Below are 117,320 nucleotides of genomic sequence, written 5' to 3'. Positions count from 1 at the left end.
ACGGAATAGGGGGATAAAAATGCACGAAGTAAGTCTTTAAGGTGTGCAGCAGCCGGTGGGAAAATGGGGTGGGGAGGAGACTTTTGTCCCTCGGCTGAGCTCAGAGCAGTGTACCCGGCTCTTGCCTCCTTCATTGTATCATCACAGCAACCTTGCAAGGTAGGTTAGGCAGCGAGGGGACGACCGGCTCCGGATCAGTGAAGCTGAAGGGGGGATTTGAACCCAAGTCTCTTGGCTCCTAGCCTGACACTCTAACCACTCTGCTGTACTGTCTTTTGGTGATGCCTCCGAGAAGGAGAGAAGGGAATGAATCCCCAAACCCTGTGTGGAAGAGGAGGAGGTGCTTTTTGAGAGCCAGCGTGGTATAGTGGTTCAGTAGTTTGGAGCAGTGGACTCTAATCTGGAGAACCGGGTTCGATTCCCCTCTCCTCCACATGAGCGGCGTAGGCTAATCTGGTGAATCGGGTTGGTTTCCCCACTCCTCCACACGAAGCCAGCTGGGTGGCCTTGGACTATTCACAGTTCTCTCCGCTCCACCTACCTCACAGGGTGTCTGTTATGGGGAGAGGAAGGGAAAGTGATTGTAAGCCGGTTTGAGTCTCCCTTAAGTGGTAGAGAAAGTCGGCATATAAAAACCAACGCTTCTTCCTCTTTCTCTTTTTGCCACAACCTGACCTGGGGAGGGGGGAGAGAGACTCCTCCAGCGTGGTCTTTAATTTTATGTTTTGCTGCATTTGAGTCCTGTTTTCCTTCTGTTGTGGAATTCAAGGGGGTTTATGCAGCGTTTTCATTTGACCCCTTCTCCTGGGGCTTTGCCACTTCTGCAAGCAGGCCATACCAGGCATTCTCTGGGACAAATTTCTAATTTTGAGCGACGTCTTTTCCTACATATCCTTCGTGGCGCACAGAGAGGCAACCTGGGCTTTTGTTTGCAGGAGGATCTCGAGGCCCTCATTGCTGAGTTCCAGACCCTGGATGCTAAAAAGATGCAAGTGCTGGAGACCATCTGCCCTCCACCTTTGCCAAGGTAAGAGGCATCCTGGAGTTTTGATTGATTCTCCCCCTCCAAATTTTGGATCTCGTGCTGACAAAGATCTTTCCTAAAACATGCTTCCTGAAATCTTGTTAACTGCTGTTGCCGGGGATTGAACCTGGGACCTTCTGTGTGCCAAGCAGACGCTCTAGCACAAAACCATAGCCTCCTCCCAATTCCAGTGGTGTTCATAACACATGTTATGCTCTCCTGGCACCAACTTATTAGTGGTCCCCCGACTGAGAAATGACTGGCTGACCTCAACAAGGACCAGGGCTTTTTTGGCTTTGGCCTGGTGGAACTCTCTGATGATGAGACCCAGGCCTTGTGGGATTTGGTGCAGTTTTGCAGGGCTTGCAAGACCGAGATGTTCCACCAGGCCTACGGTTGTTGGCAGTGACGGTTTCACCATAGCTGGCCTCCCTGGTCCATCTTGGTCCTGCCTTATCCAGCCAGTGTGGTGTGGGGTTAAGAGCGGTGGTTTGGAGTGGTGGACTCTGATCTGGAGAAGCAAGTTTGATTCCCTACTCCTCCACATGAGTGGCGGACACTAATCTGGCGAACCAGGTTGGTTTCCTCACTCCTACGCATGAAGCCAGCTGGGTGACCTTGGGTTAGTCACAGCTCTTTTAGAGCTCTCTCAGCCCCACCTACCTCACAGGGTGTCTGTTGTGGGGAAGGGAAGGTGATTGTAAGCCGGTTTGATTCTGCCTTGAGTGGTAGAGAAAGTTGGCATTTAAAAACCAACTCCTCTTCTTCTCATCCTCGCCTGGCTGGCCTGCTACTAATATTATAGGCACCGTCTAGATTTCTCGGTCTTAATCTGTTTAAGTGGATTTTACTACAAGCTTTTCCACTATAATTTACTATATGATATATTGTAAATATATATTGTATTTGAAATTGAACGTAATGTTGTTATTATTGATGTGACCCGCCCTGAGCCTGACCCTGGTCAGGGAATAAAAATCTAATAAAATAAAATGTTCCTCCCGCACACACTGATTCCTGCTCCTTGGTCTCCCTTTCTGTCTCAGACTCAACGCATCTCTTTCTGCGCATCCTGAGAAAGACGAACTAATTCTGTTTGGAGGTGAATATTTCAATGGCCAAAAAGTAAAGTATAAATTTTGTTTATTCTTCCATCTCCTAACCCCTGTTCACCTCCCCCTAACAAGATATACTTTGTTTTCTGGGGGATTTTACATGGCATTTTTAATGGGAAAATGGGACCCCAGTAAAGAATATCTCCCAATCCCAGATGGAGTCTTTAGCCATTCATATGTCCTTGAACACACACACACACACACGTGAGCACACGAAGCTGCCTTATACTGAATTAGACCCTCGGTCCATCAAAGTCAGTCTTGTCTACACCAACTGGCAGCGGCTCTCCAGGGTCTCTGGCTGAGGTCTTTCACATCACCTGCTGTCTGGTCCTTTTACCTAGAGGTGCGGGGATTGAACCTGGGACCTTCTGTGTGCAAAGCAGAGCCTCTTCCACTGAGCCACAGCCCTCCCCTCCTCGTATAAGGGGTGAGCTGGATTCCAATAGAAGGGGTCTGTGCAACTTCCTGACTGTCATCTGCATTTCAGGGGTTCATAACCTCTGGATACAGGATCAAACAGTCTTCATGAAAGGTTGCATTTAGTTTAGTGTTTTAAGGCTCACACTGAGCATATGTGCACACTCATCTTTCCAAAGGAGCTTGTCTGCCTTCTGTCCAAAAGGCGAACATCTTGTCTGAATTTTGTAAAGGCCGATGTTTGTTACAAATATTTGGAAGAAACCAGTCGTGATCCCAAATTGGCAAAGCGTGACTCAAACTAGTTCCCCTCTGTCTTTATCTTCCTTGGCCTCATTTTACCCAAAGTTGTCTCCTGTGGGGGGGTGGGGGAATGAGGGTGGTTACCTATTCTCCTCTTTCACCGTCCTTTAGATCTTATTTTTTACGTATTACATGCATTTTTATCCTGCCCTTCCTCTGAGGAGCTTGGGGTAGCATGCTTTCTTCTTCCCTCTTCCATTTTATCTTCACAACACCCCTGTGAGGTATGTTAGGCTGCGAAAGATCCCAAAGTCACCCAGTAAGTTTCCTAGCAAGGAGGGATTCGAACTCGGCTCTCCCCAGCCCTAGTCTTCCACTGTAACCATTACAGCACGCTGACTCCCAGAGTTCCTCAAAGACGGGCCACCGGCTTCTTGAAATCCCTCTCATGGGGTGGCACATAGGGTCATTCTGGGTTGTTCCTTCCTTGGAAGCTTCTGTCCAAGGGTCGAATTCATGCAACGGTTCAGTTTCGAAAAGGCTGGGCCTTATTTTTGCTTTTTAAAGTTTGTAATTGGCTAATCTTGCTATGGTAATGACCTTATACTTTGTTATGGCAGCACACTAGGTGCTTTGCAGCATGTAAAAGTATCAGCGTTGCTGCCCAGAGTGTTTGACGGGCTACAGACACATGTCCAGGGTGTGCGTGTATGTAAAGTTTTGAGAGTGGGGTGGGCCATGAAATAAGAGAATAAACCAAACGTGTCCCATGTGGGGAAGATTCTTGCAACCACTGCCTGCCTTGATGTCTCCCAACAGACTTTCCTCTACAATGAGCTCTTTATTTACAACATTCGGAAGAACACCTGGGCTAAAATCGACATCCCCAACCCGCCACCCCGGCGTTGCGCTCATCAGGTAAAACCTTTGAAGAATGGCAGGGACTCAGCAACTCTGCCCTGAGATTCCCCCTGTCACTCCCCTCCCCATGAACACATGAAGCTGCCTTATACTGAATCAGACCGTGGTCCATCAAAGTCAGTATTGTCTACTCAGACCGGCAGCGGCTCTCCAGGGTCTCAGGCAGAGGTCTTTCACATCACCTACTTGCTTAGTCCCTTTAACTGGAGATGCCTGGGACTGAACCTGGGACCTTCTGCATGTTAAGCAGAGGCTCTACCACTGAGCCACAGCCCCTCCCCAGAACATAAGTAAAGCCATGAACACACGATGCTGTCTTATACTGAATCAGACCCTCGGTCCATCAAAGTCCGTATTGTCTACTCAGACCGGCAGCTGCTCTCCAGGGTCTCAGGCAGAGGTCTTTCACATCACCTACTTGCCTGGTCCCTTTAACTGGAGATGCCAGGGATTGAACCTGGGACCTTCTGCATGCCAAGCAGATGCTACAGCCCTTCCCCATCTTATTAGATGCTGCCTTTGCTTGTCTTGGTGGGTAGACATTTTTTTTTGCCAGATCTGTAGAAATGAAAAATATCTGAGTGAACAGATTTTAAAAAATCCTGGGAATTTAATGCTGGTAACGTAGGAATTTCCAGCGAGGGTGGCGGTAGAGAGGAATGCTTCATCTGTAATATACTGCCCGCCATGAACAGCTTTGCCCAGAAGATGGTGCTCTGCCAAATGCAAAGCATCCTCTGGAATTACAATTGACTTACTCCTTTCATGTTTTTAAATTTCTTTTAGGCTGGACACACTGGCCTCTGGAGCAAATCAACACAGACTGTTTCCCCCCCCTCCCAGACACACGCACACACACACAACTTTCTTTTCCTGTTGCTCCCAAATACCCATCAGCGTTCAGGGCTTTGCGGCTTTTCTGCTCCCGCTGAGGCATGGTGTTCCCCTTCGCCGCTTGCCAATTGCTAAAGTCACAGGAACCTTTGCCAGGGGAAGACTTTGGTTTTTTTCTACTTCGTTTATACTGCACTTTTCTTCCCAGTGGGAGTGGACATGTTCATGGAGGAGAGGCGTATTCATGGCTACTAGACAAAATGGATGCTAGTCATGATGCATACCCTTTCTCTCTGGTATCAGAGGAGCATGCTATTAGGTACTGTGGAACACAGGCAGGACAATGCTGCTACTGCAGCCGTCTTGCTTGTGGGCTTCCTAGAGGCACCTGGTTGGCCACTATGTGAACAGACTGCTGGACTTGATGGGCCTTGGTCTGATCCTTCATGGCCTTTCTTATGTTCTTAACCCAAATGGCTTACAACATTCTTCTCTCCTCCATTTTCTCCTCACAACAACCCTGTGAGGTAGGTAAGGCTAAGAGTGTGTGACTGGCCCAAGGTCACCTAGTGAATTTCCATAGCAGAGTGAGGATTTGAACCTGATTGTCCCAGATCCTAGTCTGACACTCTAACCACTACTCCATGTGGGCTCAGTTCTGGTTTGCAATTCTAGCAGTGCTGGGTTCAGATCTGTGGCCTTCTTGTCAACTCGGGTGCATTCCTTTCAGCCTTGGTCCTGCTGTCTGTAAAATGGGAATAAAAACAATCCAAGGTTGCTGGAATGGGAGAATGAGGGAGACTGGGATATGCTTTGCATTTTAAAAGTTATGCATCAGTTGAATTCTCTCTTTTTCTCTCTCTGTTTCTCTGGCAGGCCGTAGTGGTCGCTCAGGGCGGTGGGCAGCTCTGGGTTTTTGGCGGGGAGTTTGCTTCGCCAGATGGGGAGCAGTTTTACCACTACAAGGACCTTTGGGTCTTGCATTTGGCCAGCAAGGCATGGGAGCAGATCAAGTAAGTGGCCTTGTGTGTCCCGGGTTGGGCTGTTCATATGCTTGAGCCTCTGGGGACACTTAATTTAAAGACAGAGAAGCAAAGAATATGTAAAAGGGGTGGTGGTGGAGGGAAACGAATGAGCCTGAATTCACATATTCCTCTCCCTAATAACACTAGACTCTGACCTGGATGGTCCAGAGTATCCTGATCTTGTCAGATCTCAGAAGCTAAGTAGGGTGAGCCCTGGTCAGTACTTGAATGAGAGACCACCAAGGAAGTCCAGGGTTGCTATACAGCACCAGAAAACGGCAAACCACCTCTGGATGTCTCTTGCCTTGACCTGGATGGCCCAGGCTAGCACAATTTTGTCAGATCTCAGAAAATAAGTAGGGTCTGCCCTGATTAGTATATGGGTGGGAGGTTGCTAAGGAAGTCCAGGGTTGCTATGAAGCGACAGGCAATGGCAAGCCACCTGTACACGTCTCTTGCCTTGAAAACCCTACGGGGTCACCATAAGTTGGCTGTGACTTGATGGCACTTTATATACACACACACAAAATATAACACTAGGATGAAACAGTAAGGGCTGCTTTGTCTGTTGCATGCAGTTTAGGACTTCCTAGTTCCAAGGCTTGTTTGTGTGCGCACCTGATCTTTTTAAATCCAAAGACTGATTAGTGAGCCTCTAAGGTGCCAGGGGCTCCTGGTTGTTTTAGCTGCAGCTAGGGTTGCCAACTCTGGGCGGGAAAATTCCTTGAGGTTTGGGGGTAGAGCCTGGGGTTGATGGGTTTGGGAGGGACCTCAGGAGGGAGGGGCTGTAGCTCAGTGGTAGAGCATCTGTTTGGCAGGCAGAAGGTCCCAGGTTCAATCCCCGGCATGTCCAGTGAAAGGGACTAGGCAAGTAGGTGATGCGAAAGACCTCAGCCTGAGACCCTGGAGAACCATTGCTGGTCTGAGTAGACAATACTGACTTTGATGGAGCGAGGGTCTGATTCAGTATAAGGCAGCTTCATGTGTTAGAATCATAGAATCCCAAGGTGTCTTGTGGGAAGAGGAAGGGAAGGAGATTGTAAGCTGGTTTGAGTCTCCTTAAAAAGGTAGAGAAAGTTGGCATATAAAAACCAACTCTTCTTTTAGTAGACAATACGACCGTGATGGACCAAGGGTCTGATTCAGTAGAAGGTTGTTTCATGTGTTCATGTACTTGCGTTTCTCCGGCTTGGGGAGACTATTTAATTTTGTTCCGTGCCAGCCGGTGGGTCTTTCTAGCTGGATGGCAGCGACTTTCCAAGTCCCGGGCGGGGCCAGGTGCTTCCCTGCACCTGAAATCTTTTGCATGAAGATGCTGGAGACGCGTGCCTGCCAAGCGTCGGCTCTTCGCCTCCTCTAATGGCTGCTTTGTGCCTCGAGTCCGCCTGGCCTTTCCTCTCTTCGCTTCCACCCTGCAATCAAAATGCCGCTGGGAGGGAGTAGCAGAAAGTTGGCTTCTCCCCCCCCCCCACTCTGTCAGGCTAGCATCAAAACAAAAGCAGGCTTCCGCCCCCGCAGCACAGATGTTGGAACGCTTCCCAAGGAGGAGGCGGAGAAGCGTTTTGTTTCTGATAAATAAAACAGACCCAGGGAAGGGGGGTTAGGTTGCCTGTGGAGAAGACAAGCTTGGTGCCAATGGAAAAGAAGGGCCAAACACACAGGCGGGCTGGCGGGAATGTAGTGACGGGAACATGTAGGAGGGACAGCCGTTCTCAAAGTGGCCCAGAAGAGGCATGGGGAACATAAGAACGGCCCTGCTGGATCAGACCAAGGCCCATCAAGTCCAGCAGTCTCTTCACATAGTGACCAACCAGGTGCCTCTAGGAAGCTCACAAGCAAGACGACTGCAGCAGCAGCATCCTGCCTGTGTTTCACAGCACCTAATATATTCGGCATATGGGGTGAAAATTGGAGGGAGGAACATTAATAATTTGAGATATGCTGATGACACTACATTATTGGCAGAAAATAGTGAAGATTTGAAACGACTACTGCTAAAAGTTAAAAGAGAAAGAGCCAAAGCAGGACTGCAGCTGAACATCAAGAAAACAAAAGTAATGACTACAGGAGAATTACACAACTTTAAGGTTGACAATGAGGAAATTGAAATTGTTCAAGACTTTCTATTCCTTGGCTCCACCATCAACCAAAAGGGAGACTGCAGCCAAGAAATCAGAAGGAGACTGAGACTGGGAAGGGCAGCCATGAAGGAGCTAGAAAAGATTTTGGAGTGTAAGGATGTGACTCTGGCCACCAAGACTAGATTAATTCATGCCATCATATTCCCTATTACTATGTATGGGTGTGAAAGCTGGACAGTGAAGAAAGCTGATAGGAAGAAAGTAGATTCCTTTGAAATGTGGTGTTGGAGGAGAATGTTACGGATTCCGTGGACTGCCAAAAAAAACAAATCAGTGGGTTATAGATCAAATCAAGCCTGAACTGACCCTAGAAGCTAAAATGACTAAACTGAGGCTGTCGTATTTTGGTCACATCATGAGACGACAAGAGTCACTGGAAAAGACAGTCATGCTAGGAAAAGTTGAGGGCAGCAGGAAAAGAGGAAGACCCAACAAGAGATGGATTGACTCAATAAAGGAAGCCACAGCCTTCAATTTGCAGGATCTGAAAAGGCTGTCAAAGATAGGACATTTTGGAGGACTTTCATTCATAGGGTTGCCATGAGTCGGAAGCGACTTGACGGCACTTAACACACACACAATATATTCGGCATTCTCTGATTCTGGAGAGAATAGGCATGCGTCATGACTAGTATCCACTTTTACTAGTAGCCCTGAATACCCCTCTCCTCCATGAACATGTCCACTCCCCTCTTAAAGCCTTTCAAATTGGCAACCATCACCACATCCTGGGACAGGGAGTTCCACAAAACTATGTGTTGTGTGAAGAAATACTTCCTTTTCTCTGCTTTGAATCTGTCACCCTCCAGCTTCAGCCAATGACCCCTCATTCTAGTATGATGAGAGAGGGAGGAAACCTCCCTGTGCACCCTCTCCACACCATGCATAATTGTATAGACCTCTATCATGTCTCCCCTTAGCCTCCTTTCCAAGCTAAACAGTCCTAAGTTGGGGTGGATGGTGGGGTTGTTGCAGCTCAGTGCTCTTGCCTTTCTTTCAGGGTCGCGGGAGGTCCTTCCGGCCGCAGCGGGCACCGCATGGTGGTGTGCAGGAGGCAGCTGATTGTGTTCGGAGGGTTCCACGAAAGCGCCAGGTTGGTCAATTCAGGCTTTGGACTGCTGGCTGCGGCCCTGCCGGCTTGGGCTCCCTTCCTCCCGCTCATCCCCATCCTAGTCTTTCCAATTGGCTGAAGGGGTGTTCCCTGTTGCCCTGTTGACTACTGGGGTTACAAGCCGTGGTGCCGAGGAAAGCCGCCTGGCAGTCTGCAGTGGAGGCATCTCACCAGAGCCCTAGGCAGGGTGGGGCTAGTGGCTGAAAGGCAGTGTGGTGCAGTGGTTAAGAGCAGTGGTTTGGAGCGGCGGACTTTTAATCTGGAGAACCAGGTTTGATTCCCCAGTCCTCCACATGAGCTGTGGAGGCTAATCTGGTGAACTGGGTTTGATTTCCCCACTCCTACACATGAAGCCGGCTAGGTGACCTTGGGCTAGTCGCAGCTCTCTTCGAGCACTCTCAGCCCCACTTACCTCACAGGGTGTTGAGGTGAGGGGAAGGGAAGGTGACTGTAGGACCGATGGTCTGATTCAGTACGAGGCAGCTTCATGTGTTCATACTGAGGAAAGGCCGTGGCTGAATAGAAGAGCCCCTGCTTTGCATGAAGAAGGTCCCAGGTACAAACTCTGGCAACTCCTGTTCAAAAGACCAGGCAGTAGATGATGCAAAAGACCTCTGTTTGAGGTCCTGCTGCCATTCAGAGTAGACAGTACTGACCTTGATGGACCAGTGGTCTGATTCAGTATAAGGCAGCTTCATGTGTGTTAGAAGGATCTGTGTAGTGTTCAGGACCAAGGCCAGCAACTTCAGGCGTGGACAGAATCCGAATGCATTTTGATGTATTCCTTAGTTTCCCCCCCTTCCAAACAACCGTTTCGGGTGTCCCATGGGGCTTTGGGAGTGACCACAAGAAGGGCCCATTTCCAGATTAATGCTCCAAGCAAAATGCAAGAAGTTTTGTTTTTAATGCCTGCTTGAACATGTAACTTCTTTTAAAAAATGATTTTTATTATAAATCATTCCCTGGCTATTCATAGCTAAAAGAAGAGCTTCTGCATTCAGGAGCAATATACCTTTAACTAATTACTAGATGCTGGAGATAAGCAAGGGAAGAGCAATTACAAGGCAGTTTGATGAATAACCCCCAAAGGGATGTGGTTGGCATACATCGTTTGACCTTATTAGAATCCTTGCAGTTTTCTCCTGCTGCGGGCAGTCTGGAAGTCACATGAACACATGAAGCTTCCTTATACTGAATCAGACCCTTGGTCCATCGATGTCCTCAGAATGGTAAGGTAAGGAAACACACTTTGTTAGTGGGCCTTTTTCCCCACCCAGGAAGAGCAGAGATCCACAGGGCAGGAGGAAAACAAGCCTCCTGATGATGCAGAAGTTTTCTTGGTGGTTCTTGGTTCGTTTGGAGTTCCTCAGCTCTGTTGGGAACAGTTTTTAAGGTACCGCTTGCCATCTCTCTCCGGTCATTGCCTGTTTCTCCTGCGTTTGTTCCCACCAGAGATTACATCTACTACAACGACGCTTATGCCTTTAACCTGGACACCTTTGCCTGGGTCAAGCTGGCTCCTTCGGGGGTGGCCCCATCCCCACGGTCCGGCTGCCAGCTGGCCACCACTCCTGAAGGCAATGTCCTCGTCTACGGAGGCTACTCCAAGCAGGTGAGTGATGCCCAGACAGGTTTCCTTGCACGGGATGGTTGCTTGCCAGATGCTTAAGCAGCCGTTGTCTGTCCCCAGAGGGTTTGTGAACAGGCTAAAAGTTACTTGTGACTTTTCCTTATTCCTGTAGGTCTTTTATGTAAATACCTACATAACTTAAGGTCTTTCCTCATGTGGCTGTGGCATGGTTCACACATGCCAGAGACTGAGGAGGTAGAATGGATATGCCCCTTTTCAGATGGCAAAAACAGCCTGGAATGCCCTTGAAGGCTAAAAAAACATCCATGCAAGCAGAAAGGTAGCACACGAAGCAAAGGAAGGGCTAGCTTTCTACTTTCAAGGAGTTTTTGAATGCAGAACATTCAAAATCTCATCCCGCCAGTCACAGCCTCCTGCTTCTGTGCATCAGGTTCTGCTGGGTGTAGCGTATTTTTTATATTGTTCTCGCTATGCTGGTTTTATTAGGTGGTAACTTATTTTTTACCACTATGTTAACCTGCTGGTTTTATTGTCCATTGCTTTTACAGTTGTCTTATTGTCAACTTGCCGATCTTATGGGTGGCCTTTTAAAAAATATCTTCATATTTTATGTAGGCTGGAAGCCATCTCACAAGCCTTTGAGAGTGGAGAGTTTGCAGGGGAGTAATTTTCTTAAATAAAGATACAGATCTGTTGTTTTTTTGTCAGCCAAGCCGAGCATCAGGGTGATTAAAACCTCACCAAAAGGATTTTCCTGCTCGGTTCCAGGGCCTTAAATACACTCTATTTAACCCTCTTGAGAATGAGAAAACCACAGGCAAGGAGGCGCAAAACCTTTCTCTGTAGTGCCTGGGAGCAGAGCTCATTAGGAGCTAATTCACTGGATCAGCCAGAGGGAGCGTCTTCTCATGTCAAACTGTTTGCCGCCACTGCCTTCCCTTCTGCTTCATTAGCTGAGGTTTCGAAACGGATCCGTGGTCCCTTTGTCAATGTACAATGAGATGGTAATGAGGATCTGAGCCAGGGCACTATCCTGCCCTTCCCAAGGGCTCTGGGTGGGCTGCCACTGTAGCCAGTCCCAGGAGCTGTGCTCGACTGGAAAACACTGACTTGCTAGAGACCGCCCAGCAAGCTTCGGGGGGTTGGGCTGATGCTTGGGGTGCCCCCCCCCCACTCCATCGACTCAGGTTTTCTGTTGGAGTGGTGGACTCTGATCTGGAGAACCGGGTTTGATTCCCCACTCCTCCACATGAGGCTAATCTGGTGAACCGGGTTGGTTTCCCCACTCCTCCACATGAAGCCAGCTGGGTGACCTTGGGCTAGTCACAGCTCTATTAAAGCTCTCTCAGCCCCACCTACCTCACAAGGTGTCTGTTGTGGGGAGGGTAAGGGAAGGTGATTGTAAGCCGGTTTGATTCTTCCTTTAATGGTAAAGAAAGTTGGCATATAAAAACCAACCCTTCTCCCTCTTCTTCCTCCTCCTCTTACTCCTCCTCCCCCCTACACAGCTACCCTCTGAAACCACCTTTGATCTTCCAGGAGTGGAAGGAGCAATGATGTTAATCTCTTTGAGGGAGGATTTTTTCTCTCTCGTCATGTTTTGCAGGATCTATTGCCTGTGTGTCTTGAGAGCAGAATATTGGTATTTTCTCCTGAAAGTATTTACCCCCCACTGCTCCCACTCTCCCCCCCCACACACACACACATTACCAGGTTCTTTTTAAATATACCAAGTGCTTTCACCAAGGATCATGTAGCTTTTAGACAACGGTGATTGAGACCATCCCTTGCCGTTCTTCTGATGGTGGACCAGAAAAGGTGTGCTTAATGCCGAACTGCTTGCATCCTCACTAATAGCAGTACCTGCAGGATGCAGCCCTGAGAACACAAACTCCTGCATCAGTATGATTTGCCAGATGCTTTCACACATGAGGTTTTCTATGGAAGAAGAAGACTTGGTTTTTATATGCCGACTTTCTCTACCACTTAAAGAAGAATCCTTACAATCCCCTTCCCCACAACAGACACCCTGTGAGGTAGGTGGGGCTGAGTGAGCTGTGACTAGCCTAAGGTCACCCAACTGGCTTCATGTGTAGGAGCAGGGAAACAAATCCAGTTCACCAGGTTAGCGTCTGCCGCTCATGTGGAGGAGTGGGGGAATCAAACCCAGTTCTCCAGATCAGACTCCACCACTCCAAACCACCGCTCTTAACCACTACACCACGCTGGAGTTAGGCAGAATCTGACACATGTTGCATAATGCTGTCTTTCTGTTCTTTAAAAAGAATTTGTGGCCTGTTGGAGCAATATGTTAAAGATGGAAGTCTTAAAAACACCTTTCCACTGTGGCAGCTCAGGTATTATAGGTGGTCCATCGAGGCTGTGGTGGTTTTTATTGAGGTTCTTGTGGGATTTGTGGACTGCTGCTTTTGCAAGACAAATTCCAGGCATTTTGCTGTTCCGCTAACTGTCCCAAGCGTGGGGAGGGAAACAGTTTGTAGTTCTATCCTCTTTCTTTCCTTTCTCTTAGCGAATAAAAAAAGACGTGGACAAGGGCACTCTCCACACAGACATGTTCCTGTTGAAGGCTGAAGGCTCAGGTGAGCAGAAGGTCTTGGTGCCACCTGGTACCCATAAATGGGAACTTAGAACTGTGTTGTGTTTTAGCTTTAGTTGTGGTGGCTTGGCTCACTCATGAGAGACACCTTGGATGGTTTTCTCTGCAGATACCCTTTGGTAGATGAGGTGATGGGGGGAAGGAATGCTGGTGGTTAGATGAAGAAAGGTGTGGTATCTGGTTTTGGTGATGGTGGGACCAGATTTACTTCTTATTTAGAACACGTGAAGCTGCCTTCTACTGAATCGGACCCTTGGTCCATCAAGGTCAACCTTGTCTACTCAGACTGGCAGTGGCTATCCAGGGTCTCAGGTAGAGGTCTTTCACGTAACCTACATCATGATCCTTTTTAAAATGGGACTGAACTGGGGACCTTCTGCGTGCCAGGCACATGGCTCTACCATTGAGCCATGTTAGCAACAAAGCAGTCCATTTTAAGAGGGAGGGGCTGTGGTTCAGGGGCAGGAAGGCTCCGTGGTTCAGTGACAGGCTTGGCATGCAGAAGATCCCTGGTTCAATCCTTTGTATTTCCATTTAAAAAAAAAAAAACCCCGCAATTATCGGTAACTGGTGCTGGAAAAGATTTCTCCACAAGAGATCCTGGAGAGCCATCAACAACACTGTGGTAGGTGGCCCAGCAGCCTGACTCCATAGAAGGGAGTTTCACGTGTTCAGAAGCTTCTTTACTAATACTTCATATTCACAAAAAATATAAGTTGCTCTTGAGAAATACCAGTGTGTAATTTGTGACACGCCTTTCACAGGGGAGGGGGGCTATATCCCCGGCACAGATGCCGGGCCAAATTAAGTGGTCACCATTGGTTAGACTTTGGGGTCATCAAAGATCGGTAGGGCTAGAATGTCAAAAAGTCTCAAGATAAAAAAGTTTTCTTTTCACTGGCCGTTTGTGCTTCTTCCTCCCCTACCTGCTCATTTAATTCCTCTTGCGTTTCTCAGAGAAATGGGCCTGGACTCGGCTAACCCCTTCTGGTGTGAAGCCCACGCCTCGTTCCGGCTTCTCGGTGGCCATCAGCCCGAACAACCGGTCCCTTCTCTTTGGTGGCGTCCACGACGAAGAAGAGGAGGAGCGCCTCGAGGGCGATTTCTTCAACGATATTTATTTCTACGACCTGGCGAAGAACCGGTGGTTCCCCGGACAGCTGAAGGTCTGGGAAATGGGCACAGATAAAATTCCCCTCTGCTGAGTTAGCCGGTCTTGGGCAAGCCATTCACAGTAGCCCCCGACTGTAACATGAAGATTGTTACGCTGGCCTACCTTTATGTGTGATGACGTGATAATCCACACGAACCCCCTTGAGTGGTTCAAAGTACTGTAGAAGTGATAAGTATTGCTATTGCCGTGTTACTAATTGGGGAGGGGCCATGGCTCAGTGGCAGAGCACCTGCTTGGCATGCAGAAGGTCCCAGGGTCAATCCCCGGAATCTCCAGTTAAAGGGATTAGGGCAAGCAGGTGATGTGAAAGAATACTGCCTGAGACCCTGGAGAGCCACTGCCGGTCTGAGTAGACAATACTGACTTTGATGGACCACGGGTCTGATTCACTACAAGGCAGCTTCATGTGTTCATGGTGTGACAAGTCATGTAACTTCTCTGAGGAAAGTATATGTTTGGGGCTCCTTCAAATAACCAAGACAGGAGAAATTTTCAACATAATGGAGAGGCAAAACAAATATCCAGCTGGGAAACATAAAGCTGTTCTAAAGGAAGACTCTTCTTCCTTTCTGCAGTACCCTTCAGCTTGCCAACGACTCTTGTAGTGGAGAGAATAAAGAGACATTTGCTTACTGCAGCGGGTGGATCTTTGCACTCAGCAAAGGCATGTGGCATAGCCCTCCCTGGGGAGAATTATATGGAGGATTGCATGTTTAAACGTTCTCCCTGACAAGCTGAGTTTTTCCCCCCCCTTTGTGACCAGGGACCAAAGTCTGAGAAGAAGAAGAGAAGGCGAGGCCAAGGGGCGGAGCTTTCCTCCTCAGCTTTGCCCGAGGGCTCTGGCGAGACCCATCCAGGCCCTGTGGAGATCGTAAAGGAGGTGGTGGCTGAAGATGGGACCATCATGACCATTAAGGAGACGATCTCGGGCCCCACGGTGGAGCAGCAGAGCTCGGAATCGGAGAGTGAAGAAGACGTGACAGGAGGCGAGGCCTCTGGCCAGCAGGTGGAGCCTTGCCCGCGTTCTAATGCCATGCTGGCGGTGAAGCACGGGGTGCTCTACGTCTACGGGGGGATGTTCGAGGTGGGAGACCGCCAGTTCACGCTCAATGACCTCTATGCCCTCGACATCCACAAGATGGAAGAATGGAAGGTCCTAGTGGAGATGGACCCCAGTAAGTTTTTTTTTTTGTGGGTGGGAGGTGTGGTTGGAGTGCGGGGGGGCTTGTCTGTGGGGCAGCCACCTGCTTTGTGTGCCAAAGGTCCTGGATGTGATCCCCAGAATTTCCAGTGAAAGGATCTCTGGCAGGAGGGATGGGGAGGACCCATACCTGTTACAACGCTTGGCAAGCCGAGTACACATTTGTATGCTTCTTCATTTTGCATTTTTAGGTCTTTTATGCGTGGGTACTGTGACCTACTTTCTCCGTTGGTCCGACTCAGTTTTTTGTTGGGGTTATGCATGAGTTTTCCGTCCCTCAGAGATGACCTTGCGCCCAGCCCTCACTATGTCCAGGTCTTCCCGATCATGATCAAACCCGATTCTTCGATCTCTCATGAGATCAGTCCAAGTCAAATTGTCCTCATCTCCTTGCATAAGCCAAGGCTCGGAACAGGGGGGCTGGGGGGGTGACGTTTTTCTCACAGTAAACACTACAGCCAATTACAAAGCAGCGTTTCAAGGGGCGGGGACTCAAATGCTTCCTGTTTTTTTTGTCTCCCACCCAAAGTTCTTTCTGAGCAGACATTTGTCACATAAAAATGGGTTTTAAAACGATGGTAATCCAAGCCCTTTTAAAAACACACACAAGGTGAGACACTTTTAAGCACTGTGTTGTGTGTCTGACACCAGTCTGCATTTATTTGGAATGGCTTATAGAGCATGGGCTCTATGTAGCCATGAGAGTGTGTGTGTAGAGAGACACACATCCAGGCTAATTCTGGCCTGGGTTAATCCCTGCAGGGAAATCCTCTTCATTGCTCCGTGAATCTAAGCTCTCTGGCTTGTGGGTGGCTCTTGAAATGTTTGGCAGAGTCCCTTCATTTGGGCTGAAGGTACCCTCTTATCCATCCCTCAATGCTTTGATTGTGGTGCTCCTTCAGCTTTCCCGTCTGATTAAATTATTCCGATTTGGTCCGTGGAAGAGTTTGGGGAAGCAACATGTTCTTGGGAGCCAGACCAGGCTGGGATCCTCAGGCAGCTGCTTCTGTGTCAGGGTTGCATTTCCAGGATGCAGCCCTGCTGTACGGCCTCACCTGTCACCCCTTAGTAAGCACTGATCAGCAGCCTTTTCTCCCTATTCTTTGGCCAGGCACTTTCTCCCTGTCTGAGTACCTGAGGCCTGGATTACCCGGGGGCTTTTTCCCCCGAGCTGTTTCATGGTCGGGGATGCCACTGGTCTGTGTTTGCAGCTCTGTGTTTGGGAGCCAGTGTGGTGTAGTAGTTCGGAGCAGTGGACTCTGATCTGGAGAACTGGGTTTGATTCCCCATTCCTCCACATGAGCGGTGGAGGCTAATCTGGTGAACTGGATTTGTTTCCCCACTCCTACACATGAAGCCAGCTGGGTGACCTGGGGCTAGTCACAGACTCACAGCTCTCTTAGAGCTCTCTCAGCCCCACCTACCTCACAGGGTGTCTGTCTGTTGTGGGGAGGGGAAGGGAAGGCGATTGTAAGCCGGTTTGATTCTTCCTTAAGTGGTAGAGAAAGCCGGCTTATAAAAATCAACTCTTCTTCTTCTTCTCTCCAGGCCAAGCTCTAGCTCTCAGGGGTCCCTGAACTTTATGAGCCTGCGGGCACAATTGTCATTTTGACACAACGTGGTAGGTGCAGCCACAAAATGGATGTCACAAAATGGCTGCTGCAGCTTACCTTCAGCCCCACAGTGAAGGCCCTTGTGCCGAAGCAATGTTTTTAAAAACATGCACAGCTATTAAAGTCTGTAAGTGCCAATCAGAAGCCTTGCTGAGGAAAAACCATGGCACCCGCAGGTACCACGTTGGGGACCCTTGGTCCAGCTGATTATCTGCCCAGATGCTGCTGGATTTCTAAAATGAAAGAGAATGGGGTGCCTAAACATTGCATTCTTTGCCCTAGAAAACCTGGCAAGTGGGAATGTTTCTTACTGCAGCTAAGTTTGTGTCCTCTTTTTCGGTGTTTCTTCCCCCCCCCCCCCCATGATATTGGCAGAAACACAGGAGTGGCTTGAAGAATCTGAGTCTGATGAGGGAGAAGAAGCGGAGGGTGCTGAGGGAGGAGAGGAGGAGGAAGGAGAAGACTCGGAGGAGGAGAGTGACGAGGAAGATGAAGGTTAGCTGGAAACAGCATCTGTGACTTTGGGCATGCCTGAAAGGCGTGGGTGGGTTTGGGTCAGGACCCACGTTCTCTGCATCCGTTAAGTACATCTGGGGTGAATTTGATGTCTTTGTTTTTTAATAGTTGCGCTTTCATGGTTTGCTTTATTATCTTAGTTGTAAGCTGCCTTGTGCTGGCCTCTGGAAAGATGGCATATCAATCTTCTAAATAAGTGAAACAAATCCCGCCTGCTGCCCAGCAATCTCCTGCTTCCCCCAAATCTCCTGCTGTCCCTTTCACATGAACGTGTGAAGTTGCCTTATACTGAATCAGACCCTTGGTCCATCAAGGTCAGTATTGTCTACTCATACTGTCTGCGGCTCTCCAGGGTCTCAGGCAGAGGTCTTTCACATCACCTACTGCCTGGTCCCTTTAACTGGAGATGCCGGGGATTGAACCTGGGACCTTCTGTATGCCAAGCAGATGCTCTATCACTGAGCCACAGCCCCTCCCAGCTTTTCTTGCCCCTTTTGTCTGGACCCCCCTTCCAGAAAGCCTGTGTGATCTCAGCTCACTTGCTTCCTACAGATCATTTTTGGCAAAGCCTTCTGGCACAATGCCTCAGTCCGTGCCCATCCTGAAACAAAGCCTATATGTGTCAGATTGGAATTAATGCAATGCTTCCTTGCCTCTCCTCCCTGCCTCAGATTTTGGATTGTAAGTGGGGGAGCGTACATCTGTACTCAGCAAAGCACCATGCACAGGGAGGGGCCGTGGCTCAGTGGCAGAGCAGCTGCTTGGCATGCAGAAGGTCGCAGGTTCAATCCCTGGCACCTCCAGTTAAAAAGGATCAGGCAGTAGGTGATGTGAAAGACCCCCTGCCTGAGACCCTGGAGAGGTACTGCCTGTCTGAGTAGACAATACTGACCTTGATAGACTGATTGTCTGATTCAGTAGAAAGCAGCTTCATGTGTTCAAGCGATGGCATTTTGTCAGTAATAATGTGGATGTCAGAAAATGTGGAGCCAAAGAGGTTGACTTGACCGAGGCCTCTGATGGAAATCGGTGCCCAGAGTTTAATTCAGAGGTCAATCTTTCAAATGAGGCTTCCCCTGAGCAGTGGTGTGAAAAGGAAGGTTTTGGGGTCAGGGCTGAAGTTCATGAGGAGGTACCAGAGCAATGTTGGAACATCACAGATCAGAACTCTGATTTAGCAAATTTATTATCTCTTTCAGCTCCAGAGCCAAATACCTGCTGCTGATTGTGTATTAGCCAACAGAGATAGGTTCTCCTATGCAAAAGTTGTGTAGATATTCCCGTTGCCAGCTATAGCACTGTTAATTATTATTATTGTATTAGAGAAAGCTGAGAGCCAGTGTAGCGTAGTGGTTAAGGTGTTGGATTAGGACCTGGGAAACCCAGGTTCAAATCCCCGCTTGCACCACAGAAGCTTGCTGGGTGATCTTGGGCCTGTCTCACACTTTCAGCCCTGACCCTGGCTAGCATTTGGATGGCAGACCTCCAAGGAATACCAGAGTCAGGCAATTTTTAAACTACCTCTGAACATCTCTTGCTTTGAAAACCCCATCAGGGGTCGCCATAAGTAAGCTAAGCCTTGATGGCAAAAATAAATAAATAGAGTAAGCTGCCTTGAACCACAAGGAAGGGTGGGGTATAAATAATTTAATAAATAAATTTAAAATAATGCAGAAGGGGCTGGGGATAACTCGTGCAAGACACTTCCTTGCCAAGGTTGAACACTGGTGATAGAGGAGGTGGGCATCTCTGCTTGGCTGCTGCTTAACCACCTGCATTTTCTCCCCTTCTGCTCCCCCCCACCCCCCACAGAAGCAGAGGAGCACCCATCCATCCAGCCTAATGAAAAGTACACGGACTATCTCTCCAGGACGGAGCAGTACTGGGTGAAACTGGCCCGCCAGCACCTGGGCCCGGATGCCAAGGAGAAAAAGGTGTTGAAAGTGGGCCACGCCATGGCAAAGACCTTCTATGAAGGATCTGCCTAGAGGAGGATTTCATGCCACTAAGCAAGGGCAGTGGGGCGGGACATGCGCTCAGCTCTGCACACGCAGCGGGGGCCCGCAGCCAGCACTGTGCGTCCTTTCCCTTTCCATGCATGGCGTGCCTCAGGAGGACGGAAGTGTCTTTTTCTTTGTGCTGATCTTTGCATGCCTGAAACCACCAGCACGTCATTGGGGGTGGGTGGGGGGCGGGGCGTTAAGCAAGTGGACGCAATTCCAAAGCTCTCAGCCATAGCCTGTAGTCTCAGGCGGCTAAACTGTACAGTAAAGTTTATTTTTCCTAGACTACTGTCAAGGAGCACTGTGTGTTTGAATGCTTCTTTGTGGGGGGGGGGCTTTTTGCACACAGGAAACGAGTTTGCTAATTTCCTATGTACAGGGAGGAGTCTTCCCCCCTCCCTTCCCTCTGCAGAAGATCTTTCTAAAGCACAATTTGCCATCCATTATCCGAATGGCACAGTTTAAGGAAAGCTTGAGCACTAATACGATTAAATTGTGTGGGCCTTCTTCTGCAACTGCGGAGCCTGCAGCAGCTATGAGGGGCTTCTGATGCTTCGGTACCTCCCCCCCAGCTGGGTTTTTCAGGACAATGGGCAAGTAGGGGAGAGCTGTAGCCCCTTCTTCAGTAGGGTCGAAAGTGAGGCAGAGGTGTGTAAGCCCACTTTGAGGGAACCATGCCTCGCAGCCTGGGGATTCTGATGAGAAGCCGTTCAGAGCTCTCAGGTTTTAAACGCCCAAGAACGTCTGGTTCCTCCTCCTCCCTCAGCCAAGGATGCAAAGGAGTTTATAAATAAAAGTTCTTGTGTCCATTAGGTTGCTCTGTCTTTCTCTTGATGAACTTTCTCTTCATCAGTCCAGGGTTGGGAGGCTTTTGAGGCAGAAGACGGGGAGCTCCCTTCTGCCTGGGCATTTGGGTCGAGAATGAAAGAGCCAGACGAAAGCCTGGCTTTTCCATGTTAACTTCCTGCGCCAAATTCATCTGGTGGCATTTATTCCAAGCTCTGATGCTGAACCATTGTCTCAGATTCCAGGAGGGAAGCCGGTGTATTCGACACCTGGAGCACTCTTCCTCGTGAAGTGGTGGATTCTTCGTCAATGGAGGTCTTTAAGTATTGATTAGATACCTATTCGTTGTGGGTATTATAGCTGAGTTCCTGCATTGGCAGCTGGTTGGACTAGATGACTCTGGGGTTCCCTTCCAACTCTGAGATTAAATAAATAAAATAACTGTGCAGCCATGGTTTTAGAGCCAGAGAAGGGGCAGCCCAGGGAAACATAGAGCTGGAAGGGACAATGCAGGGGATTCACAGCTATCTACCCCCCTCCACTCTCCAGTGACCCCTGCACTGTGCCCAGAGGAAAAGCCTATCTGGATCCCTGGGCCAATCTGACCTGGAGGAAAATTGCTTCCTGACCTCAAAATGGCGATCGGCATTCCCCTGGTGATGTAAGAAAGGGCCACGAAAGCCAAGCACTGGCTCATGCCATCCAGCCCTCCCTCTCACAATCTGCCTAAATTCATAGTGAGTCATAGAATCAGCACATTGTTTTTAGCACAGGCATGTTGGGAGACCCCTCCCCCATTCCTCCCCAAAGGTTTTCTGTTGTCTCCCTTCTCTTCCCTGGGTCTGACCCTCCTAGCAGTCTGTCCTCCAGCGCTCTGTGCCTGCTCGCAGCATGGAGCCATTCTCTCCATTGGTGTGGTCACAACTTGGGTCCCTCCTCTGCTGACACATGACTTCCTGTAATGAGAGCCAGCGTGGTGTAGCGGTTAGTGTCGGACTAGGAGCTAGGAATCCCAGGTTCGAATCCCCGCTCTGCCATGGAAGCTCGCTGGGTGACCTTGGGCCAGCCACACACACTCAGCCTAACCTACCTCGCAGGGTTGTGAGGATTAAAAAACGGAGAAGAGCACCATGATGTAAGCCGCTGTGAGGTCCCCGTTGGAGAGAAAGGCAGGATATAAGTAAATAAATAAATGTGCTTTAAAAGCGTGTCATGGGTCTGGAAAGGTTGAAAAATTCTGCTCAAACCCACCCTCCTCCATTACGTGTGCCTACTTGGGGATGAAAACTAGGGGGAAATGAAGCCGGCTTCCTTGAAAAAAAGCTTTTTCAGAGGGAAGAACTTGGAAAGTGTCATTGGCGAGTGGAAAACCACTGAATCGGTCATTAATTGTGTAAAGCTGGGTTTGGATGTAGAGAGGAGGGATGGGCAGAGGCGGAGATATCTGATTCGGCTCACTTTGGAGAATCAAAGAGTTTCTTTGTTTTTTATCATCTTGTTGGGGGACCCGTATCCCTAGGCACCCCTTAAAGGGGGCAGGCTGTTAGGGATGCCCTGTGCAAAACCAAATGCTAGTGTGCAAATACTTCTCTTCCCCCCTCCCATTGTATTGTCTGAACTACCCTCCTCCAAAGAATAAAAGTTTGTATATCCATCTGTGACTTGCTCAGTCTCAGGTGAGAACCGACCTTCACCACCCCCCTTTGAAAATCTTTGCATTCAAGGGGATGAAGGGAGATCTGGAAGATCTACCACCTTTTTCTACATTCAAGCTGATAACTTGGTCACCAACTGAAAAACACGTTTGTGTGAAGGGCTGCTCCAGGTCAGGGTTTTGAGGGTGCTGGCCCCCATACAGATTGCAGTGGTCTTACCCCTCCCCCCCAACTCAGGGGCAGAAAATTAATTCAGGTGTCAGGTATGGGCCTCGCATTTATATCGAGGTAGTTTTAAAAGGCTACCCATGAGACCTAGAGTAGTTTCACTGGTGAGTGCTAAACATTTTATTTGTGCTTGGCTATATCTAAATATTTCCCTATATTCTGCATGTAACTATTGATTTATTTAATTTCTTGCGTACACCTTTAGTCACACACCGAAGATCTTTATGCTGTGGTGGCAGCAGCTGCCAAAAGCAATGTTTGTTGACGTGATCTCCGCTGGCCAATGAAGAGCCTCACTTGGCCCCTATAACTTTCTCAAAACACTTGGCGGGCACCAGGAAAGGTGCTAGGCACCATGATGACACCCATGGGTACCATGTTGGGGACTCCTGCTCTAATCACTATGCCGTGCTTGATCTCTGGTTATCCCAAATAACTGATGAGGGAGTAAATGTGTGGTTGGAGAGGGTCACAAAATGGAACATTCTCTTATATTGTCACCAAAATTTCTACCCATAGAAAAGTAGCTTGTCAGGCCATAAGGCGGACTGGAACTATTCTCCCTGGAATGCTCATTTTCTGCATGCAGGGAGGTTTAATTTGTTTATGATGCAAAAGTATTCTGTCTCATGCGTCTGCTGCAGTCTGAAGTGGTACTGTCCATGCTCCTGTTTACTACCAGGTCTCGCTGCTTCTACTCTGATACACACTTTTTAAGAGTGCAAAAACATTTCTCTAGAATTTCCTTTTTTCTTTTAAAGGGCAAACAACGGCTACCTGAATCACAAAACAGACTGCTGCATAGACTGAGATCCAGCACCACAGTTACATATAAATCAGAATTTGGATCATGTTATGTTTGCAAGAACAATTTGGCAATTGCAATTTTTTAAAAATGACATAACTCCCCACCCCTTTCTGGAAAGTGAAATGTCCTCGAAAGGCAATTGGGGTGCTTTGCTGCGCTCCTTTTCTGACAGTCACAACCAGCAATGTCAGTTCTTCTGTATTTGACCAGCAGTCGTGAGAGGGCAGGGGGCGGGAAGAAGTATGTGGGGAGGAGGGGAAGAATTAAATTTAACGGGCACATGCTCTAATCTTTAGTTTATTTCTGGTTAAAAATATAGCAATCCAGTGCAGCATAGTAAAGAAAACTGCTGAAAAGATAGCAGAAAGACATCTGAAATGTAAGCAAAGTAAAGCCGAGGTGTCCACAGGAACAGACTGCTGTACCCCACTGTGAGCAAACGGAAGTGGCTGAATGGAGACTCGGCCCCATCCGGGGACTCGCCTGAAGCAAGCTGCCTTGCGAACACCTGGGCCGTGTTCCCACGCTGGCCGTGGCCCTGAAACCAGAAGCGCAAACGGGCATCCCCTGCTGAGAGCTTCCAAGCCAACCCTGTGTCATTCTTTGTGACACAACTGCCCCCCACGCCTAGCCAGCGTTTCCCTGCATCTATTGTGGGGAAGGAAGATGGGCAGAGGTGTGCTTTGGACGTTGGGAGGTTGGGGGGGGGGGTTGCCGCTCTCACAGCGAAAGCTTGGGCAAACGTGGAATAAGGAGGCGCCCTCAAACTGCATAGGAGGTCAGTACCAAGGGCAGAAATTGGTCCCAAGAGAGAACGTGGAAGGGAGGGGCAGTCGGTTGGCGCTCCTGATACCCGCTGATCAGCTTTGGCGCACAATCAGCAGGCAGGAGGTGGTTTGTGTTTTTGAGCGATGCCGTTTGGGATTGGGAATAGCGCTTCAAATCATCTTCGGCACGCAACAGAACTAAGCTGCTGACCCCATCCCATTACTCCCCCCATGCCAACAGCCCTGAAGAGGGGCTTGCACTTTTTAAACAAACAATGCATCTTTTCAGTGGCGTACCAGGGACCATGGAAAGTGAACCAAATAAAGAAGGAAGAATGCAAGGCATCTTACAAAGATGTTTTGAACCAAACCAAATGCAGTGATTACATACAGGAGGAAAAACAAACTGAAATATAAAAAAGAGCATTACGTACTCGGAGGCGGCTGTTGTCAATGGTTTTTCTTTTCTTTTTTTTTGTACAGGGATATGTCGGAAGCTGGAATATATATCCTGCAGACAAAAGTGCAAAAATCTCACATGCTCAGAGGCCAAGCATGACATCTGGAAATGGCCCACGGCAAGATGGGACAGGAACGCCCTCCACTCCTCGCCTGATGCAGAGGGGCATGTGGGGTGATGTGGGGCAGGGTCCTCATTCATGCCATGACTCAGGGACAGACATGGCTGTAGGGTCACAACGGAAGACGGCGGTGGGCGTTAGCATTTTCCCCTTTTGGATGCTGATGCTCCCCGTGGTAGAGAGTGGGCTGACCCAGGCTGACCCAAAAGGAGATTCATGGTCCAGCTTAAATTTCCAGGAAAGCTTTGGTCATCTTAGAAACATTTCCGGTCAGTTTTAACACATCCCAGAAATGCTGATTGTGAAAACTTGTTGCGCAAGACCTATAACTATCTGGAATAATAGGTATGGGTGTTCCCCCCCCCCCCACTTACCTGTGCCAAGACTGACCTTTTCCCACCCCTTATGACTGAGATTTTTGTACTGCCGGTGATTAGTGAAAACTAATTGGTTGTGTGAGAGCATCGGGAGAGCATTTTGGAACTTGTGGGCTTGTCTTGCGGTGGAAAGGGGGTGGGCTGGGGGGGGGTCTAGGTGTTTCTGTAACTTTTTAAATACTTCTGCTAGGGTGGATTTCTCTCATGTAGCGTTCAATTTTTGCGTCACCCGGTTGCGTTTTATTTGGGGTTTCTCCGTTTGGGTTTAGCCATCACAACGAAAGCCAATTCCTGGGGAGAGCCGATTCACACAGCCACGAGTGTGGGTGTTTCCTCAAGGGATAAGCATGTCGCTGGTCAGTAACAGCCATTCCACACACGCAAGCTATGCCCAAGACAGCCACGGGGTGGATCTTCCCTGCGGCTCCACCGAAAGAGGACCCTCCTTTCCCGACTCACGGTGCACCCACAAAACTATCTTCCCTCTATGGATTTTTTGCTGATGGATTTACGCGAGGTGCCTACCTCGTCCTGTCTGGGGTGGGGGGGACTGGAGTGGTTTCTCCATTCTGCCATGCCACACAGCGTAAGTGTTATACAAGCAAAGAATTTTGGCTAAAATCCAAAAAACATTACCCAGGAAAAAAAGGCATACTGTGAGTGAGACTCAATCTTTTGTTGTTCTTCTGTGAAAAGACTTGGAAGTTGTCGCAGGACAGTTCAGAAAAGACCGCACCGCTCCCTGGCGTGTGGTGTTCATCGCTCGCTTCGTAATCCCGCCCGTCCGTACACGTACAGGTGTATGTGTTGTGTGTGTGGAACTGTTAATTTTTGCAAACGAGACTGTCCCGAGTTAGATGAAAAAGTTAATAAACAAAAGGGCGACTCCGATGTTTAACAAGATCACCATGACTACCAGGATGGGAGCTGAACCCTGCGGGAGGAAAAGAGGAAAGGGGTTATCAAGTCGCCTTGGCTTTCCGCCTTCGGTAGAAGAAAGCCAACCGGGGTGAGCTCCGGGTACTGACTACGCCCAAAAGAACAGCCCACTGTGTCCGACCAGCGGTCCATCTAGTCCAGCATCCCATCTCACACAGGAGGCCAACCAGTTCCTCTGGAAGTCAACCACAGGGCATAGGTAGGCCTTCCCCTGATTTTGCCTCCTGGCACTGGGATTCAGAGGTTGACTGCCCCTGATTGTGCAGGTTCCCTTTAGGCATCAAGGCTAGTAGCCACTGATAGACCTCTCATCCATGAATCTGCCTAACTCCCTTTTAAGCCATACGTGGTCATGGTTATCCCAACCTATGTGGGCAGTGAACCCTACAATAATGACTTGTATAACAAAATGGATGGCATTTTCCTCCTTCCCCTGATGCAAGATGCTCTTCTGACATGAATCTGGCTGATCCCCTTTTAAATCCGCCCATGCCTGCGGCCACCACTGCCCCGGGGCCCCTGTTCACATGATCCATTGAACCCCTGGCAGTCCATGTTCTTTTGTTTGCCTATGCTGATTTTCAGCTGTCTTGCCAAGGGATTGTTGTTGTTGTTGTTATTAAACTTAAGGACACTTAAGTTTTCTTATTGTGGTTGGATCCAGGCCATTCTCTGTGAGTAGAGCTGCCAATCTCCAGGTGGTGGCTGGAGATCTCCTGGAATTACACCTGATCTCCAGGCGACAAAGATCAGTTCGCCTGGAGAAAACAGCCGCTTTGGAAGGTGGACTCTACGGCTTTATACCCTATTAAAGTCCGTCCCCAAACTCCATCCCCCCAAATCTCCAGGTATTTCCCAACCTGGAGCTGGCAACCCCATCTGTGAGCCATCCTTTGCCACGAACGTTTTAGCTTCCAGAATGGTAGGATTAGTTCTGTCTCACCCTTAACTATGAAAAAGGTAGTCACCACTTATGATAGCAGCTGCATGTACAGGTGAGTGCGCACAGGTGCATGCACCTATATGCATAAAAGACATGGAATTTTTTTTTTTTTTTGGTCCCTTGCAGAGATGTTATGTTACTCTGGCCCTTTGCTGGCTTCCTTCTCCTCCAGAAGCCGGGGAGAATTCAGTTCAGGTTTGGCCAGGGTCCTACTGCAGGCGAGGGAGATGCCTGCCTCCCAAGCTCAGAGAAGGTCTTTGCTGTTGCCGTAGCAACAAGATGAACGGGAGCTGGCCAACCAAAGAGAGAGAACTTCGCAGAGTCCACCTTTCTGCCGCCTTGCAAAAAAATCTACCTGGCAGCCAGGTGTTTGCTTTTGGCAGGTTTATACAAATCCCTTTCAAGATCAATCTACAAACCAGTTAAGCAGGCTTTAATCTAGCTTCAATGGCTTGGAATTCAGGGCTCTGAATAAAGGGAACGAGCTCTGATTACGTGGGCTTGAGATGCGGCGCACAGATGTGATTTGCACCGAAGAGTTGACACTGGGCGCTTTCCCCCTCCCCCTTCATCACTGATCCACCAGCCCAATAGTTTAACATGTGCACGGGTATTTGAACATGCAAAAGAAAAACAGGCCGACGAGGGAGAAGTCTTTGCAGATGTCTTTTAAAGGGAAAATGCCCTGAACACCCGGGAGGTGTTCTGAGATGGATTAAAACAGCACTGGCTATTTCAGATCTTCTCGGGTGTGCATTCATGCCAGGTAGTAATAGATCAGCAGCAGCACAGGTCATATTGAAGAAAGAAGGGTAAACCATTTCTCCCAACCTACAATCTTACATGTACAAGGTTGTGGGCTGCAGATCTGCCTGGGTTTTCAGAGAACCACCTGGTAGCTTAGCATGGCACATGGGCTAGCTTTACATGTGATCCCCATGTGTACAAGTGCAATTTTACTATAAAGGTTTTTCAAACTAGGGGAAGGGACACACATACACATGTAACGAAACACTGTTGTATTTTGCTGCACAGTTTTTTAATAGTTATAATTTGATTAAAGATTTCGGAATACAATTTTAGCTTTTTTGCTGCGGGCATTTATATTTCCATAATTAAAGTAACCTCTCCAGGAGCCGAGAGGTTCCCAGATCATAGCAAGGGTTATTGCTTAAAGCTCAGTTCCTTTGCAAGTTAATTCTAAAGGCCCTGCAAAACCAGCGCTCTTAGATAAAAGCAGAGCTTCTCCGAGACTTGTCAGTGTGGAGCAGTTGTTAGTCTGTTGGACTAGGGTCTGGGAGGCCCAGGTTCGAATCCCCACTCTGCACTGGAAGCTCGCTGGGTGACCATGGGTCAGTCTTACCCTTTCCACCTCACCTACCTCCCAGGGTTGTTGTGAGGATAAAATGGATCAGAGGAGAACAACCAAAGCTACTTTGGGTCCCCACTGAGGAGAAAGGTGGGGAATAAATGAAGTAAATAAACCAACACATTTATCATATAATTTGCTAAACCCAAGATGCTAGATTTTTTTCAGATCTAAGGTCTTGCAAAGTCACTTCACAGGAGATGCCCAATTTGGAATCCACTATTCATTTTTGAAGCAAACCAATATGAAGTGCATTAATATTTCTGGGTACTAGCATATATTTAACAGCATTATCAGAATGAAAGCAGGTCTCCTCAAGTGCGCACTACTGTGTGGCCCTGAAAGTTGCCCCACAACAGCATCTGCAATATTAAAGGAATCATTTATGGGATGTATCGCTGCCCCCCGTGTCTCAGTCTCACCTCTCTTTTTTCCAAATGGGAAAGCCAAACTCCTTAGCCTTTCATAGAACCATAGAGTTGGAAGGGACCACTAGGGTCATCTAGCCCAACCCCCTGCACAATGCAGGAAATCCACAACTACCTCCCTCCCCACACACCACCAGTGACTCATACTCCATGCCCGGAAGATGCCCAAGATGCCCTCCTTCTCATCATCTGCTTAAGGTCATAGAATCAGCATTGCTTTCCTCGTGGGGAGGGTGCCCCAACCCGTTAAACATTCACATACCCTTTTTTGTATGTTTTCCAGAGTTACAATATCCTTTATAAAATAGAGACCTGAATTGTACATGAGTTCATAGAATCATAGAGTTTAAGGGACCATCAGGGTCATCTAGTCCAACCCCCTGAACAATGCAGGAAACTTACAACTACCTCCCCCACACACCCCCAGTGCCCAGAAGATGGCCAAGTTCTCCAAGTGGGACCACACATGGTGCATTATGATACTGAACATTATTATTTTTCCATTATTTTATTTACGTTTGTCAAATGGCCATGCAAGGACTGGTCAACTTCCTTCCTAGACACCTCAAATTCTTGTTCACCTGCGGTCTTCCTGTTCAGCTGACTTCAGAGATCATGTTCAGAGTTTTGAGAATCTCCATAATTTACTTGGGGAAATGTAAAACTAAATGTGGGTGGTGACAGCCACCGTGTAAATGAGGACAAACCCTTCTGCAACATCAAAAGCCTTCTCAAATCAAAAGGGGTGTTTTACAAGGGTGCTGGCTGGGCTGAACATCACACCACCCATGGGGGGGGGTTGTATTTATCTACAGTTTGCCCCCCCCCCAAAAAGAGGAATCCTGGAAACCATTAGACTAAAAGCTATGTTTTCATCTCTCATGTGGTTTGTTCATCTGACAGCATCTGGGAATGCCTGTCTTACCTCCCCGCCACCATTCAATAAAGAGGCAGGATCATTGTAGGAAGAACCTAATCATACAAACAAAGACTGTGTGCTATTTACACAGCCCAAATAATGCACTTTCAATCCACTTTCACTGCACCTTAACGATAGTTTGCAAGTGGATTTTGCCGGTTCACACAGTAAAATCCACCTTCAAAGTGCATTGAAAGTGCATTATTTGGGCTGTGTAAATAGCACCTAATTCTGATCCACCAAACAGCAAACAAAGGCATCATGGCAGATGTAGTCTAAAGGGATGACGGGGACTAGTAATCCTAAAAACAGAGGCAGAGCCCTGCAGGATCAGGCTAAAAGTCCATCTAGTCCAGAAACCTGTTTTCTACAGTCACCAATCAGATACCTCTGGAAAATGCTACAGTTCTCCCCCTTGTTGCTGTTCTGCTTCTGGCACTCAGGCTATACTGTTCCTGAGACTGGAGGTTCCATTTAGCAACTTCTCCTCCACAATTCTATCAAAGTCTTTTTTAAAGCCACCTAATCTAGTACCTGGGAGTGAAGGAGGCATGGTATAGCCAATCTCATCAGATCTCGGCAGGTAAGCAGGATCGGCACTTGGATGGGAGACCACCAAGGAAAACTCTGCAGAGGAAGGCCATGGCAAACCACCTCTGCTTCTCACTTGCCTTGAAAGCCCCGTCCTGGGTTCGCCATAAGTCAGTTGCAACTTGATGGCTCTCATGTACATAATCTAGTTCCCACCTCCCCATTCTTTGGCAGTGAGAACCCTAAGTTCAAATACAAGAACACGGGACTATGAAAAAGAATCTAAAGGTGAGCAGCTCGATAAAGATGCAGATTGGGACGTAAGAACATAAGAAAGGCCCTGCTGGATCAGACCAAGGCCCATCAAGTCCAGCAGTCTGTTCACACAGTGGCCAACCAGGGACCACTAGGAAGCCCACAAAAAAGATGACTGCAGCAGCATTGTCCTGCCTGTGTTCCACAGCACCTAATAGAATAGGCAGGCTCCTTGGATACTGTAGGTGTGCATCATGACCAGTATTCATCTTGACTAGTAGCCATGGATAGCCCTCTCCTCCATGAGCATGTCCACTCCCCTCTTAAAGCTCTCCAAGCTGGCAGCCATCACCACATCCTGGGGCAGGGAGTTCCACCATTTAACTATGCATTGTGTGAAGAAATCTGTTTAGAATCTCTCACCCTCCAGCTTCAGCAGATGACCCCGCGTTCTGGTATTACGAGACCATGCATAATTTTATAGACCTCTATCATGTCTCGCCGTAACCGATTGGAGAGATGCTGTGTTGAACGGAGATGTGGGTTTTTGCTAGCCCACCCAAGCTGTTCCATGAACACACAAAATCAGGGAATCACATGGTGGGGGGAGTATTTCATGGGACCCTCGCACACCAGGTGAGACTGAAGGTGGCAGCCGTGAAATGTCCCACAATGCTCTGCAGCACACACAAAACCTTTTGGCGTTTGAAAGGTTGCTGCAGCGGCAGAGTGGGATGTGCCACAAGACAGCCGGCCCACCAGGTTTGGGCCCCAGAAGAAACAGGTCTGGGAGGCACCTGTGGCTTTTGCCAGGATGAGTCACCAGGAGTGACCCAGCACAGAAGGGGAACTGCGATGATCAAACCAGAGCCTTGGCTGGTGATGGGCTTGGCCAGCAGCGGGCTATTTTGAGAAGCGGCTGCCCCACATATCTGACCTCAGAGCTCCTCGGATTGCTCTGGGCAGGTCCAAAATAGACTTGTGTGTTCCTTTGTGGCAACCGCAGGCACGCTTGGAAGCCATGGGGGTGCTTCTGATCAAGAGATGGCGTTTGATCTGGAAGCCACCAGGCTTAGAATGGGGCTAGCAGGAGAAGCCACACTATCAACCATCCCAGGAAGTACAGATCTGGCCCTGGCAGCTCGATCTGCAACTTTCTCAGCAAAAGGCAAGATGTAGCAGGTCTACCAGGCCCTGATTAGTCTCCTAGGTGTGCACCAGTTTTGAGTCGGATCAGAGGAGCCCTGCTGGATCAGACCAGCGGTCCATCTAGTCTCAGGCAGAGTTTTACATTCAGGCAGAGGTCTTTCCCATCATCTACTTGCCTGGTTGCTTTATCTGGAGATGCAGGGGACTGAACCTGGGACCTTCTGCATGCCAAGTAGATGCTCTACCACTGAGCCACGGCCCCTCTCCATGGCTCTCCAGGGTCTCAGGCTGAGGTCTTTCCCATCACCTACTTGCCTGGTCCCTTTCACTGAAGATGCTGGGGATTGAACCTGGGACCTTCTGCACGCCTAGCAGATGCTCTACCACTGAACCAGGGTCTCAGATCAAGGTCTCTCCCATCACCTACTTGCCTGGTCTTTTTAACTGGAGATGCCGGGGATTGAACCTGGGACCTTCTGCATGCCAAGCAGATGCTCTACCTCTGAGCCACAGCCCCTCCCCGGGCTCAAAAGCTTATACCCCAAAAATCTTGTGGATCTCTACGAAGTTACTAGACTCGAATCTAGCTGCTCTCCTGCAGACCAACACGGCTACCCTTTGATATTATTATGTTGTTGCATTAATTGCAGTTTTACTGCTGCTATTACTGGGGGGTGGTTGTTAGCATTTCGTCCCTAATTGTTCTAATGGTTTATTGGTCGTTAAGCGTTTTATTCGTTGGCCACGGATGTTGGAAGCTGCCTGGGGGATGTCGGAAGCTCTCCGAGAGCCTGGGATACACGCATTTCACATTAAGCCCCTTCCCCCACTTCCAAGCAGTTATTCAGGAAAGGGGTTCTCTACTTACTGCACCGGATTTCAGCTCGTCCCCATTCTCCTCTTCTGGTTCTAGTGCAACAGGTGAGGATTTCTGTGGCGGGGAGCACGTTAAGTCCCACCTCAGTAGCCGGGGTTCACCTTTGTCCCCCAGCCGCAGACTTTCCAGCTTCTGCACCGTCGGCTCGGCCGAAGAGGCTGGCCGGAAGTTCTCTTTGTTCTGGGCCTTCGACCTCAGTCTCTGCATCCCAAAGCCGCGCTCTTCCCCGTGCTGGTCCTCGGCCAGGCTCCTGCCGGGCCCCGTTTTGCTATAGTGTCTTTTTTGGGAGTGCATTTCTTGCATATAAGAATCCATCCTCATGAGCGGCTTCATCTCCATCTCGTAGTTGCTCAGCTTCTCCTCCTCCAGCTCCAGGAGCTTGTTCCCCCCCGAGCCGTGGTGGTGAGGGCGGTGGTGAGTCCATGAGACCGTGGCGGGAGGGTCCGTCCACCTCTCCCGCGGCTTGTGGTTCGAGGCCGCGTGCTTGTGCCCGCCGCTTCGACCCCGGTACTCTTCGGAGGAGCTCGATTGGCTGCTGCGTAAGCCCCCGCCTCTCACGCCACGTGCCCCGCCCTCCTTGTCTTCACCCCAGCTGTTGGGGCGCAGGTAGTCCCCGCCCCGCCCTTCCAGCAGCATCTGGATCTCCCCGCCCCGCTCTTCGTCCATGCAGACCTGCCGGGAGAAGTGGGTGCTCTTGTTCCGACAGGAAGGGCCCAGAGGCGGGGTGGAGGTGGGGCTGGCGGGGAAGCTCTGCAGGGGGCTGTCGTCGGGGGTCAGGTCCGAAGGGGTCGTGCCTTTCCGGTAGAGCTCGGGGCTCTCTTGCTGAAGGGGCGTCCCCGTCGACAGGACCTCGATGTCATCGCTGGAATTCCGGCGCTTCGGCCTCTGGCACTCGAGGCCTGCTTCGAAAAGGAAAAACAACAACACAAATAAATAAGAAAAGGAAAAACAACAACACAAATAAATAAGAGAGAGAAAGAGAAGCGCAAAAGAACGACATTAGGAAGAATTTTCTAACAGTCAGTGGAATAGGCTTCCTCGGGAGGTGGTGAGCGCTCCTTCCCTGGAGGTTTTGAAGCAGAGGCTAGATGGCCATCTGTCAGCAATGCTGATCCTATGACCTTAGGCAGTTCATGAGAGGGAGGGCACCTTGGCCATCTTCTGGGCATGGAGTAGGGGTCACTGGGTGTGTGTGTGGGGGAGGTAGTTTGGAATTTCCTGCATTGTGAAGTGGGTTGGACTAGATGACCCTGGCGGTCCCTTCCGACTATGATTCTATGATTTTGTGCTGAAAGTAACTGTCTGGGTGAACAAGCTCCTTGTCAGCGTTTACACCTTTTCCTGCAAATTCTTCAGGCCAGCAAATACCTTTGTAATCACGCAATGACTTGGTTACTTCAGATCAAGATTTGAAATTCAGCCCCCATCTTCACCGAAGATGGACTGAAAATCTTTTGGCAATCCTGTCCCCCTCCCCCAGAAGTTGGAATATTTGTGAACATTCTGTGCCATCACCCCAGATCAGACAAGTGGAGTCAGGAGCTTTGCCACTACCCAGCAATATAGCAATTTAGGTGTTAGCATTTCCTTGTCTTTTTAAACACCTGAGCTGCCGCTTCCTGCCTTCCCTCTCTTTTTGCCTCTAATCTTGTGTAAGGATAAACCCCATTAATTCCAACTGAATCTATGCAGGCACAATTGTGCATCGATTCCCTGTCCTTGTAAGGGCCGCCACGCTATTGACTGATTTTGACAGACAAGTTTGCCACCTGAGGAGCTGGGGTGTCTAATGCAGCTAGGCCTCTAGTCCTTGTCTGCTCGTTTTCTTGTTCACTGAGCCTTTCTTAGCTGGCAGTTGAGTATTTTTTCCCAACACGTGCAAAATGCAGTGTGCAGCTTCTCCTAAATGTGAAGTTATTGTGTAAACAGAATGCTTCTGCCAAGCCTAGGAACTAATTAAAAATGCATTAGGTAAAATTTTTAAAAGAGAGTATTTTTGAGATTATTTTAAAGGTGGCCCCTTGGTACTTGGAGATGCATGAACCATCAGTTGGAGATGCATGAACCATCAGGAGTTCTGGAGATCCAGTACTGGATCACCAGTAAGCCAGATGTATGGATGGCATCTTCTTTAAAAAAACGTCCATATAAATGGAGGCAAACTGTTCCCCAATGGGGAAGAAGAAGGGGGCTCATTAGTGCCAGGCACCCTCATACCTTGTGGCAGTGAGTTCCAGAGGTATTCACATCATAGTTGGATCTGTTGTCATGAGGCTTGTTTTAAAAAGGACGGTATTTGGATTGCATGTGTGTTTCATCAGGGATTATACAGACGTCTAATCCAGCATTGGGGAGGGGCTGTGGCTCAGGGGTAGAGCCTCTGCTTGGCCTGCAGAAGCTCCCAGGTTCAGTCCCCGGCATCTCCACTTAAAGGGAGTAGGCAGGTAGGTGATATGAAATACCTCCACCTGAGACCCTGCAGTGCCACTGCCGGTCAGAGTAGACAATACTGACTTTGATGGACCGAGGGTCTGATTCCGTAGAAGGCAGCTTCATGTGTGTTCATCATTGACAAATGATATTGTCAGCTTTCTCTGAGTGAAACTGGAAGCATTGTCAAGCTTCTGGTTTTTGATGATGGGATGAAATGCAGAAATCTGTATGAGCTCACTCTTCCTGGATTGCTGGGTAATCTTGGTGGGGGCGTGGGGGGAATCTCTGCCTTACTATTAGCTGGAGACGCAGAAGTAGTAAGCTGAGATGTCAGCACGGCTCAGATTGTTTGCAAAATTGTGTGCCACCCTTAAAAACCAAATGCACAGTAGCTCTCTTGCGTCACCTTCGCGGGGGAAAAGAAAGCAACTGTGTGTGGGGGAGAGGTCCTCAAAGGACAAGGAATGAACAATATGAATCATCGCTTGTCAGATTCACAATAACTGAAACTAACAGAGATGAGCAAACCCCAACTTAAAACGTTTATATCCTCAAAATGCATGGTATGGAGAGAGTGGACAGGGAGAAGCTTTTCTCCCTCTCATAATACTAGAATGAGAGGTCATCTGCTGAAGCTGGAGGGTGAGAGATTCAAAACAGATAAAAGGAAGTATTTCTTCACACAAGGCATAGTTAAATTGTGGAACTCCCTGCCCCAGGATGTGGTGATGGCTGCCAACTTGGAAGGTTTCCATGTCTACTAGTAAAAATGAATACTAGTCATGATGCATACCTATTCTCTCCAGTATCAGAGGAGCATGCCTACTAGGCACTGTGGAACACAGGCAGGATGCTGCTGCTGCAGTCGTCTTGCTTGTGGGCTTCCTGGAGGCACCTGGTCGGCCACCGTGTGAACAGACTGCTGGACTTGATGGGCTTTGGTCTGATCCAGCAGGGCTTTTCTTATGTTCCCATATTCTTATGTTTATGTAAATAACGTCTTATGTAAATAACGTCTTCTAACTTTACTTTAATGATATTGTTCACATGGCCAATTCGGCCCTGAGCAAGGTCACACTGGGATCAAAATAAAAAGGAAGAAAAAGAGAACTATCTGAATAGCCCATAAGGAAATTAGTATTTTTTAATCTTAATTGACTGGGAAAGAAATTTGGCAAATGCCAATGCAATATTAAAATCCACCCCTGCTAAAATAACCCTCAGATTATACAGTTTAGAGGCAGAATCCCAAATAAAAGGCTTTAACGTCTTTAAAAGGCTTTAACGTCTTCTAACAAGGGCACCAGAACGTTGTACTGCAATTGCCGTAGCCATTAATTAGTATGTTGCTTAACAATTGTGACTCAGACTTGCTTCTTTTCTGTCATCCCACCTGGTACCTTCTGCTCTGCCTAGAAGGACACACACTCATACAAACACATTCCCAGGGCAAACACTAGCCCAGGGATCCCCAGCATGGCGTTCATGGGCAGCATGGCGCTTGCTGACAACTTTCCGGGCACCCACCGAGTATTTTTAAAGAGTGGGTGGGGCTGTTAACCAGCAGGGCTTCTGACTGGCCACTGGAGATGCGACTGGCTGTGCAGGGAAAATAAGCGAGAATTCAGCCAGGCCTTATGTTTGAAACCCCTGCCCTACAGGGTCACCACAAGTCAGCTGAGACTTGACGGCGCTTTCCACCACTCTACAATGTGCATGTTTTTTTTAAAAATCCAAATTGTGCATCACGGGAGCCTGAATTCAGTGCCCACAAATGCTTAATTCTGTGCCTGGGACAAATGGGGAAAATAAGATTAAGGGTGTGCGCGGCTGAAACGTGATGATGGAATTCCTTGCTGGCACAGTCCAGAGAAGCATATGTTATCCCTGGAGAGCAAGCTCTGATCTCAATGGTGTAAAACAGCACCAAGTTAGTAGAGGACAGTGACCCTTGAGGGCAGGTGGGAGACTACTAGGTCCAAAGGAGACAGAACATCAGTCCTAAAGGAGTACTGTTCCGTCAGGATTTCCTCCAGGCTAGAATGCTTTGCTCTGTCCCCAGGCATGCCTGCTGCATTTGCACACAGAGACACTGAGAAAGAGAGAGAGAGGGAGAGAGAGAAAGAGAAAAGGAGAGAGAGGATGAAGTCATCCGCTGGCCCAGACAGGCGGCCCGGCTCACACTGACCGTTTTCCCTGTGCTGGAAGGATGGCGAGAACTCTTTGGCAGTGATTCTGGCAATCCGAGCTTCCTCCTGAGCTTTCTGTGCAGCGGTCACCGCGGCTTCCGCCTTTGCCCGGGAATGGGATGTCCTGCAAGAGAACGAGAGAGACAAAATGGGTCATTGTGCTTAGCCAGCGTCATTCCAGGATCTACACACCGCTTGGCTGGAATCTGCGGCTCTGCACCCATCCCACTGGTGGCCTGCAAGCATCCCACTGGTGGTCCTTTTCTTCACAGGATCCAGTGCACGACCTCCACATTTGTGGTGCAGTTTAGGAGGAAAGAGCCAGGTGCAGGAACAATACGAAGCAAGCATGGGCGGTCACTGGGGTTGCCAGGTGGCTTGGCTTGGCGGGCAATTGCCTGCCAATCCATCAGCCGGCTCAAAGTGAGGATCACACTTGCGGCTGCGTGTGAAGCGATTGCATCCCTTCTGGGTTTACCCTGGAAGCGCCACATCATGACAGGACGCTTTAGCACTCAACATTTGGGGGGTTTCAGTGCTAAGGCATCCCATCATGGTGTTTCCGGGGTAAGCCCGGAAGTGATGTAATCATGTCATGCGCAGCTGCACGCATGGGATCGTTGCCCCAGCCCAAAAACCTCCCGCCGGAGGAGAGGGGAGCCCTGGCAACCCCAGCAGCCCCCCTGTCCCCCACAAGGGTCAACACATTCCCTGCCCTTAATACAGCCTGTTTTTAAACAAGTGTGTCTCCCTGGCTTCGCTGATAGCGCCGCTGTAACTTAGAGATCTGTGGAGCGTGGCAAGAAGGCCGTTTGGCATCACAGATGCAAAATGGTCTAATAATCATTCCTATTTCTCAGAGAATCCTGGGAGCTGTAGTTCTGGGCCAAACGACCAAGGCACGTGTGGGTTAATTGGGACTGGGACTGCGGCGCATGGAAGGAGAGGGCTCATTTATCTCACCTGAAATGGCCCCGAGGAGGGGCACAATTTGTCCTGCTGGTGAATAAATATGTTACAGCGAAGCACAGAAGTGTCCCTTCCCTTGCTGTGTTGTTCTCACAACACAGTAGGACCAAGTTTTTTGTGATGTCCCAAGGATGGGAGGCGCTTAGGGTTGCCAGGTCCCTCTTCGCCACCAGCAGGAGGTTTTTGGAGCAGAGCCTGAGGAGGGGAGGGGAGGGACTTCAACGCCATGGAGTCCAATTGCCAAAGTGGCCTTTTTCTCCAGGGGAACTGATCTCTATCAGCTGGAGATCACTTGTAATAGCAGGAGATCTCCAGCTAGTACCTGGAGATTGGCAACCCTAGAGAAGCTGGTTCTAGGTTCCACAGGCTACTGGCTTTGTGATCCCCTGAGCTGGATTGCTGGGGTGGGGAGCAGAGATTCCTGCCTGCTGGGGCCTGGTTTTCTGTATATCCGGCCCCTAAGGTTGCCAACCTCTAGGTGGTAGCTGGAGATCTCCTTGGGATTACAACTGCTTGGCAGGCAACAGAGACCAGTTCACCTGGGGGAAATGGTCACTTTGGAAGGTGGAATCTATGGCATTATACCCCATTGAAGTCCCTCACCTTTCCAAACTCTGCCCTCCACAGGCTCCACCCCCAAAATATCCAGGTGTTTCCTGAGTTGGAGTTGGCAACCTTACCAGCCCCTCGAAAACAGGGTTGACTCTGATCCAATTTATCCTCACAACAACCCTGTGAGGTAGTGAGGCTGAGAGGGTGAGACTGGCCCAGGTCACCCAGCGAGCTTCCAGTGCAGCGTGGGGATTTGAACCTGGGTCTCCCTGATCCTCGTCCGAAACTCTAACCACTACACCACACTGGCTCAAAAGGCCTGTCTGTAAGATTGTCTCGGCAGGAAAGTCTTATTTGGTGTGACTGTTCCTGACATGTCAGAAGGCTCTTGGGGCAGAAGGCGCCGCCCGAGAGAAGAGTGGAAGATGATGGTTGACACACATTGTGTCAAAAAATGCAAGAGTCAGCCCCCACCCCCAGTAAATGCAAGCCCTCCCATTCAGCGCTTGCAAATTGTGTTTGCCGCACCAGGAACTTAGCAGCTGTCTGCTTTCATATAGGTTCCCTGCACAGAACGTGCCTTAGCTCATCTTCCTAATTCCCTTGCTAATTGCGAAGTTTTATTTGTCTTTTCAAGCAGGCTCTCCAGCACGACGAGCGTGTGCTGCCTAATCGCTTTTCACCTGCTTCGCGTGGCCTCCAAGCTGTCTGCTTCTGTGTGGCCAAAGCCAAAGAAAGCAGATGCTGGCAAGATGCTGGCACAGTTTGTGCCGCAGTCTCCAGTAGTGGAACAAAACTGCCACCCAGTTCCCCTCTCATACGTCCTACGGTGTCCCTCCCTCCCTTCCTCCTTCTCTTCCTTCCTTCCTTCTCTTCCTTCCTTCCCTCCTTCCAGGAGGTTGGCAGGGGCCGGGGCTCAGTGGTAGAGCCTCTGCTTGGCATGCAGAAAGTCCCAGGTTCAATCCCCGGCATCTCCAGTTGAAAGAACCAGGCAGTAGGTGATGTGAAAAACTTCAGCTTGAGACCCTGGAAAGCTGCTGCCGGTCAGAGTAGACAATACTGACCATGATGGACCAAGGGTCTGGTTCAGTATAAGGCAGCTTCATGTGTTCAGCATGTGCTTTCTTCTCGTGTGTCAATCCCACGAGGAATTTAAGAGGGGCCTTTTGTTTGCAGGACACTTTTAGGCATTTTGCAGGACAAGAGCAGCAACTGGTGCGTGTTCAGTTGCTAGGGGTTCCTGGGGAACTCCTGCAATTAAAGCTGATTTCCACACTACATAGATCAGTTCCCCTGGAGAAAATGGCAACTTCACAGGGTAGACTCTATGGCATCACATCCCTGATGAGCTTCTTCCCCTCCCCAAATTCTGCCCTCCCCAGACTCCACCCCCAAATCTCCAGGAATTTCCCAACCAGGAGTTGGCATCCCTATCTGTTGTTCGTTTTGCACAGCCAATGATTCTTTACAACGAGGAGGGCTTAATAAAATACATGCCTGCCAAGTAATATTAATGAATGATGATTGCTATGGATTTGTAACAACATGATACCCTCTCCTTATTGCAAGTGAGAAGTGGTATTAAAGGCACCCGGGTGTAGCGGTATATATGGCTGGATTTCATTGTGATTGCTTCACACTTGGCTCGAATGCAGCAGTTTTCGGGGCCTCCTAGGGCTTAGTCGGTGGTCCAGCAACAGTTAACGAAGCAAGGAGCTCTCAGCAAAAGCTGATGAATGTCCCCCTGCCAAAATAACCCGTCCCCCAGTCTTGCTGGAGCATTATCAAAATAAGATGTTAATCTCTTCCTTGGATATAAACATCACACTAATAGCAACAGCTGCCTCCGGGAGGTTATTATTTCTGTCGAGCGATAGAAGCAACTTTCCCCTACGCACAAGCCCTAACTCGGGAGGCCCAAAGTACTGGTTCGTGGTGGGAAGAAAAACCTGCCCGCTCCCGGTATTCTTTATTCCTAACTGCAGCTACAGACCCCTCTTAGCATGGGGTGGAGGAGGAGGAGGGAGAAGAAGGAGGAGAAGGAAGAGGAAGAGGAGAAGAAGAAGAGGAGGTGGTGGAGGTGGTGGGCGTGGCGGTTTTGATATGCCGACTTTCTCTACCACTTGAGGAAGAATCAAACCAGTTTACAATCACCTTCCCTTCCCCTCTTCACAACAGACACCCTGTGAGGTAGGTGGGGCTGAGAGTGTGTGACTAGCCCAAGGTCACCCAGCTGGCTTCATGTGTAAGAGCGGGGAAACCCAGTTTACCAGATTAGCCTCCGTCACTCATGTGGAGGAGCAGGGAATCAAACACGGTTCTCCAGATTAGAGTCTGCCGCTCCAAACCACAGCTCTTAACCACTACACCACGATGGTTCTCAAGAAAAGGCTGAGAAAGATGGATTTCAGCAACTGTTCATGCACACAGTATGGGTTCCCAGGTCTGGGGGCCCCTGGGCAGAGAGTGCCCAGGGCCCCTCTTCTGCCCATCATCAGGCCCTCTCATGCCTCTCTTTCCACCCACCCACCTGTGTCCCCCCCCCCCGACTATACATCCTTCCCCTGCTAACAAGACCTCCCACGGCCTGCACTCCAAGCTGTGGCTCAGTTTGTAGAGCATCTGCTTGGCATGCAGAAGATCCCAGGTTCAACCCTCGGCATCTCCAGTTAAAGGGACTAGGCAGGTTGGTGATGTGAAGGACCTCTGCCTGAGACCCTGGAGAGCCGCTGCCGATCTGACAATACTGACTTGGATGGACCAAGGGGGGGTCTGATGCAGTATAAGGCAGCTTTATGTGTTCGTGTTCATGTGCCCTTTCTCCGACAGCACCAGCCAGTGTGCACAACACTCACATGCAGTTCCCCATCAAAACTGGAAAGCTGGGAGCATGGGTGGTACATAGGGTTGCCAACCCCGCCCTCCTCAAGCTCCGCCCCCAAAATATCCAGGTATTTCCCAACCCGGAGCTGGCAAACTTAGTGGTACAACATGGGAGGTATAGCATGGGCAAATGGACAGGTGGCAGGACAGGTGCACAGGTCGGAGGAGTCAGTAAAAAGGGGACACACCAGAAGCCCTGGGCCCCAGCAGCTGCCCCACCTGAGGGTATACTGACGCCGGCCCTGCATGCACAGACACACACAAACTGTGTCCACCCTCGCCTTAAAAGCACAATTGAATGTCCCTGACAGGCGCTAGACTGGTTCAGAGTGATACTTCTATTTCTGCCTTGGAATTATTAGCATGACTTGGGACTGCAGGGTAATTTTTCAGGGGGGTTGTTGGAAAGGGGGAAATTGACTGCGTTAAGATGGGGACGAAAACGTTCATAAATTAATTGGTGCAGCTAACTAATTAGTAACAGATTTAAAATGTGAAATTTTTAATAAAGGCGCCTGCTCTTTTAAGAGGGATCTGGCTCTGGCAACAGTGCTGGGAAAGAGATACAGGCATCTGCATTTAAGGCATTGCAGCATCTCTAGGTAAGAGCCAGTGTTTGGGTATGTGGAACAAATATTTATTTCGTTGATTCATTTGTACCCCACCTTTCTCCCCAATGAGGACCCAAAGTGGAATTCCATCATTCTTCTCTCCTCCTAACCTACCTCCCGCCAACTTTGCTCAGTTTCCAAGTTCTGAGGAGACCGGGCTAGCCTGGGCATGATAAGAACACAAATAAGAAAATAAAAAACCGGGATGGATTAATCCAGTAGAAGCATTTATGAAGAGGGGGACACAATTAAATTTAGATATGGATATTTATAGAGAAATTATGGACTTTAAAGAAGGAGAATGGGTTCTAAGAAGTAGAGAAGTACTTAAAATTAAAGACTGGTTTATGTATTATAAACTAAAAGATATATTTAATAAAGATAAGTTAGTTGGATTTAATAAACAAAATCTAAATTAGAAAATATATTAATTAGGGGAAACAAAGGACTGATAGGTAGGATATATTATTATTAACTGAAGTAAACTTAGAGCAAGAAAGGATTAAACCAGTAATGGTGAAATGGATGAAAGAGCTAGGATATAATATTGATTTGGAGATATGGGAAAATTTATGGAAGAAAGCATTTAAGTTTACAATCACTAATCAAATTAGAGAGAACCTATATAAAATGTTTTATAGATGTTATATATAAAGAATACACACAGAGAAAAAACAAAGCAAAAGAAACCGGGAAGGGCATAGGGTTGCCAACCTCCAGGTAGTGACTGGAGATTTCCTGCTATCACAACTGATCTCCAGCTGACAGAGATCAGTTCACCTGGAGAAGCACAGCCGCTCTGGCAATTGGACACTATGGCATTGAAGTCCCTCCCCTCCCCAAACCCCGCCCTCCTCAGGCTTCGACCCCAAAACTGCCTGCCAGTGGCAAAGAGGGACCTGGCAATCCTAGAGGGGAGACTTCTGATAGCCAAGCAGGTCATGCCATGTGTAATACAGCTCTGGAAAATGAGTGGTATTTCAGACACCTTTTGCAATATATAACATGGCATTGGGACAGAGGGAATGAGGAATGGGCCACTGTTCAAACCCGCTGTTGGGCACTTGCAAACCTGGGGCTGGCTTAAAATAGCTCTGAAAATGTAGATGTTGGTTGTTCCTAACTGGATCCTCTAAAGAGAGAGGCAAAATTAATCTGCTTGTTTAGAAATACTACTTCTTCACACATGCACACGCACAAACAGCCCTTGTTTCTGAACAAATGTAACAAAAGAGAGGGATCTTCACAGAGGAATCACTAAAATTCAGTACCGTCTGTGTAAAGTTGTCAACTGTGCCCGCTTGAGGTGGATTTGTAATGCATTATTTCTGTAACATCTCAACCTTCCTTCAGAAAGCTCAAAGCAACTTACTGGGAGATCTAAGCAGCCCCCTCGGTCTGTCCCTCATCATTTGTCCCCAAAACACCTGTCAGCACAAGGTTTTGGGAAGGGGCTTAGGATATGATACAGGTTTGAAAGTCAAAAAATGCTCCTGCTTCAGCTTCCTTTGCAGCAAGACGCACATGCTGGGAAACACCAGGGATGGAAGGAAGACGTCTTTCTTTTATTTATCCCACCGTGATGCTTCAAAAGCGCTCAGGGAGGGCGAAGACAAGTATAACACAGTAACATGAATGTCAGAGTAAAATGAAGGGAAGAACATGTTGTGAGTCATTTTGGGTCCCCGTTGGGAGAAAAAGTGGGGTGTAAATATCTAAACAAATAAATAAAATGATGAAATGGAAAAACAACATGACAGTAGTAAAACAGCAGCAGGTATATTCCCTCCAATCAATCAATCAATCAATCCTTCCTTCCTTCCTTCCTTCCTTCCTTCCTTCCTTCCTTCCTTCCTTCCTGTAGTGCTGTTCTTGTTTGGGGCAGGTACTTTACAATCTAGCTCCCAAAAACAGAAGACAGGGCAGAATGACAGGCCAGGACCCCACATACCCATGCATTGTAAGTAGAGTTGCCAACCTCCAGGTCCTGTGGTAAACAAAGGTTAGCGTGCTGTAGGATACTCAGCAAACTAGAAACAGCACTTCACAAGCTAGACATAATGATTATAAAGTAGTGGTATTTAATAACATATCCACCACTGATAGTATATAGGCAAAAACATGTGTTGTTAATTATTGCCTTAAAAGTAACACCAAAGAGAGGACTATGCCTTGTTACAAACAAATAACAGTATTATAGGTAAGTCCATGAAAGGGGGTGCCAACCTCCCTTTCTTCCACAGATATGCCTCTTGAGAGTAGCAATTCAGTAGTGCAGTTGTTCTCAACAGAAGCCCGGTGATCTTTCTGTTTCAGCGATTAATGCCTTCTTCAGGGACCAACGCTGGCTGTTATTAACATTCTCTGCGTTACCTATAATACTGTTATTTGTTTGTAACAAGGCATAGTCCTCTCTTTGGTGTTACTTTTAAGGCAATAATTAACAACACATGTTTTTGCCTATATACTATCAGTGGTGGATATGTTATTAAATACCACTACTTTATAATCATTATGTCTAGCTTGTGAAGTGCTGTTTCTAGTTTGCTGAACCTCCAGGTCCTAGCTGGAGATCTCCAGCTATTACAACTGATCTCCAGCCGATAGAGACCAGTTCCCCTGGAGAAAATGGCCACTTGGGCAATTGGACTCCATGCATTGAAGTCCCTCCCCAAACTCCAACCTCCTCAGGCTCCGCCCCCAAAATCTCCCGCTGGTGGCAAAGAAGGACCTGGCAACCCTAATTGTAAGGGAATACCAGCAGAAGTGATCCCGAGATAAACCAAGATGTGTGGACAGAAGGCTGTGAACTTTGGCTCGAGATACTGGAGCAGAAGAAGGAACTGACTGCGCAGAACAAATGCACCTGGGGGGAGAGAGAAAAGAAATATGCCCCTCCCCAAGTTCACAAGAGATGCCCCATAGCATAGACGGCCTCTGGGCTCCGGCTGCCATTAACACAACCGGCCAAGAGGCAGCTCTGGACCGCCCAGCCTTCCTTTCCGAAGCATCTATGGATGATGTCAGGCAGTTGCCATAGAGACTGGTCCCTTGCCTCCAGGAGAGAAGAGGCAACAGGTGCCGAAGAGCTTTCTAGAGCCAAATCTACAAAGTCATCTGTTTTTTCCTGGAGAGCTGGCTGGGAAATGAAAGAAAGCAAGGGGGAGGGGAGAGAAACTTGGGAGGAGCACCGCCCGGCCTCCAGGGAATCCTTCCTCGTTGAGATCTGCTCAGCTTAGGTTGTCGAATGCATGACATTTGGAGGGGGCAAATGGAAGCCCTGATGGAGCAGGGATGTTAAATCGACCGTTCCACTAAAGGGAGCAGAGGACATTTGGGGAGGGAGTGGGAAGCAAGACATATGAGGCTACCCTCCCCAAAGGGTATTGGATAGCCGGCAAAACCCCCCACAAATGGAGGAAAGGGTCTCACTGCGCAGACATAACCGGGTGTGGGGAAAGCACCAGGGGACCCTTCGCCTGCCCTTGGCACCCCTGCTGCTCTCAGGTTGTGTCTGGAAAGCATCGATTGGGACAGGAGCTCCGTTGTCCACAGGCTCTTGCCGGAGAATGCAGGCAGGGACTGAATTATTAATCGCCACTGCAGACTCTCCGGCTTCTCTCTGCAGCCTGAAGCCAGAGACTGTACAGGGAGAAGGGAAGGGAAGGGAAAGCACAGACTCCATCACCAGGGATTTCAGCGCTGGCTTGCAACGGAGGAGGAAGAAGAGGTTTCGGCAGAAAGGTTCCCCATCCCGGGCTTCAAAAATGAACAAAATTTCCCCGTCGACACAGAGGTACTCTTCCGTGGCCTCTTCTGCGTCTGCCCACCCTGTAGAGTGTGCATGCGTGCCACAGCTCTCTGGCTTCGGACTTGCCTAACACCCTGGGGAAAAGGATTCCCTACTGATTCACATCCTCTGGCCCTGATCCAACAGGTCTCCTCTGAGCTATCAGAGCCCTGTTGAAAGATCACGCAAAGAGATTTGGGAGGAGTTGGAGCCCCAACGCCTCCTTAAAGGAAACCAACAGCTATGCTTGTTCTGAAATATGTGCTTGCATCTATGATTCGTACCCAGACTCTGTAAGAAGAGTGCAAAAGTGCTTTGCCTCAAGGTTCATTCAGCCAATAATCCTTCTAGCCCTCTCATGGTCACATCCTGATCTTATTCCTCTTCTCTGTAGGGTTGCCCATCTCCAGGCACTAGCTGGAGATCTCCTGCTATTACAACTGATTTCCAGCCGATAGAGATCAGTTCCCCTGGAGAAAACAGCTGCTTTGGCATTGGACTCTATGGCATTGAAGTCCCTTTCCTCCCCAAACTCCGCCCTCCTCAGGCTCCGCCCCAAAAACCTCCCACCGGTGGCGAAGAGGGACCTGGCAACCCTACTTCTCTCCATTGATCCAGGGTTTGTAGAACTTAAAAGTGGATGCCCTGCTTTCTTGCACAGGGTCTGGCAACATGGCAGGGAAGTCAGTTTATAAGGAAGGAAGTGCTAACAGAGAGCCAGCATGGTGTAGTGGTTAAGAGCGGTGGTTTGGAGCGGTGGGCTCTGATCTGGAGAACCGGGTTTGATTCCACACTTTTCCACATGAAGCCAGCTGGGTGACCTTGGGCAAGATACAGTTCTATTAAGAGCTCTCTCGGCCCCACCTACCTCCCAGGGTGTCTGTTGTGGGGAGGGGAAGGAAAGGTGACTGTAAGCCAGTTTGAGTCTTCCTTAAGTGGTAGAGAAAGTCGGCATATAAAGACCAACTCCTCCTCCTCCTCACTGAATCTCTCTGGCAGATTTCATTCTGGGAAGGTTCTGCAGTCCTTCAGCCAGTACATGAACTGGGGTGTAGGTCAGATCTCCAGTGGCCAATCAAAGCCCTGCTGGTCAGAAGCTCACCTGGCTCCACCCACTTAAAAAACACACTTGGCAGGTGCTAGGAAAGGTGTTGGTGTGCGCCATGGTACCCATGAGAAACATGTTGGCGACCCTGGTTCTACGCAATATCCAGAGGCTGGTGACCTCTCCACACACACATATCCCATCATTCCCCAGGGACTCTCCAATGGACAGTCATACTGATGTACACTTGACAGTAACAGGTCCACACAGCAGAGCAGAAGGAAAGGGGTGTGAACATACAGCAGCTTTCAGAGGGAGTGGGGTAGTTATTGTGCAGCCAGTGGTGCATCAAAAATTCAGAGGGGCAATGTGGTAAAGTCCTCTTAAGTTCTTGTACCACCTCAGAATGCACGCAGAAAGAAGGGTACAAGAAGAAGAAGAGAAGAGTTGTTTTTTTATATGCCGACTTTCTCTAATACTTAAAGAAGAATCAAACCAGCTTACAACTACCTTCTCTTCCCCTCCCCACAACAGACACCCTGGGAGATAGGTGGGGCTGAGAGAGCTGTGACTAACCCCAGGTCACCCAGCTGGCTTCATGTGTACAGGTGGGGAAACAAATCCAGTTCACCAAATTAGCCTCTGCTGCTCATGTGGAGGAGCGGGGAATCAAACCCGCTTCTCCAGATCAGAGTCCACCGCTCCAAACCACCGCTCTCAACCACTACACCATGCTGGCTCTCAGAAACATTCATAATCTTACACACCGATAGTGGGAATGGACATCTTGACCTAAGTGGATGATAGTGACAGCATACAAGAGGACAGCTCGATTCGAGTCCAGGAGCACCTAAGTGACCAGCAAGATTTTCAGGGTATGAGCTTTCGAGAGTCAGAGCTCCCTTTGTCAACGTTGACTCTCAAAACCTTATACCTTGTTGGTCTTTAAAGTGCTAGTGAACTTGAATCTAGCTTTTCTAACCCAGACAAACACATGCGCGAGGGATTGTGCAACCGGCCAAGGCCGCCGCCTGTCGTTTAGGCCTCCGAGAACATGACAGGAGTTATCTCGGCTTTGTTTGTTATTTATTTGTGCGCCCGCCTCCCCCATCTCTTTCTTATCTGCCTTGATACACTTCACCCCTCTCTCCTCACCCGGTCCCTATCTGCACCGAAGACTCCCGATCGGTGATTTATGAAAGCGGTAATAGAATGTCAGAACTCGGGAGCGAACTATTAGCCACAGCAATTAACTCTCTGTGGAGAGGTTCCAAATTACCTGCTTGTCACAGATAAGTCTGACTTCCCCGTTAGCGCAGCACGATTCCCTGCCCACCCTCTGGAACAAGGGCTTTAGCCGGATCCCTAATTAAGAGAGGGGAAGCAGCTAATTCGACCTCTGGCGGGATGCGATCCAAAGAGGAAAACACACCTGCTCCGGTGGCACTCTGCAGCCAGACAGAAAGCAAGCACTGAGAATAGCAAGTGGAACGATCTTGCCTTTCGGGTGCCAAGTGACTTGCAGGGGCCGGGCTTAATTGATGCCAGGGCCGTATGGGAGGGAGCCGAGGCTGCATGCAAAACAGGCTGGCTTCCAGAGGCCTTTGATTTTACAGGACTGTTCCTGAGTCAACAGCGTCATGCCCCGGCGGAATAGAATGCAAGTATACCAGGCGCTATCGGAGAGTGCCTGTGACCTCATGGATGAGGAGCAACAGAGTTGGCACCCACCCACCCCACCTTGTACCATGTTTGGAGCTCTTTGTGAAAAGGGAGCTGGTCGTTGAACTGAAATGGACAAGGTAAAGCTTAGAAAAGCAGGTTTTAGGGCCAAGTCCTTACGCATGACCTTGAGGTTACAGGCACCATTTATTTACGTAAAACATTTATCAGCTGCCTTTCCAGCTGTGGAACTCAAGGTAGCTTGTGTGTGTGTGTTAAGTGCCATTAAGTCACTCCCGACTCATGGCGACCCTATGAATCAAAGTCCTCCAAAATGTCCTATCTTTGACAGCCTTGCTCAGGTCTTGCAAACTGAGGGCTGTGGCTTCCTCTACTGAGTCCATCCCTCTCTTGTTGGGTCTTCCTCTTTCTCCTGCTGCCCTCAACTTTTCCTAGCATGATTGTCTTTTCCAGTGACTCTTGTCTTCTCATAATGTGGCCAAAGTATAACAGCCTCATTTTAGTCATTTTAGCTTCTAGGGTCAGTTCAGGCTTAATTTGATCTAGAATCCACTGATTTGTTTTTTTGGTAGCTTACAATGTAAATAAAACAACAAAGATTAAAAAATCACACATAGAAGACCACAATTTAAAATCTCAGCAAAGACTGCCAATGAAAGAAAGCTAAATTGGTCCAGTGCAGCCCTAAATCAAAGTCTTCAACTGTCTTTTAAAGAACAAAAGTGAGGGGGCCGTGTGCACCTCCTTGGGGTTGGTCCATGATTATGGGGCTGCCACTGAAAGGGCCCTGCTTTGGTTGTTGGCACAGTCAAGAGGGTCTCTCCCTGTGGCCTTAATTCCTGGGCAGGAACATACAGGAGAAGATGGTCCTTCAGATACCCAGGTCCCAAGCCATGTAGGGCTTTAAAGGACAAAACCAGCACCTTGAATTAGGCTCAGGAGAGGATCGATAGCCACTGTAGTATTGGGGTCACATGGTCCCGGTATCTGGCCCCAACCAGCCGTCTAACCGCAGCATTCTGCTGTAGCTGCAGCTTCCAAACACTCTTTAAGGGTAGCCCCAAGGAGAGTGCATTGCAGTAGTCCATTCTATATGTAACTAAGTATGAAAGTGCAATCCATTGAGTGCAATCCATTTCCACTCCTCCTGTAGGAGATGGTGAGGGGTCTGGAGACGAAGTCCTATGAGGAAAGGCTGAAGGAGCTGGATATGTTTAGCCTAAAGAGGAGAAGACTGAGAGGGGATATGATAACCATGTTCAAGTACTTGAGGGGCTGTCATATAGAGGATGGTGCCGACTTGTTTTCTGTTGCCCCAGAAGGTCAGACCAGAACCAACGGGGTGACATTAAATCAAAAGAGTTAACATCTAAACAGTAGGAAGAATTTTCTAACAGTTACAGCGGTTTCTCAGTGGAACAGGCTTCCTCAGGAGGTGGTAAGTGCTTCTTCCCTGGAGGTTTTTAAGAAGAGGCTAGATGGCCATCTGTCAGCAATGCTGATTCTATGACCTTAAGCAGATGATGAGAAGGAGGGCATCTTGGCCATCTTCTGGGCATGGAGTAGGGGTCACTGGGGGTGGGGTGGGGGAGGTAGTTGTGAATTTCCTGCATTGTGCAGGGGGTTGGACTAGATGACCCCTGGCGGTCCCTTCTAACTCTATGATTCTATGATTCTCTGCAGGCTGAAAATGCCTCTCTTTAAGTGCAGGCCCCACCCCCTGAACCCAAAGCGCCTTCCTGTGGCTGTGTGGGAGACGCATGCTTTGAACCTGTCACCTGGGCACGGCGTTCTGCCCCGCTGCCTTCTGTGCCATTCATGCAACAATTTAAATTAGGATACAGCTGAGTTCCCATCCAAGTCCTCAGGACCACAGGCTCCTACAGCCTATTTTCATTCACAAAATAAGATTAGGGCAGATAAATATTTAATCTTCCAATTTTTAAAATGTGAAAGATCAGAGCTTCATTTTTTTGGGGGGGGGGGAAGTCATAATGGTACAAAAAAAGAAAGGGAGAAAAAAGAAAAATGCTGAAGTCCTGAAGTGCATCACGGGTTCCTGACTTTTTCTTATTACTCCAGATTGCTTCTAAAATTCTGGAGAAAGAAAGAAATTAAATGTGAATGAAAGAGGAGTAGGTGTAACCTGGTGAGACGATAGGTTTCTAAACCTGGCTGTGGATTGCTCACGGTAACCCAGGTTTGCGTTTCCACTGAAATGTGCGGAAGCTGATGTAACCGACAGAGATTATGTCATAGGTGGTCCGGACTGTTCAGGACCCCCCCCCCCAACATTTTTCACAGAAATTGATATTTGCTGCATAAGTAGCACTATTTCCTCCTTCTGGCTACCATATGTGCAGGTATGCAGAATTGTTGGTTGTATGCTCGATGTGTGCTTTAAAATGAGAGTCAGCCAATATACAAAACGATTTAGTATCTATTTAGTCCATCTGTATCACACTCCCTTCCTCCAGGCCCCTAAGAGCAATGTACGTGGTTCTTTTGTTCCCCTTTGACCCTCACAACAACCCTGTGAGGTAGGCTAGGCTGAGAAAATAGTGACTGGCCCAAGGTCACCCAGCAAGAAGAAGAAGAGTTGGTTTTTATATGTCGACTTTCTCTACCATTTAAGGAAGAATCAAACCGGCTTACAATCTCCTTCCCCACAACAGACACCCTGTGAGGTAGGTGGGGTTGAGAAAGCTCTAAGAGAACTGTGACTAGCCCAAGGTCACCCAGCTGGCTTCATGTGGAGGTGTGGGGAAACCAACCCGGTTCACCAGATTAGTGTCCACCACTTGTGTGGAGGAGTGGGGAATCAACACCGGTTTTCCAGATCAGAGTCCACTGCTCCAAACCACCATTCTTAACCACTACATCACACTGGCAAGCTTCTATGGCAGAATGGGGATTCGAACCTGGGTCTCCCAAATCCTAGTCTGACACCTACCACTAATCAGGAAGAAGTCAGGGCCACACCAGCAGTAGCAAACAGAAGAAAAGAATCAAGGTGCTGAATAAATCTTTTATTGTTACTTCCTGGCTAATTTGTTGATCCCTCCCCTGCACTAATCGTGGGTAGTGAAAAACATTAAACATAAACCCATTCTTACACTACGTATGTGCACAACTTAAGCATATGTTTAGTGTAAGGTTTCCACAGATATGAAGGGCCCCGAGTCAACTGTTTTTCACTTTTCAGTGCTGGCAGCTCTGCTGCGCACAGCCCCTGTACTGACCTGGGTGATTTATGTTATTTACAGATTGCAACTTAATTAACATCTGGAGCCTGAATTGCATCTCCAACCATCTGTCACCTCTAATGGAACACTATCAAGGGCATTGGGCAAGTGGCGGATGAAGACAAGGCAGGCAGGAAAAACGAGGGCCAGGAAATATCTTGAGCTGGGGGCAGAAAACCACTGAGAAGAGCTGCCTGCAATCCAAGGTCTTTTCTTGCCCTATTACAAGATATTGGATCTTCATCAAGGAGAAGAGGGAGGAACAGGAGAAAGAATATCAGCAGCATCTGCCCATCTGTGGATTCATGGGTTGAGTTTTTTGCACGTTTGGGAAAGGGGCCATAGCGCCAACTGACTCTGTGCCAGAATAAAAAAATGGGCCCAGGATGCAGAAGAGCTTTTAAAAGGCTTGGTGTCCAGCACAAAGTTGAAGGATGGCTGACCTGGGCCCTTCATTCCACCTGTTCCTCCAAAGAGTGCTGGGTGGCCACACAGCATTCCTCTCCCCCTATTTCACCCGCATTATAACAAGCAGCTCAAGATGAGCATCATGTCAGGGTAGGGTTGCCAGGTCTCTCTTTGCCACCGGCGGGAGGTTTTGGGGGCAAAGCCTGAGGAGGGCAGGGTTTGGGAAGTGGGGGGGACTTCAATGCCATACAGTCCAATTGCCAAAGCGGCCATTTTCTCCAGGTGAACTGATCTCTTATCGGTTGGAGATCAGTTGTAATAGCAGCTGATCTCCAGCTACTACCTGGATGTTGGCAACCCTATGTCAGGGCCAATTCACATGCTACCAAAATCTTTGTGTCCACCAGGAGGACTTTTGCATCACGCGCGTCTCAGGAGTTCTGTGCCTCAAAGGTGTGCAGGGGCTGTATTCCAATTGTGACCACGGCACACATGAAGAAAGACGTTCAGCCTTCCTCCCCGGGGGCCATTTTTGCAGACTGAAACAGCCCCTGGGAGTGGCTCCTTTCCCACACGGTATCATTACTAGAGAGTCCCAAATGGATCTCCTAGGAAAGAGCAGGGGTGGGGGGATGCTAGTGAGATCTTTCTGCCAGTCCCCAAACAGAGAAGAGTGGAATTTATATTCTGGCATTCTCACACTGACAATCTGTCCCAGAATCCAGCCTCTGTTCTCTCTTCTCCCCCCCCCCGCCCCTCCTGTATAAGTGCTGGTCCACGACCAAGATCATTGCTGTTGCCATGACGACCAGCTGGATCTTTTCGGATGGGAACTTCAGGCCCCTTCATCCAGAGAGTCAGTTTCCGAATCTCACTTCAGATTTGCTTTCCTTTGGGCATGAAATTTTGGGAGCTCCCCCCTCCACCCACCCATTTTTTTTATCCTTGGTGTTTAAAAAAAAAAAAAAACCTCCCTTGCCTGACTGTCAGAAAGGAAAAAGGGAAAACAGCTAGCAAAACAGTCTCCAAGCATGAATGGGAAATGCCTCCCTGCCCCCCAAAATTGCCATTAAAATTAATTAGTTGTGTGGTGGTAGAAGTGAAAAGTGCTGTCAAGTCGCAGCCGACTTGGGGCAATTCCATAGGGCTTTCAAGGCAAGAGACAAACAGAGGTGGTTTGCCATTGCCTGCCTCTGCGTAGTGACCCCCTGGACTTCCTTGGTGGTCTCCCATCCAAGAACTAACCAGGGCTTACCCTGCTTAGCTTCTGAGATCTGATGAGATCGGGCTAGCCTGGGTCGACGTGCTGTTTATCACACAGAAATTCAGCAAAAGCTATCCCCTCCCCCTTCACAAGAGAAGTCTGGCAGGCGCATTTCTGCCTCTTGGATAGGGTTACCAACCTCCAGGTACTAGCTGGAGATCTCCTGTTATTACAACTGATCTCCAGCCAACAGAGATCAGTTCCCCTGGAGAAAATGGCCGCTTTGGCAACTGGACTCTATGGCATTGAAGTACCTCCCCTCTCCAAGCCCCACCCTCCTCAGGCTCCGCCTCAAAAGCCTCCCGCCGGGGGCAAACAGGGACCTGGCAACCCTACTATTAGACCACTAGCAAAAGGCACATGAGACCTGCCTGGAGAAAAAAACCCTGGCAACCCGACATTAACACTCAGCCTCTACTGTTCCCAGTGCAGTCGCGCCCAGGGTCACGGTCTTCCCTTCTGCCCTGAAGCAGCTCCATGAAAGAAACTAAGCAGGTGCCGCTCTCCTTGGCAATTCTGCTCTGTGCTGCACCTGTGGCGTTGCCTAGCTGTGTGAGCCAGGAGGACAGGTCTAAAATATTGGACGTGTCAGCAGGCAAGGGCTGGGGGTGTCAAAGCAGCTCACCCCCAAATCTGCAAGAACCTCAATGTCCTCCTCTGGACCTAAGAGGGCTGTTGACCCAAGAAAGCTGTTGGCATCATCTTAAGGAGCTGGCCCTTTGGGTAGGCATGAGCTTAGAAGGATAATCTCTGGGATCCGTGTGCATTAAATCCACCTGAGGCTGGCTGAGCTGGGTCAGAAGCCAAAGCCTTTAATTTCCTGGATTACCAAAGGATCAAGTAGCCCTCTTCTCCTTTGTCCCCACTGATAGGGCTGCCAACTCCAGGTTGGGAAATCCCTGGAGATCTGGTGGGTGGAGCCTGGGGAGGGTGCGTTTGGGAAGGGGTGGGACCTCAGAGATGTGTAATGCCATAGAGTCCGCTCTCCAAAACGGACTCTATGCCCTTTCTCCAGGGAACTGATCTCTATTGTCTGGAGATCATTTGGAGTTCCAGGAGATCTCCAGACCCCATTCCCCCACCCCTGGAGGTTGGCAACCCTATGTGGCTGTTTAGAGGCAACTAATGCAAAGTCCTGGCTGGAAACTCAGGTTCGAGAGCTTCTGTTCCTTTAAGAAGTCTGGGAGGGGGGACAGAAACCCCTCCTCTACCCTCACAGTATTACAGAAAAAAGAAATTCTGCACCTGCGTGGGGGTCCTCCTGCTAGAGTGAGTTTAGCAATCCAGTAGACTTCATTGGAAATCTTTGCTGAATTTGGCCAGCTTTCAAAATGCAACATTATTCACAGAACCTCTTCAGAAACCTTGCAGTAACTGACTAATCCCAGACACAAAGCACAGACTTTACCCTGGGCAACCCTATCGGGCCTTTCGCAGTTACCCCTGGTGTATAGAATGACAGTTTTTCCTGCCTGGGAGCTAAGGTGCATTCCCCTGGCAGCTGCGTCTCAGGTTGGCTCACTTATATTTAGACCTTTGCTCTCTGAATAGAATTGGTTGCACTGGTCACCCACACCCCCATGGTGAGGCGCAGGTGGCTCCACGCACCAGAGCCCGGTTAGAAGGGAGCTCAGCAGCGGCTGAGGCTGTTCAGAGGCAGTCTACCTCCGAATACCATTGCCAGGAGGCAACATCTGGGGAAGGCCTCAGCCTCTATTCCCTGTTGTTGGACCACCAGAGGAACTGGTTGGCCACTGTGTTAGACGGGATGAAGGACTCGGTGGACCACCAGTCTGATCCAGCAGGGCTCTTCTGATGTTCTCATCAGGGGAAGCCCTGGGCCTCTATGCCCTGTTGCTGGACCTCCAAAGGAACTGGTTGGCCACTGTGTTAGACGGGATGCTGGACTAGATGGACCACCGGTCTGATCCAGCAGGGCTCTTCTGATGTTCTTATCAGGGGAAGCCCTGGGCCTCTATGCCCTGTTGTTGGCCCTCAAAGAGGAACTGGTTGGACACTGTGTTAGATGGGATGCTGGACTAGATGGACCGCCAGTCTGATCCAGCAGGGCTCTTCTGACGTTCTTAAATTCTGGCTTGTTCCCTAACTTGTCTATGCAACATCTCAGGCGCGTGGCAAACTCCCCGTCTTCCCAAGCATTCCGCCTACTCCTCTTTAACTTGTCTCAGAGCCACCCCCATCCCCTGTTGGGAAGGAAGGAAGGAGAGAGTAGCGAAGCCCAGAAATATATGCATGGTTGCCAAGATGCCTGAAAACAAGCAACCCTGGGCGTGGGAGGCCTGCGCTTCTCTCCGTGGTGAAGAAGGCCGCTCGGCTGTCTCTGCTCTTTGCCTGGTGAACAAGGCAAGAGAGGGAAGGAGCCGATCTGCGCAGCACGAGGATGAGACGTGGGCACGGCAGAGCAAGGCCTGGATATGGACACACAGGGTTGCCAACTTCCAGGCAGGGCCCAGAGAACTCCTGGAATTACAACGGATCACCAGACAGCAGAGATCAGATCCTCTGGAGAAGAGTGCTGATTTGGAGGGTGGACTCTATGGCATTATACCCCACTGAGGTCCCTCTCCAAATGTCCTCCCCAGGCTCCACCCCAAAATATCTTCGAATTTTCCAACCCAGAGTTGGCAATCCTACGGCCACGTGGGCAAATCCCCCTCCCCATGAACACACGAAGCTGCCTTCTACTGAATCAGTCCCTCGGTCCATCAAAGTCAGTCTTGTCTACTCAGACTGGCAGTGGCTCTCCAGGGTCTCAGGTCGAGGTCTTTCACATCACCTGCTTGCCTAGCCCTTTTAACTGGAGATGCCGGGGATTGAACCTGGGACCTTCTGCATGCTGAGCAGATGCTCTACCAGCATGTTGCCCCAGAAGGTCGGACCAGAACCAACGGGTTGAAATTAAATCAAAAGTTTCCATCTAGTTATTAGGAAGGACTTTCTAACAGTTAGAGCAGTTCCTCAGTGGAACAGGCTTCCTCGGGAAGTGGTAAGCTCTCCTTCTCTGGATGTTTATAAGCAGAGGCTAGATGGCCACCTGTCAGCAATGCTGATTCTATGATCTCAGGCAGAAGATGAGAGGTAGAGCAGCTTGGCCATCTTCTGGGCATGGACCATGAGTCACATGGGGTGGGGGGGGAGGTAGTTGTGAATTTCCTGCATTGTGCAGGGGGTTGGACTAGATGACCCTGGTGGTACCTTCCAACTCTATGACTCTATGATTCTATGTCCTCAGGAATGAGATACCTGACCAACATTTTGCTTTTTAAATGACTTTGTGGACGCTGACCTAGTTTTTCTCCAGGACTGTTGGCAACCCTACACCTGAGCCCCAGCCTATCCTAACCAGAGTGCCACAATTGTTCGCTCCGTGTGTGTGGCAAGAGTGCCTGAGCTGTTTTCTCTTTGCAACGGAGAGCGGGAGAACAGCAGGCAGGCGCAAGGCAGGAAAGACGGAGGCAGGAGCCTGGGGAGAGGAAGGCCTAGCTGGATCCAATGGCTTCGCCCGGATCCAGGAAGGAGGCTTGACATCCCTCTCTCGCTCACAGCCCGGCCCCTCTCACACACTGCCGGCCTCCTCGGGAAAGCAACGCGGTGCCAAGAGTGAATCACCCGCATCTTCTTCCCCTTCCTGTCTCGCTACCCAGCCGGGCCACTTCTGCCTGCTTCCATCTGGCCGTGTGGTTTGCAAGAAGGGAGAAAAAGGCTGCAGGGACAGAATGTTCCACTCCAGACAGCAACTTTCCCAGCCACGCCCTCCCTCCGCATCTTGCCTGGCCCTGGGGACCTTGGCAATGGTCATGCTAGGAAAGGTTGAGGGCAGCAGGAAAAGAGGAAGACCCAACAAGAGATGGATTGACTCAATAAAGGAAGCCGCAGCCCTCAATTTGCAAGACCTGAGCAAGGCTGTCAAAGATAGGACATTTTGGAGGACTTTCATTCATAGGGTCGCCATGAGTCGGAAGCGACTTGACGGCACTTAACACACAAACACACACACATGAAGCCAGCTGGGTGACCTTGGGCTGGTCACAGTTCTCTTAAGAGTTCTCTCAGCCCCACCTACCTCACAGGGTGTCTGTCGTGGGGAGGTGAAGGGAAGGCGATTGTAAGCTGAATTGATTCTTCCTAAGCGGTAGAGAAAGTCGGCATACAAAAACCAACACTTCTTCAAGGAGAAGGCACTTGCTGCTCCTAGGCTGTGGAAGCCCCTTGTTCCTCTATGATACCACAATGTGCTTTATGTGGGGCTTAGATTACTGTTCTGCTGCCCTTGAAGACTGTCCGGAAGCTACAGTTGGTACTGAAAGCTGTAGCCAGAGCATTGACTGGAGTAGGTCATAAGGACCATATCAGTCCAGTCTTGTTCCATCTACACTAGATTTCTATTTGCTTCCAGGCTCAATTCAAGGCGCTGGTATTGAACTTCAAAGTCCTATGTGGCCTGGGACCAACATACTTTAAGGACCGCCTCCTTCCATGTGAACCTACCTGCATGCTCTGATCATCCTCCATGACCTTGCTGTTGGCCACTGTGTGAAACAGGGTGCTGGACTAGATGGACCACTGGTCTAGGGTTGCCAACCTCCAGGTGCTGCTTTGTGATCTCTCAGTATCACAACTGATCCCTATACATCAGTTCCCCTGGAGAAAATGGCTGCTTCAGAGGGTGGACTCTATGGCCTTATATATAGGGTTGCCAATCACCAGGTACTAGCTGGCAATTTCCTGCTATTACAACTGATCTCCAGCCGATAGAAATCCGTTCCCATGGAGAAAATGGCAGCTTCGGCCATTGGATTCTATGCCATTGAAGTCCCTTCCCTCCCCAAACTCCACGCTCCTCAAGCTCCGCCCCAAAAACCTCCCACCGGTGGCAAAGAGGGACCTGGCAACCCTACTTATACACCAATTAGGTCCTATCCTTCTCTAAACCCCGCCTTCCCCAGGCTTTACCCCCACAATATCTAGGTATTTCCCAGCCCAGAGTCTAGGGTTGGGAAATCCCTGGAGGTTTGGGGGTGGAACCCAGGAAGCACAGGCTTTGGGGAGAGGAGGGCCAGCAGTGAGGCATAGCACCATAGAGTCCACCCCCACCCCAAAGCATCCATTTTCTCCAGGGGAACTGATTTCTGTTGTCTGGAGATTAGCTGACATTCCAGGGGCTCTCGAGTCCCTATTTGACTGGTCTGAACTAGCAAGGCAGCCTTGACGTTCTCCACAGAGCATGCACACAGATCTTAACGTTCCTTGTTTGGAAGAACCTGTAGATTTCCCTCCTGGATCCCTTCTGGGATTGCAGGCCAGCGTGAAGCAATTCTGCATCATCCTTTTTCATTGCCAACTGATGGAAACGCAAGATGACACAGACCGGGGTGGGGGTGGTCCAGACAGGCGCTCGCTTTGTATGCTGTGTCCGTGGCTTGTTAACAGGCAAGGCTGGGGAAGGAAAGGGGAGGAGGCAGTGACAGCGACTGCCTTTCTGCATAGCGTTCAGAGGTTGCACAGAGCTGTTGTTCATGGAGGGTTGCCAGCCTCCAGGTACTGGCTGGAGATCTGCTATTACAACTGATTTCCAGCTGACAAATATCAGTTCCCCTGGAGAAAATGGCCACTTTGGTAATTGGACTCTATGGCATTGAAGTCCCTCCCCTCCCCTCCCCAAACCCCTTTTACTATTTGAAGGGCTGGGTAGGGTAGGGAGTAGGGTAGGGAGCTGTATCTATTGGCAGCAGAAGAGAGGATCTGCAATATTGGGTTCAAATTGTGGGCGGAAAAGTACCAGCTGGATATTAGGGGGAAAGTTTTTACAGTAAGACTTGTTCGACATTAGCAGAGGCTGGACAAGCACTTGTCAGGGATGCTCTAGGCTGATCCTGCATTGAGCAGGGGGTCGGACTAGATGGCCTGTCTGACCCCTTCCAACTCTATGGTTCTATGATTTGCAGGATGCTGAAGGTCCCCTCCCAGGAATGCCAGCCTCCAGGTGGGGTCTGGGGATCTTCTGGAATCACACCTTATCTCCAGACTACTGAGATCAGTTCCCCTGGAGAAAATGGCAGCTTTGGAGGGTGGACTCTGTGGTATTGTCCCCCACTGAGGTCCCTGCCCTCCCCAGGCTCCACCCCTAAATCTCCAGGAGTTTCCCAACCTGGAGCTGGCAACCCCATCCCCCACTGGTGGCCAGGGAAGACCCGAAAACCCTGTCTCTCCAGGGGAGGGTTGTTTGCTTCATCAGGTAGTAGCTGTAAAGAATCAGGTCAGGAACACATGAGCACATGAAGCTGCCTTCTACTGAATCAGACCCTTAACTGGAGATGCCGGGGATTGAACATGGGACCTTCTGCATGCCAAGCAGATGCTCTACCACTGAGCCATGGCCCCTCTCCGATCAGTTCCCCTGGAGAAAATAGATGCTTTGGAGGATAGACTCTTTGTCATGCAAGACCTGTTCCCTCTTTGGTCTTCGGGCTTGGAAAAGCCACACAGCCGTCCCCGGTCTCTGCCTAGAGACAATGCCCCGTTCCCTTCCTCCTAGGGTGCATCAGCTTCTCTCTGGGTAGTAACCGCTGCCACCAACAGTTGCGAATCTCCGGCTAGAGATCCAGCTCTCCATAAATTCACTGTCCTTTGAACGGTCTATCTTGTTGCCCCCTCGCCTGCTTTGCTGATACAGGCACAGAGCAATCCATTGCTCTTTTGTTCTTTTAGGATGGAGTTCTTGCCCCCCACACTTTACCATAGAATCATAGAGTTGGAAGGGGCCATGCAGGCCATCTAGCCCAACCCCCTGGTTAATGCAGGATCAGCCTAGAGCATCCCTGACAAGTGCTTGTCCAGCCTCTGCTTAAAGACTGCCAGAGAGGGGGAGCTCACCCACCTCCCGAGGCAGCTGATTCTACTGCCAAACAACTCTTACTATAAATTTCCCTCCCCTAATATCCAGCCGGTACCTTTCCACCTGCTCTACCAAAAGTGGGACCGAATGCACGTGGTGTTTACAAAGATTAGGGTTTGAGCATTCAAAATATAAGTTCATTCAACAAATAAAACAAGTTCACATGGTCTGTAAAAGCAGCAGGCTGAGCCGGGATAAAAAGAAATGGCGAAAACACAGATTCCTCTGAACCCTGAGCGTATGCCCCCAAACATGCCACCAAATTGTCTGCTTCCATGGCAGACATGCAGGACTTCCCTGGAAGATGAGTTGGCATGGAAAGGGATCATGAAGGTGTAAGATTTGTAACATTTTTCCAGCTTCAGACCTCGATGGAAGGGGGTGGAGAACATGCCACCACCTGTTGGCACAGCTCTTGAGAGTGGGACAGAGAGCTTGATGAGGGGTGTGGTACTCGGTATGACCCCACCATGGCGTGGGTTGACTCTATGAACCAGAAACTAGAGGAATTCCTCCAGGGGATCTCTTCCTCTTCTCCCGGTCTTCAGCAGTTTCATGGTCCCTCTGAGAACTGCTCGTGATGGTTGGGAGGACTCTCAGGTTAAGATTTTGATGCCACATGGAGGCAAAATCAGTGGAAATTATCTCTTTCTCTTGCAGAAGATAGGAGGGACAGTTTCCATTGACCCTACCTCCCATCTTTTTAATGCATCCCCTGTTTTGCCCCAACTCTGTTCCCCCAGGGTCTCCTGGCCTTCTAGAGCAGCTTTTCAGGGAAGCGCAGAAGGCTGCAGGAAGAAACGGGGAGGGATCTGTTCTGCGAACTCCTTCTGCTCATGCTTTACAAACAGAACTTCAAAACGCATGCTGCCCCTGCAACATATAAAGCCCTTTTAAACGTATAAAGGGGATGGGCTGTGGCTCAGTGTGGAAAGGGCTCTGCTTGGCATGCAGAAGGTCCCAGGTTCAATCCCCAGCATTCCAGTTAAAAGGCCCAGGCTGTAGGTAATGTAGGGTTGCCAACCTCCAGGTGGTGCTGGAGAAAGAAGGAACCTATGCTGAAAATTGTGGTAACTGTACAAAGAGGCAGCACATGGCTCAAAATAATAAACATCAATATCAAAAAACAACAATTGTGTTTGTCTTACTGTCAAATGTATTGAAAATAGACCACCAAAACAAATGAAAAGTGTGTCAAAAAACACACACAATAGCCTCGCAGGGCTAGCCTCGCAGGGCTTAAGGCAGGTGGTGGCTGGAGATCTCCTGGGATTACAACTGATCTCCAAGCAAAAGAGATCAATTCACCTGGACAAAATGGCCACTTTGGAAGGTGGATTCTATGGCATTATACCCCAGTGAAGTCCCATCCCTTCCCAAACCCCACTGTCCTCAGGCTCTACCCCCAAAATCTCCAAGTATTTCACAACCTGGAGCTGGCGACCCTAAGGTGATGTGAAAGACTTGTGCCTGGGACCCTGGAGAGCCGCTGCCAGTCTGAGCAGACAATGCTGACCTTGATGGACCAAGAGGGGTCTGATTCGGTACAAGTTGGCTTCATGTGTGCAACCACACCCAATTGAGATGAAGAAGAAGAGTGGGCTTTTATATGCCGACTTTCTCTACCACTTAAGGAAGAATCAAACCAGCTTGCAATCACCTTCCCTTCCCCTCCCCACAACAGACACCCTGTGAGGTAGGTGGGGCTGAGAGAGCTGGCTTCATGTGGAGGAGTGGGGAAACCAGCCCAGTTCACCAGATTAGCCTCAGCCGCTCATGTGGAGGAGTGGGGAATCAAACCCGGTTCTCCAGATCAGAGTCCAGCACTCCAAACCACCGCTCTTAACCACTACACCACGCTGGACATGTATCTCTTGTTTCTGGCACGCTCCCAAATGTGTGCCATGATTCTTCAGAGTTTCCAAGCCAGCTTCATGGTTACGTTGGGCCAGGCCAAGGAAGAGGACCTGGAATGTCCCTAACTAGGCCACTGGGAGGTCAAGGACCAGGCTGCAGAGGGGTACAAGTTGGCATGTTGGAATCCCAGGCTGGGCGGTGTGACTCCTCCACCCCGGGCCCTTCCCTCCCTGATGGATTCCAGCGAGAGACGCCAGCTTTGCTCTGTGCCATTCATAGAGCCTTTGACAGCCCTGCGCCATGAATGAGTCAGAGGAGAAGCCCATGATTTCCCGCCTGCCAGCGATGTGGCTTTATTGGAGGACGCAAGAGGAGGAACAATCGTTGATCTTAATCGCATCTGACTGTGGTTTCCATCTGACCCTCGTCAGTAAAGAGGACAGCGCCAAGAAGAGGGAGGAGACGAGGCCTCCAAAGCGCAAACCCTCCACCGCTCAGCCGCTCCCCGCACACACTCTCTTTGGAAGGACCCCCTTGGCTAGGCAAGGGGGGTGGGGAGAAACCCTTCTTCATGCATTCCACAAAGGCAGGACTGCAGTGGATTCTACCTCCCCTCCAAGGCTCTGCCTCCAGTAACCAGTGGAAAGACCAAGGGGCTCCAGTAAACCCCCAAAACAGAGAAGAGGCTGATCTAAGCTCCTCCCTGGTGCCTTGGAAGCCCCACCTTCTGTGGAAAGATGCCAGAACCAGGTAACGGGATCTAGCATTTGCTCTCCTGCTGAATGCAACAAGCAAGGGGCAATTGGTGTCCCCCCTCCACTGGTGTCAGGGCACTGCAGGGGAGAGGAGACCTAAGGACATTCACAATAACCTAGAGTGGCGCATTTCCCTTTGCCCCTCCTTGTGCTCATTCACAAACCAGGGAGGAGCATGAATTACGAATAGGCGCCCTTTCTGTTTGCAGCCGCCAGCTGCATCCTGCTCATGTCCTATTGCTTTTTAAAAACTTTGGAAATGTACGAGACAGCTTAGCTGTTACTGCTCACCTGTGCGTACAGCCTAGGGTTGCCAACCTCCAGGTACTAGCTGGAGATCTCCTGCTATTACAACTGATCTCCAGCCAATAGAGGTCAGTACACCTGGAGAAAATGGCCGCTTTGGCAATTGGACACTATGGCACTGAACTCCCTCCCCTTCCCAACCCCTGCCCTCCTCAGGCTCCGCCCCCAAAACCTCCCGCCGGCGGCAAAGGGGGACCTGGCAACCCTAGTACAGCTGGATGCCTTGAACCCCAGGTGGTGTCCAAGTAGTCAATCATGTTCAAATACTCCTTATTGCAAGCATGAACCACTTCTGGGTGGGTCAGCATTGGGAGATTCCTGGCAATGGTGGCATGGCCTTGCCTGCAATCGGGGCAAAGTGTGCGGTTAGAAGCATTTAAACATGGCTGCTCCATTTCCTTCAACGCCCCCCTGTAAGCATTTCTGCAGTGCAGAATGGATGCATCCAAGCTAGCTTTGAGATGCTGAAGCACAAAGGAGGGGCTGTGGCTCAGTGGTAGAGCATCTGCTTGGCATGCAGAAGGTCCCAGGTTCAATCCCCAGCATCTCCAGTTAAAGGGACTAAGCAAATAGGTGATGAGAAAGATCTCTACCTGAGACCCTGGAGAGCCATGGAGAGGGGCTGTGGCTCAGTGGTAGAGCATGTGCTTGGCATGCAGAAGGTCCCAGGTTCAATCCCCGGCATCTCCAGTTAGAGGGACTAGGCAGGTAGGTGATGTGAAAGACCCCCTGCCTGAGACCCTGGAGAGCCGCTGCGGGTCTGAGTAGACAATACTGACTTTGATGGACCGAGGGTCTGATTCAGTATAAGGTCGCTTCATATGTTCATGTGTTTACCCCTCTGACCTGAAAACATGGCAAAAGGCACTCTACATATGCTCAGTGGCCCTGTGATCTTTTACTGTCAGTTCACAGCTCTAGATCCAAACAAGCCCTGGTTGCACAGCTCTTGATGCCGGGCATACGCCCGAGAGGCTGCCCTGATCCCATGGCATTTTTGTGCTTCCTCATTCTCATTCACAAACCAAGGAGGCGCATGAATTATGAATGGGCGCCCTCTCTGCTCGCAGCACTGCCTGCGCTAATCGGCACTCTCGCAATGCTATTTAAAATAGGTCAGGGCGGGACATGGCTGGCTGCCGCTTTTCCTCAAAGATGAACTTTCACGCTTGGGTGGGCCCTTGGGAATCCTGCTTAGCCCTGACCCAGTTCACCTTAAATAAGCCCAGAGGATCTTCCTCCCGCACAACCCCAAACGGTTCCTGGCCAGGCCTAACCCAAAGCCAGATGACGGACGCTCCACCATCCATTCCTTCTCACTGATGGCTGTGAACGCGCTTCCCACACGCACAGCATGCCCCCCCTCTCTCGACAGTGAAATTTCTAAAATTAGCAAGGATGGCACAGGAATCTGCCCTTCACCTGAAGCCAAGGGGGAGAGAGGAGAGGGGCCGTGGCTCAGTGGTAGAGAATCTGCTTGGCATGCAGAAGGTCCCAGGTTCAATCCCCGGCATTTCCAGTTAAAGGAGCCAGGCAAGTAGGTGATGGGAAAGACCTTTCTCTGCCTGAGACCCTGGAGAGTCGCTGCTGGTCTGAGTAGATAATACTGACTTTGATGGACCGAGGGTCTGATTCAGTAGAAGGCAGCTTCATGTGTTAGGGGAGGGGCTGTGGCTCAGTGGTAGAGCCTCTGCTTTGCACGGAGAAGGTCCCAGGTTCAATCCCCGGCATCTCCAGTTAAAAGCTCTATTTGTAGCCCAGTTTTTAATGACCTTTCTGCTCTCCCAGACGTTAGTGGCTTGGGGTTAAGAGCAAGAACACACAGCTGACAGCAGTGAACAGCAGCCAAAATTTAAAAGTGTTAAAAGTTGAGGATACCAATGTTATACAGAATAATTACCGGTACATACTAACGAGACAACTAAATAAGGTTATATTTGAAAGCATTTCATCATCTTTAATTTTTTTTAAAAAAAATGCTTTTTAAACTCCATATAAGCAAATTGATATTAGCAAATTAATTTTAGTTCTATTAACTATTCACTGACATGAAAGTATAATGTTTTAGTAAAGTAAAATATATAGATAAATATATAGCAGGTCAATGTAGTTTTAACCAACCAATATTACGTTGTGTAAGCAATTAATAGTTTTATATCAGTTCAGGTTAGAAGGATTATGAACCCATTCTGGTTATTCACAAACAGTAACTTGTCCTAGAGATGTATTGATAGGCAGAATTGTTATGTCGTGTGGTTTGTATGCTTTTTGTTGTATGTTGTTGTATGTTTTATAATATGTTGGGGGGGGGAATTAATTTTTAAAAAAGTTGAGGATACCAAACAGTCTATTGCCTTGGATTTTTTTATTGGTCTTGAACTGCTGCTGTGAACAGGCAAAGGCCAATTTGGCTCCTGCCCCCTCCATTCAGAACGGGAAAGGATGCAGTTCCAGCACTGAGCGTACAGATGACGGGTGGGGGGGAGGCAGGATGGGCTTCTGCTGTGCCCTCGTTGTGGAAAGCTCTCTCTGGAGAGAGTTCCCCCGCCATGGCTAAAAGGCACTTGGGCCTTGTTCTGAATGATCAGGCAGAAAGCCCCTAGGAAAACACGTTATTTACATTTAAATTGCTCATGCGTGGCATGTGTCCCAGAGGCATCTCTCTATTTCCCTTCTTCTTTTTTCCCAACAAGAAAGACATAAAAGAACCAGCAAAAGGGTTTTTACAATAGCCAAGGCGCCCACTGCAGCAGAGGCAGATAAAAGGAATGGGCCCTTCAATTCTTCGCCAGGCTCTTTCCTTTTCCTTCACTATATTTATTCAAAAGACTGGGGGTGGGGGGTGTTGTTTGCAGGGCTTTTTGCTATCCAGAGCAATCGGTGCTCTGCCTCCTAAGATCTCTGTTTCTCTCCTGATCACCTCGACTTCAGAGACCAGCCTTATTTCCACCCAGTTCCCCAGCAGAATCATAGAAGCACAGAGCTGGAAGGGACCACAATGGGCATCTAGTCCAACCCCCTGCATAATGCAGGAAATTCACAACTTCCTCTCCCCCCCTCCCCCAATGAACCCTACTCTATGCCCAGAGGAAGGCAAAAATCCTCCAGGATCCCTGGTCCAATCTGACCTGGAGGAAAATTCCTTCCCAACCCTAAAGTGGTGATCGGCATTACCCTGGGCATGTAAGAAAGCGTTGGCTCATCCCTACTTGCCCTCCCTCTCACAATCTGCCCAAATTCATAAATCCTGCCTGTTATAATGGGGAGGGGCCGTGGTTCAGTGGTAGTCCCTCACCCGTGGTAGGAGGTACAGCTGCCCAGTAATGGCGGGCCATCCCAATCAAGGAAGCCACGGCCTTCAGTTTGCAAGACCTGAGCAAGGCTGTTAATGACAGGATGTTTTGGAGGTCCTTCATTCATAGGGTCGCCGTAAGTCAGAAGCAACATGATGGCACTCAACACACACACAATGCCAGCAATGCCACCTTGGGAAATCAGTGCTGGATTGATACATCCACCAACAGTAGAGTTACCAACCTCCAGGTACTAGCTGGAGATCTCCTGCTATTACAACTGATCAACCTTAGAGTTGCCAGGTCCCTCTTCGCCACTGGTGGGAAGTTTTTGGGGGCAGAGCCTGAGGAGGGCGGGGTTTGGGGAAAGGAGGGACTTCAGTGCCATAGATTCCAATTGCCAAAGTGGCCATTTTCTCCAGGTGAACTGATCTCTGTCGGCTGGAGATCACTTGTAATAGAAGGAGATGTCCAGCTAGTACCTGGAGGCTGGCAACCCTACCCGCCCTCCTCAGGCTCCACCCCAAAAACCTCCTGCCGGTGGCGAGAAGGGACCTGGCCCCCCTAACCAAGGGAGAGCCAGCCTTAGTTAGTCATGTTCCATCATCTGTTTTTCTCTCCTGGTTTGATTTTAAAGTTCCATTCATCTTTACAAACCCCCATCAAACGCGTAAGCCTGCGCAGCGTGCCCACCGAGTCAATTCACATTTGCAGATAAGGGAGCAGGAAGGCTTTGCGATGAAGGGTTTTTAAGTGTCACTTTGAATCTGCCGTGTGATTGAAGCACACAACTAATCTAATCCATTTAAACCTGGACTGCCCCAGCCCCTCCGCCCTTCCCTTCCTCCTTTAATTCATGCCCATTCAGAAAAATTGAGAGGAGAATGCTCGGCCACCGTAAACAAACTTCGCTGCAAGGTGCCACGTGACTCTGGAGCACTGTTGAGCAGCCAAGGAGATTCCCCTCCCTGCCGGTTCCCTTCCGGGCAAGGGTTGGATTTCCATTCACGGGCCTGCCATAGTAGCTCATGAGCATCTGCCAGGAATGTTTGCATATATCCAAAAAGTCCTTTGCAGAAGGGTGGCTGGATTTGTTTTGGACCTCTTCGTTCTGAATGGATCGTTGGCACGTTCCCCTCCAATCACCCACTCACTCTGCACCCTGCTCACAAATTCAAGGGATTCTCTCAAGAATGCCAACAGAGGATCGCTAGGAATTCAGGCTGGCTTTACCAGGGAGAAGCCTGGTGAATTTGCAAAGGGCTGCTGCTGCATCTACGGTTGCCAGCTCTGGATTGGGAAATCCCTGGAGATTTGAGGGGAGAGCCTGAGGAGAGCAGGGTTTGTGGAGGAGAAGGGCTTTAGCGGGGTATAATGCCATAGACTCCACCCTCCAAAACAACCAGTTACTCCAGGGGAACTGATCTCTGTGGTCTGGAGATCAGTTGCAGTTCCAGATCTCCAGGCCCCACTCGGAGGCCTGCAAGTCCTCTAGCTGCATCCACCCGGGAAAAGTCCTGGATCCCTCAGTGGTGTTCATAGCCTTGGGTGGCATTCATGTGTTTGGGAGAGGTGGCATGGGCCAGATCCTCATTCCCAGCTTTCCAGTTAGTTGCCAACCACTGTTTCCTCCCTCCTTGCCAGGGCCATCCCTGCAAGAGCTTCTGGCAAACTCTCAGGCTCTCACTGTACTTATTCAATCTCAGAATAAGCGACCATCAGTCTTGGAAGTACAAAAAGTTACTAGCTCTCAATAAGTTTGACTGGCCAGCTTGCCTGACCTGCTAATTGCTTGCGGCACATGGGCAGGGGACAGATGAACAAATAGGGTTGCCAGGTCCGGGTTGGGAAATACCTGGAGATTTTAGGGGTGGAACCTGAGGAGGGTAGAGTTTGGGTAGGGGCAGGACTTCAATGGGGTAGAATGCCCTAGAGCCCACCTTCCAAAGCAGCCATTTTCTCCAGGGGAACTGATCTCGGTCGCATGGAGATCAGTTGTAAGAGTGGGAGATCTCCTGCCACCACCTGGAGATTGGCATCCCTTTGAACAAGCTCTTTTTCAGTTGCAAGCCAAGGGCTTGCTGATCCCCTGGAGGCGATTCTGAGTCAATGAGCAGGTGACCCACAATGGCACAGGGGCTTGTTTCACAGTGATATAGAAAAATACTGCCATTTGAGAACAGGCTAATCCTCCGCAGGGTTTGTGTGACTCCAAGGTTTGTACAGACAGAACAGGGGCCTACCGAAAAGGCAAGCAGAGAGCTTCAAGGCCAGCATGGCTGAAGCATCACAGTCCCTCCCTTCTGACTGCAGCTCACTGAACCTTGCCAAAAACCTCTTGCCAAAATGAGGGGATGCTCCGGAGCAACCTGTGAAGCAGCAGAGGAAATCCAAGAAGCCTTAGTGGTCACCTCTGGAATGGATCCCAGTTGTAACCACAGACAGATGTGCCATGCATGCAGGGAAACAGAACGAGGGAGTCTGGGAAATGGGTCATGGTGTTCACCTGCGCACCTCCTCCTCCCCCACCCCAGATCTTGCTTTGCTGGAAACTTTAGGGCTTCCTGGCAAGACACCCCTTTTTAGTGGCTGAGGCAGTGGCTAAAGTTGCAAGCAGTTAAGAACGCTGGAAAGAAGGGAGAGAAAGGACTAAAGAAAGAATGAAAGTATGAAAGAAAGGAACAAAAGAATGAAAGAAAGAACAAAAATGCGAAGGAACGAACGAATGACAGAATCAAAGAAAGAACCAAAGTGCGAAAGGAAGTACAATAGAATGAAGGAACGAAAGAACGTCAAGTCAGGTTTATTAATATGGTCAACTGACCAATCACATGCCAACACATCAAAATTTCCAGACACAATAGTTTTGCACCACAGAATCACAGACTGCCCATACATATAAAGGTGTAAGGTCAATAAAAGCAACCCCTGGTTCAAATTATCACATTAAAATTGATAAAATTGTAAAATATTCTAACAATCATTCTCTAATAAAGCTCTGAGTATTTTAATAGCAACAGCGCAGAACTTGGCAGTTTGGAGCATAAACTGAGGGTCTTCTCCTAATAAGAACGAAAGAATGAAAAAACAGAAGAATGAAAGATCAAAAGAAAGTATGAAAGAAAGAACAAAGGAAAGAAAGAATTACGGTGTTGCAGAGTAAATGCTCGTTTTTGGTGAATTACACCTGGAAGATCAGTGTAATTAAACATCCGGAGCAAAACTGGATCTTTCCCTTGGGTGCTCAGCATTACTCAGTGATGATGATGCTTATCGGAAAGTTGGTGTCTGATGGAAACGGGCTGTCTTCCTATAGCGTGCAGGAATTAGGGGGGCTGGGAAGCCCTTACCTGCTGGCAGCAGGGAACTGAGTCCAGGATGCATGCCAACGTTTGGGCTTTTAACCAAGACCTTTTCTGGAAACCAAGTGGACCCATTTGGTGATCTTCCCTCCCTCCCACCGACCCCCTACCCCAAAAGAAAAGGAGAGGCTATCTATAGCTTTCTGCCAAGAGAAATGTTGCTCTCCATTCTGGACAGGGACTAGCTCGCCCCTGGGGCAGGGAAAACTGCTCAAATTCCTGAAAACCAAGATCAAAACTTTTGGATACCCACCCAAATTGTTGAAGACTTTCTATTCCTCGGCTCCATCATCAACCAAAAGGGAGACGGCAGCCAAGAAATCAGAAGGAGATTGAGACTGGGAAGGGCAGCCATGAAGGAGCTAGAAAAGATTTAGAAGTGTAAGGATGTGTCACTGGCCACCAAGACGAGATTAATTCATGCCATCGTATTCCCTATTACTATGTATGGGTGTGAAAGCTGGACAGTGAAGAAAGCTGATAGGAAGAAAATAGATTCCTTTGAAATGTGGTGTTGGAGGAGAGTGTTACGGTTTCCGTGGACTGCCAAAAAAAAAAAAAAAATCAGTGGGTTACAGATCAAATCAAGCCTGAACTCTCCCTAGAAGCAAAAATGACTAAACTGAGGCTATCGTACTTTGGTCACATTATGAGAAGACAAGAGTCACAGGAAAAGACAATCATGCTTGGAAAAGTTGAGGGCAGCAGGAAAAGAGGAAGACCCAACAAGAGATGGATAGACTCAGTAAAGGAAGCCACAGCCCTCAATTCGCAAGGCCTGAGCAAGGCTGTCAAGGATAGGACATTTTGGAGGACGTTGATTCATAGGGTCGCCATGATTCGGAAATGACTTGATGGCACTGAACACAACAAGGCTGAGGGACAGGATAATTCTTTGTCCCGGTAGAGGGTCATTTTAGACATCTTGGTCACTGGATGTTTGGGATTTTTTTCTCCAGTTCTACCTTCCCTCAAAGCCAAATTATGAATTCTAAACAGCTTCAACTCTGAACTGTAAATTGTAGAAATTAACCTCCACGTCTATGCGTGTATTTTTTAAAGAATTAGCAGTGGAATTGGGATTTGGCAGCTGGGACTTTTGCAGATGATTATTTTGTCACTTTGAGGGCTGTCTACAAAGCGCTTGACAGCCCCGTACAAAGCTGCCTTTGTCTGAATGAGACCGTTAGCGTGTCAAGGTCAGTCTTGTCTCCTGTGACTGGCAAGAGCCTCTAAAGCAGAGAAAGGCCTATTCTCAGCACCTGTAACCTGAGATTGTTTACCTGGACATGCCCAGGACTGAACCGGGGACATCCTGCATGCAAAGCAGATGCTCTACCACTGAGCCACGGCCCCATCTTTACAACAACAACAGTCTGTTCACACAGTGGCCAACCAGGTGCCTCTAGGAAGCCCACAAACAAGACGACTACAGCATTAGCCTGCCTGTGTTCCACAGCACCTATTATAATAGGCCTGCTCCTCTGATCCTGGAGATGATAGGTATGCATCATAACTTGTATTCATTTTGACTAGTAGCCATGGATAGCCCTCTCCTCCATGAACATGTCCATTCCCCTCTTAAAGCCTTCCAAGTTGGCAGCCATCACCACATCCTGGGGCAGGGAGTTCCACACTTTAACTCACAACAAAGAAACACCTCTCAGCTCTGAGCATCAACCAGCCAACCTGACGTGGGCCCAAAAACATGAATTGAGTCCTGGAGCAGGTTGAGGCAAGTAGTCCCGGCAGCGGTGGTAGCCCCGTGGGGTCCACTCGGCTGTGCCGATGCTACTGCCCCTGGAGACAGGCTTGCTCATTTGCCAGGATCCGAGATGTGGCCAGCGCCACGGGGGCCACTTGGCTGTGCTTGCTCCTGGCCACCTGCAGCCCTCTGAGGCAGAAGCTCGCCAGGAGTTTCCCCTGTAAGCTCCAGAGCCAGTCCGGCCCTGTCTAGGCCCAGACTGTGCAGAATAATACACAGTACTGTGCAGAATAATTACAATTCGGCACCTTTTATTAGGGGACTCAATGGATAGCTCCAATCTCCTTGCTGGAGAACACTAAGTAATTCCCACATAGAATCATAGAGTTGGAAGGGACCACCAGGGTCATCTAGTCCAACCCCCTGCACAATGCAGGAAATTCACAACTACCTTCCCCACACACCTCCAGTGACCCCTACTCCATCCCCAGAAGATGGCCAAGGTCCCCTCCCTCTTATGATCTGCTTAAGGTCATAGAATCAGCATTGCTGACAGATGGCCATCTAACCTCTTCTTTAAAACCTCCAGGGAAGGAGAGCTCACCACCTCCAGAGGAAGCCTGTTCCACTGAGGAACTGCTGTAACTGTTAGAAAATTCCTCCTAATGTCTAGACGGAAACCTTTTTGATTTAATTTCAACCCGTGGGTTCTCGTCTGACCTTCTGGGGCAACAGAAAACAACTCGGCACCCTGCCATGATAAGACCTGACATGATGCCGGCTCTGCGCTCTAACCTATGCCAGGTTACGGCTCTTCCAGCCTCAACCTAGCCTCATAAAGATGCCCACCTGGACTTTGCGGTCAGATTCCAGACATATTATGTCCTCTACCCACACCCCTGGCAAAAGAGGGACCACAAATAAACAGCCTCCTCTTCCTCTGACAACTCAGCGTGGCAAAGGGGCGCAGCCTTACCTGGAAGCCGCGATCTCCGCTTTCTGCTTGGCGATGGTGGCGGCATGCTCCGCGGCCTCGATGGCACGGTCCACCTTCTCGCGGATCTTGCTGGCCCTCAGCGGGATGAGGTTCTTCCGCTTCCCACTAACCAGGACGTTTTGTTTGTATTTCCCCTCTTCCTTGGTGCCGTCCGGGAAGGTCATGCAGCCGTAGCCATGGCGCTTGTTGCCGGCCCACTCCCCTTCGTACTTGAGCCCATCCGAGCGCTGGCTGACCCCGAACCCGGACCGCTTGTCGTTCTTCCACTCCCCGATGTAGATCTCCGTGGTGGTGGCGTCAATGTCATCCTCGATGACCGACAGCTCCGCTTCCCCTTCGCCCAGGCTGATGGTGGAGTTGATGTCACTGGCGGTGGAGCTGACGGTGCTCAAACCCGCCTCGCTGCGGAAGGAGCTCTGCTTGCTCCGTTGGCTGGCCAAGGAGCTCTTCGATTCGGATTTGCGCAGCTTGAGCCCGCTCAGCAGGGACCGGCGGAAGAGGCCCTTCTTCTTGTTCTTGAGGATCTCCGCGTCGCTGTGAGCCATCAGGACGAATCCACCGCGGGAGACCGCGGGGCTTCCGGCCATGGCGGGCGAGGAGTCGGGGTGCAGCGCCGTGCCATTGGTGTGCTCGCTGCGCAGAGAGTTGATGGAGGTCCTTAGGGGTGACCGGATAACAGCAGCCATGCCATACGGTACGCTCTGCCGGACCCCGTATCCCTGGCGCATCCCCCCGAGCCACTGGCCCTGGTACGTCCCTGAGAGCAAAGAGGCAGGAGAAGGAATCATGGTTAGCAAACTGACATCAACTAGACAGCCTGAGCCAGACAAAAGCGAGGAGGAGGAGGAGGAGGAGAGTTGGTTTTTATATGCCGACTTTCGCTACCACTTAAGGAAGAATCAAACCGGCTTACAATCACCTTCCCTTCCCCACAACAGACACCTTGCGAGGTAGGTGGGGCTGAGAGAGTGTGACTCGCCCAAGGTCACCCAGCTGGCTTCACGTGCAGGAGTGGGGAAACAAATCCAGTTCACAAGATTAGCCACTCATATGGAGGAGTGGGGAATCAAACCCGGTTCTCCAGATCAGACTCCACTGCTCCAAACCACTGCTCTTAACCACTACACCAAGCTGGCTCTCGGCTGAGTTCCTGGGCAGTTTTGGAAGACTCTAGTGGCATTTCACTTTGTACAATTTAAAAGGGGGGGGGGATGAAATTGTTAGAAAGTATTTTTCCAAATTCTCACTGCCCACAGAAGCTGAGTTTTGGGGATGGGTTTTTTTTTTTTTCTGTGTCTGTGTTTTGTTTTCAACAGCTAAAGAAAAGTTGTTTTCCTACCACAAAAACTACATTCCTGCAAGTCTAGGTGGGTTTTGCAGGATACCAGCTGCTTGAAGGCAGGAACACTGCACAGCAGTTCCCTATCAGTCCAGAAGAGGGCAGTGGTATTTATTATGCAGCCAAAAACACCAACCGTGGCAAACTTTATTAATTATATTACTAGCCCGCTTTCCCTCTCAGAGTGGCTCGCACGCATTTCCTAGGTGGTCTTCCATCTATTTGTTTACTTAATTAATTTATGTGTCACCTTCCAACTAAACAAAAGCCCCAAAGGTGGTTTTCAACATACTAAGCTCTTACAATAAAACCAATAAAGCCACTTCAAAAATGACAGGGTTCCAACTTCCCATTCCCACCCCCAGCAGTGACATTTTTCAGTGCTGCTCAAAGACAACCCCATCCTTAAGATTAAAAATCAAAGACTCTGCCCTGATCTGAGAATTTAGATTTTCTTACCCCTTGGCTGGTTGAGTATAAGCTATTTTGTCCATACTGACTGATGAAGCATCATGTACAATCCAGAAGTTTCCATACTCTCACCAGAACAAAGCTATTGGACCAGTGTAGGATAAAGTAGAGTTGCCAACCTCCAGCTGGGGTCAACAGATCAGTTCCCCTGAAGAAAATGGCTGCTTTGGAGGGTGGATTTTATGGCATTATAACCCACAAAGGCCTCTCCAAACCCCACCCACCCCAAGCTCCACCCAAATCTTCAGGAATTTCACAACCCAGAATTGGCGAGCCTAGTTGGCATCCCAGGAAGAGGAGGAGGGAAAGGAGGAGGAGAGTTGGTTTTTATATGCCGACTTTATCACTTAAGGAAGAATCAAACCAGTTTACAATCCCCTTCCCCTCCCCTGTGAGGTAGGTGGGGCGAGAGAGCTGTGACTAGCCCAAGGTCACCCAGCTGGCTTCATGTGTAGGAGGGGGGAAAACAAATCCAGTTCACCAGATTAGCCTCCACCACTCACGTGGAGGAGTGGGGAATTGAACCCAGTTCTCCAGATTAGAGTCTGCCGTTCATGTGGAGGAGTGGGGAATCAAACCCGGTTCTCTAGATCATATCCCACCACTCCAAACCACCCCTCTTAACCACACTGGCTCCTCGGCCCCCTGGGGGTTGGTGACCCTAACTGTAAACAACACAGGCCAGGGGTCCTGTCTTTTGCTCTGAATGCTGAGATCTCTCTCTCTACAAGCAAGAAATAAACAAGAAAAAGGAGGTGACGTAGTGATTAAAGCACACCCCGATGTGGGTCCAGAAGGAGAGTGAGTTTTGGATTCGTGTGCAGCCAGAAGGCAGCCTTCGAGTCAATCCTCCCTGCTCAATGTAGAAAACCCAAAGTTTAGAGCGTCCCAACCAGTCCAGCCTCTACTTGGAGACCTGCAGCAAGGGAGAGGCTGCGAGATCGAGTGTGGGAGCGTGCTTCCCGATCTACCCGCCAGGGAGTCCCAGCGACCCCGACTTGGCAGCGAAGCATCTCAGATAAGGAACGAGGCAAGTGAGCTCAGCCACAGGCCAATGACACCCAAGCCCTGCGTCTCCTTAACAAATCAATTCCGTAGCTCAAGTAAGTGCCTTCACGTTCCGTGCACCCCTGCGCATCCGCCCCTGGGCATATTAAGGGTGTACAGTGGGGAGAGTCTGCAAAAGACACCTTCTTTGACTCACTTAAGCTTTGCCTCCGCCACCACGCGCATAAAGACAGAGGCAGAACTCAACAGATAGGATTAATGGAGGATTTATAGGATTAGCGTGGGGAAATAGGGAAAGATTAGGGATTAGGATGAAGACCAAGAGGAGGAGGTGGGTTTAGGGTGGAGCATCAGAACTGAAGCTGCTGGTATTGTCTAGTCTGTGGGAAAGGAGAGACCCTGAGGAAGTTTAGTGCCAACCCAAGAAAGCAGAGCCTTTCTTATGTTCTTATGTTCTCATAGGGGAGTCAGTTCATGACTTTCTCCAAGTTCCCAACTTCACCGTACTGGTCGTTTGTAACTCAGGTCACCACGCAAAACAGAGTGGATTTCACAAAAGGTATCTTCTTCCTGGGACGGGCATCTGAAACATTTCACCGCTGCCATTTTTTTCCCATGCTTGGGGAGCCCCCAGCAGCAGGAGAATGGAGCATCTTCCTGGATGCTGCATTTTCACCCAACTCCGGTCACCATCCTTGGAACTTGTGACCGCCTCGCCAGCCATTTTGCCACTCACAAAGCACTTGCCGCAGCATTTAACTACGTGAGTGGAACAGAGTGGCTACCTTTTAGGGAAATGCTATATCCATTATGTGGTCGGCGGAGGCAGGCCTGCAAAAAGCTGAGCTTCACAAGAGCCTGTTGAAGAGGCTGAGGAGAGGCTGAGAGGCAGATAATGGGCGGGGAGGAGACGGGGCTAGAACTCCAGGGCCTTTGCTTGGGAATCTCATGCAGCTGCTACCCTCAGGGGGAATGGAGGACCACTTCTTTCCTTTCCCTGGATTTAATAGCCACTGGCTATTCATCAACCACTTCACACTTAAAAAGGGGGAAATAAAATTTAATTCTTCCTTGACACTATAAAGAGAAAAGTTGCCACATCTCTCACGCAATTGGCCGATCTTACAGCAGATAACACAGAAAGTGTCTTCTCAGAAAGTGTCTTATCTGTTTTATCCAGGGAGTGATACATTTATTTCATGCATTATTATTTTGTGGACATGCTAAAACAATGTGGGCCAGAGAGTCTATTTGATCTGGACAAAATGGGCATTTTCGTTCTTCTGCAGTAATTTTATTGTATCACCCTAGCGTCTCAGCTGAGTCTACGGCATTACATCTCGCCAATAAGGTAGTTGTGAATTTCCTGTGCAGGGGGTTGGACTAGATGACCCTGGTGGTCCCTTCCAACTCTATGATTCTATGATTCTAAGAAAGCTCGTCTGAACTTATGAATTTCTAACCAGCGGAAATAGTCTGGCAAGGAGAAAGTTCTGTTGAAGGGTATTTGGAAGAAGAGAGGTGAACATTTAGGACCTCTTCTTTCCATTCCACCCAAACTGCCCTCAGGAAATGCTGCACCCTACTGGGAAGGGCAGCCATGAAGGAGCTAGAAAAGATTCTTAAGTGTAAGGATGTGTCACTGGCCACCAAGATCCAGTTAATTCATGCCATCGTGTTCCCTATTACTATGTAAGGGTGTGAGAGCTGGACAATGAAGAAAGCTGATAGGAAGAAAGTAGATTCCTTTGAAATGTGGTGTTGGAGGAGAGTGTTACGGATAGCATGGACTGCCAAAACAACAAATCAGTGGGTTATAGATCAAATCAAGCCTGAACTGACCCTAGAAGCTAAAATGACTAAACTGAGGCTGTAGTACTTTGGACATATTATGTGAAGACAAGAGTCACTGGAAAAGACAATCATGCTGGGAAAAGTTGAGGGCAGCAGGAAAAGAGGAAGACCCAACAAGAGATGGATTGACTCTATATAGGAAGCCAAGGCCCTCATTTTGCAAGACCTGAGCAAGGCTGTTAAGGATAGGACGTTTTGGTGGACTTTGATTCATAGGGTCGCCATGAGTGAGATGCGACTTGACGGCACTTAACACACACACACACATTTTCTCCTTTGAAACAGCAGATTAGGGAAATCATTTGGGGGGAATGCAATTGCAGGTGAGCTGGGTCATGCTCCTGCATCCGCTGAAGCACAACTGGAAAAATGCAGGCACCAGACCCCATGCTATCCACACCAGCCATCTACCACCTTCTTTTCTGCTGGGTGAGCCCGTTGTTCTTGAGTCTCCTTTGGCTTGCTGAAAAGGACAGCTCTCAGGACCCCAGAGCAGAGAATAAGGGCCTCTGTTGCTCCCTTGACCCTGAAACCATGGGACAACGTCACCCTTTCCAAGGCAATGCCCTTTCTCTCCCCCACACAAGGAAATTCAAGACAGGGGCAACATGCATTCTGATTCGGGAGGAAAGCACAGCAAAGAGGATCAGAACCACTTCAGCATACTTCCAAAATGGCAGGGAGAAGCAGAAGATACAGAAGTGGTGTGATGGAAAGTCTATGTGTTGACATATATCGCTTCAGGAGTTCTCCCAAAATTACAACTGATCTCCAGTTCCCCTGGAGGAAATGGCATTTATACTCTGCTAAGGTCCCTCCCCTCCCTAAACTCCGCCCTCCCCGGCCTCCATTTCTAATCACTAGGAATTTCCCAGGATGGAATTGGCATCAGGACCCAAAACTTGGGGGGGGGGGTTAAGATTAATTCAGTTAAGTGGGGTCAGAGGGGAAGAGCCCTTGATTGAGTTCCCTTGACCCTGACATTGCCTACTTACATAATTTTAGAATTAAATAAAAAAAAATCATGGCACATGAGATTATATGGATGGAATGGGAAAGGACTGGAAGGTGATGTTTTACAAATGTGTTCTGAATTCAGGCAAACTGCGTTGGGGCCCTGATCATATGGGACGTAATGCTAGCAAGATAAATTTTGCTGTGTTTGTTCCTCATCTCCTTCTCCCAAAGCCACACCCTATCTTCTTTTGCTCAAGACAGGCTGGGCACCTGAGGTAACTTGTGAAAGGGAAGACATGAGTCTGTTAAATTCCCTCTGAGTTGGGTGCATTTAGACTTGTGTGATCCCAGTCCAAATTAAAGAAGCCCTTCCACCTGATGGTGAGTTAGTAAAATTAATTAATGGATGTCAAACAGACTTGGGTTAGGAATCCAGTTGAATGAATCTAATGAAGTCAAAGTGTACATGATTAATGTATTAACCCCTTTCTAATTCGATTGCAGCCGAATTGCATGAATTGGAATTTAAGCTTGGTTGCTTGCATCTTTAACACAAATGTTTGATGTTGCCTTGATGTTCACGACTCAAAATCATTCAGCTGCGCTCATCCATTCAAAATGTGTCGCATGTGGCCACAAGCAACCATTCTATAGCAGAGACACAGAACAGGCAGCTGACTTGAGAATGGTCTTAATGAGTCTTGGGATGGGAAGTGAGATTCAAAAACCTTCTGGAGCTTTTCCAGATTTGTTAAATGGGCCCCCTTCTCCTCCCTTTACTTTTTGCCTGTTTCTACCCCAGCCCATGGGTAGTCTTAGCCACAGGACATGTAGGGCAGGTGCCCTGGGCCCCAGGTAGGGTTGTCAGGTCCCTCTTCGCCACTGGTGGGAGGTTTTGGGGGTGGAGCCTGAGGAGAGCAGGGTTTGGGGAGGGACTTCAGTGCCATAGAGTCCAATTGCCAAAGCAGCCATTTTCTTCAGGTGAACTGATCTCTACCGGCTGGAGAACAGCTGTATAGCAGGAGATCTCCAGCTAGTACCTGGAGGTTGGCAGCCCTAGCCCCAGGCTAGATGAAAGCCTTGCCTGCTGGTGGTCCTGCCCCTCCCCAGACAGAGGGGGAAAGAAGAAGAGCTGGGTAGCCGCACCCACCTGCCCCCTTCAGGACTCGGGCAGCAATGGAACACACATGCACACCTTGCATGGGGCAAGGGCGACCCCTTTCTTGATCCTAGGGTGGCCCAGAGAAGGGGGGTTGGCCCCAAGGTATGTGGGGCAGTGATTCTGGGCCCCATCCTGGACTTTTACCCAGGGCCACAGGATCACTCAGGCCACCCTTGGGCTAGTCCAGCACAATAATCCAACTATGTAAAACCGGGGGGGGGGGGTTAGGGTTGCCAGGTCTGGGTTGGGAAATACCTGGAGACTTGGGGGGTGGAGCCTGGGGAGGGCAGAGTTTGGGGAGGGACCTTAGCAGGGTATAATGACCATAGAGGCCACCCTCCAAAGCAGCCATGTTCTCCGGGGGAACTGATCTCTATTGTGTGGAGATCAGTATTAATAGCGAGAGATCTCCAGGCTCCATCTGGATATTGGCAACCCTGGGGGGGGGGCGGGAACTTGCTGAATCATTGTGGTACAAAGAACAGTCAAAGGGGGGGATCTGCATTCTTCTTTTTTTAAACTAAAACTGTTAAATCACAGTGGGTAGCCGTGTTAGTCTGTTTGCAGCAGTCAAAAAGGGCAAGAGTCCAGTAGCACCTTAAAGACTAACAAAAGTATTTTCTGGTAGGGTATGAGCTTTCGTGAGCCATAGCTCACTTCTTCATTCTAGCTGTATCTGAAGAAGTGAGCTGTGGCTCACGAAAGCTCATACCCTACCAGAAAATATTTTTGTTAGTCTTTAAGGTGCTACTGGACTCTTGCCCTTTTTGACTAAAACTGTTAAAATTCAGCAGTGTCCGTAACTGAGAATTTTGTAAACAAAATTACGAGGACATCTGCTTGAACAACTGCAATCCCTTTCGGGAGAATTTGGTTCTCTTCCCTCCTCCCCCATTTCAATTGTTTGTTCTTTCATTTTAAGTGACTACTGTTTTGGCTGCGGTAAAAAAAAAAAAAAGGATGGGGGGCTTGTTTGTGGGTATCCCCCCACTGTTAATTCAGCTCACAGTTCTGAATTCCTTCCCTCTAGGGTAGGGTTACTAACTCCAGGTTGGAAAATTCCAGGAGATTTCAGAGGCAGAGCTTGAAGAGGGAAGGGTTTGGAGAGGGAAGGGAGCTCAGTCGCGTATAATGCCATAGAGTCCACCCCCCAGAGCAGCTATTTTCTCCAGGGGAACTGATCTCTGTCACCTGAAGACCAGTTGTAAGTCCAGGAGATCTCCAGGCCCCACCTGGAGATTAGCAACCCTACAACAGGGGCTTAGTACTCTTTCCTGGTTCAAGCATGCCTGGTTGTTTGGCACACGCCTTGAATCAGGCTTAAGACAGCTGAACTGCAAAAAACCTTCATCTGCCTAAAATGAATAAGAGCAAAGGGGGGGGGGGAGGGATGTTAAAAGATAATTACAACCGGAGCAGGAAGAAACTGCTGTGACAAAGGTAGGCTGCCAAATAGATTGTGGGGAGTATTTCTCCCAGTGCTAATAAAGATCTCTGGATGCATTTGCAGAAGATGGGAAACTGACTCACGAAACATGAAAAAGCAGGAGTTCTGGAGCATAGGAGGGGGGGGCATGATGCTACAGAGAAAATGGGAGGCGCTGTGGCCTGACTGTCCACCGAGTGGGGAAAGGAAAGCACACGCTGCGCCAGAGCTTCGACCTGGATTTCGATTTTTGAACAGCTAGTCTGGCAATCTGCTGCATTGGCCCCCAATGGAGGATCTGGGAAGCAGGATTCATTTTCGTGCAAAGCGGACACTTAGAAGCCTCTCAGCCGCGGAACAGGTAACACTGACCCCTTGCAGTGAGCTAACGGGAAATGCCAGAGCAGGATTTGGTCAAAAATCAAGGCGGAGCTGGCGCAGAAGGGTGTCTCTGTCCCCAGACAGTGCCCTGTCCGCAGACTAGATTGATCTTTCTTTTCCTTACAAAGATGCAGAAGAACAGCCTTCGTGCTTGCAGAGTGTTGGTGTTTGAACACAGGAAGTCTAAGCAGCAAAATAATTTTAAAATATATATGTATATACATATACAACCTTTAAAATATTTTCAAAATTGACTCTGGCGCATCATTACTGACGTCACAGATGCTGTTCAGTAGGGCCTTCTGGCCTACCAACCACCACCTTTCTCACAAGGGACCTGGCAGGGAGGCAGGGAGAGCACTTTCCCAGCAACCGAGTCTTGCTGCTAGAATGCTGGAGAACTGCGACATGGACATCAGAAGCAACCTTAGCTGAAGCCTGCCAGTCTCCACCCCACCTACCTTGCAGGGCTGTTGTGAGGTGCAAATGAGGCAGGGAGAATAATATATGCTTCCCTGGAGGAAGGGTGAGATAAAACATCCTGGGCTGGTGTCCACCTCATATTGGCCTTCATGAGCAAGACACTCAAACAAAAGTTCTTCAGGCAATTTGGTTGTTTCTTTAAACTGGGACCTGCTGCTGGCTTGTAACCTCCTGAGAGGAAAGCCTTGTTTTCAAGAGTTTCCCAGAGGAGAACTTGCACAGTTTTGCTCCAGCACAATAGCTGGAGGAGTGGGGAATCACACCCGGTTCTCCAGAGATCAGAGTCCACCGCTCCAAACCACCACACCATGCTGGCTCTAGCTTAGGCTCCAGCAACATGGATACCAGAAAACGCCTTCTTTTCACCACCACAGATTAACACGGCCACCCCAATGGAATGTACATATGGGGGAACTTAGAGACAGTCACTTGCCCAGTGAGTTTGTGGCCTATCTGGGATTTCAAACCATGTTCAGACTGGCCTTTGGCTTTGTAGCAAGGGTACTGCCTGAAGTAATATTTCCTACCTTGGGGAGAGCTTTCTTTCACTGGTGTGCTCCTCCACAATGTAAGAGTGACTGCTCTGCCTACTTGCTTCAGATCTGAGAAGCAGGCATGCAGCCAAGACTGGTTTTGGCCCTAGGTCAGCAACTTAGAGCATTCTTAGAGGGTCACACGGAGGAGCAAATGAGCGGGGCAGGGACCGCATCTCAGTGTCTCATACCTGTCATTTATTTATCTTTATTAACAAAATTCATTAGGGCTGCCAAGGTGGCTAACAGATTAACACATACATAATAAAAACACATCTTAAAAACCAAATTTAGAAAACATCAAAACAACTAAAACCAAGCTCAGAATGCACATATATGTATGTGCCATCAAGTTGCAGCCAACTTATGGCGACCCCAGCGAGGGGCTTTCAAGGCAACTGAGAAGCAGAAGTGGTTGGCCTCTGCCTTCCTCTCCAGAGCCTTTCTTGATAGGGCTGCCAACCTCCAGGTGGTGTCTGGAGATCTCCTGCTATTACAACTGATCTCCAGGCGACAGAGATCCGTTCACCTGGAGAAAATGGCCGCTTTGGAAGATAGACTCTATGGCATTATACCCACTCCCTTCCCTAAACCCCACCCTACTCAGACTCCACCCCCAACATCTCCAGGTATTTTCCAACCCGGAGCTGGCAACCTTATTCCTTGGTGGTCCCCATCCAAGTACTGAGCCTGCTTAGCTTCCAACTTCTGATGACCCCAGCAAGGGGCTTTCAAGGCAAGTGAGAAGCAGAGGTGGTTCGCCATTGCCTTCCTCTGCAGAGTCTTCCTTGGGGGTCTCCCATCCAAGTTCAAACCCTGGTTAGCTTCCAAGATCTGATGAGAATGGGTCATACCATTCCATTCCACAACCCAAAAATACACATACAAAATATTAAAATAACAATAAAAACATATGGCAGGAAAGAAGAAACAAAAACACCTTTTACCCACTGGCAGAGGAGAGTGATGGAAAGGGGCAGGTGAGTCTCCCTGGAGGGAGAGTTCCCAAGTTCTAGAGCTGGCCTATAGCCAGGTTGGTTGCTACAGCTCATTTGCTTCTAGGGTGCCACCTAAGGGGTCAGGTCACATTTGACTCCAATTTCTGCTCAGTAAATTGGGTTAAATTTTAAGGAGGGGGAGGGAAATCTATGACATATAACAGCACTTCAGCAATAGAGAACTTGTGGAATCTTCTTCCTCTGTCTAGAGAAAAGATTGGACGGGCCGCAACCTCTGTGGGATGCTCTGAATAATGGCCGCCATAGACCAGACCATCAGGGTTGCCTTCTGAATCTCTGGCAGCCTCCAGGTGTTTTGATCTTTTCCCACAGGGATCTTCTCCATAGTGCAAGGGGTAATCTGGGGAGGGGTGGGAAGAAAAGCACCGGAATCTCTCTGCAAGCACCGGCATGTGGGCGACAGAGGCAGGCATCACCAGAGCGATTCAATAGCAGCCGAGGCACAGGGAGCTGTATCTATGGCAATATTCACGTAGGTTGCTTAGAGAGCAGAAGAATCACTACAAAGGTATCCCCAGGAGCGCCGTGTCCCTGAGGCCACGAGTCACTGCCACGCCGGCTAGCCTCGAACAAGAACTGGCTCGCAGCAAAATCTGAGAGCGACTGACAACGTGAACCTGCCACACAGCCTTTCTTCATTTCCTTTCCTTTTATCCCTTAGAAGCTCCTTGATCAATTGATCTTGAGCAGCATAAATCTAGTGTTGGAGGGCTTTCTTCATTTCAGCGGCGCTTCAGTGAAAGCCGGGCCTTATTTTATTTATTTATTCAAAACATTTTAATGCCGCATTTCCTACCCAATCAGGGTCCCTTTTATCGCTCTTGCCTAACAGTAGCCCTCCAAGGTAGACTGAGAACAGCTTGCCCAAGTCTTCAGAGATGAAGATGGACTTGAACCTCCTCCCTGTTTCAAACTCCTCGGTTTCTAACACAAGTGTTGCCAACTAGTCAGAATGAAGGCCACTGTGCTGGGTTGGGGCCACTCCTGTGTGCAGAAAGCTAAATGGGCCCAAATGCATTTAGCTGGCGTATTATTCTTCGTTTGCTTACTGCACAAAATTCAGTACATTCTGGTTCATGTTTTCTCTCCCCCTCTGCAAATCCTCAGGCCCAATCCTCTTGTTCGTACACATGACTCGGGCCCAGGTGAACTGCAGACAGCTAAAGCAAAACATTCACAAAACTAATCAGCAGGTTACTCAGCAGCTATATTATCATCCTGAACATGAACAATGCATCCATAGAAGGCCAGACACTAGAAGCAGGCCTTCAGCACCCTCTGGGGAAAAATCTTGTATTCACTGCGGGTAGCTTGCCGAAAACAGCCTCTCAGGAAGTCTCTTTACAGCCCTACATGATCAGGAACAAGCGTGTCTTACGGATCGTCTTCTCTCCTATGACCTGCCTGGAAACTGAGGTCATTCTCCATGAGGAAAAGGAGGAGGAGGTGAAGGAGAAGAAGTAGTTTTTATACCCTGCTTTTCTGTACCTTTAAGGAGCCTCAAAGTGGCTTACAATCGCCTTCCCTTCCCCTCCCCACAACAGACACCTTGTGAGGTCGGTGAGGCTGAGAGAGTTTGGAGAGAACTGTGACTAGCCCAAGATCACCCAGCAGAATTCATGTGGAGGAGTGGGGAAACAAATCCGGTTCACCAGACTAGAGGCCGCTGCTCATGTGGAGGAGCGGGGAATCAAACCGGGTTCTCCAGATTAGAGTCCGCTTCATCTGGTCTCTTTCATCTGGCCATCTTCTGGGCATGTAGGGGTCACTGGGGTAGTCGTGAATTTCCTGCATTGTGCAGGGGGTTGGACTAGATGACCCTGGAGGTACCTTCCAACTCTATGATTCTAAGGTGCTACTGGACTCAAATCTAGCTGGCTCAAATCTAGAGAGCCAGCATGGTGTAGTGGTTAAGAGCAGTGGTTTGGAGCGGTGGAGTCTGATCTGGAGAACCGGGTTTGATTCCCTACTCCTCCACATGAGCGGTGAAGGCTCATCTGGTGAACTGGGTTTGTTTCCCCTCTCCTACATATGAAGCCAGCTGGGTGACCTTGGGCTAGTCACAGCTCTCTCAGCCTCACCCACCTCACAGAGTGTTTGTTGTGGGGAGGGGAAGGCGATTGTAAGCCGGTTTGATTCTGCCTTAAGTGGCAGAGAAAGTCAGCATATAAAAACCAACTCTTCTTCTTCTAACATAAGCAAAGATTACCCCTTCTACGTCCATTGAAGTCAACAGGTTTAGCAGGGTGTCCCTCCACTTATTATCCAACATTATCCTGCCTGTGTTCCAAAGCACCTAACATCATAGGCATGCTCCTCTGATCCTGGAGATAATAGGTATCCATCACAAATAGTACCCATTTTACTAGTAGCCATGAGTATCCTCCATGAACATGTCCACTCCCCTCTTAAAGCCTTCCAAGTTGGCAGCCATCACCACATCATGGGGCAGGGAGTTCCACAATTTAACTATGCTCCTTGCCCTGTAGGGTGGCCCGTCAGAGGCCTGATTGTGTTGCCTGCACAAACAAGGTGGCTATGAAACACCTCTGGCCAGCTGCAGTATGTATCTGGTGTGCTCCATTTGGAGCACAAGTGAGATGATCCTGAGGTACATGAGTGTGCAATGCAGCCCACGGCCCTCAAAGTGTGGTACCGCTTCCCCCCCATTATCGCAGTCAGACTTGTGACACACGAACAGCCATCTGTATGTGTCCTTGGGGAGAATTTTGCTTGCAGTTCACCAAATACTATGGGGCTCAGCAGCCTCCATTCATGACTTACGCGCATCTTAGCGCTTGGGGTTCTTTGGGGAAGTTCAGGGATTCCCCGGGGCCGGGGAAGGAAGTTAAGTTGCATCCCAAGTAGCACCTGATCCCCATATATGCCCCTTCGAAGCTGCCATTGAGATATGTCTTTTAGGAGACCTTTGGCTGCAACACACTGAATTAACTTTGTAGCTCCACACCATTGGAGGGGGTCATTGTGGGGTCAGAATGTACAGAAGATAGCCACTCGACTGCCTTCTTGTTAAATCAATCTGTGAACATGGGTGCTCTCCGTGGTCCTGAAAGAGGAAAGCAGGTTAGGAGAGAATACCAGTCTTGTAGCACATGAAGATGTTTTTGTTTCTTTTGGCATTCCTTCCTTCCTAGCCAATGTTTTAATTGCTGTTTTTATGTTTTGTACACATTGAATCCTGATTTTTACTCATTTTAATGATGTGTGTTTTGGGTGTGTGTGTGTATTTTAATGGTTTTAAAATGGGATTTTATCGCATATGTTTTGCATGGTTAGCTGCCTTGGTGGCCCTTGTAAGGATACACATTTTGTAAATAAATAATGAATATTAACTAACAAAGGCTAACAAAAATGTCATTCCAGCATAAGATGGGAAAGAATTTTCTTCATCTTTAAAGTGCCAAAACATTTCTGTTTATCTTTGCGGCAACAGGCACTGTGGCTACCTCTCTGGAATCAGAACGAGAGAAAGGAACTGAGCAATATCGAGTGTGCTCTTTTGAGATTACATTTCTAGAAATATAACATAGGGGAGTTTTTAAAAAAAATAAGATTCTTGAGGATTGGCTAGGCTAATTTTGAGTTGCTAACGTCAGCCTGACATAGTCACTCACTACTGTATCGTTCAGTTATTTCCAGGAGCCGGCTGCCTTCTTGGTATTGTTCGGTGAGCTCTGCTTGAATTTCCAAATATAAAGACACTAAAATAGAGATTGCTGGGATGCAAGAAGTGCTTCTAGGCTCTTTTCTGTTTCATAAGACTGCGATTTGCAAACCCAGGAACTCAAAAGGCATGTTCTTCTCATCACTCCCTTTTCTCATCTCACAACTTTACTACCTATTGCTTTGGCTACTAGAATGGGTTTGTGTCCTGGAAATGCAAACTTTGGCTTCTACTTGGTATTTCTGTGTGTTCTCAAGACAGCAGCTGAACTGCCAGAAGTACAGGATCCAAGGAGTACTCACCGTGGATGAAATCTTTCTTAGGGGTTGCCCAGGAGGGTCAGTATAATAACTCCAGGATCAGAGGAGCATGCCTATTATATTAGGTGCTGTGGAACACAGGCAGGATAATGCTGCTGCAGTCATCTTGTTTGTGGGCTTCTGGAGGCGCCTGGTTGGCCGCTGTGTGAACAGACTGCTGGACTTGATGGGCCTTGGTCTGATCCAGCAGGTCTGTTAATTCATGTGTCCCTAGAGCCGAACAGGATGCAAATGCATGCACCTGAAAACAGCAAACGTAGAAATGTGGGCATGCACATATTTGTGCGTTTTCAAGATGAGTAAATGTGGGTGGAGTGTGCATCTATATGTATGATTACAGTGGTATTAATTGTGCTTTTCTGCACACATTATCTCTTTGTGACTGGCGATAGACTGTAGCGCCTCTCCTGTCCATGTGTGTCCATAAGAGATAATTATGTGATGCAGATCTGTTGTTGGGTTTTTTACAAGCATGTTCGAAACATGAACCAAATGTGGAGGTGTGAGCATCTGTGTGTGGGCATGTGAACATTATGTGTGTCGGTAACATTGATGTGGGAGCGTGTATGAAGGTGAGCATTTTCCCAAACAATGAGAGTTGCCTGTGTGGGAGTCACAAAAGCCCGCAAACTGCAAATGGAAAAGGAGAACGTATCAATGCAACAGACGTGAGCGCGTTGCATGTGATGTGCGGGGGGGGCATGGGGGTGGGTGGAGAGAAGAATGTGTGTTTGAGTAGGAGGTGGCAAGCAGCTGGGGAAAACGGAGCTGTCTGGATCCCTTATGCCAAACTCAAGCTCAAATGCACAACACATCAGCATTTTTAAGAAGGGGCCATTTTCAAACAATGGCAAAAGTCTTGCCACTTGGATGGCAAGAAGAAGAGAGAGCCAGCGTGGCGTAGTGGCTAAGAGCGGTGGTTTGGAGTGGTGGTCTCTGATCTGGAGAGATGGGTTTGATTCCCTACTCCTCCACATGCAGCCTGCTGGGTACCTTCGGCTAGTCATAGCTCTCTTAGAGCTTTCTCAGCCCCACCTACCTCACAGGGTGTCTGTTGTGGGGAGGGGAAGGTGATTGTAAGCCAGTTTGATTCTTCCTTAAGTGGTAGAGAAAGTCGGTATATAAAAACCAACCTTCTTCTCCTTGTGGATTTCTTTATCTTCTAGACCAGGGGTACCCACTGACATTTTTCCTGGTGCCAGCCAAGTGCTTTTAGACGGGGGGGGCGGGGCGGGGCAGGTAGGCATTTGCCCAGCAAGGCCTCTGACTGGCTGTGCAGATTAAAAGGGATCCTGTTAAGCAGAGCTTCTGCTTGAAATGTGGTTAGAATTACTACTACAATTATATATAACCTTGCTCCCTGACAATTTGTGACTGGCTCCTCCTCCTGTGGCAGGCATTTTGTGATAGTGCCCACAGCCCTGTGTCAGAATTCCAAAGGTGCCCGCAGGCTGGAAAAGGTTGGGGACCCCTATCCTAGACCCGGATTGTATAGAGAGCCAGTGTGGTGTTGTGGCTAAGAGTGTTGTACTAGTATCTGGGAGACCCATGTTCGAACCCTCACTCATGCCATGGAATCTCGCCAGGTGACCCTGGACCAGTCACACGCTCTCAGCCTAATCACAGAATCATAATCTACTGCACAGGGCTGTCGTGAGGATAAAATGGAGGAAAGGAGAATGGTGTAAACTACTTGGGGGAGAAACACGGTACAACTTAATTAAATAAAATAAATAATAAGTATCCTCCACACACGCAGGCCTTTTTCTTTCCTAAGCCTGTTGGCATCAGCTGATCTGCTTACAAGGCTGAGGTTTCTCTATGATTGTAAAAACGCCATGTGGTTGCTAATAATTCTAACATCCCAGAAAAGGATGAGACTAATAAATCAGCTGGATTAAAGAGACGCCAGAGCTTCACTTCCCCAAAAGCTGTTTCTTTTTTTTCATGGTAAGCGGAAGCCGTTGCTTCTCGGTGCAACAGAATAGCAGACACACACACAGATACCAAATATAGGGGCACAGTTCATTTTGACTGATCCTCAAGAACCCTGGACATATTCCATGTCAGCCAATTTTGCAACCTCAAGCTGAGGACAAACATCACTAGCCCCCCTTCCGAGGCTCACCGGAAGTTATCTCAAGGCAAACCTCACCAAAAAGACACAAGACTCCACGCTGTTCCCTGGGATCGAAGATTGTTTGGCATGCTTAACTTTGTTTCTGTGTTGACGACGAGGGAGCTAACCATTCATATAGAATAAAACTCTGTGTTTCCCCACCAAAACCTTCTCCTCATAATGACCGGTTTGCATTCTTACCAGGACTTTTGTTTCCACCCTTTCTTGCTCTCAGAGGAAAGATTAACTTGAAATGGCCAGCGGCTTTCACATTTAATGTCTGGTTGATTTCTGGATTATTCAAATGCATTTCCTGTTTTGTGGAATCCCCCTCCCCATTTCTTCAGGAATTGGAGTAATGCACAAAGACAAGCTGCCTGGTTCCTGGATAAAGACATGGAGGGGCCTAGCATCCTACAGAACATCCATCATTCTTAAATACTGGTTTTAGGATACTCTTAAAGCTGGACTTGTCTTTATGGACAAACATATAGCCGGAATCGGAGGTCTCCCAAGCAAGAGGTAAAGCCACTGCAAACACATGAAAAGAATCCAAACCCACACACATACTGTTCTGGTGTTATGTTCAAACCCTTTCCATTTAAAGCCATCTAAAAGTAAACTTTATAAACACAACACATACTAGAAACGCCTATTTCATTCATGTTTGCTCATCTCTTCTCTCTCCTGCCAAAACCACAATCTCTATTTTCCCAAATTGTACTTGCAAAAATCCATACTTTCCTGCTTTTCTCTCCCCTACCCTGCTAATCTAGCCTTTCAGAATTGTTCGGATAAATGATTACTCGGTTCCCTCCAACAGCTTAGAGAGAGACAGAGGAAAATGGAAACGCTGGTTGTGATTTGAATACAGTCACATAACATAACACCCGAGAGGTGCCTCTTGGCTTCCACATTTTTAGCAGGTAGGCCTGGTACCTACTACAGAAGAAGCTGAGCTTAGGAAATTGTCCCCAAACAGGAGAAGATAAAGTGATTCAGCCTCTCGCAGGAGGGAAGAAGCTCTTTCCTCGGCTGAGACCTCAATGTTCTCAGGCCTCCTCGTCTTGGGTGAATATGCTTGCATTTATTCAGTTCTAGCACAGATTGCCAAAATCCCCCTCAAAACAACAATACCTGAAGCCAGGTCCGAAGCTAAGAACACCTGCTTATATCTGGATTTCTGCCTCTGGGTTTCTCTGACATGCATTAAGCTGTGGAATCTCTGCATAAGAATCCTCGATGAATTACAATCGTTTGCCAGATAAGCTCTGAGGGTATCAAGCTGTGCTGGGTGCTTGGAGCAAAATGAGAAGAATGATAGCCGCCTGCAATATGGTGTGGATTTCAAGAGGCCTGGGCCAGATCCCCCGGCACTGCGTTGTGTTCTCCCCCCACCCCCACCCCACTTGCTGAAGATCCCACAAGTCAGGAAGGTGCATGACAGCCAAATTCCCCTTTCAGGTGTGTCCCTGCCATAAGATAGGGAGATGGCCCCCTCAGGGGGGAACCTTTCCCGTGGCCAACACACAGATCTGACCCTGTGGGCTTGGGGTTTCTCTTGGGCAAGCCTCATGCCAGGGAATGGACGCTGCACATGGTTGCGGGAGGATTGTGCCCCAGGTTTATCAGTGGTTATTCTGGGGGGGGGGGGAAGGTTTAGATCCCCCCCCTCACTTCAGGCACAGAAAAGTCTTGGTCTGGCCCAGTTAAGAAGTTCTGCCTCTCTTATTTCCAGCCGGGGCCTATGCTTTCTCCACACAGGGCTGCCAAATCTAACCTGGGAAATCCCTGGAGATTTGGGAGTGGGGAGAACTGGGAGAGGGATTTCACCTAAAATCTACGGTAGAGCATTGAGTCCTCCCTCCAAAGCAGCCATTTTCTCCAGGGGAACTGATTTCGGGGGCATCTCCAAGCCTCACACGGAAGCTGGCAACCCTACAGACACCTCTGGGTCCTTATCCGGACTGTCACAATTTCAACTTTCTGTCTGCCAAAGCTGGTTGATTCTTGCAAGGAAGGCCAGGGAAAGACACAGGAAGACTGGGTTGGCACTTGTAACCCGCCCCTCTCCCACTCCCTAGGCCAGGGCCCTGGCTAGCAAACCCTTCCCCTTTTGCAAACCCTTCCCCCCCCCCCCAAGCAAGCAGCTCCTGAGGAAGAGGGAAGGCGGTGGTGACTTTCCTGCCTTGTGCAGGGGGCAGTGGCGGACCTACATTTTTGGGACCCTGACGCTTGAGCGATTGTGGGGGCCCCTTCGCGACCAACAACCGTAGGGAAGGCCCTATGAAATGGGTCTTTGAGCGTATTCTAAGGACAGTATTGAGTACTTCAACCCCTGGGCTTATGATGCAACCATAACAGCCTTATTTGAATAACAAAAAAAATTTGTTGAAAAATCCACTCATTACTTTAAAGAAAGTTGCTTCAGGGCCGCTCCAGGATTCGGGGCCCTGAAGCTTAAGCTTCATTCGTTCCGTAGTGGCTCCGCCACTGGCCGGGGGCTGGACTGGATGGCCCCGGCGGTGCCCGGCTAGCCCCCCTCCCCCTTGGGCACAGCCCGCGTGCGGCGCGGGCGTCCGAAGGGCCCCCCTAGGGCCATCTAGGCCAGCCGCTGGCCCCGGGCAGGCCCGTCGCCGGCGACTCACCGCCATCCGAGTAGGTCTCGGTGCCGTAGCCGTCCTGCAGGCCGTTGGTCCAGGTGCCCTCGTACTTGGCGCCGCCGCTGCCGCAGTCGCGCACGCCGTAGCGGCCCTTGAAGCCGTGCGCCCACTCGCCCTGGTAGCGCCACTTGCCCTTGCTCTCGCGGCCGAGGCCGTGGCGCTTGCCCTGCGCCCAGGTGCCCTGGTAGGTGTTGCCGCTGGGCCAGGTGTACACGCCCAGCACCTCGAAGCCGTGGCGCCACGAGCCCGCGTACTCGCCCTGCCCCTTGGGGCCCGTGCAGAGGCCGTGGCCGTGCGCCTTGCCCTCCTCCCAGCCGCCGCAGTACGAGCCGCCATCGTCAAAATTAAACCTGCCCCCACTGGACATGCATGTACCGCGGGGGGCCGCGCCGAGCCGCGCCCGAGGGGGGGCCGCCCGCGCCCAGCGCCGCCGCCCGCTCACGCCGCCCAGCCCGGCCCCGCGACGGCCCCGGCCCCACCCGCCCGCCGCCGCATGCTCCGCCGGGGGGGCCGGGGGGTCAGCAGTCGGCCGGGGGGGCCAAGATCTCCCCCGGGGGGCTCAGGATCCGTCCCGAGGGGGTCAAGGTCCGTCCTGGGGGGTCAGGATCCTTCCTGGGGGGGCCAAGATCCGTCTTGGGGCTCAGGGTCCCTCTTGGGGGGTCAGGATCCGTCCCGGGGGCTCAGGATCCGTCTCGGGGGGCCAAGATCCGTCCCGGGGGGGGGCCCCGGTATCCGTCTCGAGGGGGTCAAGATCCGTCCTGGGGGGTCAGTATCCGTCCCGGGGGGTCAGGATCCGTCTTGGGGGGTCAGGATCCTTCCTGGGGGGGCCAAGATCCGTCTTGGGGCTCACGGTCCCTCTTGGGGGGTCAGGATCCGTCCTGGGGGGGGCCAAGTTCCGTCTTGAGCGCAGGGTCCCTCTTGGGGGGCCAGGATCCGTCCCGGGGTCCGGCCGCCGCGTATCCCGAGGAGGCGGCGGCGGCGGCGCAGCTCCGGCGGGGCTTCCGCGGCCCCCCGGCCGACTCGCGGGGGGCGGGCGGGCGGGCAGGGGAGGCCGGCGGGCGAGGGGGCTCCTCCACCGGCTGGGCGGGGCTCTCCGGCCCCCCCCCCTCGGCGCCCCCTGGGCGACCCCCGCCGCCACCTGCTGCTGCTGCTGCTGCTGTCCGCCTGGAGCGGCGCACCGGACGGCGGCGTTGCTTTGGCGGCGGCGGCGTTGTTTTGGCTGGACGCGGCTCCCGGCTCGGCGGCGGCGGCGGCAGCAGCAATGCGGTGCGGCTCTCCGCCCGGGGCTCACGCACACGCCCGCCCGCCCGCCCGCTCTCACGCACACCGACGGCGCGCCTCCGCCGCCCGCCCCGGCCCCCTCGCCGCTTCAGGGACGCCCTCTCGGGGGGGGCTCCGCGCGCATCCCCGCCCTTCTGGGGAGGGGAGGGGAGGGGAGGGGAGGGGGGAGGCTCGGCTCGCCGCCTTCTTCCTGCCGCCCCAGCGCAGAGGGATCTTGCTGGGGGGGGGGGGAGGGGGGAAGGAGGACGGATCCCGGATCGGCTGGCTCGCCGGCCGCCTCCCTCCTGCCTGGGCGCCCCGGATTTAAAGGGACAGGAAGGGCTGCGTAGCGCGCATCTTCTCCCCCCCCCCCCACCCCCAGCGGGTCTCTCGCCTCGCTGCCTCGGAGGCAGGAGAGCCGGGGAGCTCCGGCAGGCCGCCGCCGGTGGTGGTGGGGTGGTGGGGGACTCCCGGCCGGGAGGAAAGGGCTCTTTCTGCCTGCGGAGGGGTTTTTCTAAGGGCAGGCAGGCAGGCAGGGCTCATTCCTGGAAGTGAGCTCCTCTGATCTCAGCAGCAGAAGCCAAACAAGCCTGCTGTGGACTCCGGGGACAGGGAGCTTCCCCGCTTTGCAACTCTGGAAGACTGGAAGCACCGATGATCGCGCCTGGCCTGCATCCTCTGCATCCTTGCGCTTCGGAAACGAACGGCGGTTCAGTTGCCCGACGGGGTGGGTTTGCCTCCAACGACGGGTTGGCATTCACCAGCCGTGGCCCCTCCGTTTCAGGAAGCCGTTCTGCCCTGCCGACCTCCTCACAACAACTCTGTGAGGCAGGCTAGGCGGAGAGAAAGATCACCTAACGAGATCCACAGCTCAGCAAGAATCTGAACCTGTCTCCAATCCTGCTCCAACCACTACACCACTCTCGCAATCTGGCCAGATCCCAAGATCTACAGGTTTGGGAGCAGGGGGTTTAAGGAAGGGGACCCGCAAAGGACTCCCTCCTCGGTTAAGGACTTCCACATTGTTGACAAATGTTCTGCTTGCCAACAAGTCCCATCCATAGCCGGTCACGGTCTTTCGAAGAAGAAGAGTTGGTTTTTATTGTTTACCATAGGCTATCCGAATCTAAATATTCCAGTTGGTTAAACCCTATAGAAAGCAAAATTAAACAAACAGGGATCCCCTTGGATTCGCTGTACTGTCTCACAGAGGAAGCAGCTTATGCCCTGATCAAGCGCAGATTTCTAGACATAGAACAACACGACCTTAGGAGATTGGCAAACAGTAGGTGCTCACTCACCTCTCTGCTGGGAGCCTTCCCTCAACAGCCCTTCTAGACCCTAATATTTAACATGCCTAACGGATCCTAATCAAAGAAGAGCCTATATGCTGGCTAGACTAAATGTTCTCCCTTCTGCGGTGCTGCAAGGGAGATATAATAAAGTCCCTTTTGCAGAAAGGGTGTGTCCCTGTGGAAAGGGTAAAATTGAAATGGTCTCCCACGTTTTAATCAACTGTCCTCTTTATGCTACAGATCGTTTTCAATTAATAGACCCAAACTTCGCAGACAAAGAATGGCTACCTGTAAGCACTAAGGCCTCCATCCTTATGAACGCGCAGGATCCACTAATAATTGATGTGGTGGCAAGATTTTTACTGAGGGCAATTAAAGTGCGTTAAAGCTTTGCAACTCATGAGGTAATTTTAGGGCTGTGAAGTGAGTAACTTCTAATGTATTCAAACCTGTTTTAGTGTCAATTTTATGGAGATGATTCTAAATTGTTTTTATCATGCTTATATAGATGTTGTATGTGTGTGTGTTAAGTGCCATCAAGTCACTTCCGACTCATGGCGACCCTATGAATGAAAGTCCTCCAAAATGTCCTATCTTTGACAGCCTTGCTCAGATCTTGCAAATTGAAGGCTGTGGCTTCCTTTATTGAGTCCATCCATCTCTTGTTGGGTCTTCCTCTTTTCCTGCTGCCCTCAACTTTTCCTAGCATGACTGTCTTTTCCAGTGACTCTTGTCACCTCATGACGTGACCAAAATAGCCTCAGTCATTTTAGCTTCTAGGGCCAGTTCAGGCTTGATTTGATTTATAACCCACTGGTTTGTTTTTTTGGCAGTCCATGGAATCCGTAACGCTCTCCTCCAACACCACATTTCAAAGGAATCTATTTTCTTCCTATCAGCTTTCTTCACTGTCCAGCTTTCAGATGTCCAGATGTTGTATAACTAATGCCAATAAAGGCTTCTTATTCGAGTTGGTTTTTATATGCTGACTTTCTCTACCAAGAATCAAACCGGCTTACAATCACCTTCCCTTCCCCTCCCCACAACAGACACCCTGTGAGGCAGGTGGGGCTGAGAGAGAGTGACTTGCCCAAGGTCACCCAGCTGGCTTCATGTGGAGGAGTGGGGAAACAAATCCAGTTCACCAGATTAGCATCACTGTCAAGATAATCATGAACAGCTCAAATGTTAGTTGCTTTGGTGCATGAAGGGAATAGGAACTGAAATTGGAGCTAAAGAGTGCAGAGCTGTCCCCTTCTAAGTCCATTCAAGTGAATGGGCTTCGAAAGGTGTAACTCAGCTCAGGATTGCCCTGAAAATCACGCAGCAGAGCACTTCTCCCTTCCCTCCCAACCAACTTTCCCTTCTTGGTTTGATCAAATATCCCCGTAGCAGGTTGCTGAAATCGTTCAAGATTTTCTATTCCTTGGCTCCATCATCAACCAACAGGGAGACTGGACACAAGAAGTCAGAAGGGGATTGAGACTGGGAAGGGCAGCCATGAAGGAGCTAGAAAAGATCCTTAAGTGTCAAGATGTCTTGCTGGCGACCAAGATCAAGAAAATTCATGCCTTTCTATTCTAAGTCCTCTTATGGATTGAGAGTTGGCTGAAAAATAGGAAGCAGAGAGTAGGAATCAATGGTCAGTTCTCACAGTGGAGGGAAGTGAGCAGAGGGGTCCCTCAGGGATCTGTGTTGGGACCGGTGCTTTCCAACCTGTTCATCAATGACCTGGAGTTGGGGTTAAACAGTGAAGTAGCCGAGTTTGCAGATGGCACCACATTATTTCGGGTGGTTAAAACAAAATCAGACTGTGAAGAGCTCCAGAAGGAACTCTACATACTGGAAGAATGGGCATTAAAATGGCACATGAGATTCAATGTGAGTAAGTGTAAAGTTACATGCATATTGGGGCAAAAAATCCCAGCTTCCCATATACACTGATGGGATCTGTGCTGGCAGCGACAGACCAAGAAAGGGATCTTGGGGTGGTAGTGGATAGCTCAATGAAGATGTCAACCCAGTGTGTGGCTGCTGTAAAAAAGGCAAATTCCATGCTGGCCATAATTAGACGAGGAATAGAGAATAAAACTGCTGATATCATACTGCCCTTGTACAAATCTATGGTGAGACCACACTTGGAATACTGTGTACAGTTCTGGTCACTGCACCTAAAAAAGGATATTACAGAGCTTGAGAAGCTGCAGAAAAAAGCAACCAAAATGATTAGGGGACTGGAGCAACTGTCCTATGGGGAGCGGTTAAGACGCTTAGGGCTGTTTAGCTTGGAAAGAAGGCTGCTAAGGGGTGACATGATATAGGTCTATAAAATTATGCATGGTTTGGAGAGAGTGGACAGGGAGAAGCTTTTCTCCCTCTCCCATAATACTAGAATGTGAGGTCATCTGTTGAAGCTGGAGGGTGACAGATTCAAAACGTATAAAAGGAAGTATTTTTTCACACAACGCATAGTTAAATTGTGGAACTCCTTGCCCCGGGATGTGGTGATGGCTGCCAACTTGGAAGGCTTTAAGAGGGGAGTGGACATATTCATGGAGGAAAGGGGTATTCATGGCTATTAGTTAAAATGGATACTAGTCATGCTGCATGCCTGTTTTCTCTAGTATCAGAGGAGCATGCCTATTATATTAGATGCTGTGGAACACCGACAGGATGGTGCTGCTGCAGTCATCTTGTTTGTGGCTTCCTGGAGGCACCTGGTTGGCCACTGTGTGAACAGACTGCTAGACTTGATGGGCCTTGGTCTGATCCAGTAGGGCCTTTCTTATGTTCTTATGTTCCCCATTGACTATGTATTGGTGTGAAAGTTGGACAATGAAGAAAGCGGAGTCATTTGAAATGTGGTGTTGGAGAAAAGTTTCTCAGAGACCACGGACCACCAAAAAATCAGTTGCTTCTAGACCAAATCAAACCTGAACTCTCCCTAGAAGCTAAAATGACCAAAATCAGGCTATCGTCCTTTGGTCACATTATGAGAAGACAAGACTCACTGGAAAAGACAATAACGCTAGGAAAAGCTGAAGGCAGCAGGAAAAGAGGAAGACCCAACGTGAGTTGGCTTGACTCCATCAAGGAAGCCACGGCCCTCTGTTTGCAAGACCAAAGCAAGGCTGTTAATGATAGGATATTTTGGACGACATTAATTAATAGAGTCACCATAAGTTGGAAGCGACTTGATGGCATTACACACACACACACACACACACACACACGGGTTGCTGAACACAGAATGAATCCTGTTGTGACCAAAGCTCCTCTGACGTTCCTCAGTAGATTCCAATTTATGACTAGGATTCAGAAGAGCTAGAAACGGCCAGACCACCGGGCGTGCCTCTGAGCATCTCGGAAGCAGACTGATTCTCATTGGGTCCTGCCATAATGTCAGTAATCTCCTTCAGGTCAAGAAAAGTCAGGACCTAAGTTAGCCGGAAAGAGAAATACTAGCACGTGTTGGCTCTAATTCCATTTTGCTAAGAGCTTTAGTGCTAGTCAGGAAATGCTTTATACTTACTCCTGACAAACACAAGGCCTCTACTTGATTTGCACCAGGAGAAGAGATTGTGTGTGTGTGTGTGTGTTGGGGGGGGAGTTGGGGGCCCAGCCTTTAATGGACATGTTACCAGCATGACTGTTGTAAATTAGTCTAATTACGGTCAGAGGGCGGAGCATCAGCAAAGTGCCTTTGCTGGCCACCGACTGTATCCCATTTGCTTGGTTCGTACAGAGTGTGTCTGTTTATCCAGCCAATTACTGCAAATCTGATCTTCCTTAGTTGGATAAAAATAGAGCCAGTTTCCACAAAGAATTCAAGAAGCTCAACTACAGCAGCCAAAGGTGGGGGGGAGTTGATCCTGATCAGAGAAAGCGCAACGGCCGGAGAGCTTTCGGCAGGGAGCATCGATATGTGTGCAGTTGATTGTAACGTAGGGCAGAGCAGGCCTGACCCTTTAGTAAGGCCACCAAGTCAAATGGTGTGTGTGTGTGGGGGGGGTGCATGTGTGGAGAAGCCTCACCCAGATGGGGGACCTACAGTGTAGTAATGTCGGAGAAGAAACACCCTGGCGTGTCCTTTTCAGAAAAGAAACATTTTAAGCATCTCTCGATCAAACTAGCTTTCCACTTGAAGCAGACTGCCAATGAGAAGAATCTATGTATTTATGAGAGACTGATATTTTAAGTGGATTATCTTGTCTAAGCAGATTTCAGAATGCCTTACGGGGGGGGGGGATTACATCAGCACAAACTATTTGCTCTGCTTTGCTGCTTCGTCATTGGGGGCCCCAAACCTCACCCTCTTGGCCACACCCAGTTCAGGCTCAATCTCCCTTTGGGGGGTCATAGTCCTAGAGTTGGGAGGGACCTTCTAGGCCATCTAGTCCAGCCCCCTGCCACTCAAGGTAGCGCTGTCCAGAGGTGGCTGTCCAGTTACTGCTTGAAGACTCCCAGCTGGGGAGAGCCCTTGGTTCTGTTGTCGAACTGCTCCTGCCATTAGGAAATGTCTCCAAGTGTGCAGCTGAATTTGACCCTCTGGTAGCTGAAACTCATGACATCCAGCCATGTCTTCTAGAGCAGTGGGGAACAGGTCTTCACCCTCTTCCACAAGTCCAGCCTTCAGGTCTGGTGTCTGTCCCCCCTTCCCCAGGCTAAACATATCCAGCCCCTTCAGACTTTCCTCACAGGACTTGTTTTTCAAAACCCTGACCATCTTTGTTGGTCTCCTTGGAACTCGTTCCAGTTTGTCTACCTCTTTCATGAAATGTTGTGCACGTAACCGGATGCAGAACTGCCCGGGGGTGGGTGGGACGGGAGGGGGTCTGACTAGCACCGACTAGAGTAAGACTTGAAGACTAGAACCCGGGGTCATCTGCTGCAGCTGGAGGGTGAGAGATTCAAAAGAGATCAAAGGAAGTATTTCTTCACACAACACATAGTTAAATGGTGGAACTCCCTGCCCCAGGATGTGGTGATGGCTGCCAACTTGGAAGGCTTTAAGAGGGGAGTGAACATGTTCATGGAGGAGAGGGCTATTCATGGCTACTAGTCAAAATGAATGCTAGTCATGATGCATACCTATTCTCTCCAGGATCAGAGGAGCATGCCTATGAAATTAGGTGCTGTGGAACATAGGCAGGATGGTGCTGCTGCAGTCGTCTTGCTTGGGGGCTTCCTAGAGGCACCTGGTTGGCCACTGTGTGAACAGACTGCTGGACTTGATAGACCTTGGTCTGATCCAGCAGGGCTTTTCTTATGTTCTTATGGAGAATAGGGCTATCCATGGCTACTAGTCATGATGCATTCCTATTCTCTCCAGGTTCAGAGGAGCAGGCCTATTATATTAGGTGCTATGGATCACAGGCAGGATAATGCTGCTGTAGTCATCTTGCTTGCGGGCTCCCTAGAGGCACCTGGTTGGCCACTGTGTGAACAGACTGATGATGGGTCTTGGTCTGATCCAGCATGGCCTTTCTTATGTTCTTGGGTTCTTAAGGGTCTGGTGCATGGTCAGCCCACCAATAAATATTCTGGAATGGGAGTGTGTGGTCCGCATGGGGCTGGTGGGTGACATTTGACTTCATGAGTCAGATGTCGTGGAGGGCTCAGGAAAGGGGGGAGCTTGCCTTGTCACTGGAGAGCCCTTGCCCTGCACTCTAGACCCATCACCTGGCACTCCCCACAGGTTGTGCAGAAACAGCCCACTGGTCATCGGTCGCGCAGCGACTGGATGTTACTTTGACCAAATGGACAGAGAAAGGAAGCTGTGTCTTCTGCTAGCAGCAGCTACGGATCAATGCCTTGGTCCCCAAGGAAGGCATTCTTCCACCACGTGAGGCTGCGCTGAAGTATTGAACGCAATCAGCATCGGGGAGGGGGGGAAGGACTGGAGTGCCAGAGTCAAAGGAAAGCAGAAGAATGCAAGCTCAGCATCCATCAGCGTCTAACTGCACAACTGCAGGCAGCATGCTTGCTTGGAAGAAGATTCCATCAGAAGAAGGAGGAGGAGGAGGAGAAGGAAGAGGAGGAGTAATAGTTGGTTTTTATATACCGACTTTCTCTACCACTTAAAGAAGAATCAAACAGACTTATAATCTTCCCTTCCCCTACCCACAACAGACACCCTGTGAGGTAGGTGGGGCTGAGAGAGTGTGACTAGCCCAAGGTCACCCAGCTGGCTTCGTGTGGAGGAGTGGGGAAACCAACCTAGTTAACCAGATTAGCCTCCACCGCTCATGTGTAGGAGTGGGGAATCAAACCCGGTTCTCCAGATCAGAGTCCACCGCTCCAAACCACTACACTATGCTGGCTCTCTAAGTGGGACTTCCAAGCACAAAGGACGGGGCCATGAATCAAAGGGGGCTTCTAATATCCTCAAACGAACAACTCCCCATGCCCACTGCCAAAGCCGCAAGCTCTATTGAAATCCAGGGGTCCTCTGACCAAAGTGAACACTTTGAGGATCGAGGTCTTCTCACTACGCATGGGGATTCTCCCTTTGTCGTATACCAAAGGGTTGAAACGGAGGCCAGGTTTGGCAACAGGCTTGTTCATTTCCACACCCAGAAAATGAACTCGGAGGAGGTGACCACGTCGCTTTTCACCACGGACAGAAAAAGCACACGGAGGCAGCTCCCAAGGCCTCAATCCACAGCGCTGGCTTCAGTTTGGCACCTCCTCCTCCGCCCTCCTTTTCCAAATGCAGATCCAGGCTTACATGCCCTGAATGTCCCACGTCTTCCATAGGTAGGAAGGCATGTGACGAGCTCCAGTGAACAGTTGGGTCAAAGAATCTCTTGAGAGAGATGTCTCTCTCTCTCTCTCTCTCTCTCTCTCTCTGTTCCCAGGCTTTCCCCGTTGCTGTTGCTTTACAGAGCAACAGCTAAAATAGACGTGTTAAAAAAGGCGTGGACCTGCCACAAGCATTGATGAGTCATTCCCACATTGCTGATAGGTCACTAAGGCAGCAGGAAGAAGGGGGAGGGGAAGATTGAGCATCCCAGCAGAGTAGGGTTGCCAACCTCCATGTACTAGCTGGAGATCTCCTGCTATTACAATTGATCTCCAGCTGATAGAGATCAGTTCACCTGGAGAAAACGGCCGCTTTGGCAATTGGATTCTATGACATTGAAGTCCCTCCCCTCCCCAAACCCCGTCCTCCTCAGGCTCCACCCAAAAAACCTCCCGCCGGTGGCAAAGAGGGACCTGGTAACCCTACAACAGAGGTAGAGTTTCACCAAAGGTGCTCTTCCAAAGCAATCAAAAAGACAGGTAAGAGTTGTATCTCCATTCAAATGCACTTTCCCTGTGTTAATTCTAGTGGTGGGTGTTTCCTGCTGCCTTCCACTTTTCCTAGCATGATTGTCTTTTCCAGTGACTCTTCCTTCATTGTCCAACTTTCACACCCATACATAGTATGAGGGAATACTGAAGCTGGAGGGTGAGAGATTCAAAACAGATAAAAGGAAGTATTTCTTCACACAGCGCATAGTTAAATTGTGGAACTCCCTGCCCCAGGATGTGGTGATGGCTGCCAATTTGGAAGGCTGTAAGAGGGGACATGTTAACGGAGGTCAGGGCTATTCGTGGCTAGTAAAAATGGATACTAGTAAAAATGGTACTAATATCAAAGTGAAAAAAATATCATAGTAAAAATGGATACTAGTCATGATGCATATCCATTCTTTCCAGTATCAGAGGAGCATGCCTATTATAGTAGGTGCCGTGGAACACAGGCAGGATAATGTGGCTGCAGAGGTCTTCTTTGTGAGCTTCCTAGAGGCACCTGGTTGGCCACTGTGTGAACAGACGGCTGGATTTGATGGGCCTTGGTCTGATCCAGCACGGCTTTTCTTATGTTCTTATAGTATGCATTTTCTTGATCCTGGTCAAGACATCTTTACACTTAAGGATCTTATCTAGCTCCTTCATGGCTGCCCTTCCCAGTCTCAATCTCCTTCTGACTTCTTGGTTGGAGTCTCCCTTTTGGTTGGTGATGGAAGTCAGTATCTGACTTCTGCCATTCTTAGGTAGTGAAGAAGACCTTCTCCCTAAGAATGTGGAGATCCACCGGCAGAAGACGACACTGCTAGGCTAGAGCAACTGGCAGCCTGGCCTGGTACAATATAACAAACAAAAAACCCATGTGCATGGTCTGCCGTGTCCACCAGATGCTGGGTTATTTCTCTGGCCAAATCCCAGATTTGTTAATTAATCTACAGTATGTTCTGGCAGCCTAATCACCCCCACCTCTGTCCATCCCAGCTGTTTCCACAAGCTTTTAATAGTTCTTGCCACCTCCTATCTTAAACAGTTGCCCTGTGCAACTTCACAACACTTGTGATGCACCCTCCTTTCAGTGGGAAGTACAAGAACTCCAGCGTATGAATGTGCAGTTGGGGTTAGATCACCCTGGGAACACTTTATTTATTTGAAGGTTTGACTGCAAAACACATGGCTTATTGTATGCAACAAGTAGAAATAACAACATCATAAGAATCATAGAGTTGGAAGGGGCCATGCAGGCCATCTAGTCCAACCCTATGCTTAATGCAGGATCAGCCTAGAGCAGGGGTCCTCAAACTAAGGCCCGAGGGCCGGATCCGGCCCCCGGAGGGCTTTTGTCCGGCCCGGGGACCAAGGAAGCCAGTCCCCCCTTGCCCCCCTCCCCAGAGCTTTTCTGGGCTTCCTGGCTGTGTACGCACAACTGGAAGCCTCCCTCCCGCCCCAGTCGCCCCCTTCCCTGCTCCCTCTCCAGCCCAAAACCCCTTTCCTGGGCACACAAGGCATCTTGCTGCTTCGCGTGCCGCCCGGTCGCCCCCTTCCCCCTCTCCCTCCCAAACCCAAAACCTCCTTTCCTGGGTGCGCGAGGCGTCTTGCTGCCTCGCACGCCGCCCAGTCGCCCCCTTCCTGTCCTGGCGTTCCTGTTTTGGCCACAGTTGGCAGCGTTCTCACGGCTCGGGGCTCTCTCTCCTCCTGGGGGTATCCTTGTGGCCTGGAGGTAATTGTAGGGGCCCCTTGGGGGGGGCCTGGGCATATCTCCAGGGAGAAGAAAAAGACTTGTGGCCATTTATGCACAGGAGGTTGGGGAAAATGTGCATCTGGAGAGCGGCAAATCCAAGGCAAACCCTTCCATGAATAAATGGCCTTGGTTTTTACATGCCAACTTTCTCTACCACTAAAGGGAGACTCAAATTGCCTTACAATCCCCTTCCCATACCCTCCCACAACAGACTCCCTGTGAGGCAGGTGGGGCTGAGAGAGCGCTAACAGAGCTGTAACTTGCCCAAGGTCAGCCAGCTGGCTTCGTGAGTAGGGGTGGGGAAACCAACCAGGTTCACCAGATTAGCCTCCGCTTCTCACATGGAGGAGTGGGGAATCAAACCCGGTTCTCTAGAGTCCCCGCTCCCAACCACCACTCTTAACCACTACAGGGGGAATGACCGGGCTTGTAAGGAGGATGCTTTTCCGGAGAGCCCCCTCGCGCCGCTGCCTCCTCCCCCGAAACAGTCCGGCCCCCAACAGTGTTTGAGGGACAGTGAACTGGCCCCCTGTTTAAAAAGTTTGAGGACCCCTGGCCTAGAGCATCCCTGACAAGTGCTTGCCCAGCCTCTGTTTAAAAATTGCCAGTGAGGGGGAGCTCACCACCTCCCTAGTTACCTGTTTTCACTGTCAAACAACTCTTACTGTAAAAAATTTTTTCCTAATATCCAGCTGGTACCTCTTCGCCCGCAATTTAAACCCATTGTTGCGAGTCCTGTTCTCTGCTTCCAACAGGAGCAGCTCCCTGCCCTTCTCTAAGTGACAGCCCTTCAAATACTTCACGAGAGCAATCGTGCCCCCCTCAACCTCCTCTTCTCCAAACTGAACATTCCTGGTAGGATATTACCGACAGGTTCTAAGGCAGAAGAAGAGGTAAGAGGTTGTAAAACTATTTTTCTGCTGTAACTGGTTTGTGACTGACCTTCTGCAAAGCTTAGCTTGCAGATACAGCAAAAGCCAAAATGAGATGGGATGGTGTTGGTGGTGGAGAGAGACCAGCAACTAGTTAAAAGAAAGAAAGAGTGGGGAAGGAGACCAATCAAATTCTCCAGGAAGAATAACTAGTCTTAATTTCTGTAGCACCTTAGAGACCAACAAGCTTGTTGGGGTATAAGCTTTTGAGAGTCAAAGTTTTTGAGAGTCAAAGCCCCCTTTGTCAGATGTGAAGACAGGAGCCTGACAATCTCATTGGTCTCTAAAGTGCTACCGGATTTGCTCTTCTACTTCAGACCAACACGGTTACTCACTGGAAGAAGTGGTTTTTATATGCCGACTTTCTCTACCACTTAAGGAAGAATCAAACAGGCTTACAATCACCTTCCCTCCCCCTCCCCACAACAGACACCCTCCCTGTGAGGTAGGTGGGGCTGAGAGAGCTCTAAGAGAACTGTGACTTCATGTGTAGGAGTGGGGAAACCAATCTGGTTCACTGGATTAGCCTCCGCCGCTCATGCAGAGGAGTGGGGAATCAAACCCAGTTCTCCAGATCAGAGTCTACCACTCCAAACCACCATTCTTAACCACTACACCACACTGATTCTCCAGTAAGAAAGAAACAGATAAATCTCTTTAAAAGATGGAGCAGGCGTGTTTTGGGGAGATGGATGAAACCATCTTTCCCAACCACGATTTTGAGCCTGGACTCCTCCCATCCCAAATTCACAGCAGCCAGTTAGTAACATCCCAGTGACCAGTCTGAAAGTCGGGTTTGATCGTCTCGAGCCGAAATATTGTAGCAGCTCCATCTGGATGGCATGCCTGTGAGACAGAAGCCCCGTTTCATCCATACAGAGTGTTCTCTGCACGCGGAACCAGAGCAGAAGGTTTGGAGCGGTTAGAATCCCAGGGAGGGAGCCAAAGAGAAGAGAGATGGCACGGTGTCTAATGCACAGGCTCCAGAATCAGAAGACCTGGCGCTGGAGCATAATTGCCATGAGTCATTTAACTTCTCTCTTCCTGTTTCGGTTACCATCTTCCTTTGCCGGGAGGGCCTCTCTGCTACTACAGGCAAAAATACAAGTAGTGCAGCTTTCCCCAGGACAGGGTTGCAGAGATCAGAAGTGTTTTCAGCTGCAGATTTTCTACAGGTCGCACTGTTTTTGAAAGCCCCAGGTTGTATCAAAGGGGACAGATGCCTTATTGATTGGCAGCCTGGTTGCCCAGCCTAGCCTGATCTTAGAAGCACTTGGAAGTTAAGCAGGATCAGCCATGGTTAGTACTTGGATGGGAGACCACCAAGAATGATGGGGATTGCTAAGCAAAGTAAGGCAATGGCAGACCACCTCTGTTCATCTCTTAACTTTAAAGCACCATGGTCCTGGGGTCACCATGAGTCAGTTTTGACTTGACAGCACATCATTGTCATCCTCATCTGCTGAAGCTGGAGGGTGAGACATTCAAAACAGAAAAAGGAAGTATTTCTTCACACAACGCATAGTTAAATTGTGGAACTCCCTGCCCCAGGATGTGGTGATGGCTGCCAACTTGGAGGGCTTTAAGAGGGGAGTGGACATGTTCATGGAGGAGAGTGGTATTTATGGATACTAGTAAAAATGGATACTAGTCATGATGTATACCTATTCTCTCCAGGATCAGAGGAGCATGCCCATTATCTTGGGTGCTGTGGAACACAGGCAGGATGGTGCTGCTGCAGTTGTCTTGTTTGCAGGCTTCCTAGAGGCACCTGGTTGGCCACTGTGTGAACAGACTGCTGGACTCGATGGGCCTGGGTCTGATCCTGCAGGGCTTTTCTTATGTTCTTATGGTCTTATCAACTACCTTTTGCTGGTATACTCTTTTTGTACTGAGTACCTTTGGACCTGTATGGCCCAGGTGAGCCCAATCTTGTTGGCTCTCAGAAGCTCAGCAGTGTCAGCCCTGGTCAATATTTGGACGGGAGACCACAAAGGAAGTCCAGAGTTGCTACGCAAAGACAAACAATGGCAAAACACCTCTGAACATCTCTTGCCTTGAAAACCCTGTGGGTCACCACAAGTCAGCTGTAACTTGATGGCACTTTCCTCCACCCCCACCTTCTACTCCCAAAATTCATGTCTGGGCAGGATGATTATATGAAGGCGTCACATACTGAGAGAGTCCACCGCTTCACCTAGCTCAGCATTCTGTACTTTGAGTGGCAGAGGCTTTCAGGGGTTCTCGGGCAGAGTAAAAGTTTCCCCTAACACCTGCCATGTGAGATCCTTTAACTCAGTGGTTCCCAACCTTTTTTTGACCAGGGACCACTAGGACTTTTTTGTTCGGTGCAGGGACCCCAAGGTTCAAAATAAAAATTCAGAGAATTTGAAAATAAACTTTAATCATAACTGTTAGTTAAACCTTAAACTTAGAATAATATTTGAATATATATTTTTATAATAGAGAACTTTTAATTGAAAATATTAATTTATTATGGGTTTATAACTTTGTTTCGTGGACCTTAATTTAGTTCTCGCGGACCCCTGGGGGTCCATGGACCCCCGGTTGGGAACCAGTGCTTTAACTGGAGTCACTGGGGACTGAACCTGGGACCTTCTACATGTGGCACACGTACACTTCCACTGAGACATGGCCCTTCCAATCATGAATCAACCATATCTGAAGCTGCCTTTTACTGAATCAGACTTGTGGTTCGTTTAAACAGCCGCTCTCCAAGGTCTCTGGTGGAGAAAGGGTTCCCTCCCCCCAATACTTGCTAAGGGAGCTCTTTCTAACTGGAGAGATGTTCGGGTTTGAACGTAGGGGCTGCCTAGTACATGCAAAGCATGCGCACTCCACCTCAAAGGAGATCCCAAAGAGTTCAAGCGCAACCTGCTCCTCTTTGAAGCAGAGTCTAAACTCCTGGTCTCGCTGTCTGGGCGCATCATCGTCCAGGAGTTAAAGAACATCAGCCAGGATCTAGCTGTGTCTCAGCCTCTCTGCTGGAATCTGGTACTCCCAGATCCAGGAGGTCATTCGGTAGGAAGCGTGGATTCCGCAAGGTGTTCCCTTTCGCAAGCAAAGGCCCCTGGCGCCCTCTGATGGAAAAAGGCCGCCACTGCAAGCACATGGGGACATCCTGCCTGTGCTTCTATTTTCACCTCTGCAATCTCAGGGCAGTAACTCCCAAACAGATGAGTTACACTTTGAGCCTAGGCGAGCCCCCAAGAATGTGCCGATCAAATAACAAGGGCACGTCAGGGGACAGGAGCTTATTTGACTCTGGCTGCAGCAATTGGGGAGTGGGAAAATGAACAGACAAACAGGCAGCTTTTCTGGTCTAAGCTTATACCTAGAGTGCTAACGGTGTTCTACTTGTCCATCTTTGCACCAGGTATCACCTTTCCTTCTCTCCTCCCATTATGCAAAGAAGCATTATGGGGTAATCTACAGTGTTGTGACAAACCGGGGGGGGGCGGGGGAGAGAGACCCAAAGACCATTGTTTCAAGAAACAATTATTTATTTGGAGCAGCTGCGACCCAGAGGCCCTAATGGGCAGAAATCTCTGAGTCCCGGTTGTACTGAGGGAGAGATATTTATCCAAATTCAAGATATGACAACCCATCAACATTCAGGGTAAAGCTGATAGCACTACAGACATAGAGGCGGCAGTAAAGTAACAGTTTCACCCAGTTCTTGTTATGGTTTACTGTAACCCTCCGTGACTCTTGCCCCAGTTACTAGCATACAGACACACAGAGACACCCTGCCCAGCAACAAGCTATTCCCTTGCTGTCCTAATACATATACAGAAAGGAAAAGAGATTATTACAAATTGTTAATCAGTGGATCTTCCATAGTCAGGGGAAGTCTACCTTGCTGTCTCAACAGCAATGCTCTTATGTTACCACCCAGTGCCTACCAGCCTTTTTTTTTGCTCCAAAGATTGGTTAAGGAGCAGGGCCTTGCCAAGCTGCTATCAAGATGCCACCTCCCCAGTACTCCTTGTAGGGTTGCCCGGTTCCTCTTCGCCACCGACAGGAGGTTTTTGGGGTGGAGCCTGAGAAGGGCGAGGTTTGGGGAGGGGAGGGACTTCAATGCCATAGAGTCCAATTGCCAAAGCGGCCATTTTCTCCAGGGGAACTGATCTCTGTCGGCTGGAGATCAGTTGTAATAGCGGGAGATCTCCAGCTAGTACCTGGAGGTTGGCAAACCTAACTCCTTGGCAAGAGGGGGCAACGTGGGAGGAGCTGGGGATAGAGAGAGAGTGAGAGATATGTGCCTGCCTAGCTGATCACAATTTAATTCCCCGGAGTCCCTCATTGGAACCAAATTTCTAAGCCGCCCCTCACTGCCATTGCAATGGGGGACTTGTAAGTAGTAAGACATTTTCTTGCAACACAGTTTTCAAGTTAGCACTGGTCTTTTTGTAGGGTTTCCAACCTCCAGGTGGGGCCTGGAGATCTCCTGGGATTACAACTGATCTCTAGATGACAGAAGTCAGTTCCCATGGATAAAATGTATGCTTTGGAGGGTGAACTCTATGGCATTATACCCTGCTGAAGCCTCTCCTTTCCCCAAACCCAACTATCCACAGGCGCTACCCCCAAAGTCTCCATGGATTTCCCAATCCAAAGTTGGCGACCCTACCTTATTGCAACAAGGTTTTTAAACAGAGGCTAGATGGCCATCTGTCAGCAATGCTGATTCTATGAACTTGGGCAGTTCATGAAAGGGAGGGCATCTTGGCCATATTCTGGGCACTGGGTGTGTGTGGGGAAGGTAGTTGTGAATTTCCTACATTGTGCAAGGGGTTGGACTAGATGACCCTGGTGGTCCCTTCCAACTCTATGATTCTATTATTCTAATGCACTGGAAAAGATGACGCCTCAAAGTGTCTGTCTAGCCATCAGAGACACTGGACGAAGACAGCGGAGCAGCTGCCAAACCAAAGGGATGTGCAGAGAATGAGAATGAAGGAGGGGTGGAGTAGAGCACTGGGTACACAGAGCCGGGAGGGTGCGCTTCAATAGCTCTCTGCAAGGGAGCCTCATTGGCGCAGTAAGCAGCGCGTCACGTGAGTTCGAGCCTCACACGGGACAGCGCTCAATTTGGGGAGGGGACGTGGCTCAGTGGTAGAGCCTCTGATTGGCATGCAGAAGGTCCTGGTTTCAATCCCCAGCATCTCCAATTAAAGGGACTAGGCAAGTAAAAAAAAAAAGGTAAAGGTCCCCTGTGCAAGCACCAGGTCATTCCTGACCCATGGGGTGACGTCACATCCTGGCATTTACTAGGCAGACTTTGTTTTACGGGGTGGTTTGCCAGTGCCTTCCCCAGTCATCTTCCCTTTACCCCAGCAAGCTGGGTACTAAGTAGGCGATGGGAAAGACCTCTGCCTGAGACTCTGGAGAGCTGCTGCCGGTCTGAGTAGACAGTACTGACTTTGATGGACCAAGGGTCTGATTCAGTATAAGGCAGCTTCATGTGTGTTCAAGGCTGCATTTTAAAAAAATCCCGTCCTCATGCTGCAGCCACACCAGAGAAGGGACACATGAAGCTTGGTGCAAATGGAATTCTGCCAGCACAGTTCTTTAGACTGGCTGTAACAGCTGCGCTGTATACTTCAGGAATGCAAGCTGCATTCTATACTTCAAGAATGCAAGCCAAAGAGGGCCCACCTTTGAGAATATGTGCAAATCCTACAGAGGGGTTGCCTCTAGCTGTCTAATAGAGGAGACACTCAAACAGGCAACCTCTTGAACCCAGATTGGCGCTCCTAGAACAGCCTACTGCTTTTGAAGCCCATGTGTCGGCTTTAAACCTCCCTGAACAAACCTTTTGAATACTTTTAGAATCCCAGTTCCCATGGCAACAGCCAATGGTGTTCCTTGCAGAGTTTGGGTCTATAAATACATTCTTGATCTATAGCTGCGATATTAGCTATGTAGGCCTTGTGAAAAGAGCAGGTGGGAACAAAAGGGAACCCACAGCCTTGGAGAGCCGCTGCACTGCAGCAACCAGGCAGGCTTGGAGACGGGCACCTTGCCTTTCCCACGACCAAGGGGAGGGGCTGTGGCTCAGTGGTAGAGCCTTTGCTTGGCATGCAGAAGGTTCCAGGTTCAATCCCCGGCATCTCCAATTAAAGGGACTAGGCAAGTAAGTGATGTGAAAGACCTCTGCCTGAGACCCTGGAGAGCCGCTGCCGGTCTAAGTAGACAATACTGACTTTGATGGACCCAGCGTCTGGTTCAGTATAAGGCAGCTTCATGTGAAGGGCTGTGGCTCAGTGGTAGAACCTCTGCTTAGCATGCAGAAGGTCCCAGGTTCAATCCCCGGCATCTCCAGTTAAAGGAATTAGGCAAATAGGTGATGTGAAAGACCTCTACTGGAGACCCTGGAGAGCCGCTGTCCCTCTGAGTAAATACTGACTTTGATGGATCGAGGGTCTCATTCAGTATAAGGCCGCTTAATGTGTTCATGTGTTCAAGAGCTCAGGATACCCAGCTTTGTCCTGTTGAGCTGAGAGATAGCTCTGGTCTTGACAAGAAACAGCTTCTTCAACAGTTTCCCTGAGCATAACCGCCTCTCACAAATGCAGTTGGCAATCTGAGGCCACAGCTCCATGCTCAGTTATGGAGGCTGAGATCCTAGATTGCAACCAACATAAATTCTGGTCCTGAGATCTTCAAAACACTCAATAAGAGCAATGTTGTCTAAGAAGCCTACATATCCGAGAATTCCCAACGTCCTTATTTTCTTGTCGAAGGCTTTCACGGTCAGAGTCCATCATTGGTTCTTGTAGGTTATCCGGGCTGTGTGACCGTGGTCTTGGTATTTTCTTTCCTGACATTTCGCCAGCAGCTGTGGCAGGCATCTTCAGAGGAGTAACACTGAAGGACAGTGTCTCTCAGTGTCAAGTGTGTAGGAAGAGTAATATATAGTCAGAAAGGGGTTGGGTTTGAGCTGAATCATTGTCCTGCAAAAAGTATCAAAGGTAATGTGCTAATCATTGTCCTGTAAGTATCAAGATAATGTGCTAATGAGGGTGTGGTATGTTAATATGGAACCATTGTATCCTAAAGTGATCTGTTAATGTGTGAAATCCCAAGCTAATCCACATGGCTATTGTGGACTGTAGTCTTTGTTAGTCTGGAGGTTTTCAGGACAGGAAGCCAAGCCAAGAAGAGAGTTTAAGAATGAATAAGTACGGGGGCAGGTCACAGCTGCTCCGAACAGATGGACACAGGAGGTGCAGATCACAGATGTTGCTCAGTCACGTCTAGTGTGGCTCTCCGAGTCTTTAAACAGTGTAGATGGTCGTCAGCAACACCTCCCTTTTCCTCCAATGATAATCAACCATCAGGATTGAATGCCAGGGCCATCACAAAGGGCCCCATGACCAAACCCTGGTCCCCTTTTGCAGAACTTAGTTGGCCTTTCATAATAAAACACAGCGTACTCTAAGATGATCCATCTTCCAATGTATGTTAGCTGCTGTCATCGCAACATACCAAGTTGGGTTCGGACTGTGTGGATATCCTGGTCATCACCTTCAGTAGCTAGGGTTGCCAGGTCCCTCTTTGCCACTGGCGGGAGGTTTTTGGGGCGAAGCCTGTGGGGTTTGGGGAGGGGAAGGACTTCAGTGCCATAGAGTCCAATTGCCAAAGCAGCCATTTTCTCCAGGTGAACTGATCCCTATCGGCTGGAGATCAGTTGTAATAGCAGGAGATCTCCAGCTAGTACTTGGAGGTTGGCATCCCTATCAGTAGCATTTTCTTTCAGGTTTGATGTGAGCATCTTCGTTGTTGTTATGGCACTACAGACTGCAACCACAGGGAAACATCTGTGCAATGCTTCCAGGAACCGCTCACTAGAGGGCAGCGGTGTTCACACACACTGGTTTGTTCGGCTCCAGTGCTCTTTCATCTTAACCTGTTGTTTACACTGTGCGGAGGACTATGCATTTTTAAGCAATTGTTCTTTTCTCTAAGGCTTCATAGATTCAACCTAAGCTGGCCTCTATCAGTTGTAGAAAGTGAGCTGTGGCTCACGAAAGCTCATACCCTACCAGAAAATATTTTTGTTAGCCTTTAAAGTGCTACTGGACTCTTGCTCTTTTCTACTAATGCAGACAGACTAACACGGCTACCCACTGTGAATTATCTATCAGTTGTGTGAGACTGAGGACTCTTGCGACCCAAAGCAGCCTGCAGGAATGTAATGAGGCAGCCAGACACCTAGTTTCAGTACACTGCATTCTCTACGCATGTTTTCTTAGAATCCATAAGGGATCGCGATGACACATACACATTTATCTTGCATGTTTTATTTTATAGAAAAGAGTGCACACAACATATGCCAGGCAATTGCGCTCCCATCGAAGTGAAAAGCTACCCAGACACAGTAAATTACGAATCTGTGTTTCTCTCTCAAGTCCGGTAATGATTTAGGTAATCCTAGAGAGAGGGAGATTGCAAACCCAGAAGTTGTTTAGAATTCTGGAATGAACCAACAGCATGCCATTTCTGACAGCAACCCAAGGGGGGAAACATTTCACGGAATGGCCACTAGGCTTATCTGGGTGTCAGTCTGGCAGCAGGTAGAATCCATCTTGGTGTCAGATTCAGAGGGGAGACTGCTTTCAGAGACGAACAGGCTTGAACTGAACATACGGGCAAGCGATCAGGGCTGCTGCCTCAAAAGGTAGGGGAAGAGGCACCAAACAGTCCTAGACAGAGGCACAAAGAAGGCTAGGTAGGGTTGCCAGGTCCCTCTTCACCACCAGCGGGCGGTTTTGGGGGCAGAGCCTGGGGAGGGCAGGGTTTGGGGAGGGGAGGTACTTCAATGCCATCGAGTCCAATGGCCAAAGTGGCCATTTTCTCCAGGGGAACTGATCTCTATTGGCTGGAGATAAGTTGTAATAGCAGGAGATCTCCAGCTAGTACCTGGAGGTTATAAATAACAAATACCTGCACTGAACTAGTATAGACTTAAATAACCCACAGCGCTGTTAGCCAAAATGCTCTTTGATTGGGGAATTAGCACGTATATGGCAATTACAATATTTATATAGCGGGATTGCAACCAATGTATATCAAAGCCAGTATCTGTGACCTTAGAATAATGACAGAGGCAAGAGATTCCAAATTAAGAGAGTTTATGTATTTCAAGCATTCATTGTGGCAACACAAACATATACAGAGAGTCTAGGAATCAAAAGGGAGGAGTAGAGAGACAATTGCCAATTTGGCAGGCAGATGACAGGATATACTGCACCTTTCCTGTAGAGGAGTTGTCCTGAGTTCCGTAGGCTAAAAGATACTGAGAAAGCAGTGGTGTGTGTGAAAGGGGGTTCCCGTAGACTTGACCAGCAAGACGGGAAGGGATTGTGATCAGGCTGCGCAAAACCAAAATCACAGAGTGATGGCAAGTATGCCAGGGAAAGACCTAAGGTAGGGTATGGACTTTTGGGACCTTAGTTATACTGTTTTCTGGCAGGGGGGAGGGTGATTGGATTACCCTTGTGGTTCCCAAGCTAAAACAAAAAGGTGACAAAACAACTAATGGTCGGCTGCCGGGGTGTGCAAGTTGGGCCGTTGAGTAAACTATTCTAATTCCAATGACTTGTGCAATACTGAAAGGGTCAAGAGTTGCTTGAAGATGGGATTATTACTCATATACAAAGGTGCTCTTAGCTGTCTCCGGGGCGCGTCACTTTGCATAGCCAGAGGAACGATGTTTCACTGTTATCTCAACGTCTGTCGATGGCTCGCTAATCATGCTGATGAGGCAAGGGGAGGGGGGTGTTGATGGGTGCTACGTGCCTGACAGCTCCCTGCGATATGGCTGCCACTGGAACAGGACACACAGGAACATGGATGTCCTCTGATTCTCTGGAGGGGCTGCCCTGCCTGCTGTTCTTTGACTGCCGGTTTCGTGGGATGAAGAGGAGTCCTTTCCGCGGAGGTACAGATTTGCCACTTGGTTTGGAAAGGCTGCTGCAGGCATCTGCCAGGGTTGCCATGACCAGTCCAGGAGATTGGCACCCCGTTTGCTTACAGCGCGATTAGCTCACTTAGTGTCAAAATCATAAAGACAAGAAACAACAATTTTCAATTTGTAATAAATTTTCTTAGACTTACACCGAGTCTCAAACATAAATATTATCTCAGAGTTATACTTAGTCTCTAACAAGAATAAATTCCCAAACAACAGAAAATAGTTGATAAAGTTTCAACTTTACAAGAACGACAAAAGGATTGTTCCAAGTAACAAAATGGTATTGCAAGCAAGAACAACCCAACGGTGCATATATTTAAAGTCCGGGGAACAAACGTCATAAAGGCAACAGCCTGTAAATCAAAATCCCCCGGGCTGGAGATGGCAAGAACGTGTCATCGATTTTGTCCACGTTTCAAACTTTCATCAGCTTGCCCATGCTGATTAATCTTCCGTAGAAGTTAATTGCAGAACATAGTTGCACAACACTGGATAACGAGCCATGCCTTGTCAGCCTTGTCAATATCGCAAATACAATGCGTATGGAAACGAGCCGCATCTTATCAATATCGCAAATGGGATGCGTGTGGGATCCTATCATATGTGCTGCCGGGGGATTTCGATTTACAGGCTGTTGCCTTTATGACGTTTGTTCCCCGGACTTTAAATATATGCACCGTTTGGTTGCTCTTGCTTGCAATACCATTTTGTTACTTGGAATAATCCTTTTGTAGTTCTTGTAAAGTTGAGACCTTATCAACTATTTTCTGTTGTTTGGGAATTTATTCTTGTTAGAGACTAAGTATAAGTCTGAGATAATATTTATCTATGTTTGAGACTTGGTGAAAGTCAAAGAAAATTGATTACAAATTGAAAATTGTTGTTTCTTGTCTTTATGATTTTGACACTAGGTGAGCCAATTGCGCTGTGGGTTGTTTAAGGACCTGGAGGTTAACAACCCTAAGGCTGGGTGAGCCCTTTGTCCGACTAAGGCTGACTTGATCCTCAAAGTTTACAGAGGGCTCCCAGCCATTTGGTAATTATCATGCAGTGAAAGTTACTCGGTGTCTCAGGAGCCTCCTGTGGCTCTTCTGAGGTGGCAATTTATAGGTGGCTTGCCATTACTGGACTGCCTGATACGGCTTTCTGAAGTCCAGGAGCTGTCGTAGCAGCGTCTGAAAAGCTCTGACATGCAGCAAAACCTGTGGAGTGTAGCGTAGAGTTGCCAACTCTGGGCTGGGAAATTCCTGGAGATTTGAGGGTGGCGCCTGTGGAGGGGCAGAGTTTGGGAGTGAGTAGGGTTGCCAACCTCCAGGTGGGGCCTGGAGCTCTCCCGGAATTACAACTAATCTCTGGGCCCCAGAGATCAATTCTTATGCAGAAAATGGCTGCTTTGGAGGGTGCACTCCATGGCATTGCACCCCGTTGAAGGCCCTCCACCCCAACCGTCCCCTCCCAAAGCTCCAAAATCACCAAGAATTTCCCAGAGTTGGCAACCCTAGGGGGTGAGGGACCTTAGTCCTTGGGGAGGGAGGGACTTTGGGGAAGGGCTGCGGCTCAGTGGTAGAGCCTCTGCTTGGCATGCAGAAAGTCCCAGGTTCAATCCCCGGCATCTCCAGTTAAAGGGACCAGGCAAGTAGGTGGTGTGAAAGACCCCCTGCCTGAGACCCTGGAGAGCCGCTGCTGGTCAGAGTAGACAATACGGACTTTGACAGACCCAGGGTCTGATTCAGTAGAAGGCAGCTTCGTGTGTTAGTTTGGATTTTACTCCCTAGAGTCCACCCTCCAACACTTCCATTTTCCCCAGAGAAATTGATCCCTATTGCCTGGGGATTGGTAGTCATTCTGGGAGATTTCCAGGCCCCCCCTGGAGATTGGCATCCCCCAGTGTGGGCCTCCCCCACACCCTGAATTCCCACCCCTCTCACAGCCATTCTCTCCCTTCTGTCTGCGTAGCAGCGCTGGTTGCTAGGCAACCTCCATTTCCCCCCCCCTTCTCATAGCCCAGCAACCGCAACCTCCCCTCTCAAACCAGGACGGTTCGCCCGCCTCTCCCCGTTGCTAGGCAACCAGCGCGCTCTCCCTCGCCTCTCCTATTGGCCCGGGCGCTTGCCTTTCTGCCGCACCGAGGCCAGGCAGCACGTGCCCCCGAATACAGAGAACACACACAGCTGTCGGCCCCGCCCAGCCAGCGCTCGTGTCCAATCAGTACCGGGCCACCGGGCGGGACTTCGAGGAGGCGCTTGATTGACAGGGCTTGTGTCCCTGAGGGGTTTGTACCGTTAGGTGGGCGTCGAGGAGGGAATGTCAGTTTGAGGGGGGGTGGAAAAAAGAGGAATGAGGGGGAGGGCGGGGAAGCGGCGGCCAATCGCGACGCGCGAGACGGGGGCGTGGGCGGGGCTTCCGCCGCGGCCGAGTCCCGGCCTCCCTCTCTTTCCCAGCCGGCCAGGGCTCCTCACTCCCAGCAGAAGGGATCCCTCCGCCCTCGGAGCCTCGCGCGCGTAACGGCCGCAGCAGCCGCGCGTGCGCCTCCGCCGCCGCCTATTGCCGACCGACGGCGCGCGCGGAGGGGGGGGGAAGGGATTATTTGTCGTGCGGGAGGCCGTTGGAACCGGGGCGGGGGAGGGGCAGGCGACCTGGCGGAGGGGGGGGAGGGGAGGCGGAAGACCAAACCGCGAGAGAGAGGAAAGAGGGGGAGGGGGCGAGCGGCGGGGCCGAGTCTCCCCCTCAGCCCGGCCGCGGGGAGGGATGGAGGGAGCCGGGATGAGGCGGGGGGAGGGAGCCGCCCCGTGAGGAGAAAAGGGGAGGGGGCGCCCGGCACGGTTTCCGCTCCGCCGCCAAACGCGGGCCCCGATCGGGCCTCCTTCCTCTCCCCGCTTAACCCCGGCTTCCGCTGAAGGGGGGAGAAAAACGGGTTCACACGAGATCGGGCGCCACGCGTAAGGCTCGCCC

At 49.5% G+C, this 117,320-nt stretch overlaps 2 protein-coding genes across 2 annotated transcripts in view; one reads left to right on the top strand and one right to left on the bottom strand.

Annotated features, from left to right (window-relative positions):
* The window catches only part of KLHDC4 (kelch domain containing 4), a 20,356-nt gene extending 813 nt beyond the window's left edge, over positions 1-19,543 (top strand). Inside the window, exons 2-12 of the mRNA XM_056862215.1 lie at positions 936-1,027; positions 2,071-2,149; positions 3,622-3,720; positions 5,434-5,570; positions 8,724-8,816; positions 10,287-10,446; positions 12,956-13,025; positions 14,000-14,208; positions 14,980-15,391; positions 17,406-17,525; positions 19,359-19,543. Coding sequence (XP_056718193.1) covers positions 936-1,027; positions 2,071-2,149; positions 3,622-3,720; positions 5,434-5,570; positions 8,724-8,816; positions 10,287-10,446; positions 12,956-13,025; positions 14,000-14,208; positions 14,980-15,391; positions 17,406-17,525; positions 19,359-19,534 — 1,647 coding nt within the window. The 3' untranslated portion in view covers positions 19,535-19,543. The remainder of the gene's footprint in view (positions 1-935; positions 1,028-2,070; positions 2,150-3,621; positions 3,721-5,433; positions 5,571-8,723; positions 8,817-10,286; positions 10,447-12,955; positions 13,026-13,999; positions 14,209-14,979; positions 15,392-17,405; positions 17,526-19,358) is intronic.
* Positions 19,544-25,566: 6,023 nt separating this feature from the next.
* On the bottom strand, positions 25,567-92,211 carry JPH3 (junctophilin 3). The gene is made up of 5 exons (XM_056862205.1): positions 91,830-92,211; positions 72,404-73,181; positions 36,783-36,907; positions 32,153-33,060; positions 25,567-25,685 (listed from the first exon to the last, which is right to left on the bottom strand). The coding sequence occupies exons 1-5, from the start codon at positions 92,209-92,211 to the stop codon at positions 25,605-25,607; spliced, it is 2,274 nt and encodes a 757-aa protein (XP_056718183.1). The 3' UTR covers positions 25,567-25,604.
* Between the last annotated feature and the right edge of the window lie 25,109 nt (positions 92,212-117,320).

This window comes from Euleptes europaea, chromosome 17, assembly GCF_029931775.1.
Source record: "Euleptes europaea isolate rEulEur1 chromosome 17, rEulEur1.hap1, whole genome shotgun sequence".
NCBI classification, from domain to species: domain Eukaryota; kingdom Metazoa; phylum Chordata; class Lepidosauria; order Squamata; family Sphaerodactylidae; genus Euleptes; species Euleptes europaea.
Note: the sequence above shows the minus strand (reverse complement) of the source record. Positions and strands in the feature narration are given on the sequence as shown.

Excerpts from the sequence above, each read along its gene's own strand:
- JPH3 (XM_056862205.1), bottom strand. The coding sequence starts at position 92,211 with ATGTCCAGTGGGGGCAGGTTTAATTTTGACGATGGCGGCTCGTACTGC. Across the intron at positions 33,061-36,782 it reads CTTCCAGCACAGGGAAAACG|GCCTCGAGTGCCAGAGGCCG; the intron begins GTCAGTGTGAGC and ends TTTTCGAAGCAG. Across the intron at positions 25,686-32,152 it reads ACGAGCTGAAATCCGGTGCA|GGTTCAGCTCCCATCCTGGT; the intron begins GTAAGTAGAGAA and ends TTCCTCCCGCAG.